The 123703-nt window shown below is 62.7% G+C and overlaps 4 protein-coding genes across 4 annotated transcripts; all 4 read left to right on the top strand.

Annotated features, from left to right (window-relative positions):
* Positions 1–1492: 1492 nt before the first annotated feature.
* Positions 1493–7821, top strand: MECP2 (methyl-CpG binding protein 2). Its single transcript, XM_054052210.1, has 3 exons — positions 1493–1570; positions 6190–6519; positions 6595–7821. The coding sequence occupies exons 1-3, from the start codon at positions 1539–1541 to the stop codon at positions 7709–7711; spliced, it is 1479 nt and encodes a 492-aa protein (XP_053908185.1). The 5' UTR covers positions 1493–1538; the 3' UTR covers positions 7712–7821.
* A 12522-nt stretch (positions 7822–20343) lies between these two features.
* HCFC1 (host cell factor C1) lies at positions 20344–79335 on the top strand. The gene is given in 29 exon segments (XM_054052192.1): positions 20344–20419; positions 23489–23704; positions 26549–26697; positions 28206–28366; positions 30455–30542; positions 30544–30664; positions 31924–32008; positions 33811–33917; positions 36075–36254; positions 38030–38467; positions 41117–41280; positions 44499–44687; positions 46838–47149; positions 48429–48533; positions 49593–49824; positions 51497–51639; positions 54274–54412; positions 56437–56648; positions 57958–60124; positions 61358–61497; positions 62220–62601; positions 65494–65664; positions 65667–65813; positions 67586–67698; positions 69876–70010; positions 71464–71649; positions 76408–76774; positions 77317–77380; positions 79204–79335. Coding segments are annotated over 29 exon segments (7014 nt in total). The 5' UTR covers positions 20344–20358; the 3' UTR covers positions 79244–79335.
* A 1680-nt stretch (positions 79336–81015) lies between these two features.
* Positions 81016–93965, top strand: RENBP (renin binding protein). Its single transcript, XM_054052278.1, has 11 exons — positions 81016–81045; positions 82367–82470; positions 84206–84281; positions 84506–84581; positions 85862–86034; positions 88130–88351; positions 89243–89324; positions 90340–90515; positions 92409–92540; positions 93557–93644; positions 93747–93965. The coding sequence occupies exons 2-11, from the start codon at positions 82376–82378 to the stop codon at positions 93827–93829; spliced, it is 1203 nt and encodes a 400-aa protein (XP_053908253.1). The 5' UTR covers positions 81016–81045; positions 82367–82375; the 3' UTR covers positions 93830–93965.
* On the top strand, positions 93907–116692 carry LOC128849685 (synaptophysin-like). Its single transcript, XM_054052161.1, has 7 exons — positions 93907–94177; positions 98069–98157; positions 100210–100334; positions 101664–101781; positions 106974–107165; positions 114527–114775; positions 116290–116692. Exons 1-6 carry the CDS (start codon positions 93907–93909, stop codon positions 114773–114775), a joined length of 1044 nt encoding a protein of 347 aa, XP_053908136.1. The 3' UTR covers positions 116290–116692.
* Positions 116693–123703: the final 7011 nt, after the last annotated feature.

Raw genomic sequence — 123703 nt, 5'->3', positions numbered from 1 at the left:
TATTTTAGGGTGGTTGTGATGTTTTGGGGGGGTCCCCGGGACGACGACGACACTGTGGCTTTATTTTTGGGGTGTCTCTGATGTTTTGAGGTATTTGTGGTGTTTGAGGGGGGCTCTGAGGCGCGGGGGGGGCTCTGTTTTGGGGGGTCCCTGTGGGCACCAACGGGGGGTGTTTGAGGGGGGGTCTGTGGTATTTTGGGGGGGGTTTCTCTTATTTTGGGGGTCCCTGACTTTTGGGGGGGCTCTTGGGCACTGTGTGTGTGGGTTCTGATTTTATTTGAGGGGTTCTCCGCTCTTTTAGGGTCCCCGATATTATTTTGGGGGGGTCCCTGAATTTTAAGGGGGGCTCTTTTGGGCACTGGGGGGGTGCTCGGAGGCGGTGTTGATAATTTGGGGGTCCCTGACATTGGTTTTTGGTGTTTAGAGGCGTTTGTGGCGCTTTCGGGGTTCCCTTTCAGCCGTTGGGGTTTCAAATGGGGGGGGGGGGGGGGGGGGGGGGGCGGGGCTCGTTCCCGCCAATCCGCTCCCGCGCGCGCAGCCGCCGGCGCTTCCCGCCATTTCCAACGGCCGAGAGGGGGCGGGGCTGAGCCCTCCCCGCCCCAACCAATGTGATTGGCAGCCGAGCGCTGGCCACGCCCCTCTCCTCCCTGCTCCCCCCGCCCTTCCCGGTGTGGGCGTGGCCAGCGCGCGGCTGTCAATCACAACGGGGAAAGATGAAGGGGTGTGGCTTAGGCTTCCCGCCGCAGCCAATCGCAGCGAGGATTGGGTTTGATTGACAGCAGCGCCGGCCACGCCCCCTCCGAGCCCGAGGGGCGGGGTTGAGCCCGCCCCGCCCGTCCAGCCGCGCGCTGGCCACGCCCCCTACAGGCGAGGGGCGGGGGCAGAGGGGGCGTGACCAACGCGCAGCTGCCCATCAAAGCGGAGCCGCGCGCCGATTGGCTGGGGCGGGAGGATTAAGCCACGCCCCCCTCTTAGAGGGGCGTGGTGGGAGAGGGGCGTGGCTTAACCGTTGCTATTGAATCCAATCGCCGCGCGGCTCCGATTTGATTGGCAGCCGAACGTTGGCCACGCCCCCCTCCGGGGCAGGGGCGGGGCATGAGGAAGGAGCGCGGCTCAACCATCCCCGCCCCAGCCAATAGCCGCCCGCCCCCATCCGTGAGTGGCAGCGCCGCGCTGGCCACGCCCCCTGCGGGAGGGGCGGTGGGCGGTGGGCGGGGCTCACCCCCGGCCGAGCCAATGGCCACCCGCCCCTCGCCGTGATGGACAGCCGCTCGGCCCAATGGCGGCTGCCGCGGGGGGGCGGGGCGGCGCCGCTCCGGGTTCCCTCTCGGGCTCGGGCCGGCCCGGCCCCCCCCTTCAAACGCTTCTACACGCGCCCCCCCCCTCCCCCCCCGCCCCGTTCTCTCTCTCTCTCTTCTCTCTCTCTTCCTCTCTCTTTCTTCGCTTCCCCCCCCTTTTCTCTCTCTCCTCACCCCCCCCTCCCGCCCCCCCCCCTTTCCCCCCCCCCCTCCGCGGGTTCTTTTTTCGCTGCGAAGAAAATGGCGGCGCCGAGCGGAGCCGAAGAGCGGCTGTGAGTGAGGAAAGAGGGAGAGAGGGGGGGGGGCGGGAGACGGGGGGGTGGGGGGCGGGGGGGGTCCCGGCGATGCGTTTCCCGCGCGCGCGCCGGCGCGAGGACCCCCCCCACCCCCCAACCCCCCCCCCCAACCCCCCACCCCCTTCCCGCGCGCTTTTCCCGCCACCTCCGAGCGCGCGCGCGGGAAGCGGGGCGGGGGGGGCGGGGGGGGGACACGGGGGGTGCGAGTGCGTCACGATCGGGAACGGGGGGCTGGGGGGGGTAGGAGCGCGGGAAACCCCCAAAATGGGACCCCCCACCCCTCTACCCCGAGGCCCCGACGGGCCCCGAGCGCCGATCTTTGGGGCGGCTCGAAACGGAGCGCCCCGAAACCGAGACCCCCCCCGAGCCGAACGGGGCGCCCCGAAACGCGCAGACACACCCCCCCAGCGCCCCCCGAACTCTGCTCGGAGGGAGGCGAAATAGGGGCCTTGGGGCGCCCCAAAACTGAGCACCCCCCGGCCTGAGCGGCCCCTCTGGGAGTCGCCAAATGGGGACCCCCCTGCACCCCAAAACAGGGCCCTCCCTGCTCTGAGAGACCCGAAATGGGGACTCTTTGGGCACCCCCAAACAAGGACACCCCGAAACAGGCGTCCCCCGGCTCTGAGAGGCCCCAAAGGGGGACACCTCCCCGAGAGTCCCCGAAACGGGACACCCCCCGCTCTGAGCGCCCCAAAACTGAACTCCTCTGCGCACCCCAAAACGGGGACCTCCCTGGTCTGAGCGACCCAAAACGCGGACCCCTTGGGCACCCCGAAACTGAGCACCCCAGAACGGGGGCTGCTCCGTGTGCTGAGAGTCCCAAATGGGGACCCCTCTGGCACCTCAAATCCGGGACCCCCTCCGCTGTAAGTGTCCTCCGGAATGAGGACCCCCCTGAAATGGGGATGCGGCGCCCAAAACGCCCCAAACTGCCCCAAAACGCGGTGCTCGCACAGCACAAAACTGCCCTGAATCGCCCCAAAATGTGGTGCTCACAGAGTGCCCAAAACGCCCCAAACTGCCCCAAAACACGGTGCTCGCACAGTGCCCAAAACACCCCAAACTGCCCCAAAACGCGGTGCTCGCACAGTGCCCAAATCGCCCCAAACTGCCCCAAAATGCGGTGCTCGCACAGTGCCCAAAACGCCCCAAACTGCCCCAAAACGCAGTGCTCGCACAGTGCCCAAAACGCCCCAAACTGCCCCAAAATGCAGCACTCGCACAGCGCCCAAACTGCCCCAAAATGCGGTGCTCACACAGTGCCCAAAACGCCCCAAACTGCCCCAAAACGCCCCAAAATGCCCCAAAATGCGGCACTCGCACAGCGCCCAAAATGCCCCAAACTGCCCCAAAATGCGGTGCTCGTACAGTGCCCAAAACGCCCCAAACTGCCCCAAAACGCCCCAAAACGCGGTGCTCACACAGTGCCCAAAATGCCCCAAACTGCCCCAAAACGCGGTGCTCGCACAGTGCCCAAAACGCCCCAAACTGCCCCAAAACGCAGTGCTCGCACAGTGCCCAAAATGCCCCAAACTGCCTCAAAACGCAGTGCTCGCACAGTGCCCAAAACGCCCCAAACTGCCCCAAAACGCGGTGCTCGCACAGTGCCCAAAACGCCCCAAACTGCCCCAAAACACGGTGCTCGCACAGTGCCCAAAACACCCCAAACTGCCCCAAAACGCGGTGCTCGCACAGTGCCCAAATCGCCCCAAACTGCCCCAAAATGCGGTGCTCGCAGTGCCCAAAACGCCCCAAACTGCCCCAAAACGCAGTGCTCGCACAGTGCCCAAAACGCCCCAAACTGCCCCAAAATGCAGCACTCGCACAGCGCCCAAACTGCCCCAAAATGCGGTGCTCACACAGTGCCCAAAACGCCCCAAACTGCCCCAAAACGCCCCAAAATGCCCCAAAATGCGGCACTCGCACAGCGCCCAAAATGCCCCAAACTGCCCCAAAATGCGGTGCTCGTACAGTGCCCAAAACGCCCCAAACTGCCCCAAAACGCCCCAAAACGCGGTGCTCACACAGTGCCCAAAATGCCCCAAACTGCCCCAAAACGCGGTGCTCGCACAGTGCCCAAAATGCCCCAAACTGCCTCAAAACGCAGTGCTCGCACAGTGCCCAAAACGCCCCAAACTGCCCCAAAACGCAGTGCTCACACAGTGCCCAAAACGCCCCAAACTGCCCCAAAACGCGGTGCTCGCACAGTGCCCAAAACGCCCCAAATCGCCCCAAAACGCGGTGCTTGCACAGTACCCAAAATGCCCCAAACTGCCCCAAAACGCGGTGCTCGCAGTGCCCAAAACGCCCCAAACTGCCCCAAAACGCAGTGCTCGCACAGTGCCCAAAACGCCCCAAAACGCCCCAAACTGCCCCAAAACGCAGTGCTCACACAGTCCCCAAAACGCCCCAAAACGCCCCAAACTGCCCCAAAACGCAGTGCTCGCACAGCACCTAAAACGCCCCAAACTGCCCCAAAACGCGGTGCCCGTACAGCGCCCAAAATGCCCCAAAATGCGGTGCCCACAGAGTGCCCAAAACCCCCAAACTGCCCCAAAACGCGGCACTCGGACAGTGCCCAAAACGCCCCAAACTGCCCCAAAATGTGGTGCTCGCACAGTGCCCAAAATGCCCCAAACTGCCCCAAAACGCCCCAAACTGCCCCAAAATGCGGTGCTCACACAGCGCCCAAAACGCCCCAAACTGCCCCAAAACGCAGTGCTCGCACAGTGCCGAAAACGCCTCAAACTGCCCCAAAATGCAGCACTCGCACAGCGCCCAAAATGCCCCAAAACACAGTGTTCATACAGTGCCGAAAACGCCCCAAACTGCCCCAAAACGCGGTGCCCGTGCAGTGCCCAAAACACCCCAAACTGCCCCAAACTGCCCCAAAACGCCCCAAACTGCCCCAAAACGCGGTGCCCGTGCAGTGCCCAAAACACCCCAAACTGCCCCAAAACGCCCCAAACTGCCCCAAAACGCCCCAAACTGCCCCAAAACGCGGTGCCCTTACAGCGCCCAAAACCCCCAAAACTGCCCCAAAATGTGGCACTTGGACAGTGCCCAAAACGCCCCAAACTGCCCCAAAACGCGGTGCTCGCACAGCACAAAACTGCCCTGAATCGCCCCAAAATGTGGCGCTCGCACAGTGCCCAAAACGCCCCAAACTGCCCCAAAACGCAGTGCTCGCACAGCGCCCAAAACACCCCAAAATGCCCCAAATCGCCCCAAACTGCCCCAAAATGCGGTGCTCGTGTGGTGCCCAAAACTGTCCTGAATCACCCCCAAATTTGCCATTGACGCTGAGCCCCAAAATGCCTCAAATTGCCCCAAATCTGTGGCTTTGCCCCAAAAAACGGTGCTTACGCCGTGCCCCGAAAGGCCCCAAATTCCCCCAAACCGCGGGCCCCAAAACCCCCGAACTGCCCCCAAAACCTCCTCAAACTGCCCCCAAATATGGGGTTTACGCGGAATGCTGAACTTGCCCCAAAATCTGATGTTTGTGTGGCCCCCAAAATCCCCCCGAAATACCCCGAAATACGGTGTTGACGCCACACCCCCAAATTACTCAGAGTTCCCCCCAAAATGCTGCTCAGCCGTCACCCAAAACCCCCCGAATTGCCCCCGAAACGCGGCGTTCACACGACTCCCCGACGTTTACCCCGAAAATCCGCCCAAAGCGGCCCTCGCCGCGCCCCAAAACCCCCCAAAAGCGATGCTCACCAAATTACCCCAAACCGGCCCAAATGGAGCCCCCAAATCTCTCAAAAAGCGCCCCAAAAATGGGCCAAATTGGCCCAAATCCGCCCTCGCCGCCCCTGGAGGCGGCGCCGCGCCCTCGTGCCGATCCGGCCGCCCTCGTGCCGCGTCGATGCTGTCTGGAAGCCGATGGGGATCCCCTTCTGCGCCCCCCGGAACGCCGCTCACCGTCCGGAGCGCCGCACTTTGGTTGTGCCGTACGCTGGCTTGGCCCCGGATCGCCCTCCGGAACGCTGCGCTCTGACCCGGATCACCGGGATCGCCGCACCACGGCCTCCTCGCTGCGTCCGGAGCGCCAGGACGGTACCGCGGCCATCGGGAAGTGTCTCTATTCCGGCGCTCCTCACGCTCCCGTTACGCACCGGACACCGACATCGCCGCGATCTCCGGCGTCTGATGGCTCCAATTAGCGCCGGGCCTAATTAGGGCCGTGACCAACGGCAGCAGGGGGGCCGATTCCAGGCCTGGCGCTGAGGGGGTCGGCGTCGCCGTGGCGTCTCCGAGACCCTGGAAGGGCCGTCGTTCCCGCATCGTGGCACAGGATCCGGCGCTAACGAAGCTTTGATTCCCAGCCTCCCTCTCCTTGCCGGCTCCGTGGCTGCGGCGGCTGGATGGCGGCAGGCCTGCGGCTCCGGTCCCTGCAGCTCCGGCGTGTGCGGCTCCGGCTGCGTTACGGTCCGAGCGGATACGGATCCCGGCCGCCCCGCGGCTCCAATCCCCCCTTTGCCCATTTCTGCGCCGTTTTCCCCCGCGGGAGCCGCCGGTTCCGGCTCTGCTTTCCCAGGCGCCGGCGTCTCCGGCTCCGTGCCGGCACTGATCCCTCTCTTTCATTCCAGGGAGGAGAAAGCGGAGGAGAACCTTCAGGGGCTGAAGGAGCGGCCGCCGAAGGCCAAGAAGGTGAGGAAGGAGCGGAAGGACGAGAAACCGGAGGAGCCGACGCAGCCTTCCGCCGAGCCGGCTGAGGCCGGCAAAGCCGAGACGTCGGAAGGAGCCGGGACGGCCCCGGCGGCGCCGGAAGCTTCAGCGTCTCCCAAACAGCGCCGCTCCATCATCCGGGACCGGGGGCCGATGTACGACGACCCCACGCTGCCCGAGGGCTGGACCCGCAAGCTGAAGCAGCGGAAATCGGGCCGATCGGCGGGGAAATACGACGTCTACCTGATCAAGTGAGTGCCGGCAGCGCGCCGCGCCGCCCATCCGGTGCTCGCCGCCCGCCTAAATCCCTCTTTCCTCTCCCTTAGTCCGCAGGGCAAAGCCTTCCGCTCCAAGGTGGAGCTGATCGCCTACTTCGAGAAGGTGGGCGACACCTCCCTGGATCCCAACGACTTCGATTTCACCGTCACGGGCCGCGGCAGCCCCTCGCGGCGCGAGCAGCGCCCGCCCAAGAAGCCCAAATCACCCAAAGGCTCCGGCACGGGCCGCGGCCGGGGCCGCCCCAAGGGCAGCGGGGCCGCCAAGCCGAAGGCGGCGCCGTCCGAGGGGGTTCAGGTCAAGCGGGTGATCGAGAAGAGCTCCGGCAAACTCCTGGTGAAGATGCCCTTCCAACCGGGCCAAGCCGGCGCTCGCGGCGAACCCGGCGCCGCCACCACCTCCACACAGGTCTTGGCCATCAAACGGCCCGGTCGGAAGCGGAAAACGGAGCCGGATAGCCAAGCCGTGCCGAAGAAACGAGGCCGCAAGCCGGCGGGAGCGACGGGAACGGGCAGCCCGGTAGGAGCGGCGCCGGAGGCGAAGAAGAAGGCGTCGACGCCGCCGTCGGTGCAGGAGACGGTGTTGCCCATCAAGAAGCGGAAGACGCGGGAAGCGGTGGTGTTGGAGGTGCGGGAAGCGGCTCCGCCGCCGCCGGAACACGGCGCCAAGGGACCGCGCAGCGCCCGCAGCCCCGGCCGGCGCAGCAAGGAGAGCAGCCCCAAAGGCCGCGGCACCGCGCTGCCGCCGTCCGCCGCCGCCACCAGGAAGGAACCGGGGGCGACGGCAGCGGCGGCCGAGCCGCCCCCCAGGGACAGCGGCAGCCCCGCGCCGCCGCCACAGGACCTGAGCGGGAAGGGCGGCGGCGGCGGCGACGAGCGGGAGAAACCGCCGGCGCCTGACGGTTGCGCCAAGGAGGCGGCAAAGACTGCGGCGGCGGTGCCGTACAAACCGCGGGGGGAGGCCGAGCACAAAGACACTGCGCTCCCCCCTTCCTCGTCCTCTTCCTCGTCCTCTTCTTCCTCGTCCTTCTCCTCTTCCTCCTCCTCCTCCTCTTCGGCGCCGCCACCGCCGCCGCCGCCACCGCCCAACGCCTCCTCCGTGCCGCGGCCGCCGGGCCGGGAAGAGCCGGTCGACACCAGGACGCCTCTTCCCGAGCGAGTCAGCTGACTGTGAGCCCCGACCGACGGACGGACGGACGGACGGACGGACGGACAGACCCCCCCCCATCCCGACACCCCTCCCCTCCCGGTTTTGTTACGGAAAAGCACAGCGAGGGGCGCCCCTCCCCCCCCCCCCCATCCCCCGCGCACCTTCGGCTCCAAAATTGGGGGGAAGGGGGGGGCGCCCCGAAGGGGGGGGGGGAGGGGATTTGGGGGGAGGGGACGGGGGGGGCGCCGCCCCTCCCCCAGCGCCGTTTTCCTCGTTCTTCCAGGTTGGGGTTCCGCGTTTTTAGCCGGAGGGAGGCATTTGCACTAAGGGGGGGCGCTGGGTGCCACGGGAGCCGCTCCGGAGCCGACCGGGACGGGAGATCCATCGGGGCGGGAGCCGATCCAGAGGGGCGGGAGCCGATCCATCGGGGCGGGAGCTGAGCCGAGAGGAGAGAGATCCATAGGGGCGGGAGCCGATCCAGAGGGGCGGGAGCCGATCCATAGGGGCGGGAGCCAATCGGAGAGGAGATCCATAGGGGCTGGAGCCGATGGGGATGGGAGATCCATAGGGGCGGGAGCCGATCGGAGAGGAGATCCATTGGAGTGGGATCTGGGCTGGAGCTGATCGGAGAGGAGATCCATAGGGGCGGGAGCCAAGCCGAGAGGAGATCCATAGGGGTGGGATCCGGGCTGGAGCCGAGCGGAGAGGAGATCCATAGGGGCTGGAGCCGAGCGGAGAGGAGATCCATAGGGGTGGGATCCGGTCTGGAGCCGATCGGGAGAGGAGATCCATAGGGGTGGGATCCGGGCTGGAGCCGAGCGGAGAGGAGATCCATAGGGGCTGGAGCCGACGGGGCTGGGAGATCCATAGGGGTGGGATCCACTCTGGAGCCAATCGGAGAGGAGATCCATCGGGGCTGGAGCCGATGGGGATGGGAGATCCATCGGAGTGGGATCCGGGCTGGAGCTGATCAGGAGAGGAGATCCATAGGGGTGGGATCCACTCTGGAGCCGATCGGAGAGGAGATCCATAGGGGCTGGAGCCGATGCGGATGGGAGATCCATAGGGGTGGGAGCCGATCGGGAGAGGAGATCCATCGGGGTGGGATCTGGTCTGGAGCCAATCCGGAGAGGAGATCCATAGGGGCTGGAGCCGATGGGGACGGGAGATCCATTGGGACGGGATCCGCTCTGGAGCTGATAGGGAAAGGAGATCCATCAGGGCTGGAGCCGATGGGGCTGGGAGATCCATAGGGGTGGGATCCATTCTGGAGCCGATCGGAATGGAGATCCATAGGGGCTGGAGCCGATGGGGATGGGAGATCCATAGGGGTGGGATCCGCTCTGGAGCCAATCCGGAGAGGAGATCCATTGGGGTGGGATCCGGGCTGGAGCTGATCAGAATGGGAGATCCATCGGGGCGGGAGCCGATTGGGAGGGGAGATCCATCGGGACGGGATCCGGGCTGGAGCCGATCGATCGGGAACAGTGTTTGTAAGGGATCCGGTCTTGGACCAATTGGGATCGATCTGGGGGTGGGATCAATCCAGGTGGGATCCGGTCTCATGGCGGTCCGGAGGGGCGGGATCTGATCTCGGACCAATCCGGATGGGTGATCGATAGGGGCGGGATCCAACCTGGGACCGATCGGTGATCCAGAGGGAGGGGTCCGGCCTGGAGCTGATTGGCAGCAGAGTTTGATTCCGATGGGATCCGGTCTGGAGCCGATTGGGAGTGGGGTTCAATCGCGGTGAGATCCAGTGCGGAGCCAGTCGGGAGCAGTGATCGGTTCGGATGGAATCCACTCTGCAGGAGCAGCTCCTACAGTGGGATCTGGTCTGGGACAATCCGGAGCGACTCCGGATCAGGATCTGGTTTGGGACAATCTGGAGTGGCTCCTGGATCAGGATCAGGTGTGGGACAATCCGGAGTGACTCCCGGATCAGGATCTGCTCTGGGACAATCCGGAGCGACTCCGGATCAGGATCTGCTCTGGGACAATCCAGAGCGACTCCGGATCAGGATCTGCTCTGGGACAATCCGGAGCGACTCCGGATCAGGATCTGCTCTGGGACAATCCGGAGCGACTCCCGGATCAGGATCTGGTTTGGGACAATCCGGAGTGACTCCCGGATCAGGATCTGGTCTGGGATAATCCAGAGTGACTCCGGATCAGGATCTGGTCTGGGACAATCCGGAGCGACTCCAGATCAGGATCTGGTCTGGGATCAGATTTGTGATCCAAGAGGAGTGAGATCCCGTCTCAAACCAGTTGGGAGAGGGCCACGGGGCGCGGGATGGGATCCGGTCGGGATCCGGTCGGGGCAGGAAGCGGCCGCGGGCCGGAGCGACGCTGGGTTGGGGCGGGATCCGGCCGGGATCCAATCGGGAGTGGCTGTGGATTGGAGGGGCGGGTCCAGCCCCCACCCAGGGGATCCGGCCCTGGGCGGCAGCTTCGGAGCGGGAGCGGATCCGCTTCAGAGCCGGGTGGGTGTGGACGTGTGGCGGGAGCGGATCCGGAGCCGATGGGCTGCAAAGAGGTTGGGATCCGCTTTGGGCCCGAGTGGACGCAGGTGTCGGCCAAAGGGGAGTGGGATCCGGTTTGGAGCCGATTCTCCTCTTTGGGATCCAATCTGGGACCGATCGGGTGTGAACATGGGTCGGGATCTGATCCGGAGCCGATGGGACGTGAGCCGGGGTCGGAAGAGGATCTGGTCAGGAGCCAACGGTGTGTGAGGGCGGATCAGGGCAGAATCCTCTCGGAAGGGGATCCGGTTTGGAGCTGATCCGGTGTAAACGCGGGTTGGGGTGGGATCCAGTCTGGTTCCAGTTGGGATCCGCTTTGGGGATCCAGTCCAGGGGCCGTCGGATGTGATCTGGATCTGATCTGGAGCCAAACAGGAATCCGAATCGGATCCAGTGTGGATCGGAGCGGGATCCGCTCCAGAACCGATGTGGCGTGAGAACAGGGCGGGATGGGATCCGGTTTGGAGCCGTTCCGGTGTGAGTGTGGGTTGGGAGGGGATCCAGTGTGGGTCCCTTTGGTTTAGGGCCAATCCAGTGTGAATGTGGATTGGGATCCGGTTTGGAGTCGATCCGGTGTGAGCGTGGGTTGGGGCGGGATCCGGTCTGGGTCCGATTGGGATCTGGTTTGGAGCCGATCCGGTGTGAACACAGATTGGGATCCGATCCGGTGTGAGGTGGGATGGGGCACGATCCGGTCTGGCGGTGGTTTGGCTCCTCTTTGGGATCCGGTTTGAGGCCGATCAGGTGTGAACGTGGGGTGGGATCCGGTCTGAGTCCAATTGGGATATGGTTTAGGGCTGATCCAGTGTGAACCCGGATCCGATCCGAGTCCATTTGGGATCCGGTTTAGGGCTGATCCAGTGTGAACGTGGGTTGGAATCCGGTCTGAGTCCATTTGGGATCTGGTTTAGGGCTGATCCGGTGGGAACGCGGATCCGGATCCGATCCGAGTCCGTTTGGGATCCAGTTTAGGGCTGATCCAGTGGGAACGTGGGTTGGAATCCTATCCGAGTCCATTTGGGATCCGGTTTAAGGCTGATCTGGTGGGAACGCAGGTTGGAATTTCATCCAAGTCTGTTTGGGATCCGGTTTAGGGCTGATCCGGTGTGAACGCAGATCCGGATCCGATCCGAGTCCATTTGGGATCCGGTTTAGGGCTGATCCAGTGTGAACATGGATTGGAATGCGATCCGAGTCCGTTTGGGATCCGGTTTAGGGCTGATCTGGTGTAAACACAGGTTGGAATCCGATCTGAGTCCATTTGGGATCCGGTTTAGGGCTGATCCAATGTGAACGTGGGTTGGAATCCTATCCGAGTCCATTTGGGATCTGGTTTAGGGCTGATCCGGTGTGAACGCAGATCCGGATCCGATCCGAGTCCATTTGGGATCCGGTTTAGGGCTGATCCGGTGTGAACGTGGGTTGGAATCCGATCCGAGTCCGTTTGGGATCCGGTTTAGGGCTGATCCGGTGTGAACGCGGGTTGGGATCCAATCTGAGTCCGTTTGGGATCCGGTTTAGGGCTGATCCGGTGGGAACGCGGATGCGGATCCGATCCGGGGGGTCCCGTCCTGCACTTTACGGCGGGGGAGGGGCGCCCCCCCCTTGCACCCCTCCCCCGCAATAAGGGGGTTCGGGGGGGGGAGGGGATCCCACTATTTATTGCTCCGGGCTCGCGGGCGGCCAATGGGATCCCCGATCCCGGATCCCCCGCGCCAACGCCATCCCCGCATAAATCTGTGTACCCAGCGCCCGCCTCCGCCCCTCCCTGCGGGCACTGGGGGGACTGGGAGGACTGGGAGGGACTGGGATGGGGCTGGGGGGACTGGGATGGGGCTGGGGGGGACTGGGATGGGGCTGGGGGGACTGGGAGGTACTGGGACGGGACTGGGATGGGGCTGGGAGGTGCTGGGATGGGGCTGAGAGGCACTGGGATGGGGCTGGGGAGGACTGGGAGGCACTGGGATGGGATTGGGAGGCACTGGGATGGGGCTGGGAGGTACTGGGATGGGATTGGGAGGCACTGGGATGGGATTGGGAGGCACCGGGATGGGGCTGGGGGGCACTGGGAGGCACTGGGATGGGATTGGGAGGCACTGGGATGGGATTGGGAGGCACTGGGACAGTGCTGGGGGGACTGGGATGGGATTGGGGAGACTGGGAGGGACTGGGATGGGATTGGGAGGTACTGGGATGGGGCTGGGAGGCACTGGGATGGGATTGGGAGGCACTGGGACAGGGTTAGGGGGGACTGGGAGGCACTGGGATGGGACTGGGAGGTACTGGGATGGGATTGGGAGGCACTGGGATGGGACTGGGAGGCACTGGGATGGGATTGGGAGGCACTGGGATGGGGCTGGGGGGACTGGGAGGCACTGGGACGGCATTGGGAGGCACCAGAATGGTGCTGGGAGGAACTGGGACAGGGCTAGGGGGAACTGGGAGGCACTGGGATGGGGTTGGGAGGCACTGAGATGAGATTGGGAGGCACCATAATGGTGCTGGGGGGACTGGGAGGTACTGGGACAGGCTTAGGGGGGACTGGGATGGGATTGGGAGGTACTGGGATGGGGCTGGGGGGACTGGGACATACTGGGATGGGATTGGGAGGCACTGGGATGGGACTGGGAGGCACTGGGATGGGTTTGGGAGGCACTGGGATGGGACTGGGAGGCACTGGGATGGGACTGGGAGGCACTGGGATGGGATTGGGAGGCACTGGGATGGGGCTGTGGGGGACTGGGATGGGATTGGGAGGCACTGGGAGGGGGCTGTGGGGGACTGGGAGGCACTGGGATGGGACTGGGAGGCACTGGGATGGGATTGGGAGGCACTGGGAGGGGGCTGTGGGGGACTGGGATGGGACTGGGAGGCACTGGGATGGGACTGGGAGGCACTGGGAGGGGGCTGTGGGGGACTGGGATGGGACTGGGAGGCACTGGGATGGGATTGGGAGGCACTGGGAGGGGGCTGTGGGGGACTGGGAGGCACTGGGATGGGACTGGGAGGCACTGGGATGGGATTGGGAGGCACTGGGAGGGGGCTGTGGGGGACTGGGATGGGACTGGGAGGCACTGGGATGGGACTGGGAGGCACTGGGAGGGGGCTGTGGGGGACTGGGATGGGACTGGGAGGCACTGGGATGGGATTGGGAGGCACTGGGAGGGGGCTGTGGGGGACTGGGAGGCACTGGGATGGGACTGGGAGGCACTGGGAGGGGGCTGTGGGGGACTGGGATGGGACTGGGAGGCACTGGGATGGGACTGGGAGGCACTGGGAGGGGGCTGTGGGGGACTGGGATGGGACTGGGAGGCACTGGGATGGGATTGGGAGGCACTGGGAGGGGGCTGTGGGGGACTGGGAGGCACTGGGATGGGACTGGGAGGCACTGGGATGGGATTGGGAGGCACTGGGAGGGGGCTGTGGGGGACTGGGATGGGACTGGGAGGCACTGGGATGGGACTGGGAGGCACTGGGAGGGGGCTGTGGGGGACTGGGATGGGACTGGGAGGCACTGGGATGGGATTGGGAGGCACTGGGAGGGGGCTGTGGGGGACTGGGAGGCACTGGGATGGGACTGGGAGGCACTGGGATGGGATTGGGAGGCACTGGGAGGGGGCTGGGGGTCACTGGGAGGCACTGGGAGGGACTGGGAGGGACTGGGAGGGATGACCCGGGACCCTCCTGGAGCCCCCCCGGGGCTCTGACGTCACGGCAGTATCGCCGTCAGTACGACGTCATCAGCGGCGGCTCCGGCCCGGCGAGTGCGCCGCGCTCAAGATGGCGGCGGTTGCCATGGGAACGGGGGGCGGGGCTTCCGCCACGCTGGGGCGGGACTGGGAGGGACTGGAGGGGGACTGGGAGGGACTGGAGGGGACTGGGAGGGACTGGAGGGGACTGGCGGGGGACTGGGAGGAACTGGGAAGAACTGTGAAGGACTGGGAGGGACTGGAGGGGACTGGCGGGGGACTGGGAGGGACTGGAGGGGCACTGGGAAGAACTGTGAAGGACTGGGAGGGACTGGAGGGGGACTGGGAGAGACTGGAGAGCACTGGAGAGGGACTGGGAGGGACTGGAGAGCACTGGAGAGGGACTGGAGGGGACTGGGAGGGACTGGGAAGCACTGGAGGGGACTGGGAAGCACTGGGAGGGACTGGGAAGGACTGGAAGGGACTGGAGGGGGACTGGGAGGGACTGGGGAGCACTGGGGGGGACTGGGGAGCACTGGGGGGGACTGGAGGGGGACTGGGAGGGACTGGGGAGCACTGGGAGGGACTGGGGAGCACTGGAGGGCACTGGGAGGAGTGTGTTGGGAGGACTGGGCTGGGCTGGAGAGGGGCACTGGGAGCACTGGTGCCGGAGCGGGGGGGGCACTGGGGGCAACAGTCCCCTCCAGCCCAGTATTCCCAGTGCCCCCCCATGAGCCCCCAGTATGCCCCAGTATCCCCAGCACCTCCCAGTCCCCCTTCAGTCCCCTCCAGTCCCTCCCAGTCCCCCTCCAGTCCCTCCCAGTCCTTCCCAGTGCCCCTCCAGTCCCTCCCAGTGCCCTCCAGTCCCTCCCAGTCCCCGTCCAGTTCCTCCCAGTCCCACCAAGTGCACCCCGCACCCCTCCAGTCCCTCCCAGTCCCCCCCAGTTCCTCCCAGTGCCCCCCCAGTCTCTCCCAGTCCCACCCAGTGCCCCCCGCACCCCTCCAGTCCCTCCCAGTCCCCTTCCAGTCCCTCCCAGTGCTCCCCAGTCCCTCCCAGTGCCCCCCCACTCCCCCTCCAGTCCCTCCCAGTCCCCATCCAGTCCCTCCCAGTGCTCCCCAGTCCCTCCCAGTGCCCCCCCACTCCCCCTCCAGTCCCTCCCAGTGCCCCCCAGTCCCACCCAGTGCACCCCCCCAGTTCCTCCCAGTCCCCTCCAGCCGCCCTCCAGTCCCTCCCAGTCCCCCCAGTACCCCTCCAGTGCCCCCCCGCCCCCTCCAGTCCCTCCCAGTGTCCCCCAGTCCCTCCCAGTGTCCCCCCAGCCTCTCCCAGTCCCCTCCAGCCACTCTCCAGTCCCACCCAGTCCCCCCAGCACCCCCCAGTCCCTCCCCAGTCCCCTCCGTTCCCTCCCAGTTCCACTCCAGTCCCTCCCAGTTCCCCTCCAGTCTCTCCCAGTTCCCCTCCAGTCCCTTCCAGTCTCCCTCCAGCCCCTCTCCAGTGCCCCTCCAGTCCCTCCCAGTGTCCCCCCAGCCTCTCCCAGTCCCCTCCAGCCGCTCTCCAGTCCCACTCCAGTCCCTCCCAGTCTCTCTCCAGTCCCCCCAGTACCCCCCCGCCCCCCTCCAGTCCCTCCCAGTCCCCCTCCAGTCCCTCTCAGTGCCCCAGTCTCTCCCAGTGCCCCCCAGTCCCCCTCCAGTCCCCCTCCAGTCCCTCCCAGTTCCCCTCCAGTCCCTCCCAGTCCCCCTCCAGTCCCCCTCCAGTCCCTCCCAGTCCCCCTCCAGTCCCCCTCCAGTCCCTCCCAGTTCCCCTCCAGTCCCTCCCAGTCCCCCTCCAGTCCCTCCCAGTGTCCCCAGTCCCTCTCAGCTCCATCCCAGTCCCCCTCCCAGTGCCCCCCCCCCGATTCCCGCGGTGATTTGGGGACAGAGGAGGGGGCGATGGGGGGAGAGACCCCCAGAAATGGTGGTGCTCCCCCCCCCCCCCCCCCCGTCTGCTTTTGGGGTGAAAAACGGTGATTTTGGTGCACGTGGAGCTTTATTCGTGTCCCACTGCCCTTTGGGATACTGGGAGCACTGGGGATACTGGGGGGTACTGGGAGGGGGGACATGGGGGCACTGGGGATACTGGGGGATACTGGGAGGGGGGACATGGGGGCACTGGGGATACTGGGGGGTACTGGGAGGGGGGACATGGGGGCACTGGGGATACTGGGGGATACTGGGAGGGGGGACATGGGGGCACTGGGGATACTGGGGGGTACTGGGAGGGGGGACATGGGGGCACTGGGGATACTGGGGGGTACTGGGAGGGGGGACATGGGGGCACTGGGGATACTGGGGGATACTGGGGGGGACATGGGGGCACTGGGGATACTGGGAGGATACTGGGGGGATACTGGGGGGTATAGGGGGAGAGGGGACATGGGGGCACTGGGGATACTGGGGGGATACTGGGAGGGGGGACATGGGGGCACTGGGGATACTGGGGGGATACTGGGGGGGACATGGGGGCACTGGGGATACTGGGGGATACTGGGAGGGGGGACATGGGGGCACTGGGGATACTGGGGGATACTGGGAGGGGGGACATGGGGGCACTGGGGATACTGGGGGGTACTGGGAGGAGGGACATGGGGGCACTGGGGATACTGGGGGATACTGGGAGGGGGGACATGGGGGCACTGGGGATACTGGGGGGGGATATGGGGGCACTGGGGATACTGGGGGGTACTGGGGGGGACATGGGGGCACTGGGGATACTGGGGGGTACTGGGAGGAGGGACATGGGGGCACTGGGGATACTGGGGGGATACTGGGAGGGGGGACATGGGGGCACTACTGGGGGGATACTGGGGGGATACTGGGGGGGACATGGGGGCACTGGGGATACTGGGGGATACTGGGGGGATACTGGGGGGGGACATGGGGGCACTGGGAATACTGGGGGATGCTGGGAGGGGGGACATGGGGGCACTGGGGATACTGGGGGATGCTGGGAGGGGGGACATGGGGGCACTGGGGGGATACTGGGAGGGGGGACATGGGGATACTGGGGGGATACTGGGAGGGGACATGGGGGCACTGGGGATACTGGGGGGATATTGGGGGGACACGGGGGCACTGGGAGGATACTGGGGGGGTATAGGGGAAGAGGGGACATGGGGGTACTGGGGATACTGGGGAATACTGGGGGGGTATAGGGGGAGTGGTGAGGACATGGAGGCACTGGGGATACTGGGGGATACTGGGAGGTATAGGGGAGAAGGGGGACATGGGGGCACTGGGGGGATACTGGGGGGGACATGGGGGCACTGGGGATACTGGGGGAGTATAGGGGGAGTGGGGGGGACATGGGGAAGTGGGGGGACTGGGGATACTGGGGGGCACTGGGGATACTGGGAAGGAACGGGAGGACTCGGGGGGGCACTGGGGGGGTATAAGGGGAAAGATGGGGGGAACTGGGAACATCGGAGAGCAGTGGGGGGTGCACTGGGGATACTGGGGGGGTCACTGGGAACATTGGGGGGCAGTGGGGGGTGCACTGGGGATACTGGGGGGATACTGGGGGGGTCACTGGGGAGCTCGGAAACAGAGCCAAAGACTCGAAGGCGCTGCGTTTGGCACCAAAGCGGGGCGCCCTCTCTCTGCGCATGCGCGAGGGGCTGGAGGGGGGGGTGGAGCACACGGCCCCGCCCCGCTTGGAGCCCGCGCATGCGCAGAGCGTGCCGCCTCCCGTTGGCGCCCACATCCGGGTCCCGCGCGGCGCCATCTTGGTAGCGGGTGGAGGAGCCGCGTCCAAGATGGCGGCTCCCAAGAGCCCGTAGTCGCGGCGGCGGGAGGGCCCTTCTCGGCCTGCAGGCGAGGCGGCAGCAGCCCCGAGCGAGCGGCGGAGGCGGAGCGGAGCGGCAGGAGCCGTTTGCGAGCGAGCGAGAGGCGTTAGAAGGTGCGGAGCTGTTGGGGAGCGGTGAGCCCGGGCGCAGCGGCCGCATCCGGGTTCCGCGGCCGCCGCCATCTTGGAGCCGCCGCGGCTTCGCCGACCTCCGCCATCTTGGGGCGCAGCATCCGGGCACTTCCCGCGCAGCGCGAGGTGGTGTGGGGGGGTCGGGCGGCTCTATCTTGGCTCCTCCTTCCCCAGAGCAGCGCGCCGCCATCTTATTCCCCCGCCTCCCCCTTGGCTTCGCGCCGCGCCCTTTCTGTCCACGGGGCAGCGCGGCCGCTCCCCGGCACGGGCGGGAGGCGGTGGCGTGGGGAGAACGGCAGAGGCGGCGCCCCAAACCCGTGGGGGAGAGGGGGCGCCGCCATTTTGGGAGGGAACATCCGGGTCCTTTCCCCGCGCGCCGCCATCTTGGGAGGGGCGCGAGGCGCCGACCTCTTGGGCGTCCGGGCGTTTGGCGGAGGGCAGGAAAGGGCGCGAAGGTGGCGGCGTGCGGGGGCTGTTATTGGCGGGAGAGAGCGGTTTGTGGAGGGGAAAAAACGTTGAGGAGGAGGATAAGGAGGGGGAAGGCCCAAAATGGCGTCGGCCAAGATGGCGGCGCGTTCCGTACAGGGAGGGGGCGGAGGGCTCTTTGTGCGGGGCCCGAGGGAGGGGCGGGGCAAGAAGGAGGCGTGTCCTCGCGCCGCAGCCTGGCTGTGCCGTACAGCCAAGATGGCGCCGCCCTTGGAGTGGGCGTGGCCTCGCTTGACCACGCCCCATCCACCCCCCCCTCCGGTGCGCGCGCGATCGCCGCGGCGCCGCCGCCTTGGTCCGCGCAAGATGGCGGCTCCCAGGGCGGCGTGAGCGTCGCCTTCGCCCCCGGCCAGCGCGGCCCCCGCAGCCCCCGCAGCGCGAGGGAGACACGAGCGGCGAGTGGGACAGAGGGGACAGCGGCGGCGAGGCCGGCGGCGGCGGTGCGGGGCGGGTGGGGCGGCGGCGGCGTCCGCCGGGGGGGAGGGAGGAGGGGGCCGCCATTTTGCGGGCGGGCAGCGGCGACAAGATGGCGGCGAGGGAGGGGGGGGTAATTAGCGTGGGGGTAATTGGGGGGGGGGGCCGAGAGAGGGGTGCGGGGTAATTAGTGCGGTTGGGGGTGATTAGTGGGGTGGAGGAGATTGGGGTCCTGAGGGAAAGAAAAGGGGGGGAGGAAAGGGGGGCGGTTAATTAGTGGGGTTGTGGGTAATTAGTGGGGGGGGGCAGGAAGGTGGGGACGTAATTAGTGGGGTGAGGGGTAATTGGGGTCCCCTTGTGAAGGAAAAGGGCGAAGTTAATTAGTGGGGGGGGGAATTGGGGTCCTGGGGGGGGGGAAGGGAAAGGGGGGGGCAATTAGGGGGGTTGGGGGTAATTGGGGGGCTGGGAGAGAGGTGCGGGGTAATTAGGGGGATTAGGGGTGATTAGTGGGGGGGGGGAAGGAATTGGGGTCCTGGAGGGGGAGGAAAGGGGTGTAATTAGTGGGCTTGGGAGTAATTAGCGTTTTGGGATAACGGGGTTGTGGGTAATTAGTGGGGTTTGGGGTGATTGGGGGGTTGGGAGAGGGGGGTGGGGGGTGAGTAGTTGGGTTGGGGTGATTAGTGCTGTAGGGGTAATTGGGGGGAGGGTAATTAGTGGGGTGGGGGTAGTTGGAGTTGTGGGGTAATTAGCGGGGTTTGGGGTAGCTGTGGGCGTAGAAGGCGGTAGGAAATGGGAGGTAATTAGTGGGGTGGTGGGTAATTAATGGGGTGGGGGCAGTTAGTGGTACTGGGGGGGCAGGAAAGGGGGCGTAATTAGTGGAGAGAGGGGTAATTGGGGTCCTCCAGGGGGGGAAAAGGGGGGGTTAATTAGCGGGCTGGGGATAATTGGGGTCTTGGGGTAACAGGGTTGTGGGTAATTAGTGGCTGGGGCGTAAGTGGGAAAGGGGGTGGATGGTAATTAGTGGGGTTGGGGGTAATTGGAGTTTCGGGGGGGGAGGAAAGGGGGTAATTAGTGGGGGTGGGGCAGAAGGGGGCGTAATTAGTGGGGTAATTGGGGTCTTGGAAAAGGGGGGTGGGGGTAATTGGGGGGAAGGGGGGCAGCTGGGGTAAAGGGTAATTAGTGGGAGGTAATTGGGGTGCTGGGAAAGGGGTAATTAGTGGAGTGGGGGGCAGTTGGGGTCCTGGGGAAAAGGGGGTGTGGGGGCATAATTAGTGGGGTGGGGGTAATTAGGGTCTTGGGAAAGGGGGGTTGCGGGGTGTAATTAGTGGGGTAATTGGGGTGCTGGGGGGCAGGAAAGGGGGTAATTAGTGGCGTTGGGGGTAATGAGGTGCGGGGGGGGTCAAAGAGGGGATAATTAGAGGTGGGGTGATTGCAGTGCTGGGAGGGGGGTAATTAGTGGGGTCAGGGGTAATTGGGGGGATTGAGAGGGTGTCCCCCCCGCCCTTAACGGCTAATTAGTCGCTTAACGGGGACTAATTAGCGGTGTGGGTAATGAAGGGGTGGGGGGGAATTGCGCCCCCTCGTGGTCAGTTGGGCTCATTAATGGGTTGGGGTAATTGTGTAGTCATCTTCTTAATTAGCCCATTAATTAGTGTAGGAGAAGGTAAATACGTGGCTGGAGGGGGGGGGGAGGGCAATTGCAGCTCCCCGGGTTAATTGGAAGGGGTAATTAGCCGAGTTGGGCTAATTGAAGTCCAGGCAAGGGGCAGTTGTACGGTGGGGTGGGGGTAATTAGTTGCCTTGAGCTAATTAAGCGCTACAGAAGTAATTGCGTAGCGGGGGGGGGGGGGGAGGGAGGAGGTGGTACCTCCCAGCACTAATTGTGTGTGTGTTAATTAGCTGAGGGGGGTAATTAACTGAGTTGGGGTAATTGTGATAGCGAGGGGGCAGTAGTGTGGCCGCGGAGGTTAATTGTGAGGTGAAGAGGGAGGTAATTAATGGGGTTAATTAAAGGTGGGGGGGGGCCAAGTGCGCCCCCTGGCGCTAAGTGGGCGGTTGGGTAATTAACGGGTTTGCACTAATTGGGAGGGAAGGGGCGATTCCTCCTCATGAGCCGGGGGGGGGGGGGGGCTGATTGGGGGGTAATTAGACAGAGCAAGGTAATTAATGAGGGCTAATTAGGTCGGGGGGGGCAACCTCAGGGCCCAGTTTTGGGGGTCAAACCCGTGTTTTTAACAGCGTTTATGGGTGTCCCCCCCCCCCCATTTTAGGGTCTCGACCCCCCCATTTTAGGGTCTCAACCCCCCCCCCGGTTTAGGGTCCCGCCCCATTTTAGGGTCCCCCCCGTTTTAGGGTCTCGACTCCCCCCTTTTACGGTCTCAACCCTCCCATTTTAGGGTCTCAACCCCCCCTGTTTTAGGGTCCCCCCCTGTTTTACGGTCTCAACCCCCCCATTTTAGGCTCTCAACCACCCCCGTTTTAGGGCCCCCCCCGTTTTAGGGTCTCAACCCCCCCTGTTTCAGGGTCCCCCCCCGTTTTAGGGTCTCAATCCCCCCTGTTTTAGGGTCCCCCCCTGTTTTACGGTCTCAAACCCCCCCCCGTTTTAGGGTCCTCCCCCCCGTTTTACAGTCTCAACCCCCCCTGTTTTGGGGTCTCCCCCCGTTTTGGGGTCTCAACCCCCCCATTTTAGGGTCTCAACCCCTCCTGTTTTAGGGTCCCCCCCGTTTTAGGGTCTCAACCCCCCCATTTTAGGGTCCCCCCCATTTTAGGGTCTCAACCCCCCCCATTTTAGGGTCCCCCCCCGTTTTGGGGTCTCAACCCCCTGTGTTTGTGCTGAACCCCTCAGTTTTGGCCCTCAACCCCCCCTGGTTTTGGGTCTCAACCCCCCATTTTTTGGCCCTTAACTCCCCCTGTTTTGGGGTTCAACCCCCCCGTTTTTGGGTTCAACTCCCCGGTTTTGGGTCTCAACCCCCCATTTTTTGGCCCTCAACCCCCCCTGTTTTGGGGTTCAACCCCCCCAGTTTTTGGGTTCAACTCCCCTTTTTTGGGTCTAACCCCCCCCCATTTCTGGGCCCTCAACTCCCCCTGTTTTGGGGTTCAACCCCCCCAGTTTTTGGGTTCAACCCCCCGGTTTTGGGTCTCAACCCCCCCATTTTTTGGCCCTCAACTCCCTGGTTTTGAGTTCAACCCCCCCCTATTTTTGAGTTCAACCCCCCCCTATTTTTGGGGTTCAACCCCCCCTATTTTTGGGTTCAATGCCCGTTTTTTCAGTCTCAGCCCCCCATTTTTTAGCCCTCAACCCCCCCCGGTTTTGGGTTCAACTCCCTGTTTGGGGGTTCGACTCCCCCTGTTTTGGGGTTCAGCCCCATGTTTTTGGGTTCAACTCCCTGTTTTGGGTCTCAACCCCCCATTTTTTAGCCCTCAACCCCCCCCTGGTTTTTGGGGTTCAACCTCCCCTATTTTTGGGGTTCAACCTCATAAAGTTTTTGGGTTCAACTCCCGTTTTTGGGTTCAACTCCACTTCTTTGGCCCTCAACCCCCCCCTGTTTTGGGGTTCAACCTCCCCTGTTTTTGGCTTCACCCCCCCCTGTTTTGGGGTTCAACCCCCCCCCCGGTTTTTGGGTCTTAACCCCCCCAGTTTTTGGCCCTCAACTCCCCCCATTTTTGGCCTTTGGCCCTCAACTTCTGTGTTTGGGTTTACCCCCCTGCTCCCCCCTTTTTGGCCCCTGACTCCCCATTTTTAACCCTTCACTCCCCCTTTTTGGCCCCTGATTCCCCATTTTTGGCCCCTGATTCCCCATTTTTGGCCCTCGATTCCCCATTTTTGGCCCTTCACTCCCCTTTTTTGGCCCCTGACTCCCCTTTTTTAACCCCTGACTCCCCATTTTTAACCCCTGACTCCCCATTTTTGGCCCTCGATTCCCCATTTTTAACCCCTGACTCCCCATTTTTGGCCCCTGACTCCCCTTTTTTAACCCCTGACTCCCCATTTTTAACCCTTCACTCCCCTTTTTGGCCCCTGACTCCCCATTTTTGGCCCTTCACTCCCCATTTTTGGCCCCTGACTCCCCATTTTTAACCCCTGTTTCCCCGTTTTTGGCCCCTGACTCCCCCTTTTTGGCCCTTCACTCCCCATTTTTAACCCTTCACTCCCCATTTCTGGCCCCAGACTCCCCATTTTTAACCCCTGTTTCCCCGTTTTTGGCCCCTGACTCCCCATTTTTAACCCTTCACTCCCCTTTTTGGCCCTTCACTCCCCTTTTTTGGCCCCAGACTCCCCTTTTTTGGCCCCAGACTCCCCTTTTTTAGCCCCTGACTCCCCATTTTTAACCCCTGTTTCCCCGTTTTTAGCCCCTGACTCCCCCTTTTTGGCCTTTGATTCCCCATTTTTAACCCTTCACTCCCCATTTTTAGCCCTTCTCTCCCCATTTTTAGCCCCTGACTCCCCCTTTTTGGCCCTTCACTCCCCCTTTTTGGCCCCTGACTCCCTGTTTTTAACCCCTGATTCCCCGTTTTTGGCCCCAGACTCCCCTTTTTTGGCCCCTGACTCCCCATTTTTAACCCCTGACTCCCCTTTTTTGGCCCCTGACTCCCCCTTTTTGGCCCTTCACTCCCCCTTTTTGGCCCCTGACTCCCCATTTTTAACCCTTCACTCCCCATTTTTGGCCCCAGACTCCCCCTTTTTGGCCCTCTACCCCCCGTTTTTGGCTCTCACCGCCCCCTCCCGTTTCAGGTCCCGTTGGGCGGATGGCGTCGCCGGGGGGGGGCTCTCCCCCGGCCCCCCCGGCCCCCGCGGCGCTGCAGCCGCGCTGGAAGCGCGTGGTGGGCTGGTCAGGCCCCGTGCCCCGGCCGCGCCACGGCCACCGCGCCGTCGCCATCAAGGAGCTCATCGTCGTCTTCGGCGGCGGCAACGAGGGCATCGTCGATGAGCTGCACGTCTACAACACCGGTGCCTGGGGGGCGCGGGGTTTGGGGTTCGGGGGGCGGGGGGGGGACCTGGGGGGCTCTTGGGGTCTTGGGGGGGCAGAGGAGGGCTATTTTGGGGTCTGGGGGGGCTCTTTTGGGGTATTTTGGGGTCTGGGGGTATGCAGTGGGGCTCTTTTGGGGTCTGGGGGGACACTTTGGGGCTCTTTTGGGGTCTGGGGGGGCACTGTGGGGGTCTGGGGGGGCACTTTGGGGCTCTTTTGGGGTCTGAGGGGGCACAGGAGGGGTATTTTGGGGTCTGGGGGGGCACAGGAGGGGTATTTTGGGGTCTTGGGGGGGCACAGTGGGGCTCTTTTGGGGTCTGAGGGGGCACAGGAGGGGTATTTTGGGGTCTGGGGGGATGCAGTGGGGCTCTTTTGGGGTCTTGGGGGGCACTTTGGGTCTCTTTTGGGGTCTGGGGGGGCACTTTGGGGCTCTTTTGGGTCTGGGGGGGCACTTTGGGGCTATTTTGGTGCCTGGGGGGACACTGTGGGGCTCTTTTGGGGTCTGGGGGGGCTCTTTTGGGGTATTTTGTGGTCTGAGGGGGCACTGTGGGGCTCTTTTGGGGTCTGGGGGGACACTGTGGGGGTCTGGGGGGGCACTTTGGGGCTCTTTAGGGGTCTGGGGGGACTCTTTTGGGGTCTGGGGGGGCACTTTGGGGCTCTTTTGGGGTCTGGGGGGGCAGAGGAGGGGTATTTTGGGGTCTTGGGGGGCACTGTGGGGCTCTTTTGGGGTCTGGGGGGCCCTTTTGGGGCTGTTTTGGGGTCTGGGGGGGTGCTTTTGGGGTATTTTGGGGTCTGGGGGGGCACTGTGGGGCTCCTTTGGGGTCTTGGGGGGCACTTTGGGGGTCTGGGGGGGCACAGTGGGGCTCTTTTGGGGTCTGGGGGGGCTCTTTTGGGGTATTTTGGGGTCTGGGGGGACACTGTGGGGCTCTTTTGGGGTCTGGGATGCTCTTTTGGGGTATTTTGGGGTCTGAGGGGGCACTGTGGGGCTCTTTAGGGGTCTGGGGGGGCACTGTGGGGGTCTGGGGGGGCACTTTGGGGCTCTTTTGGAGTCTGGGGGGACTCTTTTGGGGTCTGGGGGAGCACTTTGGGGCTATTTTGGGGTCTGGGGGGACACTGTGGGGCTCTTTAGGGGTCTGGGGGAGCACTTTGGGGCTCTTTAGGGGTCTGGGGGGGCACTTTGGGGCTCTTTAGGGGTCTGGGGGAGCACTTTGGGGCTCTTTAGGGGTCTGGGGGGGCACTTTGGGGCTCTTTTGGTGTCTGGGGGGGGCACTTTGGGGCTCTTTTGGGGTCTGGGGGGCACTTTGGGGCTCTTTAGGGGTCTGGGGGAGCACTTTGGGGCTCTTTAGGGGTCTGGGGGGGCACTTTGGGGCTCTTTTGGTGTCTGGGGGGGCACTGTGGGGCTCTTTAGGGGTCTGGGGGAGCACTTTGGGGCTATTTTGGGGTCTGGGGGGGCTCTTTGGGTCTCTTTCGGGGTCTGGGGGGGCACTTCGGGGCTATTTCGTGGTCTGGGGGGACACTGGGGCTCTTTTGGGGTCTGGGGGGCACAGTGGGGCTATTTTGTGGTCTGGGGGGCACTATGGGGCTATTTTGTGGTCTGGGGGGGCACTTTGGGGCTCTTTTGGCATCTGGGGGGCACTGTGGGGGCACTGTGGGGCTCTTGGGGTCTGGGGGGCCACTTGGGGTCTCTTTTGGGGTCTGGGGGGGCACTTTGGGTCTCTTTTGGGGTCTGGGGGGGGCACTTTGGGGCTCTTTTGGGGTCTGGGGGGGCACTTTGGGGCTCTTTTGTGCTCTGGGGGTGCACTGTGGGGCTCTTTTGGGGTCTGGGGGGACACTTTGGGGCTCTTTTGGGGTCGGGGGGGCACTTTGGGGCTCTTTTGGGGTCTGGGGGGGGCACTTTGGGTCTCTTTTGGGGTCTGGGGGGGCACAGTGGGGCTCTTTTGGGGTCTGGGGGGGGCACTTCGGGGCTTTTTTGGGGTCTGGGAGGGCACTTTGGGTCTCTTTCGGGGTCTGGGGGGGCACTTTGGGTCTCTTTTGGGGTCTGGGGGGGCACTTTGGGGCTCTTTTGCGGTCTGGGGGGGCTCTTTTGGGGTCTGGGGTTCACTTTGGGGCTCTTTTGGGGTCTGGGGGGGCACTTTGGGTCTCTTTTGGGGTCTGGGGGTGCACAGTGGATCTCTTTTGGGGTCTGGGGGGCACTTTGGGTCTCTTTTGGGGTCTGGGGGGCACTTTGGGGGTCTAGGGGGCACTGTGGGGCTCCTTTGGGGTCTGGGGGGGCTCTTTTGGGGTCTGGGGGACACTTTGGGTCTCTTTCGGGGTCTGGGGGGGCACTTTGGGGCTCTTTTGGGGTCTGGGGGGGCTCTTTTGGGGTCTGAGGGGGCACTTTGGGGCTCTTTTGGGGTCTGGGGAGGATCTTTTGGGGTATTTTGGTGTCTGGGGGGACACTTTGGGTCTCTTTTGGGGTCTGGGGGGGCACTTTGGGTCTCTTTTGGGGTCTGGGGGGGCACTTTGGGTCTCTTTTGGGGTCTGGGGGGGCTCTTTTGGCGTCTGGGGTGCACTTTGGGTCTGTTTCTGGATCTGGGGGGGCAGTGTGGGGCTCTTTCTGAGTCTGGGGGGGCACTGTGGGGCTATTTTGTGGTCTTGGGGGGCACTGTGGGGCTCTTTTGGGTTCTGGGGGGACACTTTGGGTCTCTTTTGGGGTCTTGGGGGGCACTGTGGGGCTCTTTCTGGATGTGGGGGGGCACTTTGGGGCTCTTTCTGGGTCTGGGGGTGGCCTGGAAGGGGGGATCAGCCCGTGTCCCCCCAGTGTGTGACCCCTCTCCCCCCCCCAGCCACCAACCAGTGGTTCATCCCGGCGGTGCGGGGCGATATCCCCCCCGGCTGCGCTGCCTATGGGTTCGTCTGCGACGGCACTCGGCTCCTCGTGTTCGGCGGAATGGTGGAGTACGGCAAATACAGCAACGACCTCTACGAACTGCAGGTGCGGGGCAGCGGGGGGCAACGGGGGCAACGGGGGGGGCAACGGGGGGGGCCGGGGGCAAGAGGAGGGGCAAAAGAGGGAAAAGGGAGGGGCCGGGGGGAAGAGGAGGGGCAAAAGAGGCAAAAGGGAGGGGCCGGGGGGAAGAGGAGGGGCCAAAGGGAGGGGCTGGGGGTAAGAGGAGGGGTTGGGGGGGCAAAAGGGAGGGGCTGGGGGGTAAGAGGAGGGGTTTGAGTGGCAATGGGGAGGGGCCGGGGGGAAGAGGAGGGGTTGGGGGGGCAAAAGGGAGGGGCTGGGGGGAAGAGGAGGGGCCAAAGGGAGGGGCTGGGGGTAAGAGGAGGGGTTGGGGGGGCAAAAGGGAGGGGCCGGGGGGTAAGAGGAGGGGTTTGAGTGGCAATGGGGAGGGGCCGGGGGGAAGAGGAGGGGTTGGGGGGGCAAAAGGGAGGGGCTGGGGGGAAGAGGAGGGGCCAAAGGGAGGGGCTGGGGGTAAGAGGAGGGGTTGGGGGGGCAAAAGGGAGGGGCCGGGGGAAGAGGAGGGGCAAAAGGGAGGGGTGGGGGGGTAAGAGGAGGGGTTGAGGAGCAAAAGGGAGGGGCTGGGGGGGAAGAGGAGGGGTTGGAGGGGCAAAAGGGAGGGGCTGGGGGGGAAGAGGAGGGGTTGGAGAGGCAAAAGGGAGGGGTGGGGGGGAAGAGGAGGGGTTGGAGGGGCAAAAGGGAGGGGCCGGGGGGGAAGAGGAGGGGTTGGAGAGGCAAAAGGGAGGGGTGGGGGGGAAGAGGAGGGGTTGGAGGGGCAAAAGGGAGGGGCCGGGGGGGAAGAGGAGGGGCAAAAGAGGCAAAAGGGAGGGGCCGGGGCAAAGGGGAGGGGCTGGGGGGGAAAAGGAGGGGTTGGAGGGGCAAAATAGAGGGGCTGGGGGGAAGAGCAGGGGTTGGGGGGGCAAAAGGGAGGGGTGGGGGGGAAGAGGAGGGGTTTGAGGAGCGAAAGGGAGGGGCTGGGGGGTAATAGGAGGGGTTGTAGGGGCAAATGGGAGGGGCTGGGGGTAAGAGGAGGGGTTGAGAGGCAAAAGGGAGGGGCTGGGGGTAAGAGGAGGGGTTGGAGAGGCAAAAGGGAGGGGCTGGGGGGAAGAGGAGGGGCAAAAGGGAGGGGCCGAGGGGGAAGAGGAGGGGCAACAGGGGGGGGGGCCGTGATCAAGGGGAGGGGCAAAAAGGGGGGGGCCGGGGCAAGAGGAGGGGCAACCGGGGGGCCGGGGGTAAGAGGAGGGGCAAAAGGGAGGGGCCGGGGGGAAGAGGAGGGGTTGGGGGGACAACAGGGAGGGGCCGGGGGTAATAGGAGGGGTTGAGGGGCAAAAGGGAGGGGCCGGGGGGAAGAGGAGGGGCAAAAGGGAGGGGCCGGGGGGAAGAGGAGGGGCAAAAGGGAGGGGCCGGGGGGAAGAGGAGAGGTTGGGGGGGCAAAAGGGAGGGGTTGTCGGGGCAGGAGGTGTTTTGGGGTCCCCGCTATGGTTTCGGGGTGCCTCCAGGCGAGTCGGTGGGAGTGGAAGCGGCTGAAGGCGAAGACCCCCAAGAACGGGCCCCCCCCCTGCCCCCGCCTGGGCCACAGCTTCTCCCTGGTGGGCAACAAGTGCTACCTGTTCGGGGGGCTGGCCAACGACAGCGAGGACCCCAAAAACAACATCCCCCGGTACGGGGGGGACCCCGAAACAACTGACCCGCTGCGGGGGGGGGGGGAGGGACCCCAAAAACAACAGCCCCCGGTACAGGGCACCCCGAAAACAACTGACCCGCTGCGGGGGGGGGGGACCCCAAAAACAACAGCCCCCGGTACGGCACCCCCAAAACAACTGACCCTGCCAAGGGGGGGGGAGGGACCCCAAAAACAACAGCCCCCGGTACGGGACGGGGGGACCCCGAAAACAACTGACCCTGCCAAGGGGGGGGCGGGGAGGGACCCCCAAAAACAACAGCCCCCGGTACGGGGCACCCCGAAAACAACTGACCTGCCGGGGAGGGGAGGGACCCCAAAAACAACAGCCCCCGGTACGGCCGGGGGGACCCCGAAAACAACTGACCCTGCCAAGGGGGGAGGGGGGGGGCCCAAAACCAACAGCCCCCGGTACAGCCAGGGGACCCCAAAAACAACTGACCCTGCCAAGGGGGGGGTGGGAGGGGGACCCCAAAAACAACTGCCCCCGGTACGGGGCACCCCGAAAATAACTGACCAGCCACGGGGGGGTGGGGGGACCCCAAAAACAACAGCCCCCAGTACGGTCACCCCGAAAACAACTGACCCTGCCAAGGGGGGGAGAGGGACCCCAAAAACAACAGCTCCTGCTGCGGGGGGACCCCAAATACAACAGCCCCAGTCGCGGGGGGGTGGGGGACACCAAAAACAACATCCCCCGGTACGGCGCACCCCGAAAACAACTGACCAGCCAGGGGGGGCAGGGAGGGACCCCAAAAACAACAGCCCCCGGTACGGCCGGGGGGACCCCGAAAACAACTGACCAGCCACGGGGGGGTGGGGGACCCCAAAAACAACAGCCCCCGGTATGGGCGCAGGGGGGACCCCAAAAACAGCAGCCCAGCCGGGGGGGGTGGGGGGACCCCAAAAACAACAGCTCCTGCCAAGGTGGGGTGGAGGGACCCCAAATACAACAGCCCAGCCACGGGGGGGTGGGGGGACCCCAAAAACAACTGCCCCGCTGCGGGGGGTGGAGGGACCCCAAAAACAACAGCCCCCAGTACAGGGGGGGGCTGGGAGGGAGAGGGGGCAGGGGGGACCCCAAAAACAACATCTCCTGGTATGGGGGGGGGCCTGGGGGGAGGTTCGGGGGGTATTGGGGACTCTGAGAGTGACCCACAGTGAGGTTTTGGGGGGGCTGAGATAAAGGTGAGGACCCCAAGAACAACATCTCCTGGTATGGGGGGGTGGGAGGGTCTTGGGGGGCTTCAGGGAGGACCCCAAAACCCAACATCCCCCGGTACAGGGGGGTGGGAGGGTCCGGGGGGGTTCAGGGGGGACCCCAAAACCAACATCCCCCGGTACAGGGGGGTGGGAGGGTCCGGGAGGGTTCAGGGAGAACCCCAAAAACCAACATCCCCCAGTACAGGGGGGTGGGAGGGTCTTGGGGGGGTTCAGGGAGAACCCCAAAAACCAACATCCCCCGGTACAGGGGGGTGGGAGGGTCGGGGGGGGTTCAGGGAGAACCCCAAAAACCAACATCCCCCGGTACAGGGGGGTGGGAGGGTCTGGGGGTGTTCAGGGGGGACCCCAAAACCAACATCTCCCGGTACAGGGGGGTGGGAGGGTCCGGGGGGGTTCAGGGGGGACCCCAAAACCAACATCCCCCGGTACAGGGGGGTGGGAGGGTCGGGGGGGGTTCAGGGAGAACCCCAAAAACCAACATCCCCCAGTACAGGGGGGTGGGAGGGTCTGGGGGTGTTCAGGGGGGGACCCCAAAACCAACATCTCCCAATACGGAGAGTCTCTGGGGGGCATAGAGAGATTTTGGGGGGTTCCCTGTGCCTCATTCGTTCTCTTTGGGCGCTCAGGTCCCCTCCATGTCCCATTCTGGGGGGGTCGCGTTGTTTTTGGGGTGCCCCCCATGCCCCTCCGGTACCCATCATGGAGTTGAGGGTCTCTCCCGGTGCTCCCCTGGGTTTTGAAGGACATTCCCAGCGACGCAGCGATGGTTTTTTTGGAGGGATCTCCTTGGATTTTTTTTGGGGTTCACTTTTGAACCCCCTTTTCTTGTTGGTGTCTCCTCAGGTACCTGAACGACCTCTACGTGCTGGAGCTGCGCGCGGGCGCCGGCGTGGTGGCCTGGGACATCCCCATCACCTACGGCGTTCTGCCGCCCCCCCCGCGAGTCCCACACCGCCGTCGTCTACACCGAGCGCGACTCCCGCAAATCCAAGCTCGTCATCTACGGCGGAATGAGCGGCTGCCGCCTCGGCGACCTCTGGACCCTCGACATCGGTGAGGAGGGGGACTCTCAGGGGGTTTCGGGGTCCCCCCCGATGGGTTTATAAGGGTTGGATGAGATTCTGATGGAGTTTTGGGGTCTCCTGGTGGGTTCTGATGGAGTTGAGGGTCTCCTGGTGGGTTTTGAGGAGGTTCTGATGGAGTTTTGGGGTCTCCTGGTGGGTTTTGATGGAGTTGAGGGTCTTCTGGTGGGTTTTGAGGAGGTTCTGATGGAGTTTTGGGGTCTTCTGATGGGTTTTGAGGAGGTTCTGATGGAGTTTTGGGGTCTCCTGATGGGTTTTGAGGAGGTTCTGATGGAGTTGAGGGTCTCCTGGTGGGTTTTGAGGAGGTTCTGATGGAGTTTTGGGGTCTCCTGGTGGGTTTTGATGGAGTTGAGGGTCTTCTGGTGGGTTTTGAGGAGGTTCTGATGGAGTTTGGGGTCTCCTGGTGGGTTTTGAGGAGGTTCTGATGGAGTTTGGGGTCTCCTGGTGGGTTTCGAGGAGGTTCTGATAGAGTTTGGGTCTCCTGTTGGGATTTGAGGAGGTTCTGATGGAGTTTTGGGGTCTCCTGGTGGGTTTTGAGGAGGTTCTGATGGAGTTGAGGGTCTCCTGATGGGTTTTGAGGAGGTTCTAATGGAGTTTGGGGTCTCCTGGTGGGTTTTGAGGAGGTTCTGATGGAGTTGAGGGTCTCCTGATGGGTTTTGAGGAGGTTCTAATGGAGTTTTGGGGTCTCCTGGTGGGATTTGAGGAAGTTCTGATGGAGTTGAGGGTCTCCTGGTGGGTTTTGAGGAGGTTCTGATGGAGTTTGGGGTCTCCTGGTGGGTTTTGAGGAGGTTCTGATGGAGTTGAGGGTCTCCTGATGGGTTTTGAGGAGGTTCTGATGGAGTTTTGGTGGGTTTTGAGGAGGATCTGATGGAGTTTTGGGGTCTCCTGGTGGGTTTTGAGGAGGTTCTAATGGAGTTTTGGGATTCCTGGTGGGTTTTGAGGAGGTTCTGATGGAGTTTTGGGGTCCCCCCAATGGGTTTTTAAGAGTTGGAAGAGGTTCTGATGGAGTTTTGGGGACTCCTGATGGGTTTTGAGGAGGTTCTGATGGAGTTTTGGGGACTCCTGGTGGGTTTTGAGGAGGTTCTGATGGAGTTTTGGGGTCTCCTGGTGGGTTCTGATGGAGTTTTGGGGTCTCCTGGTGGGTTTTGAGGAGGTTCTGATGGAGTTTTGGGGTCCCCCAAGTGAGTTCTGGGTTTTGGGGTCCCCCCTGACGGTTTTGGGGCTCCGCAGAGACGCTGACGTGGAACAAACCGTCGCTGAGCGGAGTGGCGCCGCTGCCGCGCAGTCTGCACTCCGCCACCACCATCGGCAACAAGTGAGTGGGGGCCCCGCACCCCAAAAACGGGGCTTCGCTTCCGTCGTTGAACCCCAAAAAGGGGCTTTTCTTTGGTCACTGTACCCCAAAAATGGGCTTTTCTTTGGTCGTTGTACCCCAAAAATGGGCTTTTCTTCGGTGGTCGTACCCCAAAAATGGGGGTTTTTTTTGTACCCCAAAAATAAGGTTTTGTTTTGTTGTTGTACCCCAAAAATGGGCATTTCTTTGGTCATTGTACCCCAAAAATGGACTTTTCTTTGGTCATTGAACCCCAAAAATGGCCTTTTTTTCGGTCGTTGAACCCCAAAAGTGGGATTTTCTTTGGTTGTTGTACCCCAAGAATGGGCATTTCTTTGGTCATTGTACCCCAAAAATGGGGGGTTTTATTGTACCCCAAAAATGGGGTTTTGTTTTGTCATTGTACCCCAAAAATGGGCTCTTCTTTGGTCGTTGAACCCCAAAAATGGGGTTTTCTTTAATCATTGTACCCCAAAAATGGGGTTTTCTTTCGTCGTCGTACCCCAAAAATGGGGTTTTTTTTGTACCCCAAAAATAAGGTTTTGTTTTGTTGTTGTACCCCAAAAATTGGGTTTTCTTTAATCATTGTACCCCAAAAATGGGGTTTTCTTTGGTCTTCGTACCCCAAAAATGGCCTTTTTTTCGGTCGTTGAACCCCAAAAATAGGGTTTTCTTTGGTCATTGTACCCCAAAAATGGGGGTTTTCTGTACCCAAAAAATGGGGTTTTCTTTAATCATTGTACCCCAAAAATGGGGTTTTGTTTTGTCGTTGAACCCCAAAAATGGGCATTTCTTTGGTCATCGTACCCCAAAAATGGGGGTTTTTTTTGTACCCCAAAAATAAGGTTTTGTTTTGTTGTTGTCCCCCAAAAATGGGGTTTTGTTTTGTCATTGTACCCCAAAAATGGGGTTTTCTTTGGTCGTTGTACCCCAAAAATGAGGGGTTTTTTTGTACCCTAAAAATGGGGTTTTGTTTTGTCATTGTACCCTAAAAATGGGCTTTTCTTTGGCCGTCGTACCCCAAGAATCTTGGGGTCCTTTGGGGCTTTTGGGGTCCCCCTGGGCATTGAGGTCCCCCCTGATCTTGGGGTGCCCCCACCCCGCTTTCAGCCCTCCCTTTTTGCTCCTCTTTCCCCCTTTGGGGGTTTTGGGGTCCAATCTGAGGGGTTTTTGGGGTCCAATCTGGGAGATTTTGGGGTCCCCCCTGGACTTTGGGGTCCCCCAACCCCCCCCCTTTTTTTGCTCCCCCTTTTCACCCCCTCTCTCCCCTCTTTGGTGGTTTTGGGGTCCAATCTGAGCGATTTGGGTCCAATCCGGGGGTTTTGGGGTCCAATCTGGGAGATTTTGGGGTCCAATCTGGGAGATTTTGGGGTCCCCCTGGACTTTGGGGTTCCCCTTGGACTTTGGGGTCCCCCAACCCTCCCCCCCTTTTTTTGCTCCCCCTTTTCACCCCCTCTCTCCCCTCTTTGGGGGTTTTGGGGTCCAATCTGGGGGTTTTTTGGGTCCAATCCGGGAGATTTTGGGGTCCCCCTGGATTTTGGGGTCCCCCTTGGACTTTGGGGTCCCCCAACCCTCCCCCCCTTTTTTTGCTCCCCCTTTTCACCCCCTCTCTCCCCTCTTTGGGGGTTTTGGGGTCCAATCTGAGGGATTTGGGTCCAATCCGGGGGTTTTGGGGTCCAATCTGAGGGTTTTTGGGGTCCAATCCGGGGGATTTTGGGGCTGTGTTTTTCGGGGTCCCCCCGGGGGGGTTTTGGGGTCCCCCCTGACCCCCCCTTTTCCCGCAGGATGTACGTCTTTGGGGGTTGGGTGCCCCTCGTCATGGACGATGTGAAGGTGGCGACGCACGAGAAGGAGTGGAAGTGCACCAACACCCTCGCCTGCCTCAACCTGGGTGAGACCCACGGCTGCCCCACGGCTGCCCCATAGCTGCCCCATAGCTGCCCCATTGCTGCCCCACGGCTGACCCACGGCTGCCCCATAGCTGACCCATAGCTGCCCCACAGCTGACCCACGGCTGCCCCATAGCTGCCCCACGGCTGCCCCATAGCTGCCCCACGGCTGCCCCATAGCTGCCCCATAGCTGCCCCATGGCTGCCCCATAGCTGCCCCACAGCTGACCCATAGCTGACCCATGGCTGACCCATAGCTGCCCCATAGCTGCCCCATAGCTGCCCCACGGCTGCCCCATAGCTGACCCATGGCTGCCCCATGGCTGACCCATGGCTGCCCCACGGCTGCCCCATAGCTGCCCCATAGCTGACCCATGGCTGACCCATGGCTGACCCATAGCTGACCCATAGCTGACCCATGGCTGACCCATGGCTGACCCATAGCTGACCCATGGCTGACCCATAGCTGACCCACGGCTGCCCCATGGCTGCCCCATAGCTGCCCCATGGCTGCCCCATAGCTGACCCATAGCTGACCCATAGCTGACCCATGGCTGACCCATAGCTGCCCCATAGCTGCCCCATAGCTGACCCATAGCTGACCCATAGCTGACCCATGGCTGCCCCATAGCTGACCCATAGCTGACCCATAGCTGACCCATAGCTGACCCATGGCTGCCCCATAGCTGCCCCACGGCTGACCCATGGCTGACCCACGGTTGCCCCATAGCTGACCCATAGGTGACCAATAGCTGCCCCATAGCTGCCCCATGGCTGCCCCATAGCTGACCCATGGCTGACCCATGGCTGACCCATAGCTGACCCACGGCTGCCCCATGGCTGCCCCATGGCTGACCCATGGCTGACCCATAGCTGCCCCATAGCTGCCCCACGGCTGACCCATGGCTGCCCCATAGCTGACCCATAGCTGCCCCACGGCTGCCCCACGGCTGACCCATAGCTGCCCCATAGCTGACCCACGGCTGCCCCATAGCTGACCCATAGATGACCCATGGCTGCCCCACGGCTGCCCCACGGCTGCCCCATAGCTGACCCACGGCTGCCCCATGGCTGCCCCATGGCTGCCCCACAGCTGCCCCACAACTGCCCCCCACTGCCCTCCAACCCCCAACTGCCTCCCAGCCGCCCCCCAACTGCCCCCCCAGCTGCCCCCCAAGCGCATGTCGGTCCCCCCCACTGCCCCCCAAGTGCCCCTCACCCCCGTCGCTGCCCCCCAAGTGCGTGTCGGTGCCCCCCAAGTGCCCCCCAGCTGCCCCCCAAGTGCCCCCCACCCCCATTGCTGCCCCCCAAGTGCATGTCGGTGCCCCCTGGTGCCCCACAACTGCCCTCCAACCCCCAACCACCTCCCCCCACTGCCCCACAACTGCTCTCTGACCCCCAACCACCCCCCCACTGCCCCACAACTGCCCTCTGACCCCCAACCACCCCCCCAATGCCCCACAACTGCCCTCCGACCCCCAACCACCCCTCCCACTGCCCCCCAACTGCCCCCCACCCCTCTTGCTGCCCCCCAAGTGCGTGTTGGTGCCCCCCAGCTGCCCCCCAACTGCCCCCCAACCCCCCTTGCTGCCCCCCAAGTGCGTGTTGGTGTCCCCCCGCTGCCCCCCCACTGCCCCACAACTGCCCTCCGACCCCCAACTGCCCCCCAACCGCCCCCTCCGCTGCCCCCCCGCTGCCCCCCAAGTGCATGTCAGTGCCCCCGATGCCCCCCAGCTGCCCCCCAACTGCCCCCCAAGCGCATGTCGGTCCCCCCCGGTGCCCCCCACCCCTCTCACTGTCCCCCCGGTGCCCCCTCGCTGCCCCCCAACTGCCCCCCAACTGCCCCCCAAGTGCATGTTGGTCTCCCCCACTGCCCCCCAAGTGCCCCCCACCCCCGTTGCTGCCCCCCAAGTGCGTGTCGGTTCCCCCCTGGTGCCCCCCACCCCCCTCGCTGTCCCCCCGGTGCCCCCTCGCTGCCCCCCAAGTGCATGTTGGTCCCCCCCTGGTGCCCCCCAACTGCCCCCCAAGTGCCCCCCAAAGCCCCTCACTGTCCCCCAACTGCCCCCCACCCCCCTCACTGCCCCCCAAGCGTATGTCGGTCCCCCCGCTGCCCCCCAGCTGCCCCCCAAGTGCCCCCTGACCCCCGGTGCCCCCCCCAGAGTCGATGGCGTGGGAGCCGATCGTGATGGACGCGCTGGAGGACAACGTCCCGCGGGCGCGCGCCGGGCACTGCGCCGTCGCCATCACCACGCGCCTCTACATCTGGAGCGGCCGCGACGGCTACCGCAAAGCCTGGAACAACCAGGTCTGCTGCAAGGACCTCTGGTACCTCGAGACCGGTGAGTGCCACCGCGCCCCACCGGGGCCTCCTCGGCCCACCACGAGGCCTCGCGTCCATCCCGGAACCACAAAACCTCCTGGGGGCCACCACGAGGCCATGAGATGTTCTTCATGACCTCCTGTGGGCCACCACGAGGCCTCGGATCCATCCGGGAACCACAAAACCTTCTCTGGGCCCATCAGGAGGCCATGAGATGTTCTTCATGACCTTCTGTGGGCCGCCACGAGGCCCTGAGATGTTCTTGGGTCCATCTTGGACCCAGAAGACCTTCTGTGGTCCTGAGGACTTCCTGTGTCCATCCTCAACTCATGGGACCCTCTGTGGTCCTGAGGCCTCCATGGCTCCATCCTGAGGCCCATCCTGAGGCCCATCCTGAACCTGTGGGGCCTTCTGTGGTCCTGAGGGCTTCGTGACTCCATCCCAAAGCCAACAGGTGGCCCTGAGTCCATCCTGAGGCCCATCCTGAGGCCCATCCTGAACCCCTGGGACCTTCTGTGGTCCTGAGGCCTTCATGGGTCCATCCTGAAGTCCATCCTGAACCCCTGAGGCCTCCATAGCTCCATCCTGAGGCCCATCCTGAACCCGTGGGACCCCATGTGGTCCTGAGGCCTCCATGGCTCCATCCTGAGGTCCATCCTCAACCCATGGGACCTTCTGTGATCCAGAGAGCTTCATGGGTTCATCCTAAAGCCAACAGTGGCCCTGAGGTCCATCCTGAGGCCCATCCTGAACCTGTGGGACCCTCTGTGGTCCTGAGGCCTCCATGGCTCCATCCTGAGGCCCATCCTGAGGCCCATCCTGAACCCCTGGGGCCTTCTATGGTCCTGAGGCCTTCATGGCCCCATCCTGAGGTCCATCCTGAACCCGTGGGACCTTCTATGGTCCTGAGGCCTTCATGGCTCCATCCTGAGGCCCATCCTGAACCCCTGGGACCCTCTGTGGTCCTGAGGCCTCCATGACTCCATCCTGAGGCCCATCCTCAACCCATGGGACCCTCTGTGGTCCTGAGGTCTCCATGACTCCATCTTGAGGCCCATCCTGAACCCCTGAGGCCTTCATGGCTCCATCCTGAACCCCTGGGGCCTTCTGTGGTCCTGAGGCCTCCATGGCTCCATCCTGAGGTCCATCCTGAACCCATGGGACCTTCTGTGGTCCAGAGAGTTTCATGGGTTCATCCCAAAGCCAACAGTGGCCCTGAGGCCCATCCTGAGGCCCATCCTGAACCCCTGGAACCTCCTGTGGTCCTGCGGCATCCATGACTCCATCTTGAGGCCCATCCTGAACCCCTGAGGCCTCCATGGCTCCATCCTGAGGTCCATCCTGAACCTGTGGCACCCTCTGTGGTCCTGCGGCCTCCATGGCTCCATCCTGAGGCCCATCCTGAACCCCTGGGACCCTCTGTGGTCCTGCGGCCTCCATGACTCCATCTTGAGGCCCACCCTGGGCCTCTTGGGACCCTCTGTGATCCTGAGGCCTCCATGACTCCATCCTGAGGCCCATCCTGAGGCCCATCCTGAACCCCTGGGACCTCCTGTGGTCCTGCGGCCTCCATGACTCCATCTTGAGGCCCATCCTGAACCCCTGGGGCCTCCTGTGGTCCTGCGGCCTCCATGGCTCCATCTTGAGGCCCCCCCTGGGCCTCTTGGGGGCCTCTTGACGTTCTCCAGCCCTTGCAGACCCTCCCAATGGCCTCTTTGGTGCCTTTGGGGTTGTCCTGGAGGTCCTCTTGGCCGTCTCCGGGGTTCCCCCATGGCGCTGTGGTTGTCCCCGCAGAGCGTCCGCCGGCGCCGGCGCGGGTCCAGCTGGTTCGCGCCAACACCACGTCGCTGGAGGTGAGCTGGGGCGCGGTGCCCACGGCCGACTCCTACCTACTGCAGCTCCAGAAGTACGAGATCCCCACCGCCACCGCCGCCGCCGCCGCCGCCGCCGCCGCTTCGCCGGCGCCCGCCGCCCCGGTGCCCTCCGTCCCCTCCAATCCCCCCAAGAGCCCCGCGCCCGCCGCGCCCGCCCCGCCGCCCGCTGCCCCCCAGGCCGTGGGGGCCGTGGGGCTCACGCTGCTCACGCCCAACGCCAACGCCAACGCCAACGCCGGAACCGCCAACGCCGCCGCCGCAGCGCTGCAGGTGCTGCCCAACGCCAACGCCGCCGGAACCGCCGCCACTGCCGCCGCCAACCTCGGAGGGACAACACCAGGAACCCCCCGAACCCCCGGTGAGGATGGGGGGGGGTGTGGGGGGAGATAGAGGGGGTGTGGGGCAGATATGGGGGGGATTGGGGGGGTTTGGGGGGATGTGGGGCGGATATGGGGGGATGGGGGGCAGATATGGGGGGATTGGGGGGAGATATGGGGGAATTGGGGGGATGTGGGGGGGATGGGGGGCAGATATGGGGGGGATTGGGGGGATGTGGGGGGGATGTGGGGCAGATTTGGGGGGATGTGGGGCAGATTTGGGGGGATTGGGGGAGATGTGGGGCAGATATGGGGGTGATTAAGGGGATGTGGGGCAGATTTGGGGGGGATGGGGGGCAGATTTGGGGGGATGTGGGGTAGATTGGGAGATGTGGGGTGGATATGGGGGGATGTGGGGTAGATTGGGGGGATGGGGGGCAGATATGGGGGTGTGGGGCAGATATGGGGGCATTGGGGGGCAGATATGGGGGAGATGGGGGGCAGATATAGGGGTGTTGAGGGATGTGGGGCAGATATGGGGGGATTGGGGGGATGTGGGGCAGATATGGGGGGGATTGGGGGGAGATTGGGGGGATGGGGCAGATATGGGGGGGATGTGGGGCTGATTTGGGGGGGATTGGGGGGAGATATGGGGGGTGTGGGGTGGATATGGGGGGCTGTGGGGCAGATATGGGGGGGATTGGGGGGTTTTGGGGGGATGTGGGGCAGATATGGGGGGTGTGGGGAAGATATGGGGGGGATTGGGGGATGGGGGGCAGATATTGGGGGGATTGGGGGGAGATATGGGGGGATGTGGGGGGGATGTGGGGCAGATATGGGGGCTTTGGGGGAGATGTGGGGCAGATATGGGGGGATGTGGGGTAGATTGGGGGGATGGGGGCAAACATGGGGGGGATGGGGGCAGATTTGGGGGTATTGGGGGGATGTGGGGCAGATATGGGGGGATTGGGGGAGATTGGGGGGATGTGGGGCAGATATGGGGGGATTGGGGCAGACATGGGGGGATGTGGGGCAGATATGGGGGGATGGGGGCAGATATGGGGGGATTGGGGGGTTTTGGGGGGATGTGGGGCAGATATGGGGGGATGGGGGCAGATATGGGGGGATGGGGGCAGATATGGGGGGATTGGGGGGTTTTGGGGGGATGTGGGGCAGATATGGGGGGATGGGGGCAGATATGGGGGGATGGGGGGCAGATATGGAGGGATTGGGGGGAGATATGGGGGATGGGGGGCAGATATGGGGGGATGGGGGGCAGATATGGGGGGATGGGGGCAGATAGTGGGGGATTGGGGGGATGTGGGGCAAATTGGGGGGATATGGGACAGATATTGGGGGGATGGGGGGCAGATATTGGGGGATGGGGGCAGATTTGGGGGGGATTGGGGGGATGTGGGGCAGATATTGGGGGATGGGGGGCAGATATTGGGGGATGGGGGGCAGATATGGGGGATGTGGGGCAGATATGGGGGGGATGGGGGCAGATATGGGGGGATGGGGGGCAGATATGGGGGGATGGGGGGCAGATATGGGGGGGATGGGGGCAGATATGGGGGATGTGGGGCAGATATGGGGGGATGGGGGGCAGATATGGGGGGGATGGGGGCAGATATGGGGGGATGGGGGCAGATATGGGGGGATGGGGGCAGATATGGGGGATGTGGGGCAGATATGGGGGGGATGGGGGCAGATATGGGGGATGTGGGGCAGATATGGGGGGATGGGGGGCAGATATGGGGGGATTGGGGGATGTGGGGCAGATATGGGGGGATGTGGGGCTGATTTGGGGGGGATTGAGGGGATGTGGGGGGGATTGGGAGGAGATATGGGGGGTGTGGGGTGGATATGGGGGGGATGGGGGGCAGATATGGGGGGATGTGGGTGTCTGTGGGTCGCTGTGGGTTGGGGGGGCTCTATGGGTCAGTTGTGGGTCGGGGGGGTTCTCTATGGGTCAGGGGGGGTCTCTATGGGTCGCTGTGGGTCGCCGTGGGGCGGTGGCTGACGGTCGGGGGGGGGCTCTATGGGTCTCTATGGGTCTCTATGGGTCTCTATGGGTCTCTATGGGGTCTCTATGGGTCTCTATGGGTCTCTATGGGTCTCTATGGGGTCTCTGTGGGTCTCTATGGGGTCTCTATGGGTCTCTATGGGTCTCTATGGGTCTCTATGGGGTCTCTATGGGTCTCTATGGGTCTCTATGGGTCTCTATGGGGTCTCTATGGGTCTCTATGGGTCTCTATGGGGTCTCTGTGGGTCTCTATGGGTCTCTATGGGGTCTCTATGGGTCTCTATGGGTCTCTATGGGGTCTCTATGGGTCTCTATGGGGTCTCTATGGGGTCTCTGTGGGTCTCTATGGGTCTCTATGGGTCTCTATGGGGTCTCTATGGGTCTCTATGGGTCTCTATGGGTCTCTGTGGGTCTCTGTGGGTCTCTATGGGTCTCTATGGGGTCTCTGTGGGTCTCTATGGGTCTCTATGGGGTCTCTATGGGTCTCTATGGGTCTCTATGGGTCTCTGTGGGTCTCTATGGGTCTCTATGGGTCTCTATGGGTCGCCGTGGGTCGGGGGGGGCTCTATGGGTCGCTGTGGGTCGGGGGGGGCTCTATGGGTCTCTATGGGTCTCTGTGGGTCGCCGTGGGTCGCTATGGGTCGGCGGCTGACGGTGTGTTCAGGGCTGCCGGCGGTGCTGAAGGTCCCGGCTGCCGCCGCCCCCCCCGCCGCGGCCGCCCCCCCCCTGGTGACGGTGCGCTCGGCGCCCCCCGGCAAAGCCCCCGTCACCGTCACCCCCCTGCCCGGAGTGCGCATGGTGGTGCCCGGCCAGGGGCCCCCCGGCACCGTGAGTGCAATGGGGGGCGCGCTATGGGGCGGGACTGGGGGGCTGGGGGGGAGATATGGGGCTGGGGGGGAGCTATGGGGCTGGGGGGGAGCTATGGGGCAGGAGGGGGCTGGGGAGGGGGAGCTGTGGGGCTGGGGGGGGAGCTGTGGGGCAGGAGAGGGCTGGGAGGAGGGTGCTATGGGGCTGGGGGGGCACTATGGGGCAGGAGAGGGCTGGGGGGGAGCTATGGGGCGGGGAGGGGGGAGCTATGGGGCTGGGGGGGAGCTATGGAGCAGGAGGGGGGAGCTATGGGGCGGAGGGGGGGAGCTATGGGGCGGGAGAGGGCTGGGGAGGGCACGCTATGGGGCAGGGAGGGGAGGTGTGGGGCGGAGGGGGGGAGTTATGGGGCAGGAGAGGGCTGGGGAGGGGGAGCTGTGGGGCCGGGGGGGAGCTATGGGGCGGGAGAAGGGGGAGCTATGGAGCAGGAGGGGGGAGCTATGGGGCAGAGTGAGGACCTATGGGGCGGAGGGCAGGGGCTATGGGGCTGGGGGGGGAGCTATGGGGTGGGGAGGGGGACTGTGGGGCGGGAGAGGGGGGAGCTATGGGGCTGGGGGGCTATGGGGCTGGGGAGGGGGTGCTATGGGGCAGGAGGGGGGGCTGGGGAGGGGGTGCTATGGGGCTGGGGGGGCTATGGGGCTGGGGAGGGGGTGCTATGGGGCAGGGAGGGGGGAGCTATGGGGTGGAGGGGGGGAGCTGTGGGGCGGGAGAGGGCTGGGGAGGAGGTGCTATGGGGCAGGAGGGCTCCCCTGGCACCGTGAGTGCGGTGGGGGGCGCTATGGGGCGGGAGAGGGGGGGTGCTATGGGGCAGGAGGGGGCTGGGGAGGGGGAGCTGTGGGGCTGGGGGGGAGCTATGGGGCGGGGAGGGGGACTGTGGGGCGAAGAGGAGGAGCTGTGGGGCAGGAGGGGGGAGCTGTGGGGCAGGGGAGGGCTGGGGAGGAGGTGCTATGGGGCAGGAGGGCTCCCCTGGCACCGTGAGTGCGGTGGGGGGCGCTATGGGGCGGGGGTGGGGGGGACCTGTGGGGCTGGGGGGGCTATGGGGTGGGGAGGAGGGAGCTATGGGGCTGGGGGGGCGCTATGGGGCTGGGGGGGGGCGCTGGTGGCACTGGGGGGGTCCATGGAGACACTGGGGACACTGGGGGGGACACTGGTGGTCACTGGGGGGGACTGGGAGGGTCCCCGTTGGCACTGAGGGGGCTACTGGTGGCTCTGGTGGTGGACTGGTGGCACTGGGGGGGTCCCTGGAGACACTGGGGACACTGGGGGGGGTCCCTGGTGGTGGCCCTGGGGGGGGTCCCTGGTGGCCCTGGGGGTGACTGGTGGCACTGGGAGGGTCCTTGGTGGCACTGGTGGGGACTGGTGGCACTGGGAGGGTCCTTGGTGGCACTGGTGGGGACTGGTGGCACTGGGAGGGTCCTTGGTGGCACTGGTGGGGACTGGTGGCACTGGGATGGTCCCCTATGGCACTCGGGGGGCCTCTGGGGCCACTGTGGGGCCACTGGTGGCACTGGGGGAAGACTGGGGGTGGCACTGGGGGTGTCACTGGTTGCACTGGGGGGGTCCCTGGTGGCCCTGGGGGTCCCTGGTGGCCCTGGGGGTCCCTGGTGGCTCTGGGAGCGTCCATTGTGGCACTGGGAGGGTCACTGGTGGCACTGGTGGTGGACTGGTGGCACTGGGGGGGTGTCTCTGGGGCCACTGTGGGGCCACTGGTGATACTGGGGGTGACTGGGAGGGGCACTGGTGGCACTGGGGATCACTGGGGACACTGGGGGGTGGCACTGGGGGTCACTGGTGGCACTGGGGGTGGACTGGTGGCACTGGGGGGGGGTTTCTGGGGACACTGGGGGGGCACTGGGGGTCACTGGGGGGCACTGGGGGGCACTGGGGGGTCACTGGTTTTGGGGTCCCCCCCAGGTCCTTGGCAGTAGCCCCCAGATGAGCGGAATGGCGGCGTTGGGGGGCACTGGGGGGGCACTGGGGGGTCACAGGGGGTCACTGGGGGGGCACTGGGGGGTCACTGGTTTTGGGGTCCCCCCCAGGTGCTGGGCAGTAGCCCCCAGATGAGCGGAATGGCGGCGTTGGGGGGCACTGGGGGTCACTGGGGGTCACTGGGGGGGCACTGGAGGGCACTGGGGGGTCACTGGGGGGTCACTGGTTTTGGGGTCCCCCCCAGGTGCTGGGCAGTAGCCCCCAGATGAGCGGAATGGCGGCGTTGGGGGGCACTGGGGGGTCACTGGGGGTCACTGGGGAGGCACTGGGGGTCACTGGGGGGTCACTGGGGGGTCACTGGGGGGTCACTGGGGGGCATTGGGGGGGTCACTGGTTTTGGGGTCCCCCCCAGGTCCTTGGCAGTAGCCCCCAGATGAGCGGAATGGCGGCGTTGGGGGGCACTGGGGGGGCACTGGGAGGGCACTGGGGGGCACTGGGGCTCACTGGGGGGTCACTGGGGGGTCACTGGGGGTCACTGGGGGGGTCACTGGTTTTGGGGTCCCCCCCAGGTGCTGGGCAGTAGCCCCCAGATGAGCGGAATGGCGGCGTTGGGGGGCACTGGGGAGCACTGGGGGGTCACTGGGGGTCACTGGGTGTCACTGGGGGGTCACCGGGGGGTCACTGGTTTTGGGGTCCCCCCCAGGTGCTGGGCAGTAGCCCCCAGATGAGTGGAATGGCGGCATTGGGGGGCACTGGGGGGCACTGGGGGGTCACTGGGGGGTCACTGGGGGGCACTGGGGAGGCACTGGGGGGGTCACTGGTTTTGGGGTCCCCCCAGGTGCTGGGCAGTAGCCCCCAGATGAGCGGAATGGCGGCGTTGGGGGGCACTGGGGGTCACTGGGGGGGCACTGGGGCTCACTGGGGCTCACTGGGGGGTCACTGGGGGGTCACTGGGGGGCACTGGGGGGGTCACTGGTTTTGGGGTCCCCCCCAGGTGCTGGGCAGTAGCCCCCAGATGAGCGGAATGGCGGCGTTGGGGGGCACTGGGGAGCACTGGGGGGCACTGGGGGTCACTGGGGGGTCACTGGGGGGTCACTGGTTTTGGGGTCCCCCCCAGGTGCTGGGCAGTAGCCCCCAGATGAGCGGAATGGCGGCGTTGGGGGGCACTGGGGGGTCACTGGGGGTCACTGGGGAGGCACTGGGGGGTCACTGGGGGGTCCCTGGGGGGTCACTGGTTTTGGGGTCCCCCCCAGGTGCTGGGCAGTAGCCCCCAGATGAGCGGAATGGCGGCGTTGGCGGCGGCGGCCGCGGCCACTCAGAAGATCCCTCCGGCGTCGGCGCCGACGGTGCTCAGCGTTCCCCCCGGCGCCATCGTCAAAACCGTCGCCGTCACCCCCGGAGCCACCGCGCTGCCCGTCAAGGTGGCGCCCAGCCCCGTCATGGTGAGCACTGGGAGCACTGGGAGCACTGGGAGCCGTTCATGGGGGCGCTGGGAGCGCTGGGAGCCGTTAATGGGGGCACTGGGAGCCGTTAATGGGGGCACTGGGAGCCGTTCATGGGGGCACTGGGAGCACTGGGAGCCGTTAATGGGGGCACTGGGAGTTGTTAATGGGGGCACTGGGGGCGCTGGGAGCCGTTAATGGGGGCACTGGGAGCCGTTAATGGGGGCACTGGGAGCACTGGGAGCCGTTAATGGGGGCACTGGGAGCTGTTAATGGGGGCACTGGGAGCACTGGGAGCCGTTAATGGGGGCACTGGGAGCACTGGGAGCCGTTAATGGGGCACTGGGAGCCGTTAATGGGAGCACTGGGAGCCGTTAATGGGGGCACTGGGAGCCGTTAATGGGGGCACTGGGGGCGCTGGGAGCCGTTAATGGGGGCACTGGGAGCCGTTAACGGGGGCACTGGGAGCACTGGGAGCCGTTAATGGGGGCACTGGGAGCACTGGGAGCCGTTAATGGGGGCACTGGGAGCTGTTAATGGGGGCACTGGGAGCACTGGGAGCCGTTAATGGAGGCACTGGGAGCGCTGGGAGCTGTTAATGGGGGCACTGGGAGCACTGGGAGCCGTTAATGGGGGCACTGGGAGCTGTTAATGGGGGCACTGGGAGCACTGGGAGCCGTTAATGGGGGCACTGGGAGCCGTTAACGGGGGCACTGGGAGCACTGGGAGCCGTTAATGGGGGCACTGGGAGCACTGGGATGGGGTTAATGGGGGCACTGGGAGCACTGGGAGCACTGGGAGGGGGTTAATGGGGGCACTGGGAGCACTGGGAGTGGTTAATGGGGCACTGGGATGGGTTAATGGGGGCACTGGGAGCACTGGGAGCACTGGGAGGGGGTTAATGGGGGCACTGGGAGCACTGGGATGGGGTTAATGGGGGCACTGGGAGCACTGGGAGCCGTTCATGGGGGCACTGGGAGCCGTTAATGGGGGAACTGGGAGCGCTGGGAGCCGTTAATGGGGGCACTGGGAGCACTGGGATGGGTTAATGGGGGCACTGGGAGCACTGGGAGCCGTTAATGGGAGCACTGGGGGCACTGGGAGCCGTTAATGGGAGCACTGGGAGCCGTTAATGGGGGCACTGGGAGCCGTTAATGGGAGCACTGGGAGCCGTTAATGGGGGCACTGGGATGGGTTAATGGGGGCACTGGGTTCCCAGTATCACTCCCAGTATCCCCAGTCCCTCTCCCAGCTCTCCCAGTATGGCTCCCAGTTCCCCCAGTCCCTCTCCCAGTTCCCCCAGTATGGCTCCCAGTTTTCCCAGTTCTCCCAGTATCACTCCCAGTTCCCCCAGTATCACTCCCAGTTGTCCCAGTATGGCTCCCACTTGTCCCAGTCCCTCTCCCAGCGTTCCCAGTCCCTCTCCCAGTTCTCCCAGTTCTCCCAGTATGACTCCCAGTTCCCCCAGTCCCTCTCCCAGTGTTCCCAGTCCCTCTCCCAGTATGACTCCCAGTCCCCCCAGTCCCTCTCCCAGTCCCTCTCCCAGCGTTCCCAGTCCCTCTCCCAGTTCCCCCAGTCCCTCTCCCAGTATGGCTCCCAGTTCTCCCAGTATGGCTCCCAGTTCTCCCAGTCCCTCTCCCAGCATTCCCAGTCCCTCTCCCAGTCCCCCCAGTCCCTCTCCCAGTTTTCCCAGTTCTCCCAGTACCACTCCCAGTTCTCCCAGTATGGCTCCCAGTTCTCCCAGTATCACTCCCAGTTCCCCCAGTCCCTCTCCCAGTATCCCCAGTCCCTCTCCCAGTTCTCCTAGTCCTCCCAGTATGGTTCCCAGTCCTCCCAGTATGGCTCCCAGTTCCCCCAGTATCACTCCCAGTTCCCTCAGTATCACTCCCAGTTGTCCCAGTCCCTCTCCCAGTTCTCCCAGTATGGCTCCCAGTTGTCCCAGTCCCTCTCCCAGTCCCCCCAGTCCCCCTCCCAGTCCCCCCAGTCCCTCTCCCAGTCCCCCCAGTCCCCCTCCCAGTATCCCCCAGTCCCCCCAGTCCCTCTCCCAGTCCCCCCAGTCCCCCTCCCAGTCCCCCCAGTCCCCCTCCCAGTCTCCCCCAGTCCCCCTCCCAGTATCCCCCAGTCCCCCCAGTACTGCTGCGGTGCCGCAGGTGTCGACTCCGGCCACGCGGATGCTGAAGACGGCGGCGGCGGCGGTTGGGACGGGGGTCGGCGCTGCCCCCCCGAGCGGCGGCGGTGGCGGTGGCGGTGGCGGTGGCGGTGGCGGTGGCGGTGGCGGCGGTGGCGGCGGTGGCGCAGCGGCGGTGGCGGCGCCGTCGCGTCCCATCATTACGGTGCACAAATCGGGGGCGGTGACGGTGGCGCAGCCGACGGCGCAGGTGGTGACCACCGTGGTGGGCGGCGTCACCAAAACCATCACCCTCGTCAAGAGCCCCATCTCCGTCCCGGGGGGCAGCGCCCTGGTGAGCCCCCCAAAACAGCTGGATACGGGGGGGGGGGGGCGGTTAGAGACCCCCAACAGCTGGATATGGGGCGGGGGGGGTAGAGCCACCAAAACAGCTGGATATGGGGGAGCCGGGGGAGTCAGGGACCCCAAACATCTGGATAAGGGGGGTGGTGGGGGGGTTAGAGCCCCCCGAACATCTGGATACAGGGGTGAGGGAGACCCAAACATCTGGATCTGAGGGGTTAGAGCCTCCAAACATCTGGATATGGGGGAGCCAGGGGGGTCAGGGACCCCAAACATCTGGATAAGGGGGGAGGGGGGGGGTTAGAGCCACCAAAACAGCTGGATACGGGGTGGGGGGGGGGTTAGAGCCCCCTGAACAGCTGGATACGGGGGAGCCAGGGGAGTCAGGACCCCAAACATCTGGTTATAGGGGGGTTAGAGCCCCCAAAACATCTGGATACGGGGCGGGGGGGGGCAGGGTTAGACCCCCTGAACAGCTGGATACGAGGTAGGCGGGGGGAGTTTAGAGCCACCAAACATCTGGATACAGGGGGTTAGAGCCTCCAAACATCTGGATCTGGGGGAGCCGGGGGAGTCAGGGACCCGAAACATCTGGACATGGGGGGCGGTGGGGGAGTTAGAGCCCCCAAAACAGCTGGATACGGGGTGGGGGGGGAGTCAGGAACCCCTAACATCTGGATATGAGGGGAGGTGGGGGGGTTAGATCCCCCAAACATCTGGATACAGGGCCGGGGGGGGACTGGGGAACCCCAACAGCTGGATACAGGGGGGTTAGAGTCACTAAAACATCTGCATACAGGGTGGGGGGGGTTGGGAACCCGAAACAGCTGGATACGGACCGGGGGGGAGGTTAGAGCCCCCCGAAACAGCTGGATACAGGGGGCTAGAGCCCAAAAACATCTGGATCTGGGGGGGCCAGGGAGCCCCGAACATCTGGAGCTGGGGGGGCTGGGGGGGCTCAGGGACCCCAAACATCTGGATATGGGGGGAGGTGGGGGGGTTAGAGCCCCCAAACATCTGGATCTGGGAGTCAGGGACCCCCGAACATCTGGATAGTGTGTGTGTGTGGGGAGCATCAGGGAAACCTGAACATCTGGATATGGGTGTTAGAGCCCCCAAACATCTGGATATAGGGGAGCTGGGGGGGTTAGAGCCCCCAAACATCTGGACTGGGGGTTGTTGGGGTGCAGAGGGGGCAGATGATGCCCCCCCAGATGTGAGGGTTCCCCCCCCACATCTGGACGGGGTCCCCTTTCCCCCCCCCCCCGCAGATCTCCAATCTGGGGAAGGTGATGTCGGTGGTGCAGACGAAGCCGGCGCAGAGCTCGGCCGTCACCGGGCAGGCGCCCTCGGGGCCCGTCACCCAAATCCTGCAGGTGGGACCCCAAAACCACCCCCCGAACCCCCTTATTCCCCCCCTTCACCCCTTTATTCCCCCCTCACCCCTTTATTCCCCCCCTTCACCCCTTTATTCCCCCTTCACCCCTTTATTCCCCCCTTCACCCCTTTATTCCCCCCTCACCCCTTTATTCCCCCCTTCACCCCTTTATTCCCCCTTCACCCCTTTATTCCCCCCTCACCCCTTTATTCCCCCCTTCACCCCTTTATTCCCCCCCTTCACCCCTTTATTCCCCCCCTTCACCCCTTTATTCCCCCCTTCACCCCCTTTATTCCCCCCCTTCACTCCTTTATTCCCCCCTTTCACCCCTTTATTCCCCCCCTTCACCCCCTTTATTCCCCCCCCTTCACCCCCTTTATTCCCCCCTCACCCCTTTATTCCCCTCCTTCACCCCTTTATTCCCCCTTTCACCCCTTTATTCCCCCCCTTCACTCCTTTATTCCCCCTTTCACCCCTTTATTCCCCCCTCACCCCTTTATTCCCCCTTCACCCCTTTATTCCCCCCTTCACCCCTTTATTCCCCCCTCACCCCTTTATTCCCCCCTTCACCCCTTTATTCCCCCCCTTCACCCCTTTATTCCCCCTTCACCCCTTTATTCCCCCCCTTCACCCCTTTATTCCCCCTTCACCCCTTTATTCCCCCCCTTCACCCCTTTATTCCCCCCCTTCACCCCTTTATTCCCCCCTCACCCCTTTATTCCCCCTTCACCCCTTTATTCCCCCCCTTCACCCCTTTATTCCCCCTTCACCCCTTTATTCCCCCCCTTCACCCCTTTATTCCCCCTTCACCCCTTTATTCCCCTCCTTCACCCCTTTATTCCCCCCTTCACCCCTTTATTCCCCCCTTCACCCCTTTATTCCCCCCTTTCACCCCTTTATTCCCCTCCTTCACCCCCTTTATTCCCCCCTCACCCCTTTATTCCCCCCTCACCCCTTTATTCCCCCCCTTCACCCCTTTATTCCCCCCTTCACCCCATTATTCCCCCCCTCCCCCCTAATTGCCCCCCCGTACCCCCTTTTTCCGCCCTTCCGGCAGACGAAAGGGCCTCTTCCGGCGGGAACGATCCTGAAGTTGGTGACGTCGGGGGAGGGGAAACCCACCACCATTTTGACGACGACGACGGCGGCGGCCGCGGGGGGAGGGGGCAAAGGGCCCCCCACCATCCTGGGGATCAGCAGCGTCAGCCCCAGCGCCACCAAAGCCGGGACCACCACCATCATCAAAACCATCCCCGTCTCCGCCATCATCACCCAGGCCGGCGCCACCGGTGAGCACCGACCGCCACCGCCCACCACCGGGCACCACCGGGCCTGACCGGGCCTGACCAGGCCAAACCGGGCCAGACCAGACCTAACCAGGCCAAACCAGACCCAACCAGGCCTAACCAGGCCAGACCAGGCCTAACCAGACCTGACCAGGCCTAACCAGACCCAACCAGGCCAGACCAGGCCTAACCAGACCTGACCAGACCAAACCAGACCAAACCAGACCTGACCAGACCTGACCAGGCCCGACCAGACCCAACCAGGCCAGACCAGGCCTAACCAGACCTGACCAGACCAAACCAGACCAAACCAGACCTGACCAGACCTGACCAGGCCCGACCAGACCAAACCAGGCCAGACCAGGCCTGACCAGGCCAGACCAGACCCAACCAGGCCTGACCAGACCTGACCAGGCCCAACCGGGCCAAACCAAACCCAACCAGGCCTGACCAGGCCAAACCAGACCTGACCAGATCCGAACAGGCCAGACCAGACCCAACTGGCCATGACCAGACCTGACCAGACCAAACCATACCCAACCAGACCCAATGAGGCCAGACCAGACCCGACCAGACCAAACCAGACCTGACCAGGCCAAACCAGACCAAACCAGACCCAACTGGCCAAACCAAACCCAAAAAGGCCAAACCAGACCCTGACCAGACCCAGGGAGGCAAAACTAGACCTGACCAGGCCAAACCAGACCAAAGCAGACCTGACCAGGCCCAACCAGGCCAAACCAGACCCAAGGAGGCAAAACTAGACCTGACCAGGCCTAACCAGACCAAACCAGGCCTAACCAGGCCAGACCAGACCTAACCAGACCAAACCAGACCCAACCAGGCCTAACCAGGCCTTACTGGCCCAACCAGGCCAGACCGGGCCCAACCAGGCCTAACCCGGCCTGACCAGACCCAACCAGGCCTGACCAGGCCAAACCAGACCTGACCAGACCAAACCAGAACCAACCAGGCCAAACTAGGGCAAACTAAACCCAACCAGGCCAAACCAGACCAATCCAGACCCAACTGGCCATGACCAGGCCAGACCAGACCCAACCAGACCAAACCAGACTCAGCCAGACCCGACAGGCCAAACCAGAGCTGCCCAGGCCAGACCAGACCTGACCAGACCCAGGGAGGCCAAACCAGAGCTGCCCAGGCCCGACCAGACCCGACCAGGCCCAACCAGACCTGACCAGGCCAAACCAGACCTGACCAGACCTGACCAGGCCAAACCAGACCTGACCAGACCTGACCAGGCCAAACCAGCCCAAACCAGACCCAAGTGGCCAAACCAAACCCAAGGAGGCCAAACCAGACCCTGACCAGGCCCAACCAGGCCAAACCAGACCCAATGAGGCAAAACCAGACCAAACTAGACTAAACCAGACCTGACTGGGCCTAACCAGGCCAGACCAGGCCTAACCAGGCCAAACCAGGCCCAACCAGGGCAGACCAAACCCAACAAGGCCAAACCAGACTAAACCAGCCCTGATGAAGCCCAACCAGGCCAGACCAGACTAAACCAGACCTGACTGGGCCTAACCAGGCCCAAGGAGGCCCAACCAGGCCCGACCAGGCCCAAGGAGGCCCAAGGAGGCCCAAGGAGGCCCAAGGAGGCCCAATGGGCCCCGCCGGGCCGTGTTCGGCCGTGACGGTGCGTTCCCCGCAGGCGTCTCGAGCTCCGCGGGGATGAAGTCCCCCATCACCATCATCACCACCAAAGTGGTGACGGCCGCCACCGGCGCTCCCGCCAAGATCCTCACCGCCGTCCCCAAGCTCGGCGCCGCCCACGGCCAGCAGGGCCTCACCCAGGCACGGCACCCCAGAAACACCCCGGGGACCCCAAAAACAGCCCGGGGACCCCAAAAACACCCCGGGGGACCCCAAAATCCACCCCTGGGGACCTCAAAACCCCCACCAGGGCCCCCAAATCCACCCCAGGGACCACAAAATCCCATCAGGGACTCCCAAATTCACCCCCGGGGACCCCAAATCCACCCCAGGGGACCCCAAATCCTCTCACCGGGGACCCCAAATCCCTCCCAGGGACCCCAAATCCTCTCAGGGACCCCAAAATCCACCCCGGGGACCCCAAAATCCACCCCGGGGACCCCAGAAACACCCCCGGGACCCCAAAAATCCACCCCGGGGACCCCATAAACACCCCCGGGACCCCAAAAAACACCCCGGGGACCCCAGAAACACCCTCAGGGACCCCAAAATCCACCCCGGGGACCCCAAAATCCACCCCATGGCACCCCAAAAACACCCCGGGGGACCCCAAAAACACCCCCAGGGACCCCGAAAACACCCCCAGGGACTCCAAATCCACCCCCAGGACCCCCAAATCCACCCCAGGATCCCCAAATCCCACCCTGGGGACCCCAAAAACACCCCGGGGACCCGAAAACCCCCACCAGGACCCCCAAATCCCTCTCGGGACCCCCAAATTCACCCCCAGGGACCCCAAATCCACCTCAGGGGACCCCAAAAACACCCCCGGGACCCCAAAAATCCACCCCGGGGACCCCAAAACCACCCCGGGGACCCCAAAAACACCCCCGGGGACCCCAAAATCCACCCCCGGGACCCCAAAAACACCCTCAGGGACCCCAAAACCCCCACCAGGGCCCCCAAAAACAGCCCAGGGACCCCAAAAACACCCCCGGGGACCCCAAATCCACCCCGGGGAACCCCAAAATCCACCCCAGGGGACCCCAAAATCCACCCCGGGACCCCAAATCCTCTCACCGGGGACCCCAAATCCCTCCCAGGGACCCCAAATCCTCTCAGGGACCCCAAAACCCCCACCAGGACCCCCAAAAACACCCCCAGGATCACCAAAAACACCCGGGGACCCCCAAAACACCACCAGGGACCCCAAAAACACCCCGGGGACCCCCAAAACCCCCACCAGGATCACCAAATCCACCCGGGGACCCCAAAAACACCCCTGGGGACCCGAAACCCCCCACCAGGACCCCCAAATCCCTCTCGGGACCCCCAAATTCACCCCCAGGGACCCCAAATCCACCTCAGGGGACCCCAAAAACACCCCCGGGACCCCAAAAATCCACCCTGGGGACCCCAAAACCACCCCGGGGACCCCAAAAACACCCCGGGGACCCCAAAATCCACCCCGGGGACCCCAAAAACACCCCGGGGACCCCAAAAACACCCTCAGAGACCCCAAAAACACCCCAGGGACCCCGAAATCCACCCCGGGGACCCCAAAAACACCCCATGGCACCCCAGAAACAGCCCGGGGGGACCCCAAAATCCACCCCGGGAACACCAAAACCCCCACCAGGGCCCCCAAATTCCCCCCCAGGGACCACAAAATCCCACCAGGGCCCCCAAATTCACCCCGGGGACCCCAGAATCCACCCCGGGGACCCCAAAAACACCCCCGGGGACCCCAAACTCCACCCCAGGGACCCCAAAAACACCCCGGGGACCCCAAAATCCACCCCAGGGACCACAAAACCACCACCGGGGACCCCAAAATCCACCCCGGGGACCCCAAAAACACCCTCAGAGACCCCAAAAAACACCCCGGGGACCCCAAAATCCACCCCATGGCACCCCAAAAACACCCCGGGGGACCCCAAAAACACCCCCGGGGACCCCAAAAATCCACCCCGGGGACCCCCAAAAACACACCCAGGGACCCCAAAAACACCCCGGGGGACCCCAAAATCCACCCCGGGGACCCCAAAAACACCCCCGGGACCCCAAAAATCCACCCCGGGGACCCCAAAATCCACCCCGGGGACCCCCAAAACACCCTCAGGGACCCCAAAATCCACCCCAGGGACCCCAGAAACACCCAGGGGGACCCCAAAAACACCCCCGGGGACCCCAAAATCCACCCCGGGAACCCCCAAAAACACCCCCGGCACCCCAAAATCCCATCAGGGACTCCCAAATTCACCCCCGGGACACCAAATCCACCCCAGGGGACCCCAAATCCTCACACGGGACCTCCGAATCCCACCCCCGGGGACCCCAAAACCCACCCCAGGGACCCCAAAACCCCCACCAGGACCCCCAAATCCACCCCCGGGGACCCCCAATCCCCCATCAGGACCCCTGAATCCCCCCCAGTTTGCCCCCTGACCCCTCTTGCCCCCCGTTATTGCCCCCCTGACCGTTATTGCCCCCCTGACCCCTATTACCCCCCGTTATTGCCCCCCTGACCTCTATTACCCCCCGTTATTGCCCCCCTGACCCCTTATTGCCCCCCGTTATTGCCCCCCTGACCCTTATTGCCCCCCATTATTGCCCCCCTGACCCCTTATTGCCCCCCGTTATTGCCCCCCTGACCCCTATCACCCCCCATTATTGCCCCCCTGACCCTTATTACCCCCCGTTATTGCCCCCCTGACCCCTATTACCCCCCGTTATTGCCCCCCTGACCCCCGTTGCCCCCCGTTTTTGCCCCAGGTGGTGCTGAAGGGCGCCCCGGGGCAGCCGGGTACCATCCTGCGCACGGTGCCCGTGGGCGGCGTCCGTCTCGTCACCCCCGTGACCGTATCGGCCGTGAAACCCACCGTCACCACGCTGGTCGTTAAGGGCACCACAGGTCAGTGCTAATTAGTACCGGGTCGTTAACCCCGACAGCCTCCAGCACCTAATTAACCTGCCCGGGGGTCATTAGGATGGCTAATTAGCCTGCCCGGGGTCATTAGAATGGCTAATTAGCCTGCCCGGGGTCATTAGGATGGCTAATTAGCCTGCCCGGGGTCATTAGGATGGCTAATTAGCCTGCCCCGGGTCATTAGGATGGCTAATTAACCTGCCCCGGGGTCATTAGGATGGCTAATTAGCCTGCCCGGGGTCATTAGGATGGCTAATTACCCTGCCCCGGGTCATTAGGATGGCTAATTAGCCTGCCCCGGGTCATTAGGATGGCTAATTAGCCTGCCCCGGGTCATTAGGATGGCTAATTACCCTGCCCGGGGTCATTAGGATGGCTAATTAGCCTGCCCCGGGTCATTAGGATGGCTAATTAGCCTGCCCGGGGTCATTAGGATGGCTAATTAGCCTGCCCCGGGGTCATTAGGATGGCTAATTAGCCTGCCCTGGGTCATTAGGATGGCTAATTAGCCTGCCCCGGGTCATTAGGATGGCTAATTACCCTGCCCCGGGGTCATTAGGATGGCTAATTACCCTGCCCCGGGTCATTAGGATGGCTAATTACCCTGCCCCGGGTCATTAGGATGGCTAATTAGCCTGCCCCGGGTCATTAGGATGGCTAATTAGCCTGCCCGGGGTCATTAGGATGGCTAATTAGCCTGCCCTGGGTCATTAGGATGGCTAATTAGCCTGCCCGGGGTCATTAGGATGGCTAATTACCCTGCCCCGGGTCATTAGGATGGCTAATTACCCTGCCCCGGGTCATTAGGATGGCTAATTAGCCTGCCCGGGGTCATTAGGATGGCTAATTAGCCTGCCCTGGGTCATTAGGATGGCTAATTAGCCTGCCCGGGGTCATTAGGATGGCTAATTAGCCTGCCCCGGGTCATTAGGATGGCTAATTAACCTGCCCCGGGTCATTAGGATGGCTAATTAGCCTGCCCCGGGGTCATTAGAATGGCTAATTAGCCTGCCCCGGGTCATTAGGATGGCTAATTACCCTGCCCGGGGTCATTAGGATGGCTAATTAGCCTGCCCGGGGTCATTAGGATGGCTAATTAGCCTGCCCCGGGTCATTAGGATGGCTAATTAGCCTGCCCCGGGTCATTAGGATGGCTAATTAGCCTGCCCCGGGTCATTAGGATGGCTAATTAGCACATTCTTACATCATTCGAGTGGCTACTGAGTCCCAAAGTTGGTAGCCATGCTCTTACAGTGGCTAATTAGCGTGTGCTCATTTAATTAGTGTGGCTAATTAGCATATCTCACGCCATTAGAGTGGCTAATTAACATCAGAGCAACTCATTAACACCTTCTTACGCCATTAACGTGGCTACTTGGCCTCGGAGGTTGGTAGCCACATCATTAGAGCGGCTCATTAACACCTTCCCATGCCGTTAACGTGGCTACTTGGCCTCGGATTCAGTAGCCACATCCTTAGAGCGGCTCATTAACACCTTCCCATGCTGCTAACGTGGCTACTTGGCCTCGGGGGTCGGTAGCCACATGGTTAGAGTGGCTAACGAAGAGGTTGCCGTGCCTTTAGCGTGGCTAGCTGGCCTCGGGGGTTGGTAGCCACATGGTTAGAGCGGCTAACGAAGAGGTTGCCACGCCTTTAGCGTGGCTAGCTGGCCTCGGGGGTCGGTAGCCACATGGTGAGAGCGGCTAACGAAGAGGTTGCCGTGCCTTTAGCATGGCTAGCTGGCCTCGGGGGTCGGTAGCCACATGGTGAGAGCGGCTAACGAAGAGGTTGCCGTGCCTTTAGCATGGCTAGCTGGCCTCGGGGGTGGGTAGCCACATGGTTAGAGCGGCTAACGAAGAGGTTGCCGCGCCTTTAGCGTGGCTAGCTGGCCTCGGGGGTCGGTAGCCACATGGTTTCAGCGGCTAACGAAGAGGTTGCCGCGCCTTTAGCGTGGCTAGCTGGCCTCGGGGGTGGGTAGCCACGGTCCTAAGGAGGCGGTTGCCGCGCAGGGGTGACGACGCTGGGCACGGTGACGGGGACGGTGTCGAGCAGCCTGGCGGGCGCCGGTGGCCACGGGGCCTCGGCCTCGCTAGCCACGCCCATCACCACGCTGGGCGCCATCGCTACGCTCTCCAGCCAAGTCCTCAACCCGGCGCCCATCACCGTCTCGGCCGCCGCCACCACCACCGCCGCCTCGGCCACCGCCGCCATCGCCGTCCAGGTGGGCCACCAAAGCCGCCGCGGGGGCTACCGGGCTGCCGGGCCATGGGGGGGGAGGGGTGGGGCTCTGGGCTACCAGGGGGAGCTGCTGGGCTACCTGTAGGGCTTCGTGGGCCACCAGTGGGACATCGTGGGCCACCAGTGGGACCTTATGGGCCACCAATAAGACCTTATGGGCCACTAATGGGACCTTATGGGCCACCAATAGGACCTTATGGGCCACCAATAGACCTCATGGGCCACCAATAGGACCTCATGGGCCACCAATAGGACCTTATGGGCCACTAATAGGGCCTCATGGGCCACCAATAGGACCTCATGGGCCACCAATAGGACCTTATGGGCCACTAATAGGACCTTATGGGCCACCAATAGGACCATATGGGCCACCAATAGGACCTTATGGGCCACCAATAGGACCTTATGGGCCACTAATAGGGCCTCATGGGCCACCAATAGGACCTCATGGGCCACCAATAGGACCTTATGGGCCACCAATAGGACCTTATGGGCCACTAATAGGGCCTCATGGGCCACCAATAGGACCTTATGGGCCACCAATAGGACCTTGTGGGCCACCAATAGGACCTTATGGGCCACCAATAAGACCTTATGGGCCACTAATAGGACCTTATGGGCCACCGATAGGACCTTATGGGCCACTAATAGGACCTTATGGGCCACCGATAGGACCTTATGGGCCACCAATAGACCTCATGGGCCACCAATAGACCTCATGGGCCACCAAAAGACCTTATGGGCCACCAATAGGACCTTATGGGCCACCAATAGGACCTTATGGGCCACTAATAGGACCTTATGGGCCACCGATAGGACCTTATGGGCCACCAATAAGACCTTATGGGCCACTAATAGGACCTCGTGGGCCACCAATAAGACCTTATGGGCCACTAATAGGACCTTATGGGCCACCAATAGGACCTTATGTGCCACTAATAGGACCTTATGGGCCACCAATAGGACCTCATGGGCCACCAGTAGGTCTTTATGGGCCACCACTAAGACCTTATGGGCCACCAGTGGGACCTTATGGGCCACCAGTGGGACCTTATGGGCCACCAATAGACCTCGTGGGCCACCAATAGGACCTTATGGGCCACCAATAGGACCTCGTGGGCCACCAATAGGACCTTATGGGCCACCATGGCCGTGGTTTGGTGTGAATGGGGGGAGGTTGTGGTCGTGGGGCCACCGTTGGGACCCCGTGGGCCACCGTTAGGACCCCGTGGGCCACCGTCGGGCGCTGTGGGTGGCCGCGGTGGCCGCTGGTGACGCGGCGTTGGCCGCAGCCGGTGTCGCAGGCGACGCAGGTGACGCTGATCACGACGCCGAGCGGCGCGGAGGCCGCGCCGGGCCAGGACCTGCCCGTCTCCATCCTGGCGTCGCCCACGGCCGAGCAGCCGGCGCCCGTGGCTACCGAGGCGGCCGGGGAGGCGGCCACCGTCACCCTGGTCTGCTCCAACCCCCCCTGCGAGACCCACGACACCGGCACCACCAACACCGCCACCACCAGCATGGTGGCCAACGTGGGCGCCGCGCTGGCCCAACAGCTCCAGGGGCCGCCCGACGCTCAGGAGACCGCGGCTACCAACGCAGCCACCGTGGCCACCACGCGGTTCTGCTCCAACCCCCCCTGCGAGACCCACGACACCGGAACCACCAACACCGTCACCACCGCCGCCGGCGCCCGGTCCTCCTCCGGCTCTTCCTGTGACGCTCAGGAGATGGTGGCCACCAACACGACCCCCGTGGCCACCACCAGGTTCTGCTCCGGCTCTTCGTATGAGGCTCAGGAGATGGTGGCCACCAACACGACCATGGTGGCCACCACACAGTTCTGCTCCAACCCTCCGTGTGAGACCCACGAGACCGGAACCACCAACACCGTCACCACCGCCGCCGGCGCCCGGTCCTCCTCCGGCCCTTCCTGTGACGCTCAGGAGATGGTGGCCACCAACACGACCCCCGTGGCCACCACCAGGTTCTGCTCCGGCTCTTCGTATGAGGCTCAGGAGATGGTGGCCACCAATGTGGCCACGGTGGCCACCACACAGTTCTGCTCCAACCCTCCATGTGAGACCCACGACACCGGAACCACCAACACCGTCACCACCGCCGCCGGCGCCCGGTCCTCCTCCGGCCCTTCGTGTGAGGCCCAGCAGATGGTGGCCACCAACACGACCACCATGGCCACCATGAGGTTCTGCTCCAACCCTCCATGTGAGACCCACGAGACCGGGACCACCAACACGGCCACCACCACGGTGGCCGCGGGCTCGCGGTCCTCCTCCGGCCCTTCTTGTGAGGCTCAGGAGATGGTGGCCACCAACACGACCACCGTGGCCACCATGAGGTTCTGCTCCAACCCTCCGTGCGAGACCCACGAGACCGGAACCACCAACACCGTCACCACCGCCGCCGGCACCCGGTCCTCCTCCGGCTCTTCCTGTGAGGCCCAGCAGACGGTGGCCACCAACGTGGCCACCATGGCCACCACTCGGTTCTGCTCCAACCCTCCGTGCGAGACCCACGAGACCGGAACGACCAACACGGCCACCACCACGGTGGCCGCGGGCTCGCGGTCCTCTTCCACCGCCGCCTGCGAGGCCCAGCAGACGGTGGCCACCAACACGACCCCCGTGGCCACCCCGCGGCTCTGCTCCAGCTCTTCGTGTGAAGCTCAGCAGACGGTGGCCACCAACACGACCCCCGTGGCCACCACTCGGTTCTGCTCCAACCCTCCGTGCGAGACCCACGAGACCGGAACCACCAACACGGCCACCACCACGGTGGCCACCGGCGCCCGGACCTGCGAGTCCGCCGAGACGGCCACCACTGCCACCGCCACGGTAGCCACGGGCTCGCGGCCGGCCGAGACGGTGCCCACCGCCGCCAGACCGTGTTCCACCCCTCCGTGTGAGCCCCCCGAGACGGCCACCACGGCCACCGCCACGGTAGCCACGGGCTCCCAACCGGGCGAGATGGTGGCCACCACCAGCGGCGCCGCGGTGGCCACCGTGGTCTCCCGCCCGTGTTCCAACCCCCCCTGCGAGACGCACGAGACCGGAACCACCAACACGGCCACCACCACGGTGGCCACGGGCTGCGGCGCCTGCGAGCCACACCAGACGGGGACGACCACCACGGCCACCGCCACGGTAGCCACGGGCTCCCGGGTGGCCGAGACGACCGCCGTGACGGCCGCCGCCACGTTGATGGCCACCACCGCCACGTTGATGGCCACCGCCGCCGTAGTGGCCGCTCCGACCGCCGCGGTGGCCACCGGCCCGTGTTCCTCGGAGCCCCCGGAGGTCCCCGTGGCTTTGGGGTCCCCTCTGGGGGGTCCCCCGAGTCCCCGCGCGCCCCTGGGCTGCTCCAACCCCCCCTGCGAGACCCACGAGACCGGGACCACCCCCACGGCCACCACCGTCACCGCCGCCATGGGCTCCAACCAGGGTGAGGGCGCCGGGGGGGGTTTGGGGGGGCCCCCTCTGTCCCCCCTGTGGTTTTGGGGGCCCTCTCTGCCCCATTTTATGGTTTTGGGGGGGCTTTTGGGGTCCCTCTCTGTCCCCACTATGGTTTTGGGGGCCCTCTCTGCGTCCCGCTATGGTTCTGGGGGGCTTTTGGGGTCCCTCTCTGCCCCCCCTATGGTTTTGGGGTCCCTCTCTGCGTCCCGCTATGGTTTTGGGGGTCTTTTGGGGTCCCTCTCTGCCCCCACTATGGTTTTAGGGAGGTTTTGGGGTCCCTCTCTGAGTCCCCTGTGGTTTTAGGGGAGGTTTTGGGGTCCCCCCTTTAGGATTTCAGGGGCTTTTGGGGTCCCTCTCTGCCCTCCTCTATGGTTTTGGGGGGCTTTTGGGGTCCCTACCTCATGATTTGGGGGGGTTTTGAGGTCCCTCTCTGCGTCCCCCTTTGGTTTTCAGGGGCTTTTGGGGTCCCTCTCTGCCCCCACTATGGTTTTGGGGTCCCTCTCTGTCCCCCCCATGGTTTTGGGGTCCCTACCTCGTGATTTGGGGGGTTTTGGGGTCCCTCTCTGCCCCCTTTTATGGTTTTGGGGAGGTTGGGGGTCTCTCTCTGCCCCCTTTTATGGTTTTGGGGTCCCTCTCTGCGTCCCCCTATGGTTTTCAGGGGGTTTTGGGGTCCCTACCTCATGATTTGGGGGGTTTTGGGGTCCCTCTCTGTCCCCTCTATGGTTTTGAGGGGGTTTTGGGGTCCCTCTCTGCCCCCACTATGGTTTTGGGGTCCCTCTCTGCGTCCCCCTATGATTTTAGGGTCCCTCTCTGCCCCCCCTATGGTTTTCAAGGGCTTTTGGGGTCCCTCTCTGCGTCCCCCTATGGTTTTGGGGAGGTTTTGGGGTCCCTACCTCATGATTTGGGGGGTTTTGGGGTCCCTCTCTGCCCCCACTATGGTTTTAGGGGAGTTTTGGGGTCCCTCTCTGCCCCCTCTTTGGATTTCAGGGGCTTTTGGGGTCCCTCTCTGCCCCCCCCATGGTTTTGAGGGGGGTTTTGGGGTCCCTCTCTGCCCCCCCTATGGTTTTCAGGGGGTTTTGGGGTCCCTCTCTGCCCCCCCTATGGTTTTGGGGGTTTTGGGGGTCCCTTCCCCTCCCCCCTCCCTGTGCACTGGGATTTAAGGGGGGGAATTCCTCTCTTTTGGGGTCCCCCCCTGACGTGTCCCCCCCTCCTCTCCCTGCAGAGCCCCCCCCGCCGGGCAGTGGGGTCCCCGGGGGGGCAGTGGGGGACACAGAGCCCCCCCCGAGCCCCGGGCCCAGCGCCGCCCCCCGAGCGCTCACTACGGTCACCCAGGCCATGGCGGCGCCGGCACCCGCCCTGCCGGTAGGGGGCGCTATGGGGCGCTGGGGGGCGCTATGGGGCGCTATGGGGTCTCTATGGGTCTCTGTGGCTCTCTATGGGTCTCTATGGGTCTCTATGGGGTCTCTGTGGGTCTCTGTGGGGTCTCTGTGGGTCTCTATGGGGTCTCTATGGGTCTCTGTGGGTCTCTGTGGGTCTCTATGGGTCTCTATGGGTCGCAGTGGGTCTCTATGGGGTCTCTATGGGGTCTCTATGGGTCTTTATGGGTCTCTATGGGGTCTCTGTGGGTCTCTGTGGGGTCTCTGTGGGGTCTCTGTGGGTCTCTATGGGTCTCTATGGGTCTCTATGGGTCGCAGTGGGTCGCAGTGGGTCCCTATGGGTCACTGTGGGGTCTCTATGGGTCGCAGTGGGTCGCTATGGGTTTCTATGGGTCACTGTGGGGTCCCTATGGGTCTCTATGGGTCGCTGTGGGTCGCAGTGGGTCGCTATGGGTCTCTATGGGTTCGCTATGGGTCGCAGTGGGTCTCTATGGGTCTCTGTGGGGTCTCTATGGGTCGCAGTGGGTCGCAGTGGTTCTCTATGGGTTCTCTATGGGTTCTCTATGGGTTCTCTATGGGTTCTCTATGGGTTCTCTATGGGTCGCAGTGGGTCTCTGTGGGTCTCTATGGGTCGCTATGGGTCCCTATGGGTCTCTGTGGGGTCTCTATGGGTCGCTATGGGTCGCTATGGGTCGCAGTGGGTCGCAGTGGGTCCGTGTCTCCCCTCAGCCCATCTCGTCGCTCACGGACCCCTCGGCTGCTCCTCCGTCTCCGTCTCCTCCGTCCCCGGCGGCTCCGGCGTCTCCGGCGGCGTTGGCTCTGGTGGTGCTGCCGCCGGGCCCGGGCGGCGCTGAGGCGCTGGCGCTGCCCCCGGAGCTGATGGCGGAGCCGGGGGGCGGCCGTGGGGCAGGGGGAGCACCATCGCCCCCCGGCCCGGAGCCTCCGGCGGCCGCGGCGCTGCCGGCGTTGACCCCCGAGGAGTTGGCGGTGACGGCGGCGGCCGAGGCGGCGGCTCAGGCGGCGGCGAGCGAGGAGGCGCAGGCGCTCGCCATCCAGGCCGTGCTGCAGGCCGCCCAGCAGGCCGTGCTCGGTGTGTGGGGCGGGATGGGGGGCAGGGGGGAGGCGGGTGAGGTGTGGGGCAGATGTGGGGCAGGATGGGGGTAAGGGTTGGGTGAGGTGTGGGGCAGATGTGGGGCAGGATGGGGGTAAGGGCCGGGTGAGGTGTGGGGCAGATGTGGGGCAGGACAGGGGGGTAATGGTCGGGTGAGATGTGGGGCAGATGTGGGGCAGGATGGGGGTAAGGGTTGGGTGTGATGTGGGGTGGATGTGGGGCAGGACAGGGGGGTAAGGGCCGGGTGAGGTGTGGGGCAGATGTGGGGCAGGACGGGGGGTTGGTGTGGGGCAGGACAGGGGGGTAAGGGCCGGGTGAGGTGTGGGGCAGATATGGGGCAGGACAGGGGGGTAAGGGTTGGGTGAGATATGGGGCAGATGTGGGGCAGGACAGGGGGGTAAGGGTCAGGCGAGGTGTGGGGTGGATGTGGGGCAGATGTGGGGCAGGATGGGGGTAAGGGCCGGGTGAGATGTGGGGCAGGACAGGGGGGTAAGGGTCAGCTGAGGTGTGGGGCAGATGTGGGGCAGGACAGGGGGTCAGTGTGGGGCAGGATGGGGGTAAGGATTGGGTGAGATGTGGGGCGGATGTGGGGCAGGACAGGGGGGTAATGGTTGGGTGAGGTGTGGGGCAGATGTGGGGCAGGACAGGGGGTCGGTGTGGGGCAGGATGGGGGTGAGGGTCAGGCGAGGTGTGGGGTGGATGTGGGGCAGATGTGGGGCAGGATGGGGGTAAGGGTTGGGTGAGATGTGGGTCAGATGTGGGGCAGGACAGGGGGGTAAGGGTCAGGCGAGGTGTGGGGTGGATGTGGGGCAGATGTGGGGCAGGATGGGGGGATAAGGGTTGGGTGAGATGTGGGGCAGATGTGGGGCAGGACGGGGGTCGGTGTGGGGCGGGATGGGGGTAAGTGCCGGGTGAGGTGTGGGGCGGATGTGGGGCAGGGCAGGGGGTCGGTGTGGGGCAGGACAGGGGGGTAAGGGTTGGGTGAGGTGTGGGGCGGATGTGGGGCAGGATGGGGGGACGGTGTGGGGCAGGATGTGGGGTAAGGGTTGGCTGAGGTGTGGGGCAGATATGGGGCAGGACAGGGGGGTAAGGGTTGGGTGAGATATGGGGCAGATGTGGGGTAGGACAGGGGGGTAAGGGTCAGGCGAGGTGTGGGGTGGATGTGGGGCAGATGTGGGGCAGGACAGGGGGGTAAGGGTCAGGCGAGGTGTGGGGTGGATGTGGGGCAGATGTGGGGCAGGACAGGGGGGTAAGGGTTGGGTGAGGTGTGGGGTGGATGTGGGGCAGGTGTGGGGCAGGATGGGGGTAAGGGCCGGGTGAGATGTGGGGCAGGACAGGGGGGTAAGGGTCAGCTGAGGTGTGGGGCAGATGTGGGGCAGGACAGGGGGTCGGTGTGGGGCAGGATGGGGGTGAGGGTCAGGCGAGGTGTGGGGTGGATGTGGGGCAGATGTGGGGCAGGATGGGGGGGTAAGGGTCAGGCGAGGTGTGGGGCAGATGTGGGGCAGGATGGGGGTAAGGGTCAGGCGAGGTGTGGGGCAGATGTGGGGCGGGACATGGGGGTAAGGGCCGGGTGAGATGTGGGTCAGATGTGGGGCAGGATGGGGGTAAGGGTCAGGCGAGGTGTGGGGCAGATGTGGGGCAGATGTGGGGCAGGATGGACAGGGGTCGCTGTGGGGCAGACTGAGGGGCACCCACAGGTGATGTGTGGGGCACAGTGTGGGGCGGGGGGGGTTGATGGCCCCATTGGGTGATCCGGTTGCCCCATGGATGGATCCGGTAGCCCATTGCTGGTTCCGGTAGCCGCATGGATGGATCTGGTAGCCCATTGGTGATCCGGTAGCCCCATTGGTGGATCCGGTAGCCCCATTGGTGATCCGGTAGCCCCATTGGTGGATCCGGTAGCCCCATTGGTGGATCCGGTAGCCCATGGATGGATTCGGTAGCCCCATGGATGGTTCCGGTTGCCCCATGGATGGATCCAGTAGCCCATTGGTTGATTTGGTAGCCCATGGATGGATCCGGTAGCCCATGGATGGTTCTGGTAGCCCATTGCTGGATTTGGTAGCCCATTGCTGGATCCGGTAGCCCATGGATAGATCCGGTAGCCCATTGGTGGATTTGGTAGCCCATGGTGGATCCGGTAGCCATTGCTGGATCTGGTAGCCCATGGTGGATCCGGTAGCCCATTGGTGGTTCTGGTAGCCCATTGCTGGATCCAGTAGCCCATTGCTGGATTTGGTAGCCCATTGGTGGATCCGGTAGCCCATTGGTGGATCCGGTAGCCCATGGTGGATCCGGTAGCCCATGGATGGATCCGGTAGCCCATTGGTGGATCCAGTAGCCCATTGATGGATCCGGTAGCCCATTGGTGATCCGGTAGCCCCATTGGTGGATCCGGTAGCCCATGGATGGATCTGGTAGCCCATGGTGGATCCAGTAGCCCCTGGATGGATCCGGTAGCCCATTGGTGGATCCGGTAGCCCATTGCTGGATCCGGTTGCCCATGGATGGATCCGGTAGCCCATTGGTGATCCGGTAGCCCATGGATGGATCTGGTAGCCCATTGCTGGATCCGGTAGCCCATTGATGGATCCGGTAGCCCATTGCTGGTTCCGGTAGCCGCATGGATGGATCCGGTAGCCCATTGGTGATCCGGTAGCCCATGGATGGATTCGGTAGCCCCATGGATGGTTCCGGTTGCCCCATGGATGGTTCCGGTAGCCCATTGGGTGATTCGGTAGCCGCATGGATGGATCCGGTAGCCCATTGGTGATCCGGTAGCCCATGGATGGATCCGGTAGCCCATTGCTGGATTCGGTAGCCGCATGGATGGATTCGGTAGCCCATGGATGGTTCCGGTTGCCCCCGCAGGTCCCGGGGAGCCACTGGGCGCTGGTTCGGTGCCGGGGTCGGTGGTGGCCGGCTCGGAGGGGTCGGCGGTGGCCGCGGGGGCGGTGCCCATCGTGCTGACTCAGCAGGAGTTGGCGGCGTTGGTGCAGAGCCCCACGGCGGCGCCGCCCCCCCCCGCGCCCCACACGCCGCCCCCCCCCCCCCGCCGCCCCCCATCGCCGCCGCCCCACAGCTCTCGGCCCCACAGCACCTCCCCACGGAGGCGCTCGCCCCCGCCGACAGCCTCAACGAACCCGAGGGGGCCCCCAACGGCCTGGGGGACACCCCCGCGCCCCCCGACGGTGAGAGGGGGCGCCGGGGGGCGATAGGGGGTGATATGGGGCGCTGGGGGGCGATATGGGGCGATATGGGGCGATATGGGGCGATATGGGCGATATGGGGCGCCATGGGGCGATATGGGGCGATATGGGCGATATGGGGCGCTATGGGCGATATGGGGCAATATGGGGCGATATGGGGCAATATGGGGCAATATGGGGCGCTGGGAGGGCGCTATGGGGGAATGGGGGGCGCTATGGGGCGCTGGGGGGCACTATGGGGGGCAATATGGGGGGAATTGGGGGCGCTATGGGGGGAATTGGGGGCGCTATGGGGGGCGCTATGGGGGGAATGGGGGGCGCTATGGGGTGCTATGGGGCGCTGGGGGGCAATATGGGAGGAATTGGGGGCACTATGGGGGGCGCTATGGGGGGAATGGGGGGTGCTATGGGGCACTGGGGGGCGCTATGGGGGGAATGGGGGGCGATATGGGGCGCTGGGGGGGCGCTATGGGGCACTGGAAGGGCGGTGGGGGGCGCTATGGGGCACTGGGGGGCGCTATGGGGGGAATGGGGGGCGCTATGGGGGGCGCTATGGGGGGAATGGGGGGCGCTATGGGGCGCTATGGGGCGCTGGGGGGCAATATGGGAGGAATTGGGGGCACTATGGGGGGCGCTATGGGGGGAATGGGGGGCGCTATGGGGCGCTGGGAGGGCGCTATGGGGCGCTGGGGGGCGCTATGGGGGGAATGGGGGGCGCTATGGGGCACTGGGAGGGCGCTATGGGGCACTATGGGGCGCTGGGGGGTGATAGGGGGGGAATGGGGGGCGCTATGGGGCGCTGGGGGGTGATATGGGGGGAATGGGGGGCGCTATGGGGCGCTGGGAGGGCATTATGGGGCACTATGGGGCACTTGGAGGGCTCTGGGGGGCGCTATGGGGCACTGGGAGGGCACTATGGGGCACTATGGGGTGCTGGGGGGTGATATGGGGCGCTGGGGGGCACTGGGAGGGCGCTATGGGGCGCTGGGGGGCGCTATGGGGGGAATGGGGGGCGCTATGGGGCACTGGGAGGGCGCTATGGGGCACTATGGGGCGCTGGGGGGTGATATGGGGGGAAGGGGGGGCGCTATGGGGCGCTGGGGGGTGATATGGGGGGAATGGGGGGCGCTATGGGGCGCTGGGAGGGCATTATGGGGCACTATGGGGCACTTGGAGGGCTCTGGGGGGCGCTATGGGGCACTGGGAGGGCACTATGGGGCACTATGGGGTGCTGGGGGGTGATATGGGGCGCTGGGGGGCACTGGGAGGGCGCTATGGGGCGCTGGGGGGCGCTATGGGGGGAATGGGGGGCGCTATGGGGCACTGGGAGGGCGCTATGGGGCACTATGGGGCGCTGGGGGGTGATATGGGGGGAATGGGGGGCGCTATGGGGCGCTGGGGGGTGATATGGGGGGAATGGGGGGCGCTATGGGGCGCTGGGAGGGCATTATGGGGCACTATGGGGCACTTGGAGGGCTCTGGGGGGGCGCTATGGGGCACTGGGAGGGCACTATGGGGCACTATGGGGTGCTGGGGGGTGATATGGGGCGCTGGGGGGCACTGGGAGGGCGCTATGGGGCGCTGGGGGGCGAAATGGGGGGAATGGGGGGCGCTGTGGGGCACTGGGAGGGCACTGTGGGTCACTTGGGGGGCGCTGTGGGTCAGAGATCTCTCCGTGGGTCACTTGGGGGGCGCTGTGGGGTGGGGGGGGGTCGGTGGCTATGGGGCAGCCCCCCACGTGCCCCTCCCCCCAGCCCTGGCCCCCCCCGGCGCCTTCGTCGCCCCCCAACCCGTGGGGGGAGGGGCGAAGCTCCCGGTGGCCACCGCAGGGCCCGAAGTGGCCAACGGCCTCGAACCCGGCCCGGGGGTGAGTTGGGGGGCGCTATGGGGCGGGGGGGGCGCTGTGGGGCAGGGAGGGTGCTATGGGGCAGGGAGGGTGCTATGGGGCGGGGAGGGCGCTGTGGGGCAGGGAGGGCGCTGTGGGGCGGAGGAGGGCGCTATGGGGCAGGGAGGGCGCTATGGGGCGGAGGAGGGCGCTATGGGGCAGGGAGGGCGCTGTGGGGTGGAGGAGGGTGCTGTGGGGCAGGGGGAGGGTGCTATGGGGCAGAGGAGGGCGCTATGGGGCAGGGAGGGTGCTATGGGGCGGAGGAGGGTGCTGTGGGGCAGGGGGAGGGTGCTATGGGGAAGAGGAGGGCGCTATGGGGCAGGGAGGGCGTTATGGGGCGGGGAGGGCGCTATGGGGAAGAGGAGGGCGCTATGGGGCAGGGAGGGCGCTGTGGGGCAGGGAGGGTGCTATGGGGCGGAGGAGGGCGCTATGGGGCAGAGGGAGGGCGCTGTGGGGCAGGGGGGGCGCTATGGGGCGGGGAGGGCGCTATGGGGAAGAGGAGGGCGTTATGGGGCAGGGAGGGCGCTATGGGGCAGAGGAGGGCGCTGTGGGGCAGGGAGGGTGCTATGGGGCAGGGGAGGGTGCTATGGGGCGGAGGAGGGCGCTGTGGGGCAGGGAGGGCGCTATGGGGCAGGGGAGGGCGCTATGGGGCAGAGGAGGGTGCTATGGGGCAGGGGAGGGCGCTGTGGGGCAGGGAGGGCGCTATGGGGCAGGGGAGGGCGCTATGGGGCAGAGGAGGGCGCTATGGGGCGGGGGGGGCGCTATGGGGCAGACTGAGGGTGCTATGGGGCAGAGGAGGGCGCTATGGGGCAGGGAGGGCGCTGTGGGGTGGAGGAGGGCGCTATGGGGCAGAGGAGGGCACTGTGGGGCAGAAGGAGGGCGCTATGGGGCAGAGGGAGGGCGCTATGGGGCAGAGGAGGGCGCTATGGGGCAGAAGGCCTCTGGATGGCTGTGGGTCAGCCATGGGTCAGCTGTGGGTCACTATGGGTCAGCTGTGGGTCAGAGCTATGGGTCAGAGCTGTGGGTCAGCCGTGGGTCAGAAGGAGGGCGCTATGGGGCAGAGGAGGGCACTATGGGTCAGAGGAGGGCGCTATGGGTCAGAGCCGTGGGTCAGAGCTATGGGTCAGAGCCGTGGGTCAGCTATGGGTCAGCCATGGGTCAGCTATGGGTCAGAGCTGTGGGTCAGAGGAGGGCGCTATGGGTCAGAGCTGTGGGTCAGCTATGGGTCAGCCATGGGTCAGCCGTGGGTCACCGTGGGTCAGAGCCGTGGGTCGCTATGGGTCAGCTATGGGTCAGCCGTGGGTCAGAGCCGTGGGTCGCTATGGGTCAGAGCTATGGGTCAGAGCCGTGGGTCGCTATGGGTCAGCTATGGGTCAGAGCTATGGGTCAACCGTGGGTCGCTGTGGGTCGCTATGGGTCAGAGCTATGGGTCAGAGCCGTGGGTCGCTATGGGTCAGCTATGGGTCAGAGCTATGGGTCAGAGCCGTGGGTCGCTATGGGTCAGCTATGGGTCAGAGCTATGGGTCAGAGCCGTGGGTCGCTATGGGTCAGAGCGATGGGTCAGAGCCGTGGGTCGCTATGGGTCAGCTATGGGTCAGCCGTGGGTCAGAGCCGTGGGTCGCTATGGGTCAGAGCTATGGGTCAGCTATGGGTCAGCCGTGGGTCAGAGCCGTGGGTCGCTATGGGTCAGAGCGGTGGGTCAGCTATGGCTCAGCCGTGGGTCAGCCGTGGGTCGCTATGGGTCAGAGCCGTGGGTCAGCTATGGGTCAGCTATGGGTCAGCCGTGGGTCAGAAGGAGGGCACTATGGGGCAGAGGAGGGCGCTATGGGTCAGAGCTATGGGTCAGAGCTGTGGGTCAGCTGTGGGTCAGGGCTATGGGTCGCTATGGGTCAGAGCTATGGGTCAGCTATGGGTCAGCTGTGGGTCAGAAGGAGGGTGCTCTGGGTCAGAGCCGTGGGTCGCTGTGGGTCAGAGCCGTGGGTCGCTATGGGTCAGCCGTGGGTCGCCGTGGGTCGCTCTGGGTCAGCCGTGGGTCAGAGCGGTGGGTCAGAGCCGTGGGTCAGAGCCGTGGGTCGCTATGGGTCAGAGCTGTGGGTCGCTATGGGTCGCTGTGGGTCGGAGCCGTGTGTCGTTGCCGGGTGGTGACTCAGTTTCCCCAGAGGGCTCTCCCCGCGGCGCCGCCGAAGGTTCCCTCCAAGAAGGAGAATCAGTGGTTCGATGTGGGGGTGGTGAAGGGCACCACCATGATGGTCACCCACTACTTCCTCCCCAGCGACGACGGCGCCGCCCCCGACGTGAGTCACCGCGGGGTCACCGCGGGGTCACCGCAGGGGCACCGGGGGGTTCCTGGGGGACATCGTTGGGTTCCTGGTGGCCATCGTTGAGTTCTTGATGTCCCTATGGGTTCCTGGTGGCCATTGTTGGGTTCCTGGTGGCCATTGTTGGGTTCCTGGTGGCCATTGTTGGGTTTCTGGTGGCCATCATTGGGTTCTTGATGTCCCTATGGGTTCCTGGTGGCCATTGTTGGGTTCCTGGTGGCCATCGTTGGGTTCTTGGTGGCCACCGTTGGGTTCCTGGTGGCCATTGTTGGGTTCCTGGTGGCCATCGTTGAGTTCTTGATGTCCCTATGGGTTCCTGGTGGCCACTGTTGGGTTCCTGGTGGCCATCGTTGGGTTCCTGGTGGCCACTGTTGGGTTCCTGGTGGCCACCATTGAGTTCTTGATGTCCCTATGGGTTCCTGGTGGCCATCGTTGGGTTCCTGGTGGCCACTGTTGGGTTCCTGGTGGCCATCATTGGGTTCCTGGTGGCCACCATGGGGTTCCTGGTGGCCACTGTTGGGTTCTTGATGTCCCTGTGGGCTTCTGGTGGCCATTGTTGGATTCCTGGTGGCCATCGTTGGGTTCCTGGTGGCCATCATTGAGCTCTTGGTGGCCACCATTGGGTTCTTGATGGCCCTCTGGGTTTCCATGTGGCCACCGTTGGTTCCTTGGTGGCCCTGTGGGCTTCTATGTGGCCACCGATGGGTTCCTGGTGGCCATCATTGGCTTTCTGGTGGCTATCGTTGGGTTCTTGGCTATCCCTATTGGCTTCTGTGTGGCCACTGATGGGTTCCTGGTGGCCATCATTGGGTTCTTGATGTCCCTGTGGGTTTCTATGTGGCCATTGTTGGGTTCCTGGTGGCCACCATTGGGTCTTTGGTGGCCCTGTGGGCTTCTTTGTGGTCACCGATGGGTTCCCAGAGGCCACTGTTGGGTTCCTGGTGTGGCCGTTGGGTCCAATTGGCTCCCATTGGGTCCCATTGGGTTCCATTGGGTCCCATTGAGTTCCATTGGGTCCCATTGGGTTCCATTGGGTTCCATTGGGTTCCATTGAGTTCCATTGGGTCCCATTGGGTTCCATTGGGTTCCATTGAGTCCCATTGGGTCCCATTGGGTTCCATTGGGTTCCATTGGGTTCCATTGGGTTCCATTGAGTCCCATTGGGTTCCATTGAGTCCCATTGGGTCCCATTGGGTCCCATTGAGTCCCATTGAGTCCCATTGTGTCCCATTGGGTCCCATTGAGTCCCATTGAGTCCCATTGGGTCCCATTGGGTCTCATTGGGTCCCATTGGGTCCCATTGGGTTCCGTTGGGTCCCTTTGTTTCCCGTTGGGTCTCATTGGTTCCCGTTGGGTTCCGTTGGTTCTCATTGGTTCCCGTTGGTCTCCGTTGTCCCCCGGGGCGGTGCCGTTGCCGCCGTTGCCGCAGGAGGAGGCGCTCTCGGTGCCGGACCACTCTCAGCTCCGCCGCCAGGAGCTCCAGCCCGGCACTGCCTATAAGTTCCGGGTGGCGGCGCTCAACGCCTGCGGCCGCGGACCCTTCTCCGATCTCTCGGCCTTCAAAACGTGTCTGCCCGGCTTCCCCGGGGCGCCCTGCGCCATCAAGATCAGCAAGGTGCGACCCACGGCCGGACCCACGGCGTGCCCCGGACCCATAGCGGGACCCACAGGATCCCCCGGACCCATAGCGGGACCCACAGCACCCGCTCTGCCCCATAGTGTGACCGGGCCCTGTCCAAAATGGCTGCTCCTGCCCCACAGAGTCCACCCTGCCCCATAGTGTGACCCATAGAATCCATCCTGCCCCATAGTGTGACCCATAGAATCCCCCCGGACCCATAGAGTGACCCACAGAATCCCCCGTGACCCATAGCGTGACCCACAGTGCCAGCTCTGCCCCATAGCGTGACCGGGCCCTGTCCAAAATGGCCACCCCCGCCCCATGGAATCCCCCTGGACCCATAGCGTGACCCATAGAATCCCCCCTGACCCATAGAGTGACCCATAGAATCCCCCCTGCCCCATCGCGTGACCCACAGCGCCAGCTCTGCCCCATAGCCTGACTGGGCCCTGTCCAAAATGGCCACCCCCACCCCACGGAATCCCCCCGGACCCATAGCGTGACCCATAGAATCCCCCCAGACCCATAGTGTGACCCACAGAATCCCCCCTGACCCATAGCGTGACCCACAGTGCCAGTTCTGCCCCATAGCGTGACCGGGCCCTGTCCAAAATGGCCGCCCCTGCCCCACAGAATCCCCCCTGACCCATAGCGTGACCCACAGCGCCAGCTCTGCCCCATAGCATGACCGGGCCCTGTCCAAAATGGCCGCTCCTGCTCCACAGAATCCACTCTGCCCCATAGCGTGACCCACAGTAACCGCCCTGACCCATAGAGTGACCCACAGAATCCCCCCGGACCCATAGAGTGACCCACAGTGCCAGTTCTGCCCCATAGCGTAACCAGGCCCTGTCCAAAATGGCCGCCCTCACCTCACAGAGTCTGCTCTGCCCCATAGCGTGACCCACAGTAACCGCCCTGCCCCATAGAGTGACCCACAGAATCCCCCCGGACCCATAGAGTGCCCCACAGAATCCCCCGTGACCCATAGCGTGACCCACAGTGCCAGCTCTGCCCCATAGCGTGACCGGGCCCTGTCCAAAATGGCCACCCCCGCCCCATGGAATCCCCCTGGACCCATAGCGTGACCCATAGAATCTCCCCAGACCCATAGTGTGACCCATAGAATCTTCCCTGACCCATAGAGTGACCCACAGCACCACCTCTGCCCCATAGCGTGACCGGGCCCTGTCCAAAATGGCCGCCCCTGCCCTACAGAATCCCCTCTGCCCCATAGCGTGACCCATGGCACCCACTCTGCCCCACACCTACCCCACACCTGCCCGTCCCCCTCTGCCCCACACTGAGCCCCCTCTGCCCCACACTGACCCCTCTCTGCCCCACACTGACCCCTCTGTGCCCCACACTGACCCCTCTCTGCCCCACACCCGCCCCCCTCTGCCCCACACTGACCCCACTGCCCCACACTGACCCCTCTCTGCCCCACACTGACCCCTCTGCCCCACACTGACCCCTCTGTGCCCCACACTGACCCCTCTGCCCCACACTGACCCCTCTGCCCCACACTGACCCCTCTGTGCCCCACACTGACCCCTCTGCCCCACACTGACCCCTCTCTGCCTCACACCCGCCCCCCTCTGCCCCACACTGACCCCTCTGCCCCACACTGACCCCTCTCTGCCCCACACTGACCCCTCTGCCCCACACTGACCCCTCTGCCCCACACTGACCCCTCTCTGCCCCACACTGACCCCTCTGCCCCACACTGACCCTCTGCCCCACACCCACCCCACACTCACCCTCTGCCCCACACTCACCCTCTGCCCCACACTCACCCTCCGCCCCACACTGCCCCACACTCACCCTCTGCCCCACACTGCCCCACACTCACCCTCCGCCCCTCTCTGCCCCACACTCACCCTCTGCCCCACACTGCCCCACACTCACCCTCCGCCCCTCTCTGCCCCACACTCACCCTCTGCCCCACACTGCCCCACACTCACCCTCCGCCCCTCTCTGCCCCACACTCACCCTCTGCCCCACACTGCCCCACACTCACCCTCTGCCCCCCTCTGCCCCACACTCACCCTCTGCCCCACACTGCCCCACACTCACCCTCCGCCCCTCTCTGCCCCACACTCACCCTCTGCCCCACACTGCCCCACACTCACCCTCTGCCCCACTCTGCCCCACACTCACCCTCTGCCCCCCTCTGCCCCACACTCACCCTCTGCCCCACACTGCCCCACACTCACCCTCTGCCCCTCTCTGCCCCACACTCACCCTCTGCCCCACACTGCCCCACACTCACCCTCTGCCCCACTCTGCCCCACACTCACCCTCTGCCCCTCTCTGCCCCACACTCACCCTCTGCCCCCCTCTGCCCCACACTCACCCTCTGCCCCTCTCTGCCCCACACTCACCCTCTGCCCCACACTGCCCCACACTCACCCTCTGCCCCACTCTGCCCCACACTCACCCTCTGCCCCTCTCTGCCCCACACTCACCCTCTGCCCCCCTCTGCCCCACACTCACCCTCTGCCCCACACTGCCCCACACTCACCCTCTGCCCCTCTCTGCCCCACACTCACCCTCTGCCCCACACTGCCCCACACTCACCCTCTGCCCCACTCTGCCCCACACTCACCCTCTGCCCCTCTCTGCCCCACACTCACCCTCTGCCCCACTCTGCCCCACACTCACCCTCTGCCCCACACTGCCCCACACTCACCCTCTGCCCCACACTTACCCTCTGCCCCACACTGCCCCACACTCACCCTCTGCCCCCCTCTGCCCCACACTCACCCTCTGCCCCACACCCGCCCCACACTTACCCTCTGCCCCACACTGCCCCACACTCACCCTCTGCCCCACACTCACCCTCCGCCCCACACTGCCCCACACTGCCCCACACTCACCCTCTGCCCCACACCCACCCCACACTCACCCTCTGCCCCCCTCTGCCCCACACTCACCCTCTGCCCCTCTCTGCCCCACACTCACTCTCTGCCCCACACCCACCCCACACTCACCCTCTGCCCCACACTGCCCCACACTCACCCTCTGCCCCACACCCGCCCCACACTCACCCTCCGCCCCACACTGCCCCACACTCACCCTCTGCCCCCCTCTGCCCCACACTCACCCTCTGCCCCACACTGCCCCACACTCACCCTCTGCCCCACACTGCCCCACAATCACCCTCCGCCCCACACTGCCCCACACTCACCCTCCGCCCCACACCCACCCCACACTCACCCTCTGCCCCACACCCGCCCCACACTCACCCTCTGCCCCACACTCACCCTCCGCCCCACACTGCCCCACACTCACCCTCTGCCCCACACCCGCCCCACACTCACCCTCTGCCCCACACTTACCCTCTGCCCCACACTGCCCCACACTCACCCTCTGCCCCACACCCGCCCCACACTCACCCACCGCCCCACACTGCCCCACACTCACCCTCTGCCCCCCTCTGCCCCACACTCACCCTCTGCCCCCCTCTGCCCCACACTCACCCTCTGCCCCCCTCTGCCCCACACTCACCCTCTGCCCCCCTCTGCCCCACACTCACCCTCTGCCCCACACTGCCCCACACTCACCCTCTGCCCCTCTCTGCCCCACACTCACCCTCTGCCCCACACTGCCCCACAATCACCCTCCGCCCCACACCCACCCCACACTCACTCTCTGCCCCACACCCGCCCCACACTCACCCTCTGCCCCACACCCACCCCACACTCACCCTCCGCCCCACACTGCCCCACACTCACCCTCTGCCCCACACCCGCCCCACACTCACCCTCTGCCCCACACTTACCCTCTGCCCCACACTGCCCCACACTCACCCTCTGCCCCACACCCGCCCCACACTCACCCTCCGCCCCACACTGCCCCACACTCACCCTCTGCCCCACACTCACCCTCTGCCCCCCTCTGCCCCACACTCACCCTCTGCCCCACACTGCCCCACAATCACCCTCCGCCCCACACCCACCCCACACTCACTCTCTGCCCCACACCCACCCCACACTCACCCTCTGCCCCACACCCACCCCACACTCACCCTCTGCCCCACACCCACCCCACACTCACCCTCTGCCCCACACTTACCCTCTGCCCCACACCCACCCCACACTCACCCTCTGCCCCACACCCGCCCCACACTCACTCTCTGCCCCACACCCACCCCACACTTACCCTCTGCCCCACACCCACCCCACACTCACTCTCTGCCCCACACCCACCCCACACTCACTCTCTGCCCCACACCCGCCCCACACTCACCCTCTGCCCCACACTTACCCTCTGCCCCACACCCACCCCACACTCACTCTCTGCCCCACACCCACCCCACACTTACCCTCTGCCCCACACCCGCCCCACACTCACCCTCTGCCCCACACTGCCCCACACTCACCCTCTGCCCCACACTGACTCTCTGCCCCACACCCGCCCCACACTCACCCTCTGCCCCACACCCACCCCACACTCACCCTCCGCCCCACACCCGCCCCACACTCACCCTCCGCCCCACACCCGCCCCACACTCACCCTCTGCCCCACACCCACCCCACACTCACCCTCTGCCCCACACTTACCCTCTGCCCCACACTGCCCCACACTCACCCTCTGCCCCACACTGCCCCACACTGCCCCACACTCACCCTCTGCCCCACACCCGCCCCACACTCACCCTCCGCCCCCCTCTGCCCCACACTCACCCTCCGCCCCACACTGCCCCCCTCTGCCCCACACTCACCCTCCGCCCCCGCTGTCCCCCCGCAGAGCCCCGATGGGGCGCACCTGACGTGGGAGCCGCCCTCGGTCACCTCGGGGCGCATCGTGGAGTACTCCGTCTATTTGGCCATTCAGAGCGGCGCCACCGCCGCCACCGCCGCCGCCACCGCCACCGCCACCGCCACCACCGCATCGGCGTCACCATCACCGTCATCGGCACCGGAGGGCCGCGCGGGGGCGTCGCCGCTGGCCTTCCTGCGGGTGTACTGCGGGCCCAGCCCGGCGTGCCTGGTGCAGGCCGGCAGCCTCGCCGCCGCCCACATCGACCACACCACCAAACCCGCCATCATCTTCCGCATCGCCGCCCGCAACGACAAAGGCTACGGCCCCGCCACACAGGTCCGGTGGCTCCAAGGTCAGTTAGGGGGCTGACCCATAACTTGGGGGGCGCCACACGGGGGTTAGAGCGCAGATAGAGCCATCAATGAGGGGATGGAACCATCGTGGTGGGTCTGGAGAACATCAATGAGAAGAGTTACGGTCATAGTAGGACAAATTGATGGTTCTAATGGGGTTCAAAAGGGAGTTATGGGGCTGCCCCACAACTTGGGGGGCGCCACGGAGGGGTTACGGTGGAGATTGAGGTGATGGAACCATCATGGAGGGTCTGGAGAACATCAATGAGAAGAGTTATGGTCATGGTAGGACAGATCGATGGCTCTAATGTGGTTCAGAAGGGAGTTATGGGGCTGCCCCACACGTAGGGGGCACCAAGGAGGGGTTACGGTGGAGATAGAGCCATGAGGGAGGGGATGGAACCATCGTGGAGGGTCTGGAGAACCTCAATGAGAAGAGCTGTGGTCATGGGATGAGGGTTTGGTGGCTCTCATGTGGTTCAGAAGTGAGTTATGGGGCTGCCCCACACTTGGGGGTCCTGAGGTTCCCGTTTCCCCCCAGAGTCCAACAAGGACGGAGCGGTGGCCAAACCGGGCGGGAAGCGGCCGCTGTCCTCCCCCGACCTGTGAGTGGGGATCTGTGGGGCAGGGGGGATCTGTGGGGCAGAGGGGATCTGTGGGGCAGGGGGGGATCTGTGGGGCAGAGGGGATCTGTGGGGCTGGGGGGGGTCTATGGGGCAGAGGGGATCTGTGGGGCAGGGGGGATCTATGGGGCTGGGGGGGATCTGTGGGGCAGAGGGGGATCTGTGGGGCAGGGGGGGGTCTATGGGGCAGAGGGGATCTGTGGGGCAGGGGGGGATCTATGGGGCAGGGAGGGATCTGTGGGGCTGGGGGGGATCTGTGGGGCAGAGGGGATCTATGGGGCTGGGGGGGATCTATGGGGTTAAGAAGGAAATCTATGGGTCTGGGGAGGGATCTATGGGGCAGGGTTGGAGATCTGTGGGGCAGGGGGGGATCTATGGGGCAGGGGGGGATCTGTGGGGCAGAGGGCATCTGTGGGGCTGTGGGGGATCTATGGGGCAGGGGGGGATCTGTGGGGCTGAGGGGGATCTGTGGGGCAGGGGGGGTCTGTGGGGCGGGGGGGATCTATGGGGCGGGGGGGGATCTGTGGGGCAGGGGGGGATCTGTGGGGCAGGGGGGGTCTGTGGGGCTGGGGGGGATCTGTGGGGCAGAGGGGGATCTGTGGGGCTGGGGGGATCTATGGGGCAGGGGGGATCTGTGGGGCTGGGGGGATCTGTGGGGCTGGGGGGATCTATGGGGCTGGGAGGGATCTGTGGGGCAGAGGGGATCTATGGGGCTGGGGGGGATCTATGGGGCTGGGGGGGATCTGTGGGGCAGAGGGGGATCTGTGGGGCAGGGGGGGATCTGTGGGGCAGAGGGGATCTGTGGGGCAGGGGGGGGTCTGTGGGGCAGGGGGGGATCTATGGGGCTGGGGGGGATCTGTGGGGCTGAGGGGGATCTATGGGGCAGAGGGGGATCTGTGGGGCAGAGGGGGATCTATGGGGCTGGGGGGGATCTGTGGGGCAGGGGAGGATCTATGGGGCAGAGGGGATCTATGGGGCAGGGGGGGATCTATGGGGCAGAGGGGGATCTGTGGGGCAGGGGGGATCTGTGGGGCTGGGGGAGATCTATGGGGCAGAGGGGGATCTGTGGGGCAGAGGGGTATCTGTGGGGCTGGGGGGGATCTATGGGGCTGGGGGGATCTGTGGGGCTGGGAGGGATCTGTGGGGCTGGGGGGGATCTGTGGGGCAGAGGGGGATCTGTGGGGCTGAGGGGGATCTATGGGGCTGAGGGGGATCTGTGGGGCTGGGAGGGAATCTATGGGGCTGGGGGGGATCTGTGGGGCAGGATTTGGGGATCTCTGGGGTTCAGGGGGCTGTGGGGGGGAATCTATGGGGCTGAGTTGGGGTTGGTTGGGGGTCAGGAGGGAGGTGTGTGGGGCGGGGCGGGCAGCGCTATGGGGCTATGGGGCAGCGCTATGGGGCAGTGCTATGGGGCTGTGGGGCACTGCTATGGGGCTATGGGGCAGCGCTATGGGGCAGCGCTATGGGGCTGTGGGGCAGCGCTATGGGGCAGTGCTATGGGGCTGTGGGGCACTGCTATGGGGCTATAGGGCAGTGCTATGGGGCAATGGGGCAGCGCTATGGGGCAGTGCTGTGGGGCTCTGGGGCAGCGCTATGGGGCAGCGCTATGGGTCAGCGCTCTGGGGCTGTGGGGCAGCGCTATGGGGCTATGGGGCACTGCTATGGGGCAGCGCTATGGGGGCTATAGGGCAGTGCTATGGGGCAGCGCTCTGGGGCTGTGGGGCAGCGCTATGGGGCTATGGGGCACTGCTATGGGGCAGCGCTATGGGGCAGCCCCACATCTCCCCCCCTTCTCTTCCCCACAGGAAATCCGCTCCAAAGAAGCCGAAGGCCGATGGGCAGTGACGCCCCACAGCTCCCACTGCCCCACACATCCGGGGGGGGGGGGGACACAACGCCGCTATGGGGCGACTTATGGGGCGACTTATGGGGCGGGGGGAGGGGGGGGGGGGCTTTTTTTTACCCCCTTTGCAGCCGGGAGGAGGTTTTGTACAGAGCTGTGGGGCGGCTGTGGGGCGGCCCCCGTGGATCATAGCGGGGGGGGCCCTCCCCTGCCCCCCAAGTGCCCCTCTGTGCCCCCCAAGTGCCCCTCTGTGCCCCCCAAGCGCCCCTCCCCCCCCGCGCTCTCTCTCTGTCGTTTTTGTGCTATTTTGAACGATTAAAAACAGACATTTTTTTGGAAGAAAAAAAAAGGGGTTTTTATTGGGGGGGGGGGGAGGGGGGGGAGGGGCACTTATGGGGCGGAGGGGGGCGGGGGGGGTGGCTGTGCCCCACACTTATGGGGCGGAGAGAGGGGGAAGGGGCACTTGGGGGGCGGAGGGGGACAGGGGGGTGGCTGTGCCCCACACTTATGGGGCGGAGAGAGGGAGGGGTACTTGTGGGGCGAAGGGGGGACAGGGGGGTCGCTGTGCCCCACACTTATGGGGCGGAGTGGGGGGGCACTTGTGGGGCGGAGGGGGGGTGGCTGTGCCCCACACTTATGGGGCGGAGGGGGGACTGGGGGGTGGCTGTGCCCCACACTTATGGGGCGGAGAGGGGGGGAGGGGGGTGGCTGCGCCCCACACTTATGGGGCGGAGAGAGGGGGAGGGGGGTCGCTGTGCCCCACACTTATGGGGCGGAGGGAGACTGAGGGGTTCACTGTGCCCCACACTTATGGGGCCGAGGGGGGACTGGGGGGTGGCTGCACCCCACACTTATGGGGCGGAGAGAGGGGGAGGGGGGTCGCTGTGCCCCACACTTATGGGGCGGAGGGAGACTGAGGGGTTCACTGTGCCCCACACTTATGGGGCGGAGGGGGGACTGGGGGGGTCGCTGTGCCCCACACTTATGGGGCGGAGGGAGGGGGGAGGGGGGTCGCTGTGCCCCACACTTATGGGGAGGAGGGGGGGGGAGGGGGGTCGCTGTGCCCCACACTTATGGGGCGGAGGGAGGGGGGAGGGGGGTGGCTGTGCCCCACACTTATGGGGCGGAGGGGGGAGGGGGGGTCGCTGTGCCCCACACTTATGGGGCGGAGGGAGGGGGGAGGGGGGTGGCTGTGCCCCACACTTATGGGGCAGAGGGGGGAGGGGGGGTCGCTGTACCCCACACTTATGGGGCGGAGGGAGGGGGGAGGGGATCGCTGTGCCCCACACTTATGGGGCGGAGGGGGACTGGGGGGGTCGTTGCGCCCCACACTTATGGGGCAGAGGGGGGAGGGGGGGTCGCTGTGCCCCACACTTATGGGGAGGAGGGGGGGGAGGGGGGTCGCTGTGCCCCACACTTATGGGGCGGAGGGAGGGGGGAGGGGGGTCGCTGTGCCCCACACTTATGGGGAGGAGGGGGGGGAGGGGGGTCGCTGTGCCCCACACTTATGGGGCGGAGGGAGGGGGGAGGGGGGTGGCTGTGCCCCACACTTATGGGGTGGAGAGAGGGGGGAGAGGCAGTTGTGGGGCGGAGGGGGACTGGGGGGTCGCTGTGCCCCACACTTATGGGGCGGAGAGAGAGGGGAGGGGCAGTTGTGGGGCGGAGGGGGACTGGGGGGTGGCTGTGCCCCACACTTATGGGGCGGAGGGGGGAGGGTGGGGGGAGTGGAGTGGGGGAGGGGAGAGGAAAGGGGAGGGGGGAGGAGGGGGAGGGGCGGCGGTCACGTGACGGGACGGAGCTCGCCGTGGGTCGCGGGGAGAGAGCTGTGGGGCGGAGGGGGGGGGAGAGAGGGCCCATCTGTGGGGCAGAGGGGGTGTGGGGCACCGCCGTCTGTGGGGCTGCGGAGGGGGGGCTGAGGGGAGGCTGTGGGGCAGTGCTGTGGGGCAGAGCTGTGGGGCTGTGGGGCGGTGCTATGGGGCAGTGCTGTGGGGCAGTGCTGTGGGGCAGTGGGGCGGTGCTATGGGGCTGTGGGGCGGTGTTGTGGGGCAGTGCTATGGGGCTGTGGGGCAGTGCTGTGGGGCAGTGCTGTGGGGCTGTGGGGCGGTGTTGTGGGGCAGTGCTATGGGGCAGTGGGGCAGTGCTGTGGGGCGGTGCTGTGGGGCAGTGCTATGGGGCTGTGGGGCAGTGCTATGGGGCTGTGGGGCGGTGCTGTGGGGCAGTGCTGTGGGGCTGTGGGGCGGTGCTATGGGGCAGTGCTATGGGGCAGTGGGGCGGTGCTATGGGGCAGTGCTGTGGGGCAGTGCTGTGGGGCAGTGCTATGGGGCTGTGGGGCGGTGCTATGGGGCAGTGCTGTGGGGCAGTGCTATGGGGCAGTGCTATGGGGCAGTGGGGCGGTGCTATGGGGCAGTGCTGTGGGGCAGTGCTGTGGGGCAGTGCTATGGGGCAGTGGTGCGGTGCTATGGGGCGGTGGGGCGGTGCTATGGGGCAGTGGTGCCGTGGGGCAGTGCCGTGGGGCAGTGCTGTGGGGCAGTGCTATGGGGCAGTGCTATGGGGCAGCTCCGCATCTTCCCCCCCCGGGGGGCTCTGGGGGCTGTGGGGCAGCGCTGTGGGGACCCCCATGGCCGATCTATGGGGCACAGGGCTGTGGGGCACTGGGATGTGGGGCTCGGAGGGCTCTGGGGACCCCCATGGCCGATCTATGGGGCACAGGGCTGTGGGGCACCGGGATGTGGGGCTGTGGGGGCTCAGAGGGGACCCCTATGGCCGATCTATGGGGCACAGGGCTGTGGGGCACTGGGCTGTGGAGCTGGGGGGGCTCTGGGGACCCCCATGGCCGATCTATGGGGCTGGGAAGGGTGTGGGGCAGCGGGATGTGGGGCTGGGTGGAAGGAGGGGGGGGCACTTATGGGGCAGGGGTGCGCTTTGGTCCTCTGGGCCCCACACTTATGGGGCAGACACACTGTGGGCCGTCCCTGCTGCTGGGGTGGTTCTCTGTCCCCCAACTTGTGGGGCTGAGATGATCTATAGGGCTGAGGGATCTGTGGGGTGGGGAGTGTGTGGGGCTGCCCCACAGCTCTGACCCACAGCTATTCTCCACAGCTCTGCCCCACGGCTCTGCCCCACAGCTCTGCCCCATGGAGGCGTTGAGGTTGTGGCGCGCGCGAGTGGCGGCGGAACTCGACAGTGTCATCGCCTTCTGGGAGAGGAACTCCCACGACCCCCAACACGGGTGAGACCCACAGCGACCCATAGCGACCCACAGCGACCCATAGCGACCCATAGAGACCCACAGCGACCCATAGAGACCCATAGAGACCCACAGCGACCCATAGCGACCCATAGCGACCCATAGCGACCCATAGAGACCCACAGCGACCCATAGAGACCCATAGAGACCCATAGAGACCCCACAGAGACCCACAGAGACCCCATAGAGACCCATAGAGACCCATAGAGACCCACAGAGACCCATAGAGACCATAGAGACCCACAGAGACCCTATAGAGACCCCATAGAGACCCATAGAGACCCCATAGAGACCCATAGAGACCCATAGAGACCCACAGAGACCCATAGAGACCCATAGAGACCCACAGAGACCCACAGAGACCCCACAGAGACCCATAGAGACCCATAGAGACCCCATAGAGACCCACAGAGACCCATAGAGACCCACAGAGACCCATAGAGACCCATAGAGACCCACAGAGACCCATAGAGACCCATAGAGACCCACAGAGACCCACAGAGACCCATAGAGACCCACAGAGACCCCATAGAGAACCATAGAGACCCCATAGAGACCCACAGAGACCCCATAGAGACCCCATAGAGACCCATAGAGACCCATAGAGACCCACAGAGACCCCATAGAGACCCATAGAGACCCACAGAGACCCATAGAGACCCCATAGAGACCCATAGAGACCCACAGAGACCCCATAGAGACCCATAGAGACCCCCAGAGACCCATAGAGACCCACAGAGACCCATAGAGACCCCATAGAGACCCACAGAGACCCATAGAGACCCCATAGAGACCCATAGAGACCCACAGAGACCCATAGAGACCCCATAGAGACCCATAGAGACCCACAGAGACCCCATAGAGACCCCATAGAGACCCATAGAGACCCATAGAGACCCCATAGAGACCCATAGAGACCCACAGAGACCCATAGAGACCCCACAGAGACCCCACAGAGACCCACAGAGACCCACAGAGACCCCATAGAGACCCATAGAGACCCACAGAGACCCATAGAGACCCCATAGAGACCCCATAGAGACCCACAGAGACCCACAGAGACCCCATAGAGACCCATAGAGACCCACAGAGACCCACAGAGACCCCATAGAGACCCATAGAGACCCATAGAGACCCATAGAGACCCACAGAGACCCATAGAGACCCCATAGAGACCCACAGAGACCCATAGAGACCCATAGAGACCCATAGAGACCCCACAGAGACCCACAGAGACCCATAGAGACCCCATAGAGACCCACAGAGACCCACAGAGACCCATAGAGACCCCATAGAGACCCACAGAGACCCACAGAGACCCATAGAGACCCATAGAGACCCACAGAGACCCCATAGAGACCCACAGAGACCCCATAGAGACCCACAGAGACCCCATAGAGACCCCATAGAGACCCATAGAGACCCATAGAGACCCACAGAGACCCATAGAGACCCCACAGAGACCCCACAGAGACCCACAGAGACCCACAGAGACCCCATAGAGACCCATAGAGACCCACAGAGACCCATAGAGACCCCATAGAGACCCATAGAGACCCACAGAGACCCATAGAGACCCCATAGAGACCCATGGAGACCCACAGAGACCCCATAGAGACCCATAGAGACCCATAGAGACCCATAGAGACCCACAGAGACCCGTAGAGACCCATAGCGCCCCATAGCTGCCCCATAGTGACCCCCAGGTGCCCCCCAGGGGTTTCTTCTCGTGTCTGAGCCGCGAGGGCACCGTCTACGACGACACCAAATACGTGTGGATGCAGAGCCGGCAGGTGTGGGGCAGGGATCTATGGGGCAGGGATCTATGGGGCAGGGGGGTTGGGATGTGTGGGGCAGGATCTATGGGTCAGGGGGGTCGGGATATGTGGGGTCGGGATGTGTGGTTCAGGATCTATGGGTCAGAGCGGTCCGGATGTGTGGGTCAGGATCTATGGGGCAGGGGGGGTCGGGATGTGTGGGGCAGGATCTATGGGGCGCCCCACACGTCTCCCCATAGGTGTGGGTCTACTCCCGCCTGTACCGCACCGTCCCGCGCTTCCGACGCCCTGAACTGCTGGAGGCGGCGCGAGCCGGTGAGCGCCGGGGGGCGCTATGGGGCGCTATGGGGCAGCCGTGGGGCACCATGGGTTGGGTTGAGTCCCATTGGGTCCCATTGAGTCCCATTGGGTCCCATTGAGTCCCATTGGGTCCCATTAAGTCCCATTGGGTTCCATTGGGTTCCATTGGGTTCCATTGAGTCCCATTGGGTCCCATTGAGTCCCATTGGGTCCCATTAAGTCCCATTGGGTTCCATTGGGTTCCATTGGGTTCCATTGAGTCCCATTGGGTCCCATTGAGTCCCATTGGGTCCCATTGAGTCCCATTGGGTTCCATTGGGTCCCATTGGGTTCCATTGGGTCCCATTGGGTTCCATTGGGTCCCATTGGGCCCCATTGGGTTTCATTGAGTTCCATTGGGTCCCATTGAGTCCCATTGGGTTCCATTGGGCTCCATTGGGTTCCATTGGGTCCCATTGAGTCCCATTGGTTTCCATTGGGTTCCATTGAGTCCCATTGGGTTCCATTGAGCTCCATTGGGTTCCATTGGGTTCCATTGGGTCCCATTGGGTCCCATTGAGTCCCATTGAGTCCCATTGGGTTCCATTGAGTCCCATTGAGTCCCATTGGGTTCCATTGAGTCCCATTGGGTTCCATTGGGTTCCATTGAGTCCCATTGGGTCCCATTGGGTTCCATTGGGTTCCATTGGGTCCCATTGAGTCCCATTGGGTTCCATTGAGCTCCATTGGGTTCCATTGGGTTCCATTGGGTCCCATTGGGTTCCATTGAGTCCCATTGGGTCCCATTGAGCTCCATTGGGTTCCATTGAGCTCCATTGGGTCCCATTGGGTTCCATTGGGTTCCATTGGGTCCCATTGAGTCCCATTGGGTTCCATTGAGCTCCATTGGGTTCCATTGGGTTCCATTGGGTCCCATTGGGTTCCATTGAGTCCCATTGGGTCCCATTGAGCTCCATTGGGTTCCATTGAGCTCCATTGGGTCCCATTGGGTTCCATTGGGTCTCATTGGGTCCCATTGGGTTCCATTGGGTTCCATTGGGTTCCATTGAGCCCCATTGGGTCCCATTGGGTCCCATTGGGTCCCATTGGGTCCCATTGAGTCCCATTGAGCCCCATTGGGTCCCATTGGGTTCCATTGGGTTCCATTGAGTTCCATTGAGTCCCATTGGGTCCCATTGGTTCCCGTTGGGTCCCATTGGGTCCCATTGGTTCCCGTTGGTTCCCGTTGGGTCCCGTTGCCCCCCGCTGGCCGTGGGGCGCTATGGGGCGCCCCCTAAGCTGCTCTTTGTCGCCAGGGGCCGAGTTCCTGCTGCGCTGCGCCCCCCTGCGCCCCGAGTCCCTGCGCGTGGCCTTTGCGCTGACGCGGGACGGGCGGCCGCTACGCGTGCAGCGCAACGCCTTCAGCGAGGCCTTCGTCGCCGTGGGGCTGGACGAGCTGGGGCGCGCCGCCGACGAGCCCCGATACCGGGTCAGGGGGGACCCTGCCCCATAGCGCCGACCCCGACCCACATATTCCCCCCCGGGGCCCCCAACCCCATTGTAGGGACATTTTAACCCATTTTGGGGCATCTTTTGCCCCGTTTTGAGGTCCTCTCCAGCCCAGGAACCCCCATTCCTGCCCCATAGCGGAGCCCCTGCCCCATAGCAGAGTCCCTGCCCCATAGATTCCCCTCTCCAGGGCCCTCTGACCCCATCTATGGGCTCTTTTACCCCATTTTGGGGATCTTTTGCCCCATTTTGGGGTCCTCTCCACCCAACGATCCTCACTTCTGCCCCATAGCAGAGTCTCTGCCCCACAGCGGAGTCTCTGCCCCATAGATTCCCCTCTCAAGGGTCCTCTGACCCCATTTTGGGGCTCTTTTACCCCATTTTGGGGTCCTCTCCACCCAACAACCCCCATTCCTGCCCCAGAGCGGAGTCCCTGCCCCATAGCGGAGTCTCTGCCCCATAGCGGAGTCTCTGCCCCATAGATTCCCCTCCCAAGAGTCCTCCGACCCCATTTTGGGGTTCTTTTACCCCATTTGGGCCAACTTTTACCCCGTTTTAGGGACCTCGTATCCAATTTTGGGGTCCCCCAACCCTATTTTGGGGTCCCCCCCTCCCTTTTGGGGTCCCCCCCCCTCCTTTTGGGTCCCCTTCTCTTTTTTGGGGTACCCCCTTCCCTTTTGGGTTCCCCCCCTCATTTCTGGGTTCCCCCTTCCTTTTGGGGTCCTCCCCTCCCATTTGGGGTCCCCCTCCTCCCTTTTGGGTCCTTCCTCTCTTTTGGGGTCTCCCCCTCCCTCCCTTTTTGGGGTCCCCCCTTCTCCCTTTTGGGATCCCCTCTCATTTTTAAGTGTTCCCCTCTCTTTTGGGGTCCCTCTCCTCCCTTTTGGGTCCCCCCTCTCTTTTGGGGTGTCCCCCCCCCTCCCTTTTTGGGGTCCCCTCCTCCCTTTCGGGGTCCCCCCCCTCCCTTTTGGGGTCCCTCCCCTCATTTTGAGGTACCCCTCCTCCCTTTTGGGGTCCCCCCCTCCTTTTTAGGGTACTCCCTCCTTCTTGGGGTCCCCCTCCTCCCTTTTGGGTCCCCCCTCTCTTTTGGGGTGTGTCCCCCCCTCCCTTTTTGGGGTCCCCCCCCCTTCCTTTCGGGGTCCCTCCTCCCTTTCGGGGTCCCCCCCCCTCCCTTTTGGGGTCCCTCCCCTCATTTTGAGGTACCCCTCCTCCCTTTTGGGGTCCCCCCCTCCTTTTTAGGGTACCCCCTCCTTCTTGGGGTCCCCCTCCTCCCTTTTGGGTCCCCCCTCTCTTTTGGGGTCCCCCCTTCCCTCCCTTTTTGGGGTCCCCCTCCCTTTTGAGTTCCCCCCTTCCCTTTTGGGGTCCCTCTCCTCCTTTTTAGGGTACCCCCTTCCTTTGGGGTCCCCCTCTTGTCCCTTTTGGGGTCCCCATTCTCCCTTTTGGGGTCCCCCCTCATTTTTAAGTGTTTCCCCTCTCTTTTGGGGTCCCCCCTTCCCTCCCTTTTTGGGTCCCCCCCCCCCCATTCGGCATCCCCTCCTTCTCCCTTTTGGGGTCCCCCCTCATTTCTGGGTCCCCCCCTCCCTTTTTGGGGTCCCCTCTCCCTTCTGGGGTCCCCCTCTCCTTTTTAGGGTACCCCCTCCTTTTTGGGGTCCCCCTCCTCCCTTTTTGGGTCCCCCCCTCATTTTGGGGTCCCCCCTCCCTTTTGGGGTCCCCCTTCCTTTTGGGGTCCCCCCCCCTCCCATTCGGGGTCCCCCCCTTCTCCCTTTTGGGTCCCCCCTCCCTCCCTTTTTGGGGTCCCTCTCTCCCTTTTGGGGTCCCCCTCCTCTTTCGGGGTCCCCCTCCTTTTGGGGTCCCCCCCTCATTTTGGGGTCCCCCCTTCCCTTTTGGGGTTCCCCCCCTCTCCTTTTGTGTTCCCCCCTCCCTTTTGGGTCCCCCCCTCCCTTTTTGGGGTCCCCCCCTCATTTTTAAGTCCCCCCTCTCCTTTTGGGGTCCCCCCTTCCTTTCGGGGTCCCTCCCTTTTCGGGGTCCCCCCTCTCCTTTTGGGGTCCCCCCCCTCACTTTTGGGGTGCCCCTGACAGGCTGCGGGGCGCTCGTGGGCTCTGGCGCTGTGGTCGTGGGTTCGTGGGGTCCCCCTGGAATTGGGGCGCCCCGAGTTTTCGGGGTCCCCCCCCCAGGAGGCGTTGGCGCTGCCGCTGATGGCGCTGACGGTGGCGGAGCAGCTGCTCGAGGGGGGGGGGGGGGACCCCCAAATCGAGGCCATGGCCGAGTGGGGGGGCAGCGCCGTCCTCCGACACCTCCAGGTACCCCGAAACTCCTGCACCCCAAAAACCTGCACCCCGACACCCCGAAACCCCCCCTGAAACCGCGCGATAGAAACCTCCCCTGAACCCCAAAATCCTGCACCCCAAAACCTGCACCCTGACCACCCCCTTGACCCCCAAATCCCCCCTCTGAACCCCCAAATCCCCTCTGTGAACCCCCAAATCCTTCTGCACCCCCAAATCCCCTTCCCTGAACCCCCTAAATCCCCCCTCTGAACCCCCAAATTCTCCCTTGAATCCCCAAAATCCCCACTCTGAACCCCCAAATCCTCCCCTGAACCCCCAAATCCCCCTCCCTGAACCCCCAAATCCCTCTACACCCCCAAATCCCCCCTCTGAACCCCCAAAATCCCCCCTCTGAACCCCCAAATCCAACCCTGGGAGCTCTGTTTCCCCCCCTTGAACCCCCAAATCCCCTCTCTGAACCCCCAAATCCCCCTCCCTGAACCCCCAAATCCTTCTGCACCCCAATCCTCCCCTGAACCCCCAAATCCCCTTAGAACCCCCAAATCCCCTTCCCTGAACCCCCTAAATTCCCCCTCTGCACCCCCAAATCCTCCCCTGAACCCCCCAAATCCCCTCTCTGAACCCCCAAATCCTCCCCTGAACCCCCCAAATCCCCCCTCTGAACCCCTAAATCCACCCCTGGGAGCTCTGTTTCCCCTCCTTGAACCCCCAAATACCCCTCCCTGAACCCTCAAATCCCTCTGCACCCCCAAATCCCCTTCCCTGAACCCCCTAAATTCCCCCTCTGAACCCCCAAATCCCCTCTCTGAACCCCCAAATCCCCCTCCCTGCACCCCCAAATCTCCCCTCTGAACCCCCAAATCCCTCTGCACCCCCAAATCCCTCTGCACCCCGAAATCCCAGCGCGACGATGTGGTGGTGCTCGAGAACGTCTCCCCGGAGGGGGAGGAGCTGCCGGGGAGCCTCGGGCGCCTCATGAACCCCGGTAAATTTCGGGGTACCCCCCTTTTCCTGCTCCCCCCCCTTTTCCCCATTAGTCCCTCTCTCCCCCCCACTTTTGGGGGTGTCGTGTCCCCCACTTTTAGCGATGGTTTTTCTCCTTTAGGGGGTGTCTCTCCCTATTTTGGGGTCCCCCTTCCCACTTTTGGGGTGTCCCCTTCTCCTTTTTTTTGGGGGGTTACTGTTTTGGGGTCCCCCTCATTTTCGGGTCCCCTTCACTTTGGGGTCCATGGGGGGGGTCCCCACTTTGGAGTCCCCTTCACTTTGGGGTCCATGGGGGGGTCCCCCCAGTTTGGGTTCCATGGGGGGGTCCCCATTTTGGGGTCCCCCTCACTTTGGGGTCCATGGGGGGTTCCCATTTTGGGGTCCCCCTGACTTTGGGGTCCATGGGGGGTCCCTCACTTTGGGTTCTGTGTGGGGGGGTCCCTATTTTAGGGTTCCCCCTCACTTTGGGGTCCATGGGGGGGTCCCGGTTTTGGGGTCCCCCTCACTTTGGGGTCTGTGGGGGGGGTCCCCTCAGTTTGAGGTCCATGGAGGGGTCCCCATTTTGGGGTCCCCTTCTCTTTGGGGTCCATGAGGGGATCCCCGTTTTGGGGTCCCCCTCATTTTGTGGTCCATAGGGTGGTCCCCATTTTGGGGTCCCCCTCACTTTGGGGTCTGTGGGGGAGATCCCCCCTCAGTTTGGGGTCCATGGTGGGGTCCCCCTCAATTTGGAGCCTGTGGAGGGTCCCCCTCACTTTGGGGTCTATGGGGGGGGATCCCCCTCACTTTGGGGTCCCTGGGGGGGGGGGGGGGGGCCCTCACTTTGGGGGTCCATGGGGGGGTGTCCCCCTCACTTTGGGGTCCATGGGGGTGTCCCCCTCCCTTTGGGGTCTATGGGGGGGTGTCCCCTCACTTTGGGGTCCTTGGGGGTTCCCCCTCACTTTGGGGTCCTTGGGGGGTGTCCCCCTCCCTTTGGGGTCCCATGGGAGTGTCCCTGACGGGGGGCGGGGTCCCCGCAGGCCACGCCCTGGAGGCGGGGTGGCTGCTGCTGGGGCACTGCCGGCGCCGCGGGGACGCGGCCGTGGGGGCGCGGGCGCTGTCGGCGCTGGTGAGGGGTCCCCTGCGCTGGGGATGGGACCCCCAACACGGGGGGCTCTTCGCCTTCCTCGACGCCGACGGGCACTGTCCCACACAGGTACCCCAAAAGCCCTCCGCGACCTCCGCCGCCCTTTGCTCTCCACTGTACCTCCTTTACTCTTCTTTTCTCCTTAACGTATCTGTACCCCTTTGCCTCAGTTTTACATCTTTCCCCCTGATTTTTAACACTTTTCTCCTCATTTTACACCTTTTCTCCTCAGTTTTACACCTTTTCCCCTGATTTTTACTGATTTTCTCCTCATTTTTACACCTTTTCTCCTCAGTTTTTACACCTTTTCCCCTGATTTTTAACACTTTTCTCCTCATTTTGCACCTTTTCTCCTCATTTTTTACAGCTTTTCCCTCATTTTGACACTTTTTTCCCTGATTTTCACACCTTTTCCCCTGATTTCTACTTCTTTTCTCCTCATTTTTACACTTTTTCTCCTCATTTTTACACCTTTTCTCCTCAGTTTTACCCCTTTTCCCCTGATTTTTACTGATATTCTCCTCATTTTTACACCTTTACTCCTGATTTGGAACACTTTTCTCCTCATTTTTACATCTTTTCTCCTCCTTTTTACCCTTTTCCCCTGATTTTTACTGATTTTCTCCTCATTTTTACACCTTTTCTCCTCATTTTGACATTTTTTCCCCCTCATTTTCGCACCTTTTCCCGATTTTTACACTTTTTCTCTTCATTTTTACCCCTTTTCTCCTCATTTTCTCACCTTTTTTCCCTCATTTTCTCCTCATTTCACACCTTTTCGCCTCATTTTTACATCTTTTCTCTTCATTTTACGGCTTTTCTCCTCATTTTTACCCCTTTTCTCCTCATTTTGACACTTTTTTCCCTGATTTTCACAACTTTTCCCCTGATTTCTACTTCTTTTCTCCTCATTTTTACCCCTTTTCTCCTCCTTTTTACACCTTTTCTCCTCCTTTTTACACCTTTTCTCTTCCTTTTTACAGCTTTTCTCCTCATTTTGACACCTTTTCCCCTGATTTTTACATCTTTTCCCCTCATTTTCACACCTTTTCTCCTGATTTTTACCCCTTTTCCTCATTTTTACACCTTTTCTCCTCATTTTACACCTTTTCCCCTCATTTATCCCTCTTTCCCCTCATTTTTATCCCTCTTCACCCCCTTTTTCCTCATTTTTCACTCTCTTTTCCCTTTTCTCACCTTTTCCTTCCCTTTTACCCCATTTTTCAGCGTTTTTTTTCACCCTTTACCCCTCATTTTCGGTACTTTTTCCTCATTTTTGCCCTTTTTTCCTGAATTTCATATTCCTTCTCCTTTTCACCCCTTTTTCCTCACTTTCACCCCTTTTTCCTCACTTTCACCCCTTTTTCGCCACTTTCACCTCATTTTTCCTCACATTCACCCCATTTTTCCTCACTTTCACCCCTTTTTCCTCACTTTCACCCCTTTTTCCCCACTTTCACCCCTTTTTCCTCACTTTCACCCCCTTTTTCCTCACTTTCACCCCTTTTTCCCCACTTTCACCCCATTTTTCCTCACTTTCACCCCATTTTTCCTCACTTTCACCCCTTTTTCCTCACTTTCACCCCATTTTTCCTCACTTTCACCCCCTTTTTCCTCACTTTCACCCCATTTTTTTTCACTTTCACCCATTTTTCCTCTCTTTCACCCCATTTTTCCTCACTTTCACCCCTTTTTCCTCACTTTCACCCCATTTTTCCAGGGGTGAATCTCTCCATTTCGGGGGTCAACCCCCCAATTTTGGGGGGTGAACCCCCATTTTGGGGTCTCCCCCCCCTTTCCTCGGCGGCTCTGGACCGTGACGCTCCGGTAGCCACGGTAGCCCACCCCCCATTTTGGGCTTTAAACCTCCCATTTTGGGGTCCGTAACCTTTATTTTTGGAGTGAGATGTCCTATTTTGGGGTGTAACCCCCCGGATTTTGGGGTGTCCCCCCCCCCAACAGCTGGAATGGTCCATGAAGCTGTGGTGGCCACAGCTGGAAGCCATGGTTGCCCTCTTGGCCGCTTACGAGCACTCCTCTGACCCCAAGTTCCTCGAGGACTTCGACCGCGTGGCCACCTACGCCTTCGACAAGGTGGGGGCACCCCAAAAACCGGGGGGTGGATCCCCAAAAGAGGGGAGAGGGACCCCAAAAATGGGGGGTTGGGACCCCAAAAAGGGGAGACGGACCCCAAAATGGAGGATTGGGACCCAAAAAGAGGGGGTTGGACCCCAAAAATGGAGGGTTGGGACCCAAAAAGGGGAGAGGGACCCCAAAAATGGGGGGTTGGACCCTAAAAAGGGGAGAGCGACCCCAAAAATGGAGGGTTGGGACTCAGAAAGGGGAGAGGGACCCCAAAAATGGAGGGTTGGATCCCTAAAATGGGAGAGGGACCCCAAAAATGGGGGGTTGGGATCCAAAAAGGGGAGAGGGATCCCAAAAATGGAGGGTTGGGACCCCAAAAGGGGAGAGGGACCCCAAAAATGGGGGGTTGGGATACAAAAAGAGGGGTTGGACCCCAAAAATGGGTGTTGGATCCCAGAAATGGGGGGGTGGAGTCCAAAAAAGGGGAGAGGGGCCCCAAAAATAGGGGGTTGGGACCCAAAAAGAGGGGGTTGGACCCCCAAAATAGGGGTTTGGATCCCCAGAAGAGGGGAGAGGGACCCCAAAAATGGGTGTTGGATCCCAGAAATAGGGAGTTGGAGTCCAAAAAAGGGGGAAGGACCCAAAAAATGGGGGGTTGGACCCCAAAAGAGGGGGTTGGACCCCAAAAATGGGGGTTGGATCACAAAAAGGGGAAAGGGACCCCAAAATTGGAGGATTGGGACCCAAAAAGGAAGCAGGGACCCTAAAAATAGGGGATTGGACCCCAAAAAGGGAGGGGGACCCCCAAAATGGGGAGTCGGGACCCAAAACGAGGGGGTTGGTCCCCAAAAATGGGGAGTTGGACCTCAAAAATGAGGGGAAGGACCCCCAGAAGTGGGGGAAGGGCTTAAAAATGGGGGGGTTTGTGCCCCAGAAATGTGTGTTGGATCCCCCAAAGAGGGGGTGAGGGGGTGTCAGACCCCCCAAATGTTCTTTTCCCCCTCCTTTTCGCGGGTCCCCCCCAGTTCCGCGACCCCGTCCACGGCGAGTGGTTCGGGTACCTGAACCGCGAGGGCGGCGTTGCCCTCAGCCTCAAAGGTGGTCCCTACAAAGGTGGGTGACACCCCAAAATCCCCCCCCACACACCCCCAGTTTGGGGGTGCTACTGGGTGAACTGGTTTATTACTGGGAGCCCCATTTCCTCCCCCTTTCCAGGCTGCTTCCACGTGCCACGCGCGCTGATGATGTGCGAGGAGATGCTGGGGCGCATCTTGGAGCGGGAGGGGACCCCGAAATAAAGGGGGGTTGGGGGGGGGACACCCCCTTTCCCCCCGCCCTTCTGCCCCCCAATAATGAGTGTGTGCCCGCTTCCAACATGGCAGCGACTAAAGCTGCCCGCACTCAAGATGGCGCCGCTGCCCGGACGCAAAATGGCGCCGCCCCAACTGTAAAGGCGCCTGTGCCCACAAGCAAAATGGCGCCGCCGCATCCAACATGGCGCGGTCCCCCCAAACATGGCGTCTCCCCAGTCAAAATGGCGCCTTCGCCCTTTCCCAACATGGTGTCGAGTGCCCTCTTTGCATCTTCCGCCGCTCTGCGCATGCGCCGCTGTTCGCTCCGCCTCCTCAAATCTCGGCTGTTCCGCTGTTGGCACCACCCCCCTCCCCTTCACACACACCCCCCCCTCGGCTGTTCCGCCGCGGGCCGCTCCCCCCCCCCGCCGCGCTGCGTCTCTCCCCGAGCCCGCAGGGATGGAGGCGCTGAACCAGGTGCGACCCCCCCCCCCAATAAACGGGGACCCCCCAAGAAACGGGGACCCCCCCAATAAACGGGGACCCCCCCCCAAAAACAGGGAACATCCCCCCTCCGAAATACCCCCCCCCCGAGGCTGGAGCTGCGGCTGAAAGAGACGAAATGGGGGGGGGGATTGGTTTGAATGAGGGGGGGGCAGCTGTGTTTGGGGGGGCACTTGGGTGGGGGGGAGGATTTGGGGGGTGCCTGAGGGGGGGGGCTCGGATTTGGGGGGGAGAAAGGTTGGATTTGGGGCGGGGGGGGGGGTCCTTAGGGTGGGGAAGGCAGTTGGATTTGGGGTGTTGGTTGAAATGGGGGGGGCACCTGGATTTGGGGGGGTCAATGGGATTGGGGGGGGCACCTGGATTTTGGGGGGTCAATGGGGTAAGGGGGGGGGACACCTGGATTTTGGGGGGGTCCCTGGGATTATGGGGGGGCACCTGCATTTGGGGGGTCCCTGGGATCTGGGGGGTGGCACCTGCATTTGGGGGGTCCCTGGGATCTGGGGGGGCACTTGGATTTGGGGGGTCCGTGGGATTATAGGGGGGTCCCTGGATTTGGGGGGTCCCTGGATTTGAGGGGTCAATGGGATGTGTGTGGAGGGAACGTGGATTTTGGGGGTGTGCCTGGGATTAGAGGGGGGGGACACACCTGGTTTGGGGGGGGGGCACCTGGATTTTGGGGGGTCCCTGGGATTATTAGGGGGGGGTCCTTGGATTTGAGGGGTCAATGGGTTGTGTGTGGGGGAACGTGGATTTTAGGGGGGGTCCCTGGGATTGGGGGGGGGCACCTGGATTTGGGGGGATCCCTTTGGGGGAGGCACCTGGATTTGGGGGGTCACTTTGGGGGGGGTCCACTTTGTTGTGGGGGGGTACCTGGATTTGGGGGGGGTCACTTTGGGGGGGGGACCGCTGGTGCCGCAGCATCAGTTGTGGGGGGGGATGATGATGATGATGCAGCATCCGGGGGTTGGGGGGGGCGCCTCGTTTGGGGGCGCTGTGGACGTCATCATTGCGTCACGTGTGAGGTCACGGGCGCCATTACCGCCCCCCCCCCCCAAGAAAGGGGGTTCTGAGCCTCTTTTGGGGGTTCTGAGCCTCTTTTTGGGGGGCGCTCCTTCCATGGGGCGTTTTGCCCCATTTTTGGGGCGCTTTTTGCCCCATTTTGGGCGGTTTTTGCCATTTTTCAGGGGAGTTTTGCTCTTTTTTTAGGGTTTTTTTTGCCCCTTTTGGGCTTTTTTTTGCCACTTTTTTGGGGGTTCTTTGCACTTTTTTGGCTTTTTTTTTGCCCTTTTTTAACCTTTTTTCCCTCATTTTGAGGTGGTTTTTTTGCCCCTTTTGGTTTGTTTTTGCCTCTTTTTACCTTTTTTTTCTCATTTTGGGTTTTTTTTTTGCCCCTTTTGGGTTTCTTTTTGCCTCCTTTTTAGGTTTATTTTTCCCCTTTTGGCTTTTTTTTTTGCCCCTTTTGGGCTTTTTTTTGCCCCTTTTACCTTTTTTCCTCATTTTGGGGTTTTTTGTTTTGCCCTTTTTAGAGTTTTTTTGCCCCTTTTTGGGGTTTTTTTTTTTTGCCCCTTTTGGGGCTTTTTTTTGCTCCTTTTTGGCTTTTTTTGCCCCTTTTACCTTTTTTTTTTCTCATTTAGGGTTTTTTTTTTTTTTTTGCCCCTTTTTGGCCTTTTTTTGCCACTTTTTGGGCTTTTTTGCCTCTTTTTGGCTTTTTTTTGCCCCTTTTTGGCCTTTTTTTTTACCACCTTTTTGGCTTCTTTTTTTGCCTCCTTTTTGGGTTTTTTCTTTTTTTTTGCCCCTTTTTGGCTTTTTTTTCCCCCTTTTTGTATTTTTTTTGCCCCTTTTTGGGGTTTTTTTTGCCCCCTTTTTTGCCCCTTTTGGCTTTTTTTTGCCCCCCTTTTTACCTTTTTTTTCATTTTGGTGTTTTTTTAGCTGCTTTTTTTGTTTTTTTTTGCAGTTTTTGAGGGACTTTTGTTCTTTTTTGGGGGGGTTTTACCCCTTATTGGGAACTTTTGCCCTTTTTGGGGGGTCGTTTTTGCCCCTTTTAGGGAGTTTTGCCCCATTTTGGGGGCATTTTTTGGCCCTTTTTTGGGGGCATTTTTCCCCTTTTTAGTTGTTTCCCCTTTTTTGGGGGTTTTTCTCCCTTTTAGAGGTGTTTTTTGGTCCTTTTGGTGTCATTTTGCTGTTTTCTGGGGGTGTTTTTTGCCCCTTTTTGGGGACATTTTTGCTCCTTTTGGAGGTGATTTTTGGACCTTTTGGGGTTTTTTTTTCTCCTTTAGTTGTGGTTTTGCCCCATTTTGGGGGCGTTTTTTGACCTTTTGGGGTGATTTTACCCATTTTGGGGGCATTTTTTGACCTTTTGCTGTGTTTTTGCCCCATTTTGGGGGCATTTTTTAACCTTTTGGGATCTTTTTGCCCCATTTTGGGGCATTTTTTTATCTTTTGGGGTAATTTTACCCCATTTTGGGGGCATTTTTTGACCTTTTGTTGCGTTTTTTTGCCCCATTTTGGGGGCGTTTTTCTACTTTTGGGGGTCCTTTTTGCCCCATTTTAGGGTTTTTTTGGACCTTCTGGGTATTTTTTGACCTTTTGTTGCATTTTTGACCCATTTTGAAGGTGTTTTTTGACCTTTTGTTGTGCTTTTACCCCCATTTTTGGGGGCGTTTTTTTAACTTTTGGTGTCTTTTTACCCCATTTTAGGTTTTTTTTTTTGACCTTTTGGGGTATTTTTTGACCTCTTGTTCTGGTTTTGCCCCATTTTGGGGGCGTTTTTTTGACCTTTTGGGGCGTTTTTACCCCATTTTGGGGGCATTTTTTTGCCTTTTTGGGGCGTTTTTGCCCATTTTTGGGGGCGTTTTTGTTTTGTGGCGTTTTTTGCCCCCATTTTGGGGGCGTTTTTTTTACCTTTTGTTGCGTTTTTGCCCCATTCTGGGGGTATTTTTTTACTTTTTGGGGTCTTTTTGCCTCATTTGGAGATTTTTTTTACCATTTGTTGCATTTTTGCCCCATTTTGGGGGCGTTTTTTTACCTTTTGGGGTCTTTTTGCCCCATTTTGGGGGCGTTTTTTTTATCTTTTGGGGTAATTTTACCCCATTTTGGGGGCATTTTTTGACCTTTTGTTGTGCTTTTACCCCATTTTTGGGAGCGTTCTTTTACTTTTGGGGTCTTTTTGCCCCATTTTAGGTTTTTTTTGACCTTTTGGGGTATTTTTTGACCTTTTGTTGTGCTTTTACCCCATTTTTGGGGGCGTTTTTTGACCTTTTGTTGCGTTTTTGCCCCATTTTGGGGGCGTTTTTTATCTTTTAGGGTGGTTTTTACCCCATTTTGGGGGCGTTTTTTTACCTTTTGTTATGTTTTTACCCCATTTTGGGGGCGTTTTTTTACTTTTTAGGGTACTTTTGCCCCATTTTGGGGGCGTTTTTTTACCTTTTGGGGCGTTTTTGCCCCATTTTGGGGGCGTTTTTTTACCTTTTGTTGCATTTTTGACCCATTTTGGAGGTGTTTTTTGACCTTTTTTATTGTGTTTTTGTCCCATTTTGGGGGCTTTTTTTTATCTTTTGGGGTAATTTTTGCCCCATTTTGGGGGCGTTTTTTTGACCTTTTGGGGCGTTTTTGCCCCATTTTGGGGGCGTTTTTTGAGCTTTTGGGGCGTTTTTGCCCCATTTTGGGGGCGTTTTTTTGACCTCTTGGGGTGGTTTTGCTGCTTTTTTGGGGGTGGTCTCTCCCTCCCCCCCCCCCCTAAAGATCTCGTTGCCCCTTTGCCGAAGTTGGTAGCCGGGGGTCAGTTCCGCGTCATCAAAGAGCCTCTGGGCTTCCTCAAACTGCTCGAGTGGGTGAGTGACCCCCTGCCCCATAGCGAACCCCAACAGAGCCCCCCTGCCCCCATAGCGAGCCCCAACAGGGCCCCTGCCCCATAGCGAACCCCAACAGAGCCCCCTGCCCCATAGCGAACCCCAACAGGGCCCCCCTGCCCCATAGCGAACCCCACCAGAGCCCCCCTGCCCCATAGCGAACCCCAACAGAGCCCCCTGCCCCATAGCGAACCCCAACAGAGCCCCCCTGCCCCATAGCGAGCCCCAACAGGGCCCCCTGCCCCATAGCAAACCCCAACAGAGCCCCCCTGCCCCATAGCGAACCCCAACAGAGCCCTTCTGCCCCATAGCGAACCCCAACAGGGCCCCCCTGCCCCATAGTGAACCCCAACAGAGCCCTTCTGCCCATAGCGAACCCCAACAGAGCCCCCCCTGCCCCATAGCGAACCCCCAACAGAGCCCCCCTCTGCCCCATAGCGAACCCCAACAGGGCTCCTCTGCCCCATAGCGAACCCCAACAGGGTCCCCCTGCCCCATAGCGAACCCCAACAGGGCCCTTCTGCCCCATAGCGAACCCCAACAGGGCTCCTCTGCCCATAGCGAACCCCAACAGAGCCCCCCCTGCCCCCATAGCGAACCCCAACAGAGCCCCCTCTGCCCCCATAGCGAACCCCAACAGGGCTCCTCTGCCCCATAGCGAACCCCAACAGAGCCCTTCTGCCCATAGCAAACCCCCAACAGAGCCCCCCTCTGCCCATAGCGAACCCAAACAGGGCTCCTCTGCCCCATAGCGAACCCCAACAGAGCCCCTTCTGCCCCATAGCAAACCCCAACAGGGCCCTCTGCCCCATAGCGAATCCCAACAGAGCTCCTCTGCCCCATAGCGAACCCCAACAGGGCTCCTCTGCCCCCATAGCGAACCCCAAACAGGGCCCCCTCTGCCCCATAGCGAACCCCACACAGGGCCCCCTCTGCCCCATAGCGAACCTCCAAACCCACAGTAGTCCATAGAGAGACCACAGTGACTCCAAGAGGACATAAGGACCATAGAGACCCCCCGATTTTGCCCCATAGCCCCCCCCCCCCCCCTATCACCCCATATCACCCCAAATATCACCCTATAGCACCCCTGTAGCCCCCATTTTCGCCCAACAAGCCCCCCCATGTCACCCCATAGCCCCCCCCATTTCACCCCATAGCCCCCCCCATTTCACCCCATAGCCCCCCTATGTCACCACACAGCCCCCCTATTTCACCCCATAGCCCCCCATGTCATCCCATAGCCCCCCATTTCACCCCATATCGCCCCATGTCACCCCATAGCCCCCCCATTTCACCCCATAGCCCCCATATTTCACCCCATAGTCCCCCATTTTGCCCCATAGCCCCCTATTTCGCCTCATAGCCCCCCCATTTCACCCCATAGCCCCCCTATTTCACCCCATAGTCCCCCATTTCACCCCATAGCCCCCCATTTCACCCCATAGCCCCCCTATGTCACCCCATAGCCCCCCTATTTCGCCCCATAGCCCCCCATTTCACCCCATAGCCCCCCTATGTCACCACACAGCCCCCCTATTTCACCCCACAGCCCCCCATTTCGCCCCATAGCCCCCCTATGTCACCCCATAGCCCCCCCATTTCGCCCCATAGCCCCCCTATGTCACCCCATAGCCCCCATTTCACCCCATAGCCCCCCCATTTCGCCCCATAGCCCCCTATGTCACCCCATAGCCCCCCCATTTCGCCCCATAGCCCCCCCATTTCGCCCCATAGCCCCCCTATTTCGCCCCATAGCCCCCCCATTTCACCCCATAGCCCCCCCATTTCGCCCCATAGCCCCCCTATCTCACCGCCAGCCCCCCCATATCTCCCATACCGCCCCCCCCCCCCCTCGGAGATATGGGTCACTGCCGTAATCCAGGATTATCCTGGGAAAACCTTGAGGGGAAGGGGGGGACCCCCAAAGTGGGGGGTGATGGGGTGGGGGGGGGTAATAAAGGGGAATAGGAGAGTGACTTGGGGGGCAGTGGTGACCCCCATTTCTTGTGTGCCCCCCCCTTCCCCCCGCAGCTCTTCTCCATCTTCGCCTTCGCCACGTGTGGGGGTTATTCCGGAAGCTTCCGGCTGAGCGTCGAGTGTCCCCCCCCAAACCGCAGTGCCCCCCTCATCCCCGTCACCTTCGGCTATCCCTTCCGGTGAGGGGGGACGGACGGACGGACGGACGCTATATGGGGGGGCGGGGGGGGGCATAATAGGGGGTATTGAGGGGTTGTGGGGTGGTTTGGGGGGGGGTTATGGGGGAAAATGGGGGGCTGGGGGGCAAGGGGAACGGGATAGGATGGGATATGGGGGGGCTGGGGGGGCGATGGAGTGGTTTGGGGGATATTGGGGGGCTATGGAGTGGTTTGGGGGGATATGGGGGGGCTATGGAGTGGTTTGGGGGGGATATTGGGGGGCGATGGAGTGGTTTGGGGGGATATTGGGGGGCTATGGAGTGGTTTGGGGGGATATGGGGGGCTATGGAGAGGTTTGGGGGGATATTGGGGGGGCTATGGAGTGGTTTGGGGGGATATGGGGGGGTTATGTAGTGGTTTGGGGGATATGGAGTGGTTTGGGGGGATATGGGGGGGCTATGGAGAGGTTTGGGGGGATATTGGGGGGGCTATGGAGTGGTTTGGGGGGATATGGGGGGGCTATGGAGAGGTTTGGGGGGATATTGGGGGGCTATGGAGTGGTTTGGGGGGATATGGGGGGCTATGGAGTGGTTTGGGGGGATATGGGGGGGCTATGGAGTGGTTGGGGGGATATGGGGGGGCTATGGAGTGGTTTGGGGGGATTTGGGGTGCTGGGGGCGTCCTATGGGGTGAAATGGGGGGGCTATGGGTCGGTTTGGGGGGGTTATGGAGTGAAATGGGGGCGTTATAGACCCCCTCATGGTTGGATTTTTGGGGTTCAGCCTCCCCAAAACCCCCCCAACCCACATTTTTGGGGCTACAGATCCCTCTATACTCAGATTTTTGGGGTTCAGCCCCCCCCAAACCCCCCCAACCCACATTTTTGGGGCTACAGATCCCGCTATACTCACATTTTTGGGGTGCAGCCCCCCCCAAGCCCCCCCCAACCCACATTTTTGGGTCTACAGATCCCTCTATACTCAGATTTTTGGGGTGCAGCCCCCCCCAAGCCCCCCCAACCCACATTTTTGGGGCTACAGATCCCTCTATACTCAGAGTTTTGGGGTGCAGCCCCCCTCCAAGCCCCCCATCCACATTTTTAGGGCTACAGATTTCCCTTTATACACTCAGATTTTTTTTGGGGTGCAGCCCCCGGACACACATTTTGGGGGGCTACAGATATTTCCCGGACCACAATTAGAGGGTAATGCTCTATTTTTTGGGGGGGTTCACCCCCTTTTTGGCCCCCCCCAGGCCTGCAACAGGTATACTTACCGAGGCCCCCTAGCTGCGGGTAGAGGGCCCCCCCGTAACGGCGTCTTTCCTCTTTGTGGGGACCCACCTCGTCAGGGCCCCGCTCAGTTCTTCGTCACGTCGGCGTCGCCTCTTTCCTCTACGCCCCGCCGCTCTCGGGGGGACCTCTTCTTGGGGGGGGCCTTCCGCCCCGGTGCCCGAGCCCCCCCGCATCGTGAGTCACCCCAAAAATGGGGAACCCCCAATGCTGCGGGGGTTTGGGGGAGGGGGGGGCTATAAAAGTGATATTTTTGGGGGGGATATTGGGGGCTTGAGGTGATTTGGGGGGGACTTAAGGGGTCTGTGAGGTGGTTTTGGGGGGTTTGGGGGGCTGTGAGGTGATTTGGGGGGACTTTAAGGGGTCTGTGAGGTGGTTTTGGGGGGTTTGGGGGGTTATGAGGTGATTTGGGGGGACTTTAAGGGGTCTGTGAGGTGGTTTTGGGGGGTTTGGGGGGCTATAAGGTGATTTGGGGGGACTTTAAGGGATCTGTGAGGGGAGTTTGGGGCGCAATAAGGGGGTTTGGGGGGCTATGAGGTGATTTGGGGGGACTTTAAGGAATCTATGAGATGGTTTTGGGGGGCAATAAAGGGGTTTGGGGGGGTTATGAGGTGATTTGGGGGGACTTTAAGGGCCTGTGGGGGGCTGTGAGGTGGTTTTGGGGGGTTTGGGGGGCTGTGAGGTGATTTGGGGGCATTTAAGGGATCTATGAGGTGGTTTTGGGGGGCAATAAGGGGGTTTGGGGGACTTTAAGGGATCTGTGAGGTGGTTTTGGGGCGCAATAAGGGGGTTTGGGGGGGCTATGAGGTGATTTGGGGGGACTTTAAGGGAGCTGTGAGGTGGTTTTGGGGGGCAATAAGGGGGTTTGGGGGGCTATGAGGTACTTTTGGGGGGGCTATGGGGTCTTTAAGGGGTTTGGGGGGGCTCTGAGGGTATTTGGGGTGCAGTGGTGCCCATAATGGCGTTTTGGGGGTCTGGAAACCCATTTTTTGCCCCTTCACCCCCATTTTTTGCCCTTCACCCCCATTTTTTGCCCCTACTTTGAGGCAAACCCCCATATTTTGGGGCAGAACCACTGGGTTTTGGGGCAAAACCTTGCGTTTTGGGGAGAATCACGCAGTTTTGGGGCAGAAACTCTTATTTTTGAGGCAAACCAACCTATTTTTGTGGCGGAAATCCTTCCTTTTGAGGCAAACCCCATATTTTGGGGGAGAACCCCTGGGTTTTGGGGGCAGAACCACCTGATTTTGGGGCAGAAACCCTTATTTTTGAGGCAAACCCCCATATTTTGGGGGCAGAACCCCATATTTTGGGGCAGAACCACTGCTTTTTAGGGCGGAAACTCTTATTTTTGAGGCAAACCCCCATTTTTTGGGGCAGAATCACCCGGTTTTGGGGTAGAAACACTTGGTTTTGAGGCAGAGTCACCTATTTTTGTGGTGGAAACCCTTACTTTTGAGGTAAAACCACAGATTTTAGGGCAGAACCACCGGGTTTTGGGGCAGAAACCCTTACTTTTGAGGCAAACCAACCTGTTTGGGGGTAGAAATCCCTATTTTTGAGGCAAAACCCCATATTTTGGGGGCAGAACCCCATATTTTGGGGCAGAAACCCTTATTTTTGAGGCAAACCCCCATATTTTGGAGGCAGAACCACTGGGTTTTGGGGCAAAACCTTGCGTTTTGGGGAGAATCACCCGGTTTTGGTTCAGAACCCCTTATTTTTGAAGCAAACCCACCTATTTTTGGGGTGGAAACCCTTATTTGAGGCAAAACCCCATATTTTTGGGCAGAACCACTGCGTTTTGGGGCAGAAACCCTTATTTTTGAGGCAAAACCCAATATTTTGGGGCAGAAACCTTTATTTTTGAGGCAAACCACTCTGTTTTGGGGTAGAAGCCCTTATTTTTGAGGCAGACCCACCTATTTTTGTGGCGGAAACCCATACTTTTGAGGCAAAACCCCGTATTTTGGGACAGAACTCCTGGGTTTTGGGGGCAGAACCCTATATTTTGGGGCATAAACCCTTATTTTTGAGGCAAACCCCCATATTTTGGGGGCAGAACCCCATATTTCGGGGTAGAAACCCTTATTTTTGAGGCAGACCCACCTACTTTTGTGGCAGAAATCCTTCCTTTTGAGGCAAAACCCCATATTTTGGGGGAGAACCACTGGGTTTTGGGGCAGAAACCCTTACTTTTGAGGCAAACCCCCATATTCTAGGGCAGAACCACTGTGTTTTGGGTAGAAACCCTTATTTTTGAGGCAAACCCCCATATTTTGAGGCAAAACCCTGTATTTTTGTGGCAGAAATCCTTACTTTTGAGGCCAAAACCCCATATTTTGGGGGCAGAGAAACCCTGGGTTTTGGGGCAGAAACCCTTATTTTTGAGGCAAACCCCCATATTTTGGGGCAGAAACCCTTATTTTTGAGGCAGAGTCACCTATTTTTGTGGCAGAAACCCTTCCTTTTGAGGCAAAACCCCCACATTTTGGGGGCAGAACCCCTGGGTTTTGGGGCATAAACCCTTATTTTTAAGGCAAACCCCCGTATTTTGGGGCAGAACCCCATATTTTGGGGCAGAAACCCCTACTTTTGAGGCAAACCAACCTGTTTTGGGGTAGAAACCCTTATTTTTGAGGCAGTCACCTATTTTTGTGGCAGAAACTCTTACTTTTGAGGCAAAACCCCATATTTTGGGGGCAGAACCCCATACTTTGGGGCAGAAACCTTTATTTTTGAGGCAAACCAATCTGTTTTGGGGTAGAAATCCTTATTTTTGAGGCAGACTCAACTATTTTGTGGCAGAAACCCTTCCTTTTGAGGTAAAACCCCATATTTTGGGGGCAGAACCCCATATTTTTGAGGCAAACCCCCATATTTTGGGGCAGAAACCCTGGGTTTTGTGGCAGAAATCCTTAATTTTGAGGCAAAACCCCATATTTTGGGGCAGAACCCCTGGGTTTTGGGGCAGAAACCCTTATTTTTGAGGCAAACCCCCATATTCTGGGGCAGAACCACTGTGTTTTGGGTGGGAGAAACCCTTATTTTGAGGCAAACCCCCATATTTTGAGGCAAAACCCTGTATTTTTGTGGCAGAAATCCTTACTTTTGAGGCAAAACCCATATTTTGGGGCAGAAACCCTTATTTTTGATGCAGATCCACCTATTTTTGTGGCAGAAATCCTTCCTTTTGAGGCAACACCCCATATTTTGGGCAGAACCACCCGATTTTGGGGCAGAAACCCTTAATTTTGAGGCAAAACCCCATATTTTGGGGCAGAACCCCATATTTTGGGGCAGAAACCCTTACTTTTGAGGCAAAACCCTTAATTTGGAGGAGAACCACTGGGTTTTGGGCAGCAGAAACCCCTTATTTTTGGGGCAGAACCCCGGGGTTTGGGACGGAAACCCTTATTTTGAGGCAAAACCCCATATTTTTGGCAGAACCAAAGGGTTTGTGGCAGAAACCCTTAATTTTGAGGCAAAACCCGTATTTTGGGCAGCAGAACTCCTGGTTTCGGGGCAGAAACCCTTATTTTGAGGCAAAACCCCATATTTTGGGGCAGAACCACTGCGTTTTGGGGCGGAAACTCTTATTTTTGAGGCAAAACCCATATTTTGGGCAGAAACCTTTATTTTGAGGCAAACCAATCTGTTTTGGGGTAGAAACCCTTATTTTTGAGGCAGACCCACCTATTTTTGTGGCGGAAACCCATACTTTTGAGGCAAACCCCCGTATTTTGGGGCAGAACTCCTGGGTTTTGGGGGCAGAACCACCTGATTTTGGGCAGAAACCCTTATTTTTGAGGCAAACCCCCATATTTTGGGGCAGAACACCCGATTTTTGGGGCAGAAACCCTTTACTTTTGAGGCAAAACCCATTGTTTGGGGGCAGAAACCCCTTAATTTTTGAGGCAAAACCCCATTATTTTCGGGCAGAAACCCCATAGTTTTGAGGCAAACTCCCATATTTTGGGGCAGAACCCCTGGGTTTTGGGCAGAAGAAACCCTTATTTTTTGAGGCAAACCCCGACATTTTGGGGTAGAAACCCTTACTTTTGAGGCAGATCCACCTATTTTTGTGGCAGAAACCCTTCCTTTTGAGGCAAAACCCCCACATTTTGGGGCAGAACCACTGCGTTTTGGGGCCAAGAAAACCCTTATTTTTGAGGCAAACCCCCATATTTTGGGGCAGAACCCCCATATTTTGGGGCAGAAACCCCATATTTTTGAGGCAAACCCCCATATTTTGGGGGCAGAACCCCATATTTTGGGGCTAGAAACCCTTATTTTGAGGCAAAACCCCATATTTTGGGGGCAGAACCCCTGGGTTTTGGGCAGAAACCCTTATTTTTGAGGCAAACCCCCATATTTTGAGGCAAAACCCTGTATTTTTGTGGCAGAAAATCCTTACTTTTGAGGCAAAACCCATAGTTTGGGGCAGACCCACCTGTGTTTTGGGGCAGAAGAAACCCCTTATTTTTGAGGCAAAACCCCATATTTTGGGGTAGAAACCCTTATTTTCGAGGCAGATCCACCTATTTTTGGGGCAGAAACCCTTCCTTTTGAGGCAAAACCCCCACATTTTGGGGCAGAACCCCCTGGGTTTTGGGGGCGAAACCTTATTTTTGAGGCAAACCCCCATATTTTGGGGCAGAACCCTTACTTTTGAGGCAAACCCCCATATTTGGGGCAGAAACCCTTATTTTTGAGGCAAACCCCCATATTTTTGGGGGCGAAACCCTTATTTTTGATGCAGATCCACCTATTTTTGTGGCAGAAAACCCTTCCTTTTGAGGCAAAACCCCCCACATTTTGGGGCAGAACCCCTGGGTTTTGGGGGCGAAACCCTTACTTTTGAGGCAAACCCCCATATTTTGGGGCAGAAACCTTATTTTTGAGGCAAAACCCCATATTTTGGGGGCAGAAACCCTTATTTTGGGGGCAGAAACCCTTACTTTTGAGGCAAAACCCCATATTTTGGGGCAGAAACCCTTATTTTGGGGCAGAAACCCTTACTTTTGAGGCAAAACCCATATTTTGGGCAGAACCCCTGGGTTTTGGGGCAGAACCCCTTATTTTTTGAGGCAAAACCCCATATTTTGGGGTAGAAAACCCTTATTTTCGAGGCAGACTCACCTATTTTTGGGGCAGAAACCCTTCCTTTTGAGGCAAAACCCCCACATTTTGGGGCAGAACCCCTGGGTTTTGGGGGCGAAACCCTTATTTTTGAGGCAAACCCCCATATTTTGGGGCAGAACCCCTGGGTTTTGGGGCAGAACCCCTTACTTTTGAGGCAAACCCACCTGTTTTGGGGGCAAACCCCCGGGTTTCGGGGCGATCGCAGCGGTGGTGTCTCCCGGCAGGACTTCGCGGTGACGGCGCTGCTGGCGTTCCTCTGGTTGGTGGCGTCGTGCGCGTGGGCGGCGGCTCTGGGCGAGGTGAAGGCGGCCACGGCGCCTACGGCGGTGCTGGCGCAGCTCGAGGGCTGCCGGCGGCCCGGGGCGCGGTGCCGGGCGCTCGCCGAGCCGCGCTTCTCCGGCCTCAACACCTCCGTGGTGAGCCGCGACCCACAGATCGGCCCCATAGAGCCCTTCCGAGCGGTGCTGACCCATAGATCGGCCCCATAGAGCCCATAGATCGGCCCCATAGAGCCCATAGATGGGCCCCATAGAGCCCATAGATCGCCCCATAGAGCCCATAGATGGGCCCCATAGAGCCCTTCTGAGCGGTGCTGACCCATAGATCGGCCCCATAGAGCCCATAGATCGGCCCCATAGAGCCCATAGATCGCCCCATAGAGCCCATAGATGGGCCCCATAGAGCCCTTCCGAGCGGTGCTGACCCATAGATCGGCCCCATAGAGCCCATAGATCGGCCCCATAGAGCCCATAGATCGCACCATAGAGCCCATAGATCGCCCCATAGAGCCCATAGATGGGCCCCATAGAGCCCTTCCGAGCGGTGCTGACCCATAGATCGGCCCCATAGAGCCCATAGATGGGCCCCATAGAGCCCATAGATCGCCCCATAGAGCCCATAGATGGGCCCCATAGAGCCCATAGATCGGCCCATAGATGGGCCCCATAGAGCCCATGGATCGCCCCATAGAGCCCATAGATGGGCCCCATAGAGCCCATAGATCGCCCCATAGAGCCCATAGATCGGCCCCATAGAGCCCATGGATCGCCCCATAGAGCCCATAGATCGCCCCATAGAGCCCATCCGTGCGGTGCTGACCCATAGATGGGCCCCATAGAGCCCATAGATGGGCCCCATAGAGCCCCTCCGTGCAGTGCTGACCCATAGATGGGCCCCATAGAGCCCATAGATGGGCCCCATAGAGCCCATCCGTGCAGCCCTGACCCATAGATCGCCCCATAGAGCCCATAGATGGGCCCCATAGAGCCCATAGATCGGCCCATAGATGGGCCCCATAGAGCCCATGGATCGCCCCATAGAGCCCATAGATGGGCCCCATAGAGCCCATAGATCGGCCCATAGATGGGCCCCATAGAGCCCATGGATCGCCCCATAGAGCCCATAGATGGGCCCCATAGAGCCCATAGATCGCCCCATAGAGCCCATAGATCGGCCCCATAGAGCCCATGGATCGCCCCATAGAGCCCATAGATGGGCCCCATAGAGCCCATAGATCGCCCCATAGAGCCCATAGATCGGCCCCATAGAGCCCATGGATCGCCCCATAGAGCCCATAGATCGCCCCATAGAGCCCATCCGTGCGGTGCTGACCCATAGATGGGCCCCATAGAGCCCATAGATGGGCCCCATAGAGCCCCTCCGTGCAGTGCTGACCCATAGATGGGCCCCATAGAGCCCATAGATGGGCCCCATAGAGCCCATCCGTGCAGCCCTGACCCATAGATCGCCCCATAGAGCCCATAGATGGGCCCCATAGAGCCCATCCGTGCGGTGCTGACCCATAGATGGGCCCCATAGAGCCCATAGATCGCCCCATAGAGCCCATCCGTGCGGTGCTGACCCATAGATCGGCCCCATAGAGCCCATAGATGGGCCCCATAGACCCCCTCCGTGCAGTGCTGACCCATAGATCGGCCCCATAGAGCCCATAGATGGGCCCCATAGAGCCCATCCGTGCAGTGCTGACCCATAGATCGGCCCCATAGAGCCCATAGATCGCCCCATAGAACCCATCTGAGCGGTGCTGACCCATAGATCGGCCCCATAGAGCCCATAGATCGCCCCATAGAGCCCATCCGTGCAGTGCTGACCCATAGATCGCCCCATAGAGCCCATCCGTGCGGTGCTGACCCATAGATGGGCCCCACAGAGCCCCTCCGTGCGGTGCTGACCCATAGATCGCCCCATAGAGCCCATCCGAGCGGCCCTGACCCATAGATGGGCCCCATAGAGCCCATAGATCGCCCCATAGAGCCCATCCGTGCGGTGCTGACCCATAGATTGGCCCCATAGAGCCCCTCCGTGCGGCCCTGACCCATAGATCGCCCCATAGAGCCCATCCATGCGGTGCTGACCCATAGATCGCCCCATAGAGCCCATCCGAGCGGCCCTGACCCATAGATCGCCCCATAGAGCCCATGGGTGCGGTGCTGACCCATAGATCGGCCCCATAGAGCCCTTCCGAGCGGCCCTGACCCATAGATCGCCCCATAGAGCCCATCCGTGCAGTGCTGACCCATAGATCGCCCCATAGAGCCCTTGCGTGCGGTGCTGACCCATAGATCGGCCCCATAGAGCCCATAGATCGGCCCCATAGAGCCCATAGATCGCACCATAGAGCCCATAGATCGCCCCATAGAGCCCATAGATGGGCCCCATAGAGCCCTTCCGAGCGGTGCTGACCCATAGATCGGCCCCATAGAGCCCATAGATGGGCCCCATAGAGCCCATAGATCGCCCCATAGAGCCCATAGATGGGCCCCATAGAGCCCATAGATCGGCCCATAGATGGGCCCCATAGAGCCCATGGATCGCCCCATAGAGCCCATAGATGGGCCCCATAGAGCCCATAGATCGCCCCATAGAGCCCATAGATCGGCCCCATAGAGCCCATGGATCGCCCCATAGAGCCATAGATGGGCCCCATAGAGCCCATAGATCGCCCCATAGAGCCCATAGATCGGCCCCATAGAGCCCATGGATCGCCCCATAGAGCCCATAGATCGCCCCATAGCGCCCATCCGTGCGGTGCTGACCCATAGATGGGCCCCATAGAGCCCATAGATGGGCCCCATAGAGCCCCTCCGTGCAGTGCTGACCCATAGATGGGCCCCATAGAGCCCATAGATGGGCCCCATAGAGCCCATCCGTGCAGCCCTGACCCATAGATCGCCCCATAGAGCCATAGATGGGCCCCATAGAGCCCATCCGTGCGGTGCTGACCCATAGATGGGCCCCCATAGAGCCCATAGATCGCCCCATAGAGCCCATCCGTGCGGTGCTGACCCATAGATCGGCCCCATAGAGCCCATAGATGGGCCCCATAGACCCCCTCCGTGCAGTGCTGACCATAGATCGGCCCCATAGAGCCCATAGATGGGCCCCATAGAGCCCATCCGTGCAGTGCTGACCATAGATCGGCCCCATAGAGCCCATATATCGCCCCATAGAACCCATCTGAGCGGTGCTGACCCATAGATCGGCCCCATAGAGCCCATAGATCGCCCCATAGAGCCCATCCGTGCAGTGCTGACCCATAGATCGCCCCATAGAGCCCATCCGTGCGGTGCTGACCCATAGATGGGCCCCACAGAGCCCCTCCGTGCGGTGCTGACCCATAGATCGCCCCATAGAGCCCATCCGAGCGGCCCTGACCCATAGATGGGCCCCATAGAGCCCATAGATCGCCCCATAGAGCCCATCCGTGCGGTGCTGACCCATAGATTGGCCCCATAGAGCCCCTCCGTGCGGCCCTGACCCATAGATCGCCCCATAGAGCCCATCCATGCGGTGCTGACCCATAGATCGCCCCATAGAGCCCATCCGAGCGGCCCCTGACCCATAGATCGCCCCATAGAGCCCATGGGTGCGGTGCTGACCCATAGATCGGCCCCATAGAGCCCTTCCGAGCGGCCCTGACCCATAGATCGCCCCATAGAGCCCATCCGTGCAGTGCTGACCCATAGATCGCCCCATAGAGCCCTTGCGTGCGGTGCTGACCCATAGATCGGCCCCATAGAGCCCATAGATCGGCCCCATAGAGCCCATAGATGGGCCCCATAGAGCCCATCCTGACCCATAGATCGGCCCCATAGAGCCCATAGATCGCCCCATAGAGCCCATAGATGGGCCCCATAGAGCCCATCCTGACCCATAGATCGCCCCACAGAGCCCATAGATCGGCCCCATAGAGCCCATAGATGGGCCCCATAGAGCCCATCCTGACCCATAGATCGGCCCCATAGAGCCCATAGATCGCCCCATAGAGCCCCTCCGTGCGGTGCTGACCCATAGATGGGCCCCATAGAGCCCATCCTGACCCATAGATCGCCCCATAGAGCCCACAGATCACCCCATAGAGCCCATCCGTGTGGTGCTGACCCATAGATGGGCCCCATAGAGCCCATAGATCGCCCCATAGAGCCCATCCTGACCCATAGATCGCCCCATAGAGCCCACAGATCGCCCCATAGAGCCCATCCGTGCAGTGCTGACCCATAGATGGGCCCCATAGAGCCCTTCCGTGTGGTGCTGACCCATAGATCGCCCCATAGAGCCCATAGATCGCCCCATAGAGCCCATCCGAGTGGCCCTGACCCATAGATGGGACCCATAGACCCCCTCCGTGCAGTGCTGACCCATAGATCGGCCCCATAGAGCCCATAGATCGGCCCCATAGAGCCCATCCGTGCGGTGCTGACCCATAGATCGGCCCCATAGAGCCCATCCGTGCGGTGCTGACCCATAGATCGGCCCCATAGAGCCCATAGATCGGCCCCATAGAGCCCATCCGTGCGGTGCTGACCCATAGATCGGCCCCATAGAGCCCATCCGTGCAGTGCTGACCCATAGATCGGCCCCATAGAGCCCATCCGTGCGGTGCTGACCCATAGATGGGCCCCATAGAGCCCATCCGTGCGGTGCTGACCCATAGATGGGCCCCATAGAGCCCCTCCGTGCGGTGCTGACCCATAGATGGGCCCCATAGAGCCCATCCGTGCGGTGCTGACCCATAGATCGCCCCACAGAGCCCATCCGTGCGGTGCTGACCCATAGATCGGCCCCATAGAGCCCATCCGTGCGGTGCTGACCCATAGATGGGCCCCATAGAGCCCATCCGTGCGGTGCTGACCCATAGATGGGCCCCATAGAGCCCATCCGTGCGGTGCTGACCCATAGATCGCCCCACAGAGCCCATCCGTGCGGTGCTGACCCATAGATCGCCCCATAGATTCGCCCCATGGGGTCCTGACCCATAGACCCTTGAGTCATTGATCTGTCTCCTCTGCCCCATAGATTGGGGCTCCATAGCGCCCCATAACCCCCCTCTCCCCACCCCCAGCTGCCCCATAGCGCCCCATAATCCCCCTCACTCCCCCATTAGCGCCCCCATAACCCCCGTGTTCCGCCCCATAACCCCCCGCTCTCCCCCATAACCCCCCTGTTCTGCCCCATAACCCCCCTGTTCCGCCAATAGCGCCCCATAACCCCCCTGTTCTGCCCCATACCCCCCCCGTTCCGCCCCACAGCGCCCCATACCCCCCCCGTTCTGCCCCACAGCGCCCCATACCCCCCCCGTTCGGCCCCACAGCGCCCCATAGCCCCCCGTTCTGCCCCACAGCGCCCCATAACCCCCCTGTTCCGCCCCATAACCCCCCTGTTCTGCCCCATACCCCCCCCGTTCTGCCCCACAGCGCCCCATACCCCCCCGTTCCGCCCCATAACCCCCCTGTTCTGCCCCATACCCCCCCCCGTTCCGCCCCACAGCGCCCCATACCCCCCCCGTTCTGCCCCACAGCGCCCCATAACCCCCCTGTTCCACCCCATACCCCCCCCGTTCCGCCCCATAGCCACCCCATACCCCCCCCGTTCGGCCCCACAGCGCCCCATAACCCCCCCGTTCCGCCCCACAGTCCCCCCGTTCCGCCCCATAGCCACCCCATACCCCCCCCGTTCCGCCCCACAGCGCCCCATACCCGCCCCGTTCCGCCCCACAGCGCCCCGTACCCCCCCCGTTCGGCCCCACAGCGCCCCATACCCCCCCATTCCGCCCCACAGCGCCCCATAGCCCCCCGTTCTGCCCCACAGCGCCCCATAACCCCTCTGTTCCGCCCCATAACCCCCCTGTTCCGCCCCGTAGCCCCCCCATTCCGCCCCATAGCGCCCCATAACCCCCCCGTTCCGCCCCATAACCCCCCTGTTCCGCCCCATAGCGCCCCATAACCCCCCTCTCTCCCCCATAGCCCCCCTGTTCCGCCCTATAGCGCCCCATAACCCCCCTCTCTCCCCCATAACCCCCCTGTTCCGCCCCATAGCCCCCCTGTTCCGCCCCATAGCGCCCCATAACCCCCCTCTCTCCCCCATAAGCCCCCTGTTCTGCCCCATAACCCCCCCGTTCCGCCCCATACCCCCCCCGTTCTGCCCCACAGCGCCCCATAACCCCCCTGTTCTGCCCCATACCCACCCCGTTCCGCCCCACAGCGCCCCATAACCCCCCTATTCCGCCCCATAACCCCCCCGTTCCGCCCTACAGTGCCCCATAACCCCCCTATTCCGCCCCGTAACCCCCCTGTTCTGCCCCATAACCACCCCATACCCCCCCCGTTCGGCCCCACAGCGCCCCATAACCCCCCGTTCCGCCCCATAACCCCCCTGTTCCGCCCCATACCCCCCCCGTTCGGCCCCACAGCGCCCCATAACCCCCCCGTTCTGCCCCACAGCGCCCCATAACCCCCCTGTTCCGCCCCATACCCCCCCGTTCTGCCCCACAGCGCCCCATAACCCCCCCGTTCCGCCCCATACCCCCCCCGTTCTGCCCCACAGCGCCCCATAACCCCCCCGTTCCACCCCATTCCCCCCCCGTTCTGCCCCACAGCGCCCCATAACCCCCCTGTTCCGCCCCATACCCCCCCCGTTCTGCCCCACAGTGCCCCATAACCCCCCTCTCTCCCCCATAACCCCCCTGTTCCGCCCTGTAGCCCCCCCGTTCCGCCCCATAGCCACCCCATACCCCCCCCGTTCTGCCCCACAGCGCCCCATAACCCCCCTATTCCGCCCCGTAACCCCCCTGTTCTGCCCCACAGCGCCCCATAACCCCCCTATTCCGCCCCGTAACCCCCCTGTTCTGCCCCGTAACCCCCCTGTTCTGCCCCATAGCCCCCCCGTTCTGCCCCACAGTGCCCCATAACCCCCCTGTTCCGCCCCACAGCCCCCCCGTTCCGCCCCATAGCGCCCCATACCCCCCCCGTTCTGCCCCATAGCGCCCCATACCCCCCCCGTTCCGCCCCATAGCCACCCCATACCCCCCCCGTTCTGCCCCACAGCGCCCCATAACCCCCCCGTTCCGCCCCATACCCCCCCCGTTCCGCCCCACAGCGCCCCATACCCCCCCCGTTCTGCCCCACAGCGCCCCATAACCCCCCCGTTCCGCCCCATACCCCCCCGTTCCGCCCCATAGCCACCCCATACCCCCCCCGTTCCGCCCCACAGCGCCCCATAACCCCCCCGTTCCGCCCCATACCCCCCCGTTCTGCCCCACAGCGCCCCATACCCCCCCCGTTCTGCCCCACAGCGCCCCATAACCCCCCTCTCTCCCCCATAACCCCCCCGTTCCGCCCCATACCCCCCCCGTTCTGCCCCACAGCGCCCCATAACCCCCCCGTTCCGCCCCATACCCCCCCCGTTCGGCCCCACAGCGCCCCATAACCCCCCCGTTCTGCCCCACAGCGCCCCATAACCCCCCCGTCCCCCCCGGCAGGTGTTCGGGTTCCTCAATTTGGTGCTGTGGGGCGGCAATCTGTGGTTCGCGCTGAAGGAGACCGGGTGGGGGGGATTCGGGGCCCCCCGAGCCGCCCCCCAACAGCCGCCGCCCCCCGAAAAAGCCCCCGAAGGGGGGTACGGACCCCCCGATGGCTCCTATGGGGGGCAAGGGGGGGGCGGCGGGGGCTACCAACCCGAGTACGGGGGCTACCAGCCCGACCCCCCCCCCTTCGGCAACCAGATGTAGGTGAGTGGGGGGGGCTGTGGGGCGGGGGGGGTGTCTATGGGGCAGGGGGGGGCCTATGGGGCAGGGGAGGGGGTCTATGGGGCGGGGGGGATCTATGGGGCACCTCAAAGAGTCCTCTGCCCCACATGTGGGGGTCTGGGGGGGGCACAACATGGCGGTCTATGGGGCAGGGGAGGAATCTATGGGGTAGGGGGGGGTCTATGGGGCACCTAAATGAGTTCTCTGCCCCACATCTGGGGGTCTGGGGGGGCACAACATGGGGGTCTATGGGGCGGGGGGGGTCTATGGGGCAGAGGGGGGTGTATGGGGCACCTCAAAGAGCCCTCTGCCCCACATCTGGGGGTCTGGGGGGGCACAACATGGGGGTCTATGGGGCAGAGGGGGGATCTATGGGGCAGGGGGTGGTCTATGGGGCAAGGGGGGGTCTATGGGGCAGAGGGGGTCTATGGGGCAGGGGGGGTCTATGGGGCTGGGGGGGGTCTATGGGGCAGAGGGGGGGTCTATGGGGCAGAGGGGGGTCTATGGGGTAGAGGGGGGTCTATGGGGCACCTCAAAGAGCCCTCTGCCCCACATGTGGGGGTCTGGGGGGGCACAACATGGGGGTCTATGGGGCGGGGGGGGATCTATGGGGCAGAGGGGGGTCTATGGGGCAGAGGAGGGGATCTGTGGGGCAGAGGAGGGGGTCTATGGGGCAGAGGGGGATCTATGGGGCAGGGGGGTCTATGGGGCAGGGGGGTCTATGGGGCAGGGGGGGTCTATGGGGCAGAGGGGGTTCTATGGGGTGGGGGGGTCTATGGGGCAGGGGGGGGATCTATGGGGCAGGGGAGGGGGTCTGGGGCACCTCAAAGAGCCCTCTGCCCCACATCTGGGGGTCTGGGGGGGCACAACACGGCGGTCTATGGGGCAGGGGAGGGGGTCTATGGGGCAGAGGGGGGTCTATGGGGCAGAGGAGGGGGTCTATGGGGCAGGGGGATCTATGGGGCAGGGGGGGTGTCTATGGGGCAGGGGGGGTCTATGGGGCAGAGGGGGTCTATGGGGCACCTAAAAGAGCCCTCTGCCCCACATGTGGGGGTCTGGGGGGGGCAGGACATGGGGGTCTATGGGGCAGGGGGGGTCTATGGGGCAGGGGGGAATCTATGGGGCAGGGGATGGGTCTATGGGGCAGGGAGGAATCTATGGGGCAGGGGATGGGTCTATGGGGCGGGGGGGTCTATGGGGCAGAGGGGGTTCTGTGGGGCAGAGGAGGGGGTCTATGGGGCAGAGGGGGGTCTATGGGGCAGAGGAGGGAGTCTATGGGACAGAGGGGGTCTATGGGGTGGGGGGATCTATGGGGCAGAGGGGAGGTCTATGGGGCACCTCAAAGAGCCCTCTGCCCCACATGTGGGGGTCTGGGGGGGGCACAACATGGCTGTCTATGGGGCAGGGGGGGTCGCCGTGGGGCAGGGGTTATGGGGTGCCCCATAGCGGGTTGGGGGGGGTCACTCTAACCGCCCCCCCCCCCTTTTGCCCCCCAGGTTCACCCCATGGGGCGCCGAGGAACCGCGGGGGGCGGGGCTGGAGCTGCGCCCCATAGCTCTGCCCCATAGATCTGCCCCACAGATGTGCCCCATGGGGCCTGCCCCACGGATCTGCCCCACAGATCTGCCCCACGGGGCCTGACCCATAGATCCCTGCCCCATGGATCCCTATATCCATGGAGTCCTGCCCCATAGATCCTGCCCCATAGCGCCCCATAGCTCCCAGCCCCACAGATCCCACCCCATAGCTCTGCCCCACGGCCAGCCCCATAGCTCTGGCCCCATAGCCCTGCCCCACTGCGCCCCACGGCGCCGCCAAGCCCCGCGCCCCCCATGTGTTTGTGCCGTGTTCGTGACGTCTCGGGGGGGGTCCCCGGCTGCCCCCCAAGTGTGGGGCAGGGCCTGGGGGGGGGGGGGGGGAAGGGGGGGAAAGGGGGGATGTGGGGCTGAGCCCCTCCTCGGCCTCCCGGAGGGAATAAAGAGACGGTGAAACCGCCCGACTGCGCTTTGGCCCCACGGCTGCCCCATAGCGACACATAGTGACCCATAGAGACCCACAGCTGACCCACAGTGACACATAGAGACCCATGGCTGCCCCATAGCGACCCACGGCTGCCCCACAGAGACCCACAGCGACACATAGCGACCCACAGCTGCCCCACAGCTGCCCCATAGCGACACATAGAGACCCACAGCGACCCATAGAGACCCACAGCTGCCCCACAGCGACACACGGCTGCCCCATAGCGACCCATAGAGACCCACAGCTGCCCCACAGCGACCCACGGCTGCCCCACAGCGACACATAGCGACCCACAGCTGCCCCACAGTGACCCATAGTGACCCACGGCTGCCCCACAGAGACCCACAGCTGCCCCATAGCGAGACACAGCTGCCCCACAGCAACACATAGTGACCCATGGCTGCCCCACAGCAACACATAGTGACCCACAGCTGCCCCACAGCGACACATAGAGACCCACAGCTGCCCCACAGCGACGCATAGTGACCCACGGCTGCCCCATAGCGACCCACGGCTGCTCCATAGAGACCCATGGCTGCACCACAGTGACCCATATTGACCCACGGCTGCCCCACAGACACCCACATCACCCCATGGCTGCCCCATAGTGACCCATAGAGACCCACAGCTGCCCCACAGAGACCCATGGCTGCCCCACAGCGCCCCATGGCTGCCCCATAGAGACCCATAGCGCCCCACAGCTGCCCCATAGAGAGCCATAGCAACCTGCAGCTGCCCCATAGCAACCCATGGCTGCCCCATAGAGAACCACAGCGCCCCACAGAGACCCATGGCTGCCCCACAGTGACCCACGGCTGCCCCATAGAGACCCATAGCGCTCCATGGCTGACCCATAGAGTCATAGCGCCCCACAGCTGCCCCATAGAGACCCACAGCTGCCCCACAGCACTCAATGGCTGCCCCACAGCGACCCAGTGTGACCCATAGCGCCCCACGGCTGTGCCCCATAGAGACCCACAGACACTCACAGCGCCCCACGAGCGCCCCTCGCTTTGCCACGCCCCCTCGTGTAGCCACGCCCCCTCGCTTTGCCACGCCCCCTCGTGTAGCCACGCCCCCTCGTGTAGCCACGCCCCCCGTGGTCCCGAACCCTTCGACTGCCCTCCCGTCCGGCCCCGCCCCCTCGCGGCTGACCACGCCCACCAGCGCCGTCTGGTCCCGCCCCCTCTTAGCCCCGCCCATTGACGTCTCATTTGGCTCCGCCCAAACCCGCGCCGCGTCTCCTCCCCTTTGGCCACGCCCCCTTTTGGCCACGCCCCTCAAGCGCGGAGCGAAGGTACCGGTACACCACCCCCCCCCCGTGACCCCTGCGTGACCCCCAGTGATCCCAGTGCCTCCCAGTGACCACCAGTCCCCTCCCAGTCCCCCCCAGTGCCCTCCCAGTCCCCCCAGTCCTTTCCCAGTTCCTCCCAGTCCCCTCCAGTCCCTCCCAGTTTCCCCCACTGTCCCCCAGTCTCTCCCAGTCCTTCCCAGTCCCTCCCAGTCCCCTCCCAGTGCCTCCCCACTCCTTCCCAGTCCATCCCAGTCCCCTCCAGTCCCTCCCAGTCCCCCCCAGTTCCTCCCAGTCCCCTCCCAGTCCCCCCCAGTTCCTCCCAGTCCCCTCCAGTCCCTCCCAGTTTCCCCCACTGTCTCACAGTCTCTCCCAGTTCTTCCAGTCCCTCCCAGTCATTCTCAGTCCCTCCCAGTTAGCTCCACTCCATCCCAGTCCCTCCCAGTTTCCCCCAGTCCCCCTCGGTCCCTTCCCAGTTCCTCCCAGTTCTCCCAGTCCTTCCAGTCCCTCCCAGTGCCCTCCAGTCCCTCCCAGTCATTCCCAGTCCCTTCCCAGTCCTCCCAGTTCCCCTCACCGTCTCTCCCAGTCCTTCCCAGTCCCTCCCAGTTAGCTCCACATCTTCCCATTCCCCTCCCACTCCTTCCCAGTCCCCTCCCAATTCCCTCCCAGTCCCTCCCAGTTAATCCCACTCCTTCCCAGTCGCCTCCCCGTTTCTTCCCAGTCCCTCCCAGTCCCTCCCAGTCCCCTCCCACTCCATCCCAGTCCCCTCCCAGTGCCTCCACAGTCCCTCCCAGTCCCTCCCAGTCATTCCCAGTCCCCTCCCAGTCTCTCCCAGTCCCCTCCCAGTCCCCTCCCAGTCCCCCCCAGTCCCTCCCAGTCCTTCCCAGTCCTCCCCAGTCCCCTCCCAGTCCCTCCCAGTCATTCCCAGTCCTCCCCAGTTCCCTCCCAGTCCCTCCCAGTTCCCTCCCAGTCCCCCCCAGTCCCGTCCCAGTTCCCTCCCAGTCATTCCCAGTCCCCTCTCGGTTAACCCCACTCCTTCCCATGCCCCTCCCAGTCCCTCCCAGTGCTTCCCAGTTCCTCCCAGTCATGCGAAGCCGCCGGGAGCTGCTGGAGGAGCTGAAGAGTGGCCGCTGCCCCCCCGGCCTGGGTGAGGGGGGACTGGGAGGGACTGGGAGGGGACTGGGAGGGACTGGGGGGGACTGGGGGGGAACTGGGGGGGACTGGGAGGGACTGGGAGGCACTGGGGGGGACTGGGGGGGAACTGGGGGGGAACTGGGGGGAACTGGGGGGGACTGGGGGGGAACTGGGGGGGAACTGGGGGAGACTGGGGGGACTGGGATGGGGTACTGGGGGAACTGGGGGGGGACTGGGGGGGAACTGGGGGGGACTGGGGGGGGACTGGGGGGGAACTGGGGGGCACTGGGGGGACTGGGGGGGACTGGGGGGGAACTGGGGGGGAACTGGGGGGGACTGGGGGAACTGGGGGGGAACTGGGGGGGACTGGGGGGGGACTGGGGGGGGACTGGGGGGGAATTGGGAGGGAACTGGGAGGGGACTGGGAGGGAACTGGGAGGGAACTGGGAGGGGACTGGGAGGGCATTGGGGTCTTTGTGGGTCTCTATGGGTCTCTATGGGGTCTCTGTGGGTCTCTATGGGGTCTCTGTGGGTCTCTATGGGGTCTCTATGGGTCTCTATGGGTCTCTATGGGGTCTCTGTGGGTCTCTATGGGTCTCTATGGGTCTCTATGGGTCTCTATGGGTCTCTGTGGGTCTCTATGGGTCTCTATGGGGTCTCTGTGGGTCTCTATGGGGTCTCTATGGGGTCTCTGTGGGTCTCTATGGGGTCTCTATGGGGTCTCTGTGGGGTCTCTGTGGGTCTCTATGGGTCTCTATGGGGTCTCTATGGGTCTCTGTGGGTCTCTATGGGTCTCTATGGGTCTCTATGGGGTCTCTATGGGTCTCTATGGGTCTCTATGGGTCTCTATGGGTCTCTGTGGGTCTCTATGGGGTCTCTATGGGTCTCTGTGGGTCTCTATGGGGTCTCTATGGGTCTCTATGGGTCTCTATGGGGTCTCTATGGGTCTCTATGGGGTCTCTATGGGGTCTCTATGGGGTCTCTATGGGTCTCTGTGGGTCTCTGTGGGTCTCTATGGGTCTCTATGGGGCTCTATGGGTCTCTGTGGGTCTCTGTGGGTCTCTATGGGTCTCTATGGGTCTCTATGGGGTCTCTATGGGTCTCTATGGGTCTCTATGGGGTCTCTATGGGTCTCTATGGGTCTCTATGGGGTCTCTATGGGGTCTCTGTGGGTCTCTATGGGGTCTCTATGGGGTCTCTGTGGGTCTCTATGGGGTCTCTATGGGTCTCTATGGGTCTCTATGGGTCTCTATGGGGTCTCTATGGGGTCTCTGTGGGTCTCTATGGGGTCTCTATGGGGTCTCTGTGGGTCTCTGTGGGTCTCTATGGGTCTCTATGGGGTCTCTATGGGTCTCTGTGGGTCTCTGTGGGTCTCTATGGGTCTCTGTGGGTCTCTATGGGTCTCTATGGGGTCTCTATGGGTCTCTGTGGGTCTCTATGGGTCTCTATGGGGTCTCTATGGGTCTCTGTGGGTCTCTATGGGGTCTCTATGGGTCTCTGTGGGTCTCTGTGGGTCTCTATGGGTCTCTATGGGGTCTCTATGGGTCTCTGTGGGTCTCTATGGGGTCTCTATGGGTCTCTATGGGTCTCTATGGGTCTCTATGGGTCTCTGTGGGTCTCTATGGGGTCTCTATGGGGTCTCTGTGGGGTCTCTGTGGGTCTCTATGGGGTCTCTATGGGTCGCTATGGGTCTCTATGGGTCGCTATGGGTCACTGCCCCACAGGTCCCCCCCGGAAGCTCTACGAGAGGAAACTCTTTGAGTTCGAAACTGAGCGACGATGGCGGCGAAGGGGTGAGGGGGGGGTGTGGGTCACTATGGGGCAGAGGGGGTCGCTATGGGGCAGAGGGGGTCGCTATGGGGCAGGAGGGGGTCGCTATGGGGCTGTGGGTCGCTATGGGGCAGAGAGGGGGTCGCTATGGGGCAGAGGGGTCGCTATGGGGCAGAGAGGGGGTCGCTATGGGGCAGAGAGGGGGTCGCTATGGGGCTGTGGGTCGCTATGGGGCAGAGAGGGGGTCGCTATGGGGCAGAGAGGGGGTCGCTATGGGGCTGTGGGTCGCTATGGGGCAGAGAGGGGGTCGCTATGGGGCAGAGGGGTCGCTATGGGGCAGAGAGGGGGTCGCTATGGGGCTGTGGGTCGCTATGGGGCAGAGAGGGGGTCGCTATGGGGCAGAGGGGTCGCTATGGGGCAGAGAGGGGGTCGCTATGGGGCAGAGGGGTCGCTATGGGGCAGAGAGGGGGCGCTATGGGGCAGAGGGGTCTCTGCCCCCCCTCACCCCCCCATTCCCCCCCACAGATGACGCTGCGTCCGACTGGGACCCCCCAGAATGTGGGGCAGCACTTGGGGGGCAGCAGGAGGTGAGGGGGGGCACTTGGGGGGCAGGGGAGGCGTCTATGGGGCACTTGGGGGGCACTTGGGGGGCAGAGAGGGGGTTTGGGGGGGCTGAGGGGGGTCTATGGGGCACTTGGGGGGCACTTGGGGGGCAGAGAGGGGTTTGGGGGGCACTTATGGGGCACTTGGGGGGCAAAGAGGGGGTTTGGGGGGTGCTGAGGGGGTCTATGGGGCACTTGGGGGGCAGAGAGGGGTTTGGGGGGCACTTATGGGGCACTTGGGGGGTTGGGGGGCACTTATGGGGCACTTGGGGGGCAGAAGGGGGTGTTGGGGGCACTTATGGGGCACTTGGGGGGCACTTGGGGGCAGAGAGGGGGTTTGGGGGGGCTGAGGGGGGTCTATGGGGCACTTGGGGGGCACTTATGGGGCACTTGGGGGTTGGGGGGCACTTATGGGGCACTTGGGGGGCACTTGGGGGCAGAGAGGGGGTTGGGGGGGCTGAGGGGGTCTATGGGGCACTTGGGGGGCAGAGAGGGGTTTGGGGGGGCTGAGGGGGGTCTATGGGGCACTTGGGGGGCACTTATGGGGCACTTGGGGGTTGGGGGGCACTTATGGGGCACTTGGGGGGCACTTGGGGGGCAAAGAGGGGGTTTGGGGGGTGCTAAGGGGGTCTATGGGGCACTTGGGGGGCAGAGAGGGGTTTGGGGGGCGCTGAGGGGGGTCTATGGGGCACTTGGGGGGCACTTGGGGGGCAAAGAGGGGGCTTGGGGGGCGCTGAGGGGGTCTATGGGGCACTTGGGGGGTTGGGGGGCACTTATGGGGCACTTGGGGGGCAGAAGGAGGGGTTGGGGGCACTTATGGGGCACTTGGGGGGCAGAGGGGGGGTTTGGGGGGGCTGTAGGGGGTCTATGGGGCACTTGGGAGGCACTTGGGGGGCAGAGAGGAGTTTGGGGGGCACTGAGGGGGGTCTGTGGGGCACTTGGGGGGCAGAGAAGGGTTTGGGGGGCACTTATGGGGCACTTGGGGGGCACTGCCCCACTGATTTCCCCCCTCCAGATTGACACGATGGAGCCTGAAGGGTGAGGGGGGGCAAAAAAAGGGGGGGGGGGGCAAAAAGGGGGGGCAAAAAGGGGGGGTTGGGGGGCAAAAAGGGGGGTGGGGGTAAAAAGGGGGGTGGGGTAAAAAGGGGGGGCAAAAAGGGGGGGCAAAAAGGGGGGTGGGGGTAAAAAGTGGGGGGCAAAAAGGGGGGGCAAAAAGGGGGGCAAAAAGGGGGGGTTGGGGGGCAAAAAGGGGGGTGGGGGTAAAAAGGGGGGTGGGGTAAAAAGGGGGGGCAAAAAGGGGGGGTGGGGGCAAAAAGGGGGGTGGGGGCAAAAGGGGGGTTGGGGGGCAAAAAGGGGGGGTAAAGGGGGTGGGGGTAAAAAGGGGGGGCAAAAGGGGGGTGGGGGCAAAAAGGGGGAGCAAAAAGGGGGGGTAAAGGGGGTGGGGGTAAAAAGGGGGGGCAAAAGGGGGGGTGAGGACAAAAGGGGGAGCAAAAAGGGGGGGTGGGGGCAAAAAGGGGGGGCAAAAAGGGGGGGTTGGGGGCAAAAGGGGGGGCAAAAAGGGGGGGTTGGGGGCAAAAGGGGGGGCAAAAAGGGGGGGTTGGGGGGCAAAAAGGGGGTGGGGGCAAAAGGGGGTGGGGGGTAAAAAGGGGGGGCAGAAAGAGGGGGGGTTCAGGGGATGTGTCTGGGGGTCCCCCCCCCCTCACTGACCTCCCCCCCCTCTTTGCCCCCCCCCCCAGCCCCCCCTTTCTCCCGCAGCCCCGTCAGCCCCTGCGCCCCCCCCCCCCCCGCTGCCCCCCAAGTGCCCCCCCCCGGTGCCCCCCAAGTGCCACCCCCCCCGGCTGCTCCCCCTGCGGCCTCAGCTCGCGCTGTTGGGGCTGCTCTGCGCCATTCTGCTGGGCCTGGGCTGGGGGGGGGCACCCCAAAACTGAGCCCCCCCCCCGGTTACCCCAAAACTGAGCCCACCCCCCCCCCCCAATAAACTCCCGCTTTGGACTCTGTCAATCACAGAGGATGAATGAGGGCCGTGGGAAAAGGGGGCGTGGCCACGCTGCGGCGCGAGCCAATGGACGGCGTGGGTTGCGTCATGGGGGC

Source organism: Cuculus canorus, chromosome 32 (assembly GCF_017976375.1).
Source record: "Cuculus canorus isolate bCucCan1 chromosome 32, bCucCan1.pri, whole genome shotgun sequence".
Classification (NCBI taxonomy): domain Eukaryota; kingdom Metazoa; phylum Chordata; class Aves; order Cuculiformes; family Cuculidae; genus Cuculus; species Cuculus canorus.
Note: the sequence above shows the minus strand (reverse complement) of the source record. Positions and strands in the feature narration are given on the sequence as shown.

Coding starts and splice junctions, on each gene's coding strand:
- MECP2 (XM_054052210.1), top strand. CDS start 1,539: ATGGCGGCGCCGAGCGGAGCCGAAGAGCGGCT. Junction 1,571..6,189: donor AGCGGAGCCGAAGAGCGGCT/GTGAGTGAGGAA, acceptor CTTTCATTCCAG/GGAGGAGAAAGCGGAGGAGA. Junction 6,520..6,594: donor TACGACGTCTACCTGATCAA/GTGAGTGCCGGC, acceptor CCTCTCCCTTAG/TCCGCAGGGCAAAGCCTTCC.
- RENBP (XM_054052278.1), top strand. CDS start 82,376: ATGGAGGCGTTGAGGTTGTGGCGCGCGCGAGTGGCGGCGGAACTCGAC. Junction 82,471..84,205: donor TCCCACGACCCCCAACACGG/GTGAGACCCACA, acceptor GGTGCCCCCCAG/GGGTTTCTTCTCGTGTCTGA. Junction 92,541..93,556: donor CCACCTACGCCTTCGACAAG/GTGGGGGCACCC, acceptor GGTCCCCCCCAG/TTCCGCGACCCCGTCCACGG.
- LOC128849685 (XM_054052161.1), top strand. CDS start 93,907: ATGGCAGCGACTAAAGCTGCCCGCACTCAAGATGGCGCCGCTGCCCGG. Junction 94,178..98,068: donor CAAATCTCGGCTGTTCCGCT/GTTGGCACCACC, acceptor CCCCCCCTAAAG/ATCTCGTTGCCCCTTTGCCG. Junction 98,158..100,209: donor TCCTCAAACTGCTCGAGTGG/GTGAGTGACCCC, acceptor TTCCCCCCGCAG/CTCTTCTCCATCTTCGCCTT.